This window comes from Muntiacus reevesi, chromosome 14 (genome assembly GCF_963930625.1).
Source record: "Muntiacus reevesi chromosome 14, mMunRee1.1, whole genome shotgun sequence".
Classification (NCBI taxonomy): domain Eukaryota; kingdom Metazoa; phylum Chordata; class Mammalia; order Artiodactyla; family Cervidae; genus Muntiacus; species Muntiacus reevesi.
The window spans coordinates 38,587,262-38,731,440 of NC_089262.1; the positions used below are offsets into that span (position 1 = coordinate 38,587,262).

At 36.7% G+C, this 144,179-nt stretch overlaps 1 protein-coding gene across 2 annotated transcripts; it reads right to left on the reverse strand.

Annotated features, from left to right (window-relative positions):
• Positions 1-30,605: 30,605 nt before the first annotated feature.
• FGF10 (fibroblast growth factor 10) lies at positions 30,606-120,370 on the reverse strand. 2 transcript variants are annotated; one of them, XM_065905460.1, is made up of 3 exons: positions 119,247-120,355; positions 37,811-37,914; positions 30,606-33,555 (listed from the first exon to the last, which is right to left on the reverse strand). In XM_065905460.1, exons 1-3 carry the CDS (start codon positions 119,584-119,586, stop codon positions 33,358-33,360), a joined length of 642 nt encoding a protein of 213 aa, XP_065761532.1. In that variant the 5' UTR covers positions 119,587-120,355; the 3' UTR covers positions 30,606-33,357. The 2 variants fall into 2 exon arrangements, with proteins under 2 accessions (XP_065761532.1, XP_065761533.1); XM_065905461.1 differs by lacking the exons at positions 30,606-33,555; positions 37,811-37,914 and adding an exon at positions 52,807-53,028 and having other exon boundaries at positions 119,247-120,370.
• Between the last annotated feature and the right edge of the window lie 23,809 nt (positions 120,371-144,179).

Below are 144,179 nucleotides of genomic sequence, written 5' to 3' on the forward strand. Positions count from 1 at the left end.
CAAATTAAAACTACAATGAGGTATCACCTCACACCAGTCAGTATGGCCATCATCAAAAAATCTACAAACAAATATTGGAGAGGCTGCGGAGAAAAAGGGACCCTCTTGCACTCTTGGTGGGAATGTAAGTTGATACAGCCACTATGGAAGATAGTATGGAGATTCCTTAAAAAACTGTAAGTAAAACTACCATATGACCCAGCAATCGCACTACTGGGCATAAACCCTGAGGAAACCATAACTGAAAAATACACATATACCTGAGTTTTCATTGCAGCACTATTTACAATATTGGGAACATAGAAGTAATGTGGATGTCCATTGACAGATGAATGGATAAAGAAGTTGAGGTACATATATACAATGTAGCATCATTCAGCTATAAAAAGAAATGTATTTGAGTTAATTCTAAGGAGGCAGATGAACCTAGAGCCTATTACACAGTGTGAAGTAAGTCAGAAAGAGAAAAACAAATATTGTATATGAATGCATATATATGGAATCTAGAAAGATGGTACTGATGAACCTAATTGCAGGGCAACAAAGGAGATTCAGACATAGAGAAAAGACTTGTAGACCCAGAGGGGGAAGGAGAGGGTGGAATGAATTGAGAAAATAGCATTGAAGCATATACTTTACCATATGTAAGATAGACAGCCAGTGGGAATTTGCTGTATGATGCAGGGAGCTCAAACCCAGTGCTCTGACAAACTGGAGAGGTGGAATGTGGTAGGAGGTGGGAGGGAAGTTTAAGACGGATGGACCACATGTATACCTATGACTGATTCATGTTGATGTATGGCAGAAACCAACACAATATTGTAAATTAATTATCCTCTAATTAAGAATAAATACATTTCAAAAAATGGAACTCATTCATATTTAGCGGCACTTACTCAATATCCACTTAATGGTATTCAAATGATTTAAGACACAAGTTGAGGTGTTATTTAGTTGCTAAGTCTTGTCTGGCTCTTCTGCACCCTCTTGGACTATAGTCTGCCAGGCTCCTCTGTCCATGGGATTTCCCAGGCAAGAATACTGGAGGGGGTTGCTATTTTCCTCTCCAGATCTTCCTGACCCAGGGATTGAATGTGTATTTCCTGTTTGGCAGGCAGATTCTTTACCACTGAGCCACCCAGGAAGCCCATTAAATTGAGTTACCTTTTACTTATTGCTCTGTGTCCTCTTTCTGTTGTAACACTGGACTAGCAGGTTATGGCTCAATAATCTTTTAGTCAAGAAATATACCACAGTAATTCTCACAAGATTTTCTCCTAGTTTGTTGAAACTATCACATGCTTATTAAGATTGCTATAATTGTACAGTTGATATGGATGAAAATTTTGAGCATAGGATGTTCAGGGATGTCTCTACTTGTTTTTACAAGGACATAGTAAAAACATTTCTTGGAAGTAGCTGCTTCACACAACTTAATATATCATTTGCGCTGTATTTATTGCCATAATAATTTGACCACAGGAATGTCAACAGATTACTCAAAATATTTCTAGAAAAATCAGACAGTTTTGAAAAAATTATTTATCTCACAAGATGGATTATACTATCATTTTATCTTTATCCAGTTGTACAAATTTATCTGAGAGCTAAAAATATGCCTTGAACTTCAAAGGGTCAAAAAAATAGAAGAATTTCAGCAACCAGTCAAGCACAGTTTCTTTTTCTCTTTTATTCTTAATGACTTAACTTTTTTTCCATTGGAGAGTTTGTAGGATTATGGAATACACTGGGCTTGTTTACCTTCAGAATTTTAAACTTACATGGTCTTCTATTTGCTCTTTTTGTGGGAGGGACTGGAGAGACAAAAAGACTGAGCTCTTTCTTGGTGATAAAGCTTTCTGTCTGGCTTTTTATCTTAACCATAGAAAACAGAAGTCCTAAAGATACCAAGCTAGAGCAGGCTGAAGAACTGGATCTCTTAGCAGGAGTGGTGCAGTGCTAGAGTGTCATATTGTCGTCATTGAGCCTTAACCCAGATGGAACTTTTTTTCTCATCACTCAGTATTATCTCTGAACATGATTTATTGAGATAAATTAAGTTGGAGGAATCTGGGAAGTCTGGCCATATGCTCACTCCCTCTGCATATGTGTGTATTTAGTTGCTCAGATGGGTCTGACTCTGCAACCCTTTTGGACTGTAGCCCACCAGGCTCTTCTGTCCATGGGATTTTCAGGAAAGAATACTGGAGTGGTTGCCATTTTCTTCGCCAGGGGATCTTGCTGACTCAGAGATTGAACCTATGTCTCCTGTGTCTCCTGCGTTGCAGGTGGGTCTTTACCCGTTGAGCCATCTAGGATTAAATCATGTATTGAGAGAACAACTAAATCTTCTAAAGTGCATAGACACACATACATTCATAATCTTATTTAATCTTTAAAAACTGTTAAGTTATATAATTAATATAAACTAAAGAATATATGTGTGAAATAGGTTAATTACATAGACTAATAATAAAGTGCTCAAGTATGAAATCAGAGTCAGTGAAGGCTCATGTATTCCTCTCCTATCACAAAACCTTGCTTCTCCTACAACCACTATCCTGAATATTATCTTTACCTTGCCATTAAAAATAGTTTTTCTACTATGTATGAATCCCTTAACCACTTGAGTTTTATAAAAAATAATGTTATCATATATTGTCTTCTAGGATTTGTTTATTCTGTCAGTATTGTATTTCTGCAATTTTTGTGACTTCATGTGTAGCTGTAAATTCATTCTATAGTGTTCTACCAACTGAGTATGGCATAATGTACTCATTCAACTGTTGATGATGAGGGGCATTTCAGTTTCTGCTGTTTTGCAATTATAATTAATATTGTTTCTCTGAGATTCTTGTATATATTTTCTGGAATATATATATATTCCAGAATATATATATATATATATATATATATATATATATATATGTATTCTGGTACTTAGGTGCAAACATTTTTTTCTGGGAGAAAAATGTTTTGAGACTAAAACATTCCACTTTAGAAGGTAGTGCCTATTATTTTTCAAAAATGTCATAACAGTTTGCTTTCCCATAGGTAATATACATGAATTCCTGTTGATACATCCTCATTACACTCTAATATTTAATAATATTTGGCTTCTTAATTTTTGTCAATTTAGTGGGTGTAAAAAGATGTCTCACTGTAGTCTTATTTTAAATGTATGTGATTATTACTGAGGATGTGCACTTTCTTTTTTAATATTTATTTATATTCACTATTGTGGGGAATGTCTTATTTTTGATGATTTTTTATTGGTCATTTTATCAATTTATAGTCTTTTGTATATTATGACTATACTATTTCTTTGTTAGTTTTATGCTGCAAGTAACTTGTCTCAATTTTACTCAGTATTTTTTTTTTTACGTTATTTCTTTTGATTAACAGAAATTATTAATCTTAGTGTGATCAACCTACTTTCTTTGTTAGAATTTTTTCCTTGTATCTAATTTAATAAATACTTTCCTACATCAAGGTCATGAGTATTCTACTATGAAAGTGAAGGGAAAGACACTCAGTTGTGTCCAACTCTTTGCAGCCCTATGGACTATACAGTTCATGGAATTCTCCAGACCCGAATACTCAAGTGGGTAGCCTTTCCCTTCTCCAGGAGATCTTCCCAGCCCAAGGATCGAACCCAGGTCTCCTGCATTGCAGGAGGATTCTTTACCTGCTGAGCCACAAAGGAAGCCCATTCTACTATGGTTTCTTTGAATTTTAAAGTTTTCCTTTCACATTAGTCTTTAACCCACTAGAAATTAACTTTATATTATAAAGAGCAGAAAGTAAGAATTAAATTTTACTTTCTTATATTTTCTTATCTTCAGTGGTCCTAGTTATAAATTTTTAAGGGCTCAACCTTTTCTCGTGGAGTTATAATCCACTTCTGTCATTTGTCTCATATTTTCATATCCTTATATCTAGGTGTCTGTTTCTATCCTCTCAATTTATTTATGCTAATCATTTTGTTTATTTTATGCCAATACCACACTGACTTAATTATATACAGTTTTGAAATAAACATTGCTATTTCACATACTATATTCTTATCCTTCTTTAGCAATACTTTGATTAATTTTGGTTCACACAAACTTCGAATCAGCTTGTCAAATTACTTGTAAAATCCTATTACAAAATAGACAAATCCAAAAGTCAATTTAAGAAGTAACATCTTTAAATCATTGAGAATTCTTATCCAAAAATAAAATGGTTGTCACAGCATTTCTGATCCAAAATGTTTATATTGTTGGTTTACATGAAATTGTTGACTTTAAATTGTGTTTAGTGGAGTGGAATTGATTCAGATATTAAAAACCTATACTAAAAATTCAAGGAGGAAATAATGTCAATTTTACACAAACTCTTCTAGAGCACAGAAGAGGTGTGAGAGCACTTCTTGATTCATCTTATGAAGTCAGAATTACTTTTTGAACAAAACAAAGGCATTACAAGGAAAGAAAACTGTAGACTGATATTTCTCATGATCACAGATGTGAAAATCCTCCACAACATTTCAAATTAAATTCAACAACTTAAAAATATTACAACACCAAGATTGAGTAGGATTTATCCTAGGAATGCAAGGCTGGTTCAACATTCAAAATCAATGTTATCAATAAATACATCAGCAACTAAAGAAGAAAATCCATATGATTGTATTTCTACAGAAAAAATATTTTACAAAAGTCAACATCTGTTTATGTTGAAATTCTTAATAAACTGGGAATAATTTATTGCTTTAAACCCAATAGAGAAAGCATCAACCCAGAAAATATGGCTAACATGATACTTAATTGTGAAAGACTGAATTAGTCCCAAGATTGGAAACAGGAAAGTATGATTACTCTCAGCATCACTCTTATTTAACATCATGTTGGAGGTCCTAATTAGTGCAACAAGGCAAATAAAGAAGGAAGGAAATTAAAAAAATAAATACCTACAAAATGGAGAGAAAGGAATAGAGCACTTAGCTATTCACAGATGACATTATTGTTTTTGAAGAAGCTACAAAGAATCAACAGTAGGTTGTTAGAATTAAAATGTGAATTTAGCAAGGCACCAGATACAAAGTCAAAATACAGAAATCAATTGTACCAATACGTACTGATAATGAACAATTTGAAATTGAACTGAAAACTTATCTTTCTTTGTACACGATGTTATTAAGAAGTTTGGTTGGAATTTGGTGTGAATTTTCATAGACCCCCAAAGAAAATCACTTATTTATTGAGTTGAACTTCTCATGTTTCAATATACCCTTAGTCTTATTTCAAATCTCTGATGATATAGTGACAACTCAACAATTAAGTAACACAGATTGACAAGAACTATTATTTTCAACAATAGATCAGAAACCACTAAGGTTGAATTCAAATAAATTGTGGATAGAAAAAGCTTGTGACCTGTGTTATGGCATCTCATCACCCCCAAAGCATATGCTTAATAAGTTATGAGGAAGGGACAGAGAACGGAATATTTCCTGAATAGGACTGTTGAAGGCGACAGTTGAAGAGACCTTTATATGTCTTGGAACCCAACATGCCACTATGCATTTCATTAAAATGGTCTGTCTTTCTGATTTGCTTATAGGGTGAACCTATTATGCAAGTAAAACATAGATATGATCTGGATATGGTTCAGTTTTTGCTTACTTTTAACTTAAATTTTCTTCAAATCACTGACTTGAAACATGGTGAGTTCCTGTCTCCATAATATAGATTTTTCAGTCTGTGTTTTGCAAAGTGCACCATGCAATATGGCATCGTCATGTTTGTCACCTGCTAAGCTGGTATTTTTCCTAAGTTACATTGTTGACACATGTACCATTAAATGTGTTTCCACTAGTCATATAAGGGACTGAATTTGTTTTCTTGGTCACAGGTCTTCAAGGCCCTCAACAGAGGAAATAATTATTTTCAGGCCTCCACAGTGAGCTAAATAAAAAACATCTGGTATTTCTATATCCACTATTAAAACAGAGAGGTAACAACAGTAAGGCCTACCTGTTTTCTGATCAAATAGTTATTTTCAAATGCCATTACATATTCTATATTGATATGGTTGTGATTTTTCTTAAATATTTCCCTATATACATTTTTTCACTTGTTCATTCTTTAAATTCATTCACTCACACATTCTTCAAATATGTGAGTACTAAGTGTCAAACCACTGAATCAAGATATAGAAATAATTGTGTAGCAAGTACTGTAAAGCAAAACAAAATTGTATAGAATTATTTATAAGAACTAATCAATCCAGAGGCAATGAGGTCTTCAAACCCAGAAACAATGAAAACTCAGATTAGTTCTTTACAGCTATAAGCAGGGTTACCTTTTCCTTCTGTTGTCTATCTGGGAGAGAATCTATATAAAAGGCTTTTGTCACATATGGTCTAAAACCATAACTATTCTATGATTTTGAATTCCATGGCTAACTTTACTCCCCAGTTCTTTGTTTCAAAGGATAAAAAATTAAATATATAAACCACTTAAAATATAAAATTTTGCCAGAAAGGTAAAAGAATATGTAGCCTCCTGCTGCTCTGTCAAAATAACCTAAAAATGTATTTGAACTGGATGAAAGTGACCTTGAAGGTTTGTATCAGATTATTACTTATCCTCTGGAGTGGTAGCATCAGCTCAGACAGAAAGAAAAGTTTCAGAAAGTAAAGTCTAAGAACTTTAGGTCAGCAATAGTTTGTATTCATGTCCTTGAAATCTGTTTACCCAAAGGAAAACAAGGTCAAAAAGCCCAGCAAGTTTTTGTGGGCAGCTTTTATAGTTCAAAGCCAGTTTATTTGCTTTGGTGGCTAATTCTTTTTGAGCAAATTATCATGTTTTTCTAGCCACAGTAGCCACTCCATTGTTTGGAGAATTATACTTTCTGTATTGTAATATTAATAACTAAAAGTGAATTGTTACCACAAATGTGGAAAGGAGAAGAAGGAAAAAGTTTCATGTTTCTTTTATATGAATGATGCCATTGGAAAAAGGATTTTATAAAATCAGAGGCAAGACTTAGTGCACATAATGGCATCTATTAGTTTTTACAAGGTTGTTTTGAACTCACACTTTAAGTTTGGAGGTCTTGTTAGAGGAGTGCATTATTAACAAGCTACAATCTGGTTCTCTTGATTCAGATAAAATCAATAAAAGTATATGTAAATTCTAACAGAATTTTACTGTTTAAGTATTTGAACCATCTTAGCAGATATGAAATGGCAACCCACTCCAGTGTTCTTGCCTGGAGAATCCCAGGGATGGGGGAGCCTGGTGGGCTGCCGTCTATGGAGTTGCACAGAGTTGGACACGACTGAAGCGACTTAGCAGCAGCAGCAGTAGCAGCAGATATGAAGGAAAAAGACATCATTTTGACATTATTTCTTCAGACTAAGGGCTCTTATGTGGCCTAATGGATGTATTTAAATTTCCAGAAATCTTTTAATGGCTAAGGGAACATATTCTTATTGTTAACTTTAGCTTCAATGAAACAGAATTTGAATCAGCTTAAGTTGTGCCTTAGATCTCCTGTAACACAATGATTCTTAATTCCTTAAGACACCAAATATGAGGTTAACTATATCAAATTATAATGTTTCATTAACCATGAAGCTTCCCAGTTAGCATTAATGATAAAGAACCCACCTGCCAGTGCAGGAGACATAAGAGCTGTGGGTTTAGTCCTTGAGTTGGGAAGATTCCCCAAGGAAATGGCAACCCACTCCAGTATTCTTTCCTGGAGAATCCCATGGACAAAGGAGCCTGGCAGACTACAGTCCAGAGCATCTCAAAGATTTGGACACAAGTGAAGTGACTTAGCACTCACAAATACATTGATCATGAGAAGAAATTTTAGTACATCAAAGAACATCAAAGAATACCTAAGCTCAGGTAGTTCTTTTACATTATGCCAGGAGATAAGAGGAGGGGGACAGCAAAGAGACTGACGGAAGAGGCAGTACAATGTGGGATAATCAGAATGATGGTATTTGGGTTCCATAATTATATGCTGTAGTGTTGGACTGGCCAAAAAGTCGGTCTGAGTTTCTCCATAGTATCTTATGGAGAATAAGAATTCTAATGAACATTTTGACAAACCCAACATAAGTGTTGGCCATGAAGTGTGGGTCCCAGGAATACCAGTTTTTGCTTTGGGAAGATATTCTGCCTCTGTAAATACAGAATTGTGTACCGCAAGACCATGAAGGGAAGTGATTCAACCATATTCGTTGGAAGGACTGATGCTGAAGCTGAAACTCCAATACTTTGGCCACCTGATATGAAGAACCGACTCATTGGAAAAGATCCTGATGCTGGGAAAGATTGAAGGCATGAGGAGAAAGGGACGACAGAGAATGAGATGGTTGGATGGCATCAGTGATGTGATGGACATGAGTTTGAGTAAGGCCCCAGACAGGGAGGCCTGGTGTGCTGCAGTCCATGGGGTCATGAAGAGTCAGACATGACTGAGCAACTGAAGTGAACTGAACTGAAGAATCAAAGATGTGCTTAACAGCTTGGATCCTTGCTCCAAAAAACCTTTGTAAGAGCTGCATGCCAAACTGACTGTCCCTCTTTCCCATGCTGCCCCATTAGCAAACAAGGTCACCACCAGTGACTCTCCAGAATGCAGTTTGCTTCCATTATGTACCAGGCAGTCCTAGCCCCCAAGCAGAGAGATGAATAAGGCAGCCAAGTTCCCTGTTGCCATGTCACTTACATTTCAGCTGGGGTCCTAACATCAGGTGGAGACCTGATTCACCTTTTGTTCTCTGTTTGACATGTATAAATCTTGTCTCCATTCTTTCTCTTCCCAACAAGACTAACAGTTCCATGAAAATAGAAAATCGTCATATACTTCTTCCATAACATTGACACTTGCTAGGAACATGACTTGTTGACTGAACAACAGGAACATATGTACAAGCAGAAGAAAAACTAGTAGTTGGGTAAAACAGTCTGATCTAAATTCACTGTTCTCTGTCCCATAACTCTTGTATCACCTGCATAGATCAATTGCAAGAAATAGAAATGAGTTATTTAGGCATATTCTTAAGCAGAGATGGTTGGAGAAATTCTTAAGAGGGAAATCATTAAAAATCAAACAAAATTACTTAGTGCCAAGTACACAGTAGGTGTTCAATTGATACTTCTCCCAAAATAATGGGTTGTCTTAATTATTGGTGGACTGTACTTTATTCACCTCATATCACATTGTGAGAGAGGTTACAAAAGAAATGGTATTTTTGAGTTATAACTAGTGAATGAATTGATCCAGTGAAATTCCAAGATCTAAAGTGGTCCTAACTATTCTACAAGCTATTGAGATACTGCTAAACTCAAATTATGATGGAATGACTCATGGTCTAGACATTTTTAATATTATAGACTACTTATTTATGGTAAGAATGTTATGCAATGTAAAAACAAAACCAAAAGCACAAAATTATTTGATAATCACCAAAGTTACTTGGTAATTTTAAATCCTAAATTTCATAAGATTCCTGACAGACTTAAAACACAGAAGCAAGGAATTCGCTGGTGGTCCAGTGGTTAGGACTCCAGGTTTCCACTGCAAGGGGCACAGGTTCTATCCCTAGTGGGGGCACTAAGGTCCCACATGCCATTGTGGCTATAAATAATTAAATAGCGTTCAATTTGAAAAACACAGAAGTATAATGTAATCTTAAAAATCCAAGAAATATTTAAGAGTACTTATATTACTTCAGTGGAAATTACAACACACCAAAGATTAGGTTTTGCTCAGCCAATAAGGTTTGCTTCCTTGTGGTTTTATGTGTGTTTGTGTTTAAATTGCTATAATTCACACAAACAAAGGAATAGCAAATGAAATAATGAAACACTTTCTATAATAAGATGTTTTGATATAGTATGTAAAAATACAAAGGATATTATTACTTGTTTAATATATATGCTCCTATCATCAAATATGAAAGAAAATCAATAACTAATTCCATATCTAGTTTTAACTGGTAATGTTCAATAATTTGGGTTGAAATACAAAATACTCAAAATTTTGAAAAAATGACTTCTCTTACAGGATGCTAGAAACAAACTAAAAAGACTGGTTTACTAAATTAAACACAAGACAGATATCAGATGGGTTAGTATTTTGAAAAGAGGTTATGAGGGTGGTCAATTTGAAGAAACACACCAGCACCTCACATTAATTACTCAGGGCAAGACAGAGCTATAGATTTTTTTATTCTGTTTCCTTTCATTGCCCCTTTAATCATGGGATGATACACTGTTTTCAAAATAAATTATTCACCCTGGAAGAAACTCTAGAGGTTGAAGTTGAACATTGGAATTCCTGGAACAAAATTGAAACTCTAGTTTTGACTCCTTGTATAAAAGACTAGCATCTGTGAAGGCAAGCAAAATAATTACCTGAAGCTACAGGAAACGTCATCTGCAAGAGTAGACAGGAGATGAAGTACTAAGAGGTTTCCCAGCTCTTATGGTCTAGGGGAAAATTTGAATTTGAGGAGTAGGAGAATTGAGGTGTGTTAACATATATCTGCTTCCAGTGTATGGAAATGATCCTTCATGTTGAGAAAAATGTGTAGAGGATGAAACTGAAATGATGTATACAAATAACACTTTCAAATTGCATATTTTTAATATTAAATTAATGCAGGTGTATAATAATGCCTCACACTATTTTAAGGGGGAAGCAAGTGAAAACCAAAACAAATGGTAAGCTTTAAGAAGCACTCTTGTACTCTGGCTTATGGAGGGGAATGGCTCACCAAGTAAATTGCCTTGACTTCATAAGCACAGCTTTATTTGTTTGTAAGGAGTGATGTGATTGTACCTGAATAAGTAAAAATATTTAAATTGGTGGCAGCATTTCTGCTGACTCAATTTTTTCTTTTCCCCTAGGAATTACAATTTTTTTCACTACTTTCATTGAAATGGTGAGTTAAACACATTTCCTTCTTTATTTAAACCATGTATATTAAATATAATAAAAAATACAAATGGGATTTATTCAAATAGTAATATATAATATCTACTGGCTTTTCAGACTTTGTGGATGTTAAAACATCTGAAGGTTATCTTCAAAATATAAATTCAAGATATCAGCATTCTACACAATTTTTATGTAATAAAACAGTAGTGAGTAAAGGTAATATACTATAATATGATTGCATGAAAAAGGGAAGGAAGAAGTGATTGAGAGGATCTACCACAGGGATTTAATGTAAATATTTTAAAAATAATTTTTTGGTATGTAGAGTTTAAATGGACTCAGAACATGAAAAATGGGTTGCGGTGGAGGAATTAATAATAGAAAGTACTGCATATTTGAAGACGTGAGGCGACATTATTCATGGCACCTTCAGATTGTTGTTCAGTCGCTCAGATGTATCCAGCTGTTTGCGACTCCACAGACCGCAGGACGCCAGGCTTCCCTGTCCTTCACCATCTCCCAGAGTTTGCTCAAACTCATACCCATTGAGTCGGTGATGCCATCCAACCATCTCATTCTCTGCCATCCCTTTCTCCTCCTGCCTTTAATCTTTCCCAGCATCAGGGTCTTTTCCAATGAGTCAGCTATTCACATCAGGTAGCCAAAGTATTGGCGTTTGAGCTTCAGCATCAGTCCTTCCAATGAATATTCAGGACTGATTTCCTTTAGGATTGACTGGTTTGATTTCCTTGCAGTCCAAGGGACTCTCAAAAGTCTTCTCCAACACCACAGTTTGAAAACATCAATTCTTTGGTGCTCAGCCTTCTTTATGTTCCAACTCTCACATTAATACATGATGCTGGAAAAAATATAGCTTTGACTATATGGACGTTTGTTGGCAAAGTAACGTCTATGGTTTTAATATTCTGTCTAGGTTTGTCATTGCTTTCTTCCAATTAAAAGAGCAAGCGTCGTTTAATTTCACAGTTGCAGTTACTGTCCACATTGATTTTGGAGCCCAAGAAAATAAAATCTATCACTATTTCCACTGTTTCCCCCTCTATTTGCCATGAAGTGATGGAACAAGATACTATGATTTTAGTGTTTTGGATGTTGAGTTTTAAGCCAGCTTTTTCATGCTTTCACCTCCATCAAGAGGATATTTAGTTCCTCTTCGCTTACTGCCATTGAGTCACTCAGTCGTGTCTGACTCTTTGAGACCCCATGGACGGTAGCCTACCAGGCTCCTCCGTTCATGGGATTTTCCAGGCAAGAGTACTGGAGTGGGTTGCTATTTCCTTCTTCACGGGATCTTCCTGACCCAGGGATCAAACCTGGGTCTCCGGCATTGCAGGCAGACACTTTACCTTCTGAGCCACCAGGGAAGCCCTTCTGCCATTAAGGTGGTGTCATTTGCATATCTGAGATTATTGACCTGTCTCCCAGCAATCTTGACTACAGCTTGTGCTTCATCCAGCCTGACATTTCACATGATGTACTCTGTGTATAGGTTAAATAAGCAGGGTGACAATATACAGCCTTGACGTACTCTTTTCCCAGTTTTGAACCTGGTGTAACAGGCAAGTTCGGCCTGCTTCATTTTGTACTCCAAGGGACACCTTCAGAAACCTGAAATAAGTTCATTATGGCTAGGACCTATGTTTGATTTAACAGGACATTAAGGATGATTCCATGTGGATATAGAACAGAGTATTATGACTGATTTATATTATGTTTTATAAACATTTGTGTGATCACAAAGTACATATTTTTTTAAATAACAATGAATAACTTAATCTTTTTTTTTTATTAGTTGGAGGCTAATTACTTCACAACATTTCAGTGGGTTTTGTCATACATTGATATGAATCAGCCATAGAGTTATACGGAATAACTTAATCTTAAATTGCTTATCAAAATTTAAGAAGTTTAAGGGTAAACTCATGTTACCTGGGCATTTTTCTAGTTAGAAACAAATATTTTTATAGATCCAATATAAATGATAAGGAAAACTGAAGTTAAATAAGGAACATATTCTACTTTGTTTCTCCTGAATCATTTATTAATACAACCTTAAAAGATTTATAGCAACATTTTCCAAATAACATTAGTTTGGCTTTCAAAATTCTTGGTTCTCTAAGAAAAATAGATTTTGCTATAACACTATTCACTGTTTGATAGAATTCACATAATGCTGTTTGACTCTTCATTTATTCACTAGTTTAAGAAATAGTTGTTGAGGACAGACCTTATGTCAAGAATGACCCATATACCTAGGAAGTGCTCATCTGTATTAATAATTATGGAAATAATTTAATAAATATTTTTCCATGATGATTAATGGTAATAATGAGTTACCATAAATGGTAACAACAAGTTACCAAGACACAGATGGGTTGTTAAAAATATTTTTTTAACATTCTGCAAATACAAAGTGTTGGTGAGGGTATGTTGTGATGAGAATACTATGGGAATGTAATAATTACCATAGTGTGAAAACCAATTAAGTGGTAAATGTTCATTTCCCAGCAATTCTACTCCTAGGTGTGTGTATACTAGAAGATATGTTTACAGGAGCAAAAGACTGAAATAAATAAACAAATAAAACCACCTTTACTACTAGAATAAATAAATAGTGATATATTCATAAAACTATGCAACAACGGATATGAAGTAATTGTGGCCAATTTATCAATATGGATGAATCTCAAACTGAAATTTGAGGGAAAAAGTAAAAAAGTACATACCATTTGGTTCCTTTCATAGATCAAAAGTAAGCTCAATTACACAATAAGTTGCTTGGAGATACATTTATATGTGGTGAAACTATTGGGAAAAATGAGGCCTTGATTATCCCAACATTCCTTTCCCTTAGTTTTTTTCTCTTCCTTTCTTTGGTGGTACTATTACTCTTTTTGCCTTTCCTCTTTTTTTCCTCTAATAATAACCGGTTCAACTCTTACTTATTTTTAATATCCTTTCACCATATTCCAGAATCTATCCAGACTTTTCTGTAATAAGTCTTTATACAATTATTTATCACATTATACCTTTTGTAAGATTATCTTGTTGCCGATGGTTTATTTATTTATTTCTATTGCTACTGCCTCAAAGACAGAGATCATAAGGCCTTAATTTTTATTGCCTCAGAGCTTTTAGCAAAGGATAGAGAATATATACAATTGCTGATACATTTTAATTGAATTATGTTTTGACTGAAAGTCACTTATAAAGTTATAAATCCTTAAAGAAAGTCTCATAATGAAATTATAAGTGGGAAGAATTCTTTGTTGTGTGTCTTCAAAATTTAAAATATGAAGAGAATTATTTCAGAGGTTAAGGTATGAAAGTTAAAATAGTGAAGGTGGAACTAAGAAAAAGCATTCATAGTGTGTGTGTCTATGCACATGGGCATGACTTGTTAGAACCAAGTACAGCCATTTGACATTTGTTATCTTTATTCTAAAATATTTATAAAAATCATTTAAAACCATGTGTCCATCTTAGAGTTAAATTAAAACTAGATAATACAACATGTAATTCTACTTAATTGGCCACTTGTAAGTTCTACAGTGTGCTAATATTTTAAAAGCAAATACATTTTCAAGGTTTCACTGTCCATCTTCTTTCTCTGAGGGTACCTCACTTTGTAAATGCTTGTGACCATTGGGCAAAAGGCACTGTGGAAGGTTGACAGGGTCTGTTAGATATTAGGAAAACAGTTTCTGTCTTACTTTTTCATTTAAAAGATATACCACACAGATAGTTTTGTGGCTTGTATGCCCGCTTTTGAGAGCCTTTGAATTAATCTAGTGATTGTCAGTGGAGGATGGGGAGAGGAGGAATCACCCAAGAAAAATTTTCACAGTTGACATGCACATACCCCACCACTACCCTTGGTGAGAATTGTGATAGTAGTTTTACTCATATACAGAGAAAAAGAAAGTTCCATAAATGTAAAGACAATTATCTACCTAGAACTGAAGATAATAAATACAGTAATTCCCCCAAAATAATATACTTTTTCTGTATTCCTCCAATTCCATTTCTTCTTCTCTCACTTATTAAATTATTGACTTTTGAAAAAATCTTGCTAAATTATATGTAGTCAATAATTCTAATACATGAGAAGAAATATCCATGTGAAAAGACTTGGGAAAAATAATACCAAAAATGAAAGTGCTATGTCATAGAATTATGAATTTTGTCTATTATGAACTTTTCCTTATAACTGTAAAGCCAGGCTGCCAATGTCTGATCCCCTCCATTACTTAATTTCTCAGAGCCTCTGTTTCATTCTCTCTAAAACAAATGAGTTGAACTAGTTGATCTTTAAGGTATTCCAGTGCTAATATTACAATAAGTTGTATGTGTCTGAAAAATTTAGGGGGCCCAATTTTTCAGCTGAAACAAACACTGGCCAAAAAAAAAAAAAAACAACCTTTTAGGTGTTCTCAGAATTCTTTTGATTTTGTATTTATTGAACTAGGAGTTTCCATGTATTATTTCCAATCTTTATAACAGTATTCAAGAACATAATTACAACCCCTCCTTTATTATAAGTTAATTGACATTCAGTTTAGTTCAGTCACAGTCATGTCCAACTCTCTGTGACCCCAAGGACTACAGCATGCCAGGCTTCCCTGTCCATCACCAACTCCTGGAGCTTACTCAAACTCATGTCCATTGAGTTGGTGATGCCATCCAACCATCCCATCCTCTGTTATCTCCTTCTCCCCCCGCTCTCAAACTTTCCCAGCATCAGGGTCTTTGCTAATTAGTTAGTTCTTTGCATCAGGTGGCCAAAGTATCGGAGTTTCAGCTTCAGCATCAGTCCTTCCAATGAATATTCAGGACAAAGTTCCTTTAGGATGGACTGGTTGGATCTCCTTGCAGTCCAAGGGACTCTCAAGAGTCTTCTCCAACACCACAGTTCAAAAGCATCAATTCTTCGGCACTCAGTCTTCTTTATAGTCAAACTCTCACATCCGTACATGAAAAACCATATCTTTGACCAGATGGACCTTTGTTGGCAAAGTAATGTCTCTGCTTTTTAATACACTGTCTAGGTTGGTCATAGCTTTTCTTCCAGGGAGCAAGCGTCTTTTAATTTCATGGCTGCAGTCATCTGCAATGATTTTGGAGCCCCCCTGAAAAAAAGTCTGTCATTGTTTCCATTGTTTCCCCATCTATTTGCCATGAAGTGATGGGACCAGATGCCATGATCTTAGTTTTCTGAATGTTGAGCTTCAAGCCAACTTTTCACTTTCCTCTTTCCTTATCATCAAGAGGCTCTTTAGTTCTTCTTCACTTTCTGTCATAAGGGTGGTGTCATCTGCATATCTGAGGTTATTGATATTTCTCCTGGTAATTTTGATTCCAGCTTGTGCTTCATCCAACCTGGCATTTGGCATGATGTACTCTGCATATAAGTTAAATAAGCAGGGTGACAATATGCAGTCTTGACGTACTCCTTTCCCAATTTGGAACCAGTCTCTTGTTTCATGTCCATCTCTAAATGTTGCTTCTTGACCTGCATACAGATTTCTCAGGAGGCAGGTAAGGTGATCTGGTATTCCCATCACTTGAAGAATTTTCCAGTTTGTTGTGATCCATACAGTCAAAGACTTTGGCATAGTCAGTAAAGCAGAAGTAGGTGTTTTTCATCTTGACATTGAATTCAGCTAATAAAAGACTGAGCAGGGATTTGACTATAGGTATGACAGACTCTAATGTTTATATTCTCTCTACTACTTTGAGATTGTTGAGGCTAGTTCTTTAATTATGTGTATGTGGTCATACACATACACATACATACCTTGTGTCTGACTCTTTGCAACTCCATGGATTATAGCCTACCAGACTCCTCTATCCATGGAAGTTCCCAGGCAAGAATACTGGAGTGGATTGCTAGAACTCCAAAGGATCTTCCCAACCCATGGATTAAACCTGAGTCTCTTGCATCTCCTGCATTGGTAGGTGGGTTCTTTACCATTGCACCACCTGGGAGGTTTTTTAACAGGCCTATAAAGTAGATTATGTAAAACTGTATTCTCTTTATTTTGGGTGTGTGTGTTGGGGGGAATAATGAGAAAAGGCAAAAAATGGTAATGATTTTCATCATTGTACAGTATCCAATTATATTACTGAAAGAAATGAAGGATAGTTCTTTCTCAAACCTGGCTACTAAGTTTGGTTTTAGGCTGACCTGCATAACAAGTAACATGAAAAATATTTCTTACAGGTGTTTTTATTTTCCTGTATCTTTGTAAACTATTGTGTATGTGTGTATACTCTCATATGTATTTATTTTTGAATCTGTAATTCTACATAGGTGGCAACAAATCTGTTGCATATTTCATGCTCAATTAAAAAGAAATCTTACATGATTTCTAAGTATTATGGAAAGATAGACATCTGTCCCCTATTTAATTATGTCCATCCTGATTATGTTAAATGTGTTCTGGCCCCTGTTAAGAAAATCTTCTAAATACACATGAAGAGAAACTTTGTTAAAAATGAATTGTAAGCAAGAAACAGAAGGGACTTAAGCAAAGGAATTCTAAGGAAAGCTTAACAGAGAAATATCTCAAATCTGAATTCTTAGACTGAATAAAATAATAACCCTTCCCCTTCACCTCTCATGACTAATCCACACCAAAATGCAAATGTAACTTGAAACCAATTGTTTTGGAGGCTTCAGAAGTTTGGTTAATTTTTCCTTCTTGTTACTTTTCACTTTGAAACACCTTTTTGGCTTCTGGAATCTGACTGGAGCTAGGAGGGGAAATGCCAAAATTCTATGGGGAAGGCTTGTTCTTGGGGTAATTTAGACCTGACTTGAGGAAGTCAACTTTTGTTATAAATTTTATGTTAAAATCTCTAAAATTTCCAGGGGGTTGAAAAAAATGCAAGAATTGCAGATAATAAAACAAAATTTCGATAATAATGCAAAAGTAGGAAATTGTCAGAAGCTCCATGAGGGTGAAGGGTACAGTTTAAGCTTTAGATCTTGAAGCTTGGGTTCTCCCCTTTCTTTGCCATTAATTCTGCTATTGTTTTCAAACTTTTCCCCTGTATTTCCCCACCTTAAAAATACAAAGCAGTAAGATCTCTTCATGCCCAATCATTAAGGATATACAAAAATTTTAAGGGTGTACAAATACTTTTTTCATTCCATCAGCAAATATTTGCTTGCCATCTACATGCCAGGAGCTAGTCTAAGTTCTGGGTATATAATAGTGAAAAAAAAGAAAAGAATTTGCTCTCATGAACCTTAAATTTAGTAGAGATCAAAGAACTAAATATATAATATGTTAGATTGTATTGAGTGCCATGTAGAAAAATAAATCTACGTATAGAAAAATTTTATACAGAGTGGTCAGGATAGGCCTTTTTGAAAAGTGACCTTTAAGCAGAAACTTGATGAAAATGAGTGAGTGAGTCACTCATATATATATACCCTATATATACCCTAGGGGAAGCTTCCCACAATGTAGAATCAGAAAGTCCAAAATTCCTCTGTGCATAAGAAGCTGTGAGAACAATGTGCTGGGTAGGAGTGAACATAAAGCAAAGTGATAAAAGATATGTTCAGGGTATGAGCAAGAAAAAGATACTCAATTGTGAGTCTAGAGTACATGCATATACAGGAAAGAAGTAGTAACCAGCACATTCACTGAAATTTTTGGTATTCTACTGTGATTTAGGAGCACAGTTGAAAGGGATCTGCTACTTGAGTTTAGAACTTCAGTCTTCTCTTCGTCAAATTTGTCAGGACAATTGGCAGGAATGTAGTTTAAAAAGAGGAAATCGAAACACACAAAAAGAGGTAGACAACTTGTTTAAACAAGAGAAGACAATTGGGAAAAATTATTTCCACCCTAATTAAGCTATGAATTTTGAACAGTTCAATCAAAATCCCAAAATGATGATTCTAATTCCTCTTCTCTTTCTCTTTCCTTCCCTAACATCCAGTCCTCTTTACCTCTCCTCACTTTCCATTTCCTCCCCTTCCAAAAGGTACATGCTGTATGATTTCATTATACAGCATCTTTGAAATGACAGGATTATAGAAAAGGAAAGGGTGTAGATGAGAAAAAGTGAGTGTGGCTCTAAAAGGGCAGGAGGAGAGATGCATGTGGCAATGAAATGTTCTCTCATAGTGACTCTTAATTCCAGTATCATAGTTGTGATATTTTGTACTACAGTTTTGCAAGACACCCCATTCAGGAAAATTCAGTAAAGGGATACAGGTTATGTCCATATTACATTTTTTTACAAGATCCATGTGAATCTACATGTATCTGAAAATAAAGCTTAAAATTTTAAAATAATGAGCATTATGATGCTGGGGGAACAACTGACACTCTTCCTCTAGTGTCTCTCTGTTGAGGCTGTCCTGACACCAAATACTCTATGGCATGTTTATTCCTAGATGCAATAAAGCAATATTATCCGTGATTTAAATTCACTGGTACTCTCCTAGGTAAGCAAGTTGTGATGTACCTATTTGAGAGTAGAAAAAACATCCAGAAGAACCAAAATCGCTTTTAGAGGAACAAGTTAATCTGAAAATGTATGTAGAATAGAAAAGGGCCACAAGGTACCTTGAAACATTTTTGATGAAGAAGTTAAACAGATCTCTGTTTTCCCCCTCTGTCTGCCAAGAGACCAGAAGCAAATGAGATTTTCCATTACACCAACTCTTCTCTAACACTTTGTGTTATCAGAATTTCTAACTTTTCCTAATTTGATGGGTGCGAAGTGGTCTCTTTTTGTTTTATTTTCTCAGAATATCTTAGGAGTGTCTGATATATTCTGCCTACTAAACCTTCTCAATGCTATGTGCTGCACATGTTTCTCAATCTGAAAAGTTGAGATTATGTGAAATAGTTTCTATACTACACATTTTACCTTGCTTAAAATTTTGTTCAAACTTTCCTGAAGCTATCTGGCATTATAAATTTTTAATCATTACAATTGTGTTGCAGTTGTAGGAATAGACAGTTTCAACAGAGGAAGGTAGTAAAACAAAAAAATAGACACACACAAATTTAAATTTTATTTATGATTAAAATGAGGATATGTCCCAGTTTGCCTGGGAGTATTCCTTAGACTTATTGCATATGGTCCAAGTATAATTGTTAATAGTGTCCTTTTCAATTTCAAACACTTTTTGGTTTGGATGAAAAATATATAATGTCATCCTATGTAAGCAAGATAGGCAGATCTAGAAGTAAATAGAGATATCATTGGCTATCCATATTAAAGAGAATATAATTTTATCCATATTTGACACTAGAAATATATTCCATATGAACTGAAAATCTAAATATGAAAGAAATCTTCACAATTATTAGAAATAATTATGAGAAAAGCTTCACAGTATTAAGAGGGGGACAAATTTCTTTAAAATGACATGAAACCACAGACCACGTTAAAATAAAAAAAATTTCTTTTGGAGAAACTTTAGAGAGCAACTTGACAATGTGCATAGAAGTTCAGAGATGCTCAAACCTACCTCCAGAAACACAATGAAGAGATCTTTTGACCTTGTGCTCTAAGGGACATGTATGGCAACAGTTTGAGGATGGATAAATATGTTGTGGTATTTTCATAAAATGGAATGCCATATAGCAAATAAAACAAATACAGCAAATAAAACTGCACAAAACTGTATAGGAGGGGGATATTTGCCTTTTGAAATTGACTTGGTCACTTGTTTCTATTAATACATCTGGTTGCTGAAGACAAATGCACATCTCATCAAACATATTTTTGTGAAAGTGAGAAAAAAGGGGCGTTGTATACTTTTATGTTTTAAGATCTATTAGCAAACATAGAATTAAGAAAAATCTGTCTATAGCATGTAGTATTTTAGCCACCCAAGGATTGCTTAGATATAACAAAGAGTGAGGTCTTCAAAAAATTCAAGGGCACATATTAGAGCTTAAAACATTGCCAAAATTGTTAGCTTATTCTATGTTGAATTCATTAAGCAGTATAAAAATATAGTAGTTCATAAAATATTTTAGAGCCTCCATAAAAGAAACATTGCACATATAAGGTGAGTTAAATATATACTAAGTTTTCTCGGATCAAACTGTGAGTTGTACCATGTGACTACATCTAAGAGTCGTTTTAATCTAAGTTTATTTTTACATCAAAAGGCTTTGTAATCCCTATGTCTATTTCTGGCTTTTGCTTATTGAAATATTTCCTCTAATCCATTAAATGAATAAATCCATTAAACTAATATTTACCCTTGGTCTCATGGAGGGTTGTGTATTTCCACTGGGCTTGAGGAGTGTTTCGATTTTTCATCTTTGGTTTCACTACTGGCCGCTGTAACTTTACCTCAGTGTTAAAACTGCCTAAAGGAATTTCAGCCCTGAAGCAAATCATTTGCTTCCTGAAATTGGCAATTTGAATTTGAGGAACCAATCCAAGGACAAAACTCAAGGATCTGGGTCAGTATCTAAGGTGAAAGGGAGTGGTGGTCTTGCTCTTTTGTCAGTTCTCATTTTGCTTCTTCATCTCTGAGCTGAATATCTGTGTCATGTGTCCCCCTTATTCCTCCTTTGGCCTCTTTTCCTGCCCCACAGATGGTCCGGTGGAAGAGTTAATGGGAGGGCCTTGGGGAAGGGCTGATGGTGATGAGGTTTTTAGTAGAATAATTAAGGACCCATTTCACTCTATTCTCATTGAAATATGAAGTATTGGATTATATTGCTGATACCATGAATGGTGCTTTTTGAGACCAATTTGAATAATTTCTTTAAACATATTTTCCATAGCAATAACCATACTTTGCATGTTATTCTGTATTTCTTCAGAGGCATGCAGGGTGTGCTCATCAGAATATAAATATAAACTGACAAATACCAACATGCTAAATAACACTGTGGAGTGCCCTTTTGACTTGCGAGAAGCGCTGTACCTCATTTCTTTGACTGGGTTTTGCTGTGTGGTAATTGTTACGGAAACATCTGGTTACTGTCACATATTTTAGTATCCGATCTCATTGCATGACATTTTGTTCTGTGACATTTAGTTCCCACTTGGGACTTGGAACTGGAAACCTAAAATTAAGTTTCATTTCCAACATAATAATAGGGAATTGTCCTGGGTAATGATGTTTGAGGTTACCAGTAATGGAATTTCAACATAGCACATTGGAAAAAATAATAGTAAATTGTTATCAGTGATTTTCTTTACAAAGATACAAATACTTACACAGGTCCCAGAAACTGTTTGGAGGGGCTGCTCTGAAAATTTTCTTAGTCCTGAGACTATAATCCTTGGCTTTTTGAACTCATAGTAAATAGAAATGAACTCTCTTATGGTGAGGTTCATATATATACTTACATATCTCTCATTTACCCTTTATATGGACTTTTTTTTTTTCCTGTAAGGAAACCATTAGAAATATTCTTTTTGAAGTGTTTGAGTATATCTTTCTAAGCTTTAGGTTTTCCACAACAGAATTGTGTCTATCATCCTTTCTTTCTGCTGGTTCTTTCACAAATTCCCATTTTGCCTCTTCTCAATTTTGGCAATTAGCTTAGTGCCCACATGCCTCTAGTTCACATCCTGAGCCTGATGGGAAACCCGTTCTTATGTTCCTATGCTGTTGACTCAAGCTGGTCCTAAACATTGCTGCTTCCCTCCTCAATTTGTTCCTTGTTAAGTGTTGTGTGTCCTTCACTTTTGGACTTAAACTCACATGTTATTTAAGTTAAACTGATGCAACCATACTTCAGAAGAAGGGGTAGCTGGTTTGTTGACAGTTTTGTCAAATAGCCTACACCTTGAAAACAAACAAGATCAACTGACAGATGTTTTAGATCTAGTTGAAGAGAAAATAGACTCTGTGATGGAGATTTGCATGTAGGGAGTTCACTGGGGAGTGCTCATGAGGCATCTTTGAGAGGTAAAGGAAGCAGGGTTAGCCAGAGGGGAAAAAAGTTGATCTGAGATGAAGTCACAACAAATGTTTTAGCTGATGACCTCATTGAATTATTCCAAATTGAGCAAGAGGACAAGATTTTTATATTTGCATTGAACTGTCATTGAATGTGGCTGCCACAGTGGGAGCATGCAACTTGCTTTCAGCAGCTGGGGAATGAGTGCCTAGGTACTGCTGAGAAAGGGATCATGGCAGTGCACCACTCATTCACTATGCAGGATTCTAAAAGCTGAATTGTCTTGGAAACAAAGATGGTAGGCATATTTTCCTTCATTTCCCAATTATTTACAAAAGTGTTAAGAATTTATCAGGAGATAAGTGACTACCCAGTGCAGAATATGTATGATATCCTTATGTTTGTGTGTGTGTGCATTCCCTGTTCCCTAAACATTTAAGAGCTATCACTCACTTTCTATGAAAATGAGGCTTTGATGGGGGGAAGAAAGCTGAAATATTGCTAAGCTATTGCTAATACTTTGGTCACCTGATGTGAAGAGCCAACTCATTGGAAAAGACCCTGATGCTGGGAGAGATTGAAGGCAGGAGGAAAAGAGGATGACAGAGGGCATGACGGCTGAATGGCATCAACAACTCAATGGATATGAGTTTGAGCAAGTTCTGGGAGATGGTGAAGGACGGGGAAGACTGGCATGCTGCAGTCCATGGGGTCCCAAAGAGTCATACACAAACTAAATAACATTGCTATACTAAGACATATGTAACTTTTCTAGACACTTAGGCTCACAGTGTGTATCCTTACTCCCAAATGAATATTTTAATATATCAGTCCCTCTTGATTCTTAAACCAAACTTCCCACAGACAGTGTCATCTCCAAAACTGAAGTAAGACAGCTATGTCCATGCTTAAGTTATCTTGGCCTCCTTAGTTCTGATTCCTCAGATAACCCATCTTTCCAGAGGAGAAAATTGTGGTTTAAAACCAAAGTACCTCCTCATGAGCTTGCCGAGGGCCCGGTAATCCACGGTGCTGAGAGAAGCATGATTTTGGTGTACGTTGATGGTCTAGTCAATGGTCAGAAAATGGTTTTCTGGGAAGAAAAAAATAATACTTAAACCGAGCCTGAAGTCCATGTAGTGAAGTAATCTCTTGAGTAAACATAGAGATTTTGAAGGTAACACAGACATTATTTAACACACAAATAAATTTTCTACAAATGTTCACAACTGACCAACAAGAAGGCAGAAAATCAACATATACTGAGTACTTATGACTTGCCAGTCATTATACAAAACAATTAACTAATATAGTAGCATTCAATTCTTCCTACTGTCCCAAGTGCGTGAATCATTATCCACATTTTTTGTTCATTCATTTTTATTTTAAATGAGGTAAACTTTGTACATTTACATTGCTAGAAAGTGGCAGAGCCAGGATTAAAAAATGATCTCTTTGATTCAAAAGTACATGCTATTCCTCCCCAAAAAGTATCTATGAAGAGAGATGTGTCATTTAAAATAAAACACCTTAGAATTTCACTTCTGAAAATAATTGAAAAATAATATTGGGCTGTAAATGCTGTGGTTCTGATTTAAATTTTTTTTTGTTAATTTTGGTAATGTGCCAGTGTAATAGAGGGAAGCCCTAGAGTAGGAAATGGCAACCCACTACGGTGTTCTTTCCTGGAGAATCCCTATGGTCAGAGGAGCCTGGTGGGCTTCAGGCCATGGGGTTGCAGAGTCAGACACGACTGAAGTGACTGAGCACAATAGAGGGAAGAGTAATTTTGGAATCAGGAGATGTGCATTCATTTCCTGGCAGTAAACTCTGGGAAAGAAAATTAACTTCGACTTTATCACTTATAAAGTTAGGATGTAAAAGTAGTATGTAAATGTAGAATTTAAACTAAGTTACTACAGTCAATCCCTTCACAAAGCTTGAGCAAATCAGAACTATGTTGTGTCCCAGAACCGATCTGTGATGTTTTGAATGTTAAGTACTTCTGTGGTTACATGAATCATTGGGTTAGCACTGGTTTATCCCTGAGTGATTTTATCTCTGTAGCAGATGTCTATTTTGTTGAAGGCTGTTAGCTCCTTGCTTGTTTATTTACTAGTTGTACAAAAGAAGATGGAAGTTCAGATGGTAAAGAAAGCAGCGTAAAATACTGAGCTCTGTAGAAATCCTGGATGTTATTGGCTTCACTGGTAAGAGAGCAGAGAAGGGAGGATAAACAAATGAAAGAAGGATTGGCAAATGTGACTGATGTTACAAAACATCCTTGTTGTTTTTTGGTTCATAACACAAGTAGTCCATTGTTTTATACATCATTGGTTCTAGAGACGGATTTACTAAAATTTTTGGAAAGGGGACCCTTTTTACCCATCAATCTTGTGGTTGCATACAAGTAGGATGACAAGAACAAATTCGGTCATGGATTTGGATTCAAAAGTTGATTCTGCAGTTCTATTGGGAAGATTAAGATTTAAAAATGGGAGCTAAGATTATAAATTAGTATGCATCTAGGTAACAACCTCTGGTGTAAACTGCTAGGATAGCATGAAACAGAAAGTCATTTGGTCAAAACATGCCCTGTATGGAGGTAGGATCTGGATAAGAGAACAGCTGATTTCTAAGGTGAAGACTATCATTAATATAAATATAGCCTCCTAATGTTCTATTCTGAAGTGAGCAATATTCCTTTATATATATAAATTTTGATATATTGGCCAATTCCATTATTTAATAGTCATATCTCCTTTATAGTTTAATTCCAATTTTTTTTTGAAATAAATATAATTATCCAGTTGTTAACTCATAAAATTTGTTATAAATTATCAGGAATTAATGGAGGCTAGCATAAACAGGTTTATATTTGTATGTACTAGTTTTTTATTGTCCCTTTAGTTAGAGGGTGTTGAGATTTAAATAATAACTCTCAGTAGAATATCTATTCATCATAATAGCTTTGCCCTACAGCAAACTCATCTAAATTGCATATTGAGGCTTAAATCAGATATAGTTATTTGATTTCTGTCATATTTGGGGTCAATGAGCAAACAATAAAATGCATTTTTGGAGAAAAGTGTGACATGATTCTGGGGCTACTACAAAAATCTGTGGGTTAAGTAAAGATTTACTAAGAAAAACTGTATGTTGGATTTTGTGGTGATACAACAGGAGTTTTTTTTTTTTCTTTTTTCATTTATTTTTATTAGTTGGAGGCTAATCACTTTACAATATTGTAGTGGTTTTTGTCATACACTGACATGAATCAGCCATGGATTTACAAGTATTCCCCATCCCGATCCCCCCTCTCCCCCCTCCCTCTCCACCCGATTCCTCTGGGTCTTCCCAGTGCACCAGGCCTGAGCACTTGTCTCATGCATCCAGCCTGGGCTGGTGAGAACAGCAACAACTTAGGAGTTTGTTGTGATTGTGTGATGTGAAGGTTAGAGTCAAACAATTCTGTTGTATTGTTATGATTCCCACATGTGCCTGAGGACTTCCTAAACTTGCATTCTGTGGGTCTTAAGTTCAGACTGTATTAGTTTCCTCTGGCTATCGTAGCAAAGTACCACCATCTTGGTGTATTAAGCAACAGAAATTCATTGTCTCACTGTGCTGAAGACTAGAAGTCTGAAATCAGGTACTGGCAGAGTTGATTCCTTCTGAGGACCACGAGAGAGAATAACTTCTATGACTTCTTGGCAAAAATTGGTGTTTCTTGATTTGTAGACTCATCACCCCAGTCTCTCTCTGCCTTCATGTTCATATTGTGTTCTTCCTGTGTGTGTGTCTGTGTTCAAGTTTCCTGTTTTTGTTAGGATATCTATCAGTCATATTGGGTTAGGTGTCCACCCTAGTCTAGTTTGACTTTATATCAACTAGTCATATCTGCAAGGACTCTACTTCCTAGTAAAGCCACATTCTAAGATACAGGGACTTCAACCCTTCCTAGGGCCTATGTTTAAATTTTACTTTAATTTTTTTTCCCAGTGGTAGGAATGAACAACTCAGACTTCTCAGAACTATTAATTTTTCACTAGGGAATATTTATAAGCATGGAAGAAATGTAACTTAAAAAACATAGAGGAATATAACAATAATTTCCGGTACTCAATATTAATTGCCTGCAATAATCTCTACTAAATTTACTGTAGAGCCTATACTCATTTCATACAGTTGAAGTAGGTATTAGTTTAAAGTCCATACTTTGTGAGTCATAAACTGCTGCAGGTGAAATGTTGTGATTTGACTGTTTTTTTAGGAGATCCTGGAGGCTGGAATGCAGAACTTTCCTAGGGTAGGATGAGGAGGAAGGATGGCAGATACTGACTTTAAAATATTAGTATTAAAAAAAAATTACTTAATTTCATTTGTTTTCTTTAAGAGGATAAGCTTGCATTGTAGAATGCATTTTATTCCAACTTTTCAATTTATCATAAAAGCAAGTAAGATATTTGCCTATTTATTTGCAATACCATTTGTCAGTGTTGCTCTTTCAATTTTCCCAGTTGGAAATCTCCCAAATAAACAGACATTTTTATATCATTTTTATAGATACTGGCTAAATATCATTGTCTAACATATTGATCATGTCTCTGAAAAAAAATAATGGTAGTTGAAAAGTCTAGTGTTTTGGAGAAGGAAATGGCAACCCACTCCAGTACCCTTGCCTGGAAAATCCCATGGAGGAAGAAGCCTGGTAGGCTACAGGCCATGGGGTGGCAAAGAGTCAGAAATGACTGACTGACTTCGCTTTCACTTTCACTTTATTCACTTAAAGTGTAATTTTTACTGCTTTTATCCTTCACTTTTTAAATTTAAATTTAAAAATAAGGATACTTGATTTTAAAAAAGTCTACTGTTTAAATACCAGATGTTAAAATATTTATGATGTTAAGTGACCCCTCACCTAAATGCCTCCTGTAGCCATAAAACATAGTCTTTTTTGATTTATAATATCTCATGAAACACTGATTTTAATTTTCTGCTCCTTGAAAGACCTCTCCAAGAATATTTTCATTGTCAGCATCTTAAATTGACCCAGAAATGATCATTAAATAATTTGAAAAACTGTAAGATTATCTAGGCATTTAAGATGTGTATAAGATGTGTATAAGGTAATTAAAACCAAACTTTAGGAAGGTTAAGACCTTACCGTAGTTGGTTATTCTACAACTAGGGTCACTGCCTAAGTTGTATAAAGGCATATGTTCAATTTAAAGTTGTAATGAGGAACATGGGATATTTTGATTCTTCATTTGCTGTTCTCCTCTCTAGAGGATGCAGTTGCCAGTATTAAAAAATGAACACAGACTCTTTCATGGAGGATAATAAAAATGTGTAAGATAATACAGGCCACATGCATAGACCGTTGGTATACGGCTTTTCTCTTTGTGTATGGAATTGTTGCTCTTATCATAGAACAGCCACTATCATGGAACAGCCACATGGAAATATTCAGTATTAGTCACTTAGGAATGAGACCAGTTCCTCTGATCTGATTAGTTTGATCATGATTATTCCATTTTAACGTGGTGTTTGTAAAGGTATTTTCAGTAGATTGTGCACTTACCAGGGCATTTTGTGTTTTATTATTTTCTAATCAGCAACAGAAAAGAGAAATTCATGTTATAAAGCTTTCTTTTCTCTTATATTGAATATACATAAAGCCTAATGAGCGATAGAGAGCAGGTTTTTACTTTTGTCCGTTTTTATTTTACAATTTTTGAAAATTGAATGACATTTGAGTTTCAGATTTTCCCCTTCACATTGATATATTTGAAAATACTAGTACATACTCTTGGGATAAATGTAAAGAAATATTTATAATGTCATGCTGTTGTATAGACTGATACTTAGTATGAGAACTACGTTTTGACTTAGTGCAAACTTGCATTCATCTCAATGAACAGTTGCAGAATTATGGTGAGCATGCTTGTATTCAGGACCCTATTCTTGGCTTTGATACCAAAAAAAAAAAAAAAAAAAAAGAATGCTATTTCTCCCTTTTAAAAAATGCCTTAAAAAATCTTGAGATCTCTCTGATTTGAAGAAAAGGATGAAGCCTAGCATTAGCCTAAATGCAAGATTAGCATTAGCAAAAAATGCAAGATTAAGTCAGTAGTCTCATTTAGATAGATGTAGCTAAGAATTGTTTTTGTATGTGCCCAGCACCACCCTTTTTTGGTACACCGTTTTTCACCAGTTCCAGTCGTGTGGGCTGCCCAAATCCACACCATGGAGCTCTGGGTCACGTGACTAAAGCTTGCCCAATCACAGTGCCCATATGCCTTGTCCTACTGATTGCTCTAAAGGTTAGTACCTCACCCACACTTGGCACACCTTGGATGCTTCCATTTTGGAATCTTGAGAAAAAGAGATTTGGGATTTGGGGCCTTTACAATTAGAAAGAAAGAAAATGGAGACAGGCAGTAGTCAAGCAAATAAAGTCAATCAGAGGTAAGAGGAAATGAGTGCCTAGGAGGAAGAGGACTTTAGTTACTTCATCTCTCAGTTCTGGTGGAACAAAATTGCCCTTTTGTTTCCAGTTATCTTTCCAAAATACCCCCTTTTCCCCCTTAAATCTTACTTTAAGTTAAAAAGGGTCCTGTCTAGTGAAACTGACAAGAATCCTTAATCAACAGGATACTTGTTCTCATGTAAATGTGTTACTACTTCTAATACTCTAGGTATCTCCTCTTAAATATTTCATGACTTCTACAAATAACTTTATTTAAACAAAACTTACATAAACTGAAATCTTCACTGAGAAGGCAAAGGCAATTTTAATTTTTGCTGAATAATCATAGAACCTGAATTAAGAAATATCCAGATTATAAACTGTGTATATTAGTGATGATATATTTAAATGGTGTCCATAACCGTGCTTGGAGCTTCCCAGGTGGCTCAAACGGTAAAGAATCTGCCTGCAACATGGGAGATCAGGGTTCAATCCCCGGATCAGAAGGATATCCTGGAGAAGGGAATGGCAACCCGCTCCAGTATTCTTGCCTGGAGAATTCCATGGACAGAGGAGCCTGGTGGGCTACAGTCCATGGGGTCACAAAAAGTCAGACATGACTGAAAGACTAACACACACACGTGCACACACACACACACACACACACACACGCCTGGTGGGCTACAGTCCATGGGGTCACAAAAAGTCAGACATGACTGAAAGACTAACACACACACGTGCGCGCGCGCACACACACACACACACACACACACACACACACACACACACACACACACACACACACACACACACACACACAAAACCTTGCTTGGATCCTGGCCCCAACTTGCAATATTATGTATTTTTCTCTCTCTACTTTTCAAATCAAACTCATTGACTTACTCCATCCCCTTGAAATCAGATTTTGCAGCCTCCTGGCTTTCCTCCAAAAGTCTTTCATTGTTTCACAAGCCATCCTTGTTTTCAATTCATCCTTCTTTATCCACTGTGTAAACTAGGTGGACCTGAATACTTAGAAAAAATCGAAAGCATTTGGTTGTTATTAGAGTAAGGATAGCTGACTCACACATGTAAAGCATTAAAGAAACCTTACAAATGTTTAAGTGACTTTTTTTCTGTTGTTGTTTGGGGCTGTGGGGCATTTAACCACATCCTGCCAAGCACACAACACGTGAGCGTCTCTCTTAATTACCAGGTATAGTTTTAGGCTAATAAAACAAACAAGGACAATATTTTTATTTTCTTTACCCAGTATTTTTATTGATTTATTTAAATGTAACATACTATACACTGTTCAGCCTTTTGGGAGGTAGGAGGAGGGAGGGAATCTATATCTTTATGAGGAGTCTCCTTGAAATCAACACTCAGATGGATACACATTTGTGACTGAAGCACCTTGACATGTAGCCAGGGTTCACACTTCCTACAGAGGCAGAGCTACCAAAATCATGATTAAAAAAACAAAAACAAAAACATTCAGGACTGGAGCCATTTTTCCTTCAGTAGCACAATCCAGCTGCAAAGGGGACCAGAATTCTATCTCAATATCAAGCAAAGATGCCATTTTAAATGCAGGAGAATCTCATTACTCTTTACCAAACTGTTTCTGTCTTTTTTTTTCTGTCCATGTGTGTATTCTGGGGGTGAGGCAGGGGAGAGGTAAAGGAGATGTTTTCTATTTTGGCTTCTGCAAGCTTTGATACATTTTGCTAGAAGCTGTTTTAGTGTTTTGAGTACCATGATGATGACTGTTTACACATAGTCTCTTGGTAATCTAAATGGCTATGTGAAATACGAATCCAGTTTGTGCCCTATTTGCTGTTACCATGGTCATCTAATACTATATTTGTCTCACCAAACATTTAATTTTGGTTGTGGGTGGTCCATGTTCATGTGTCAGGTGCAATTATTATTTTAAAATAAAACAACAAAGATAATCTAGATCTCATAGGAATGCATTACAGTATAGTTTTCAGACTCAGTTACCAATTAAATTTTAACATACAGATTCCAACCACAAAATTAAACATTTTTAGAATCCCATTTGTCAAAAAGCAAGTTGGAAGTCAAGTACCATAAAATGCAAGTTTAGCCATAAGCCAAAACATTCTGCCTCAAATGCATTTCCTTTGAAATTCCAACTTTTGTAAGGAATGAGAAAAATATGATCTTTAATGGAATTACTTTATGGGAAAGTTTCTTAATAAAGCTAATTTTTCAATAACAGATTAACTGGAAGTGTTGGTTAAGCATTGACACAATTAAGTTATTAGAGAAGATGATAAAACACCAGACTTGCTAGAGCTTAAACTTTAGTAAAAAGACACATTTAGTAAGTCTTTCCTTTGTACCAAAATACTGTGTCAAATAATAAAAATAAACAGACCTTTTCAAAACAAGAAATATTAAGATAAAACTGCAGTATCAATATAATCTTATAGTTATCACTTAAAGTATTTAGAACAAACAGTATTTTTCTACACTTTTAAAAATCACTACAGACACTGCAAATAAGGTTTAAGTATTTATTTAGTGGAATACAATGTGATGATGACTGGTACGCTTTTCTGTACTGTTTTCTATACCTGCTCTAACAAAATGAATTTCAATAAGATTACATTATGGAACCTTCCAAAGCTCTTTAAATTTACAGAAAATAAGTTTTATTTGGTTTTGTAAAGGCTAGATCATACCATTTGAACAAATTTCAGCATATAATTACACATATACCAGGATATATTTGCTCAGTTTAAGCCCCTGTCGGGGGTGGGGGGAGGGGAGGGTTGCACTTCATACCAAATTCCTTGATATTTCCTATGGGAGAGATACACTATGTGAGACCTGTAAAGTGGTGTTCTTATATAGGCAGACAGCCTCTTCATCATTTACCACTGTGACATATGGCAAAAAATCATTAGTAAATAATGAGCCTATGCTATTAAAATGTATTTGACAATTAATTTTATTTCTTTTACTATACTTTTGGAGGCCCACTGATTTATTAAAAGAGAAGAATTTGGCTTTTTGGTCTATTGCTTAGGAAAGGAAGCTTTAGGAGTGATGTATGTTTTTAAATGATGGCAGATATCTCTCACTCAGGCCATGTTGTAGTATTGTCATGTTTATTGTTGATGGTTCCTTATGGCAGAAGTGCAGATTAAGTCAACAGATAGCACATGGGGCACTCACACTCTTTTCCCAATTTTATCTCCTATTCTTGAAGTGTTTGCCAAGTTTTAAAAACACTTTGTCATGAATATGCATGTGGTGTGCTAAAGAAAAAGAAAAGGTAAAACAGAGAGCAGCTGCTGAGGATACTCTTTAAAACCCCAAAAGATATTTAACATCCTATTAAATAAATAACTTAGAAGGAAATAGAAAAGGATGAAGGCAGAATGCACAAGCATACCATTGCTATTTGTTTGGTTAGAACAGTTTTACACTACCATGTTTATATTTATCAATCCTATCCGATTCTTCCATGACGTCACTCGCAAAGCTCCTTTGGTTGTGCATATATGACCCAAGTGCTTTCCAGTAAATGCTTGCATGTCTTACTGCTCATTGAATCATTAGGCTTGAATGAGCAATGAGAGTCTCTGATATGAGTTCGTATTCCATAAATAACTTTCCCGAAGATCATTCAACAGATTGTTCCTTGTCCTTTAAGTTCTATCTCAGAGGAGAAAAGCAAAAACATAAACAAAAACTTAACCCCAAAAGAGCCACAATATTGTTCACTTGGGGATAAATTCCATCCATTTGATCTGCTTATATTGTGATCACAAGGCAGGATACAGAACTAATTAAGAGAACATCATATGTCAGTAGAGAGTACAAAAACCTTCAAAGGCTTCCTTTCTTTCAAGCAAGCAGACATTTGCAATGTGTCTTTGCCTTGTGAAGTACTGTCTTCATAAAGAACACCAACTACGCCTCATAAAGAGCCTTTGGTTCTACTGCATCTGCAGACATTGCCTTCTTCTATGAGTGTACCACCATAGGAAGAAAATGAGCTGAGGTGTTTTTCCTTCGTGTTTTCTGTCCTCTTCTAGGAGCTCCTTTTCCATTCAACGCCACATACATTTGCCTCCCATTGTGCTGCCAGTTAAAGGATGCATAGGTATTGTATCCATTTTCCTCTATCCTCTCCTTCAGCTTACAGTCATTATTAAATTCTTTCTGTAAGGGAAAAAGAAAATCTTTTATTCCTGTGGTGGTGACACTTGGTTCCATTTTACACAAATCATCCAGAGAACTCCACTTCCTCAGTTTTATTGTTTTTGTCATCTGTACATAAGTTGTGTGCTTAAACAAAACATCAACAACAGAAGAATAAAACGAAAAGACAAAACATTCTACACACAGTTTACTTTAATCGATCATCATAACCACATTTGGGGCCCTTTTAAGGAGCTGATGTGCTTTGAGTATGACATGTTTAAGTGCCTAGAATGATTATTAAGAAACAAGCATTCTAGTAACAATGTTTATGATGAACAAATAATAAAGAATGTTATTATCATCCTTTTTTTTTTTTTTCGGAGTAATAATTGAGGTTCCATGGGAAAAACAGAATTACAGGGAAAAGGTGGGCTTATCAAGTTGGCAAAGTTTATTTACCTATAAATCCACAATAAATATATATACATTGTTAAGAAAGCAGATCTGAAAACCATAATAGCTCTAGATAAACAAGAGGCCCTGGGAATGAGGGATATCCTTCTCTTTTCCAAATACCAGATTTTTCAATTTTGTAAATTATTCACAATTTTCCATAACTAGGAATTTTGACCAACTTTACTCTGAGGTTTAGAAATAGTTGAACAGTAGGACATGAGACAACCCTGCTTTGTGAATTTCTGTGTCAGAGAAACTACAAATCTGGTGACTAGCACAGCTTATATAGTATAAGTCTGAAGACTTGTAGCCATAGTCCACTTTATAGCCATAGTCTTTTGACTTCATTTCAAATGGCAAAGTTTTTTTAAGGGATGGGATCTTTTGTGATAAAGATTGATATCTCTTTCATTTCAGAAATCTGGATTGTAGAAATCCAGATTTTCTCTCAGGAGTGAATAGCAAAAAGGAGATACCTTACTAATCTCAAAACTCTGACTTCAGATATATTCCTTTTCCTTTATACACAAACTAAAGCAGTTAAAAAGGAACTGGGGCTTTTTTCCTTCTGGGGCTATCTTCTCTATGGAAACCAGGGGCATCTATCTATCTATATAAATATATCTGAAAACTATAGGCATCTTTTGGTTGAAGCCTCTACTGTGCAGTTCAGTATTTCTCACTTCGGGACTTTTGGAAATTTTGACTATGTGTATATCTAAATAATTCAGGTTTCTGCAGACTAGATCTGAATTTTGAACATTATCAGAACCATAATGAGCAGGTATAGTTTAATGTAATCAGTTTAAGCTTTGTTTTCTGGAATCTATCCTCTATGCTTCTCTTCTATAAAGAATATTTAAATGTAATGTTCAAGTGATGACTTATTTGGCTGAAAGTAAGAAGAAAATAAATTATTTAAGGTAATGATTTTAACATAACAAAAAATTATGCATTAGAGATGATCTGAATTCTTACTTTGAGTTTATTTTTTCTCTTAATTCATCCTAGTCTATCTGAAACTATATGGGTTTAAAAGCAAAGAGGATATTTTTACATGAGCAATTATATTTTTTCAATAAAGAAGGTATAGTTTAGAGACTATGGAAGAATTTATATTTGAAATGGAGCTATATATAAAAAAGTATGAATGGATGCTAAATTTATTTTTGCTTAAAAATTAATTTATAGAGAAACATTTCTGAAAGTCAATTACACTTGTATTAGACTCCTCATCTCTGGTGTTTAGACCACTGAATATTTAGATCATTGGTCAAATTTTTCTATCAGAATCTCTGGAGGAGACCTAGGAATCTATAGTTGTTCACAGCATTTAGGTGAATAATAAATATTAAAGGTTTTAAAAAAATCTAGGCTAGACCAAGATCTCAAAAGTAGAGTTTTGGTAGTTTAAAAAAGATTTTTAGATTTTCTCAGGATTACCTGGGAAATTTCTTCAGTTTTTAAACCATGCCCTATAAGTGCTTATTCTATATAATTCAGTTTTATAAACTATCATTATTTACTTAAGTCCATCAGTCAGGAGAAAACTCAATATACAATATAATACAATAGACACATTGATCAGAAGGCAAATAATGAAAATATAAGGGAGATATGTTTCCCAAAAGGGAATCAAGGAAAGTATTTAAGAGAATAGAATTTATAGAGCTGGTTTAATCAATCACTTTAGGCTTTTACCTAATTGCTATTTTCAAAAAGGCTATGGAATCAGTGGAAATTATCTGGAAAAAAAATACAGAGGGATTATTAGAGTTGTCACCTGATGAAAAGTGAAAATGAAAGTTAGTTGTTCAGTCATGTCTGACTCTTTGCAACGTTAGGGACTGTCACCCGCTGGGCTCTTCTGTCCATACAGAATTATATAGAATGTGTATTCATGAATAATTTTAGTAGCTCCTAGTCCTATTCTGCCCTGAATAAGACACTGAATTTTAGTAGATTTTTAATTTAGTTTTGAACAAGCCATACTGTTTTACTCTTCCTGGTGGTAATGCAAAATAGAAAAAACAGTGCACAATGGTTAGAGAAAGAGCTCATTTCTGAGTCAGGCTAAAAGTGGAGTGTGTTAGCTGTGATGGGTTGAACTACTTGGAGAGGTGGTTTATGCGTTGTACTATCTTTTATTGTATGATTCCGAGGACTGAAAGTGGGACAAGGCGAGCCTTGTCCTCTCAAATTTCACAATCTACTCTGAGAAGACAGTCAACAACAAGCACATTATTGAGAGAAATATCTGATAAATGCCGTTGGAGATCATTAAAATGGTATGATGTGATAGAAAGCAACTGGGCATCTACGTTAGAAATAGAGAATGAAATAAGTCACAGGTCTTAGAGCTCAAGAAGAGGCATAGACTCAGGGCATGAGCTGTGTTGGAACAGAAGAAAAAGTAGGGGGATGGAAGGAAAAGTATTAAACACTTTTATGACATTTGAGAGTTATCCATTTTTCCTTGATGTCACCTTTTTAAAGAAGTATACTTTATCAATTAAAAATCATTTCAATCTTTTATTGCAATTAAGAGTTTTACATTTCTCTCTCAATCTCAATTTTTATTAGGTTTCACTTTAAAGCATTGGTTTTGACTGTGTATTAGTAAGTCTTCAAAGAATATACACCTGGACCTCTCGCTCAGTAATTCTCATATAATAGATTAAGGAGGAAAGGGACCTCTGCATGTTTATTGAAAAGAAAAACAAGAATATCTCCAAAGTGGTTAAGCTATGAACTCCCAAATGGAGCCACAGTTTTAAATGGTCCATTAGTCTTCTAGGTTCAGTAGTAGAGTTACATACAATGGAAAAATTTAACTAAAATTTTTCTGACCCATTCACCCAAAAAGCATTTACTCTAATCAAAGAAATTGACCCAAAGTATGTCTGATTCTCCAATTATAAGTGGGTTTTACAGGAATCAAATACAAAGCTATTGTATATCCAGACCAATGACAGGGCCGATTTCCAATGATTCTCAAATTGTGGGTACCAATTGGTAAAAACCTGGAAACTCGTGAGAAATGCAAAGTCTTACAGACTTAACTGAATCAGAAAATCTGGAAATGTGTTTCAACAAATCCACCAGGTGATTCTGACACTCAAGTTTGAGAGCTGCTGGCCCTAGGCAGGCACTGGAGTCATCCTTATACTAATCAACAAAATAAGTTTATTTACACATTTTAAAGTGATATTCCCTGACACTTGCTATGGACCACAGGGGTGTATGTACCCAAAGCACTGGCTGGGTATCAGCTCCATCAGTGAATTAATAATTATTGTTCAGATAAATAAAATTCTGAAGTTGACTGAACAGAACAGAAAATTATGAATTTCTTGATGTGTCTCCCCATTTCAGATTTTAACAGAATACAAAACATTTATGCCCCTGTTTTATCTCTGGCTATAACACACAAACATACATAGCATGTGGTTTTCGGCTCTATCCAAGATCTTTATTTTCACTGATTCTTCAAGATGTCTGCAGCAACCACGGCAGTTTGGCCAAATGCTTCCGTGAGAGTCTGACTGGTTAGCTCAGAATATTAGCATTCAAAGCTTTGACTGATATGAATGCCAGCAACTGCCTGTGTGGTAGACTAATGAGTGAACAACAGAGGAGATTATAGAGTTGGAAGAGCTGCCTTGCCAGCCCTTGAAACTCTTGGTGACCAGCCCTCTGTGGTTCTATTTACTAGCACTAGAATGATAACAAAGCTATTTAATGTCTGAGGAAACATTGCAAAACTCTGGTAATAATTTACTGACCTGGATTTTTCAATTAGAAGCAGAATACTTACGGAACCATAGAGTTTCCCCTTCTTGTTCATGGCTAAATAATAGTTGCTGTTAATGGCCTTCACGGCAACAACTCCGATCTCCACTGAAGTTATCTCCAGGATACCTACAACATACAATTTCAAAAGGCTGAACTTGAAGAGTCACATATACTTAACTGAAAGAAATAAAGGTCAGAAGAAGCTATTGTTCATTTTTAATGGTTCCCAAGTCAAAAAGATGGGGGGGGGGGAGCGAAACACACCTTTTCCACTTTGCCTAAAAACATAGTCACTATGTGGGAAAAAAATAGTCTTTAAATGAATTCCCCTGCATTTTACTCTGAGCATATAGGGGCAAATATTGTTTTAATTAAAATACTTCCTTTGCTAACTCTGCATTTTCAACCCTATAAATATTGAAACAACTCTACTCATCTCAGCCTAGATTTCACAAAAAAATTATCAGAGCACACATCTGTACTATGGTATTAAACTAAATCTATAGCATATGTCAATAATATGTCAGATTTACTTCAATCTGTAGAAACACTGGTAAACTATTTCTTCTTTGTAGGGCTCAGATAAACTAAATCTCTTGGCTGCATTTAACTGATAAATTTGTTTTTGGCAAATGTGTTGACATTCTAAAATACAGAGAGACTAATCCCAATGTCCACATTGTCTTTAAAATAGCAGAATTACTAGTCTGGGTTGGGAGAGAATCCATCAATACTTTTGAAAGTTTTAGTTTCTTTTTTTCTTAGAAAGAAAAACTAAGGGGGCTGGAAAGTGATAGGTAAGAGATCTTTTCTCCTAATACACAAGTTTTGGTTAGTGCATTTAAAGATAATTTTCTCTGAAAAGTTGGTAGGTAAGCTATCTACTTAAAATGTCGCCCTAGCTTAGGTAAAGGGACCTCAGGTACTATACCTGCTTCTTATTTTTGAACTCTTGGGAAAGCTGTCTCAGGGAAGAGAAGTACACTGTGATTAGCAAAGGCCTCTGAATCCAGACTGCGTCTGAAGCCTGGCTTTGCAGTTACCAGTGAATGGGCACAGGAGAAGTCACTGAACTGCCTACGCCTCAATTCCATTTGTAAAATGAGCAACATATTAGCACCTCCCTTCTAGTTTTATGAGGATTAAATGAGAGTACATATAAAACAATTAGACATTGCCTAGAGCTCAGTGCCTTCTTTATTATTATGAGAGGAAAGTTTTCCTCTAACAGTCACAGAGTTTGAAACTTCTTCTTCAACAGGCTATGTAAATCCTGAGTAAGACATACAAATTCCCACTAGCTTAGCCCATAAAATCAGAAAGCTGATTAAGTTAGCATTTATCCTGTACTTCCTATCATTAGAAACACCATCCTAAATGTGGTCAACATATTGTGTGCTTATATTTTTCCAAAAAAGAAAGAGTGTCCTTCAAACACAGACACCTTTTTTTCTTTCTTCTGACAAGCCATGCTAGCCATGTTACGGCTAGTAGAAGGGCTATCATGCCCCAGAGCAAAGCTGACGTCACTAGAGGGACTTGGGCCAGACTACCTGCCATGGTCCATTCTGTTCTTATATCCTATAGGAAGCCTGCGACCTAACACAGCACACCTCCTCATTAACAGGGTGAGACAGATCTCTTCTGGCAAGCTCAAACAAGGGAAGAGTGTGAAGAGTGAGGGAGACAGTATCCGTACTTTTGTTCTGTTTTGTTTTATTGAAGTGTAGTTGATTTACAATGTCATGATATCTTCAGGTATTCAGCAAAGATATTCATATACATATGGTGTTGCAAAGAGTCAGATACGACTTAGCAACTGAACAACAACAATATATGTGCATATATATGTGTGTGTGTGTTTCAGATTCTTTGCTATTATAGGCTATTTTGGGCTTCCCTAGTAGCTCAGACAGTAAAGAATCTGCCTGCAATGCAGGAGACCCGGGTTTGGGACGATGCCCTGGAGAAGGAAATAATTACACATGTACGTGGGTGTCTTTCAGTTTCTTTTCCATTATAAGTTATTACAAGATATTAAATCAGTATCTGTGTTTTTGATATCCCATTCCCTATGCTAGTAGTTGTCCTCAAGGGACAAGCACATACATTTATTTGCACATGTTAAAAAGTACTTTTTTCTACTTCATTTCTTTAATTTTCACAGTGGTCATCTGAGGTAGGATTATTCTCAATTACAGATGAAAAATTGGATGATGATACTGAGGTTTTATAACTCATACACAAGGTGAGAAAATGACATAGGTCAATTATGAGGGACCCAACACCTATGTCCTCTCACTTTCAGATTGTTTTCATCTCTGTCTCTGACTGTGTTGCCTCTCCATCATATTTCTTGCTTCTTTCTTGTTTCTACAAGGGAATTCTGCTGCAAAACCAACTGACAAAATGACTCATCAAGATATCCGTCTTTAACAACTTAATAATGTGCTTTTCCTCCCAAAGGATTTGGCATGCCATGGAGGATGATGTCTGAGTGTCAGGGAAGGAAATCTAATATGCTTTATTTATGTCACAAGCAGAGGATATAGAACAAGGCAATGATAGGAATCTGGGGCAAATATATAGGCTGCTATTTGTTTTACCTGCCAAAAAAGGCAAGTAAGTACTGTCAGTAAATTATACAATAAGCCCTATGTATGCTTTTTAACTGGAAATTGCTAGAATGAAAAAGGTTGATTTCAGCAAAGAATTAAAGTTTTTAAATGAGAACAAGTAGAGTTAAACTATAGTAACAGACTGAGTTGGCAAAAGCAAAACTGTTCTGGTGAAATAAATGTTGGCAAATCCTCGACTGATTATTTCTGAGTGCACTGCACATGGTAGATTGTATTTATGCTCAGAAACTCTTTGGTTTCTTTTTGTTTTGCACAAGATAGAAACACAATATTCAAAGAATTCACCAATCAGCTAACCATTTTTCTTACTCTATAATCAGTTAGGGCTAGCTTGAAAACCTTCAGTATGCTTCAAAATACAAAGAAGACCTGGATGATTTAAGTTCTTTTGAGTTCTGAAAATAAACTTTTGGATACATCATATATCAGTAAGTCAGAATTCAATAATTTTGTGGGTAAAGGGCAGTTCAGTTCAGTTCAGTTGCTCAGTCATGTTCAACTCTTTGTGACCCCATGGACTGTAGCATGCCAAGCTTCCCTGTCCACCACCAATTCCCAGAGTTTACTCAAACTCATGTCCATTGAGTTATAACAGGAAAAGGAAAGTAAATGTGATTTATTAATAACAGAATGGATACATACAAGGGGGCAGTGAAATGCAAAAAATGGATGCAAAATCTGATTATCCTCTCCTGGATAAACAGAATTTGCATATAGAAATCAATCCTGGAGATTATTTGAGTAAATTAATTCGGCTAGAACATTCAGTTCAGTTCAGTCACTCAGTCCTGTCCGACTCTTTGCGACCCCATGGACTGTATCACTCCAGGCTTCCCTGTCCATCACTAATTCCTGGAGCTTGCTCAAACTCATGTCCATCGAATTGGTGATGCCATCCAACCATCTTATCCTCTGCTAGCATGTACGAAGCACCCATGTGCAGGGCTTGTGATAGCTGTCACTATGGAGGATGAAAAGACAGATGAGACACAATCTTTCCCTGCAAGGAGTTTTAAAACCGATTAGGATAAAGACAGGAAAAATTTAAGTAATTACAACACAAAGTAAATATGTTAAGTGCTCTATTAGAGATAAAATATGCTGCCATGGCTTCTAGTAAAGAAGTCATCCTGAAGAAGATGGTTGGTATTTGAGATGAACCTTTTGGGGGTAGGATTTTAATAGGTGGGAACTGAGAAGTTTATGGGAACATTTTAGGGGAGAAAAGTGAATGAGTGATGAAAGGCATGGAGGAGCGGAAAGAGTTCGACGTATACCTGAGCCGCTGTGGGCTCTCCCCACTGATTGCACTTTGTGGGGGACCCTCAGTACATGTAAGGGTTCTGCCTGAGTAGAAGAGATGCTCTCCTGGATGAGGAATGGACTTTTCAAAAAAATGATTTGTGAAACATGGAAGCAGCTCAATAAATGTCACAGACTTGTGAATTCAGAATTAGTCAAGTATAATTTTTTTCTAAACATTTTAACACAAAATAGATTATAATGCTGTGTATGTAGTTTGATAGTTTTAGTCAGGGTGCTGAAACACGTCATGATTAGTATGTTACACAAATCATATCCTCTCTAAGCTAAATCTGTCTCTTTCCCATGAACTGTTCAGTGGCCCAGACAGATCTATTATATCCTACTAAAGAAAGAACTATAGACCTCCTTGGCCTGATATCACATTTATACTGTATATCTCTGAGATTATGGGCCACACCCAATAGCATGGGCGTAACTGGCTTCAAATATCGTATTCAGTTTAGGATCAGTCTGGGTCTACCTCCTTAATGGTGTATCTTTCTCAAAGAATCAGCAGTCATAGTGATCTTTTTAAAAAAGTTATTAGAAAGTATATAGTTCATAATATATGTTTAATATATATTTATTGAATGAATAAATCATAAGTGGTTAGTCCAGTACTGGCTGAGTAGAGAAAAACTGGGTATTTATTAAATATATTTCTTCTTTGACAGTGACCTTTGTAAAATCTTGAGATGAATTAGTAATTTCATATCCAAATAAAATGAAAATAAAAGTTAGAGGATGTGCCAAAATGTATTCTCCACAGGAAAAGTTGGCAAATTATAAAGTATAAATGTTTAATATTACTTTCAGGCAAATGATAACAAAGTCAACAATAAAGGTTTTTTTTAATCTGTTTAGATAGTTCTCTCCATATTCTAGCAAACACTTGACTATTAGATTTCAAAAGTATTTTAGAGACGCATACCATTTAGTCTGCACAAAGGGATTCACTTCCATATAGAATAATTTTCTTGATAACTAAAGTTTTCTTGGTAACTTTGTTAAAAAAATAACTTGGCCCCTATATCTTCATGGTCTTTCATTTCCTTCTTCATATATGGAGATTGTGTGTGTGTGTGTGTGTTTGTGTGTGTATGCGTGCATACTCAGTCTTGTCTGATTTTTTGAGACCCTGTGGACTGTAGCCTGCCAGGCTCCTCTTGCCATGCCCTTCTCCAGGGGATCTTTCTGACCCAGGGATTGAACCTGCGTCTTTTACGTCTCCTGCATTGGCAGGCAGGTTCTTTACCACTAGTGCCATGCCAGGCAGTGACTATTGGATAGATATTTACTGTCTGCTGAGTCAGAATGGTGTGAAGTTAACTAGTTTTCTATACCTGTAGTTCTAAAACTTGAGGATATGCACCAGAATCATTTGGAAGTCTTGTTTAAACACAGATGTTTTGGATTTTTGATTTGGTAGATCTGGGGTAGGACCAGAAAATTTAAATTTCTAGCAATTTCCCAGGCAGTGCTGATTTTGCTTGTCCCAGGACCACACAGTGTTGTATATACTACATTCAGAGACAGAGCAGGACTCTGATATTAAAAAAAAAAAAAAAAAGCACTGATAGAAACACACGCAGAGAAACAAAATCACAAAATAATGGTAACAACTTAATGTCAAAGCAAATTATTAAAGAATGTGGAAAGAAGCACTGGGTTTTTCTTTTGCTTGTTTTTTATAGGTGTGAGATTCAATGTCTGCATAAGTGAGATAATGTAGATTTAGAGTTTACAAACAAATATAGTATACTGTTGTCTGTGGTCAGTTCTTTGAAGACTTACAATAATGTTGTTAGCAGAATCTTTATTTTCTTCTCCTCAATAAGGGTATGGAATGCTGGTGGAAACTTAAGTGCCTTCAACTATTCCTAAAGAAGTATTTTATAGGCATTTTCATAGGGTAATTGTAGTGGCATTGGACACTCTAAGAATTAAATGATTGTTTCGTTCCCTTAAAATTGTGCTGATGGCCATGAAATTGTTACAGATCTGTAGGGATCCCCTTGATCTCCCACCCTCTAGAACAATCTCACTACCTTTAAAGGGATGATACCAGAGTGGGCTGCTCATTGATCTAAAGCTGGTCCCCCTTGTACTATTATAGACTCTGACTGCCTTTTCAGCATAATGCAATAGAGATATTTAGTTTCTCTATCAGCCACAGTTCTTTCAGATACCCTTGACATTCTTTTAGAATTGCACACAGAAACAGGACCTACATTAGCAGAAAATCCTTACCATCCCTATATAATATAATGAGATATACCTTTGCCAATTTGCTACAACACACAATGACCTTTTACATTCTCATCTGGTACTTCAAGTCAGAGGTTAAACTCGGTGACTAGCTTGGTCTGATTGATGAGTATGGTGGCAAATTCTAAAACATTTCTCAATTTAAAGCTATATTTTAATTGACTTATGCTGTAATTTAACCACTACCACTGACCTAACATTAAAACTATCAGAAACAATACAATCCAGAGACTTTATTCCCTAGTTATAAACAAATGTTAAAGTGTGTTCAAGATTCATCTCATTATGGTATTTTTATTACAAATGAAATATGACTCTGAAGTTTTCCATATTGATCATAAGTCAATAAATATTTGCAGATGACCATCTAATGTGGCTCTTCATGACACTGTGCTAGATCAATAGATTTAGTAAACTTAATATTTTCTAAGTTTTTTCCTCACTAGCAGAGTTTTTTTGGTTGTTCTTTTAACTTTATTGAACTGTATCAGGACATAGATAATTATTAATATTGTGTGTTTTCAGATATTACCTTCTGTGTTCTTAGGATAGATCTATATTGAGATAAATCACATGTTTCTAAGGATAAGAATTTATTTCAAATTCCTGAGTATTGTACATAGTAAGTACTGATATAAATTTAACTAACTGCAATATGAGGAAAAATAGTAAGCCTAGTAAGCCTAATTTTGCATGAAATAAAGACCTAGAAAAGCTTGTGTGCCCCTTGCTCTACTTCCAACTGCCAGTAATCCTGAAAAAAGAACAGTGAACCTCTTACATGTTTGAGTCATTTGCTGTGACCTAAGATAATTGACATTGGATCCCATTTTACAATGGAATAAATGGTGGGAAATAGCATAAAACAGAAAGAGTTTAGAAAGGGAGGCTGAAGGTACTCTCAGGAAAATCCAGCACAATTCATTTGATTGGTAGGTAATAAGGCCATAATAAGGCAAAGAGTAAATATGGAAAATATTTCTTCTTGAAAGGTAAACTTTATTTCTCTGTCAGAGAATATATATAAAGTTTTATAAAACTATTTATTTTTTTCATTTTTCCCATTTCCTTTAGTAAACTAATTCTTCCAAAAAAAAAAATTCTAAAGTGTTAGAATTCCTGATTTCTTGCCTGGGCTTACAATCACAGCCTACTTTGTCCCTACTCTATCATATCTCATACATTTCACATTTAGGGGAAAAGCCCGAGGGAAACCTCATGTGGTTTATGTCTCTGCACTGAGCATTGGAGGGAAGGAAAGTCTGTCATTCTATATAGAAATGTTGGTCTAAGTACTAACCATATTAAAATAAAGGACAACCCTGCAATCTTACTACTGCTGGATAAATCTATAGACAATGCAAAATAATACTAGAAACATGTTATGTACTAGAAAAGGCCAGCCAACTCCTTAAATTAGATCTACTATGATAAAGAGGCTTTGGTAAGCATATCAAAGGTGTTATTCCCTTCTCCCAGCCCTCACATGAATTGTCATAGATTATTTTGAGAAATATTTTTGGTTCAAACAAAACTTCTGATTAGTTTAAAGATTTTAAAGCCTCAAAACTGGCTAAAATTGCTAAATAAGAAAGCTTCATGTCATTTATTTTTGTGAGGAAAGTTCAGGTCATTTAAGGCTTAAGAAAAAGCTAGGTCTTAGTAAATTGTGGAGTCGGAGAGGAGCTTGATGAAATCTAGAGATTGTCTGGTTTATCTCTTTCCCTTCTGTAATAGATGACACCAGGGGACATAGGGATATCCAGGGACTTATCCAAGCACCTCTAAAAGATTACTTAGAGCCTGAAATAAATAGTTAGTACATGTTCTTTCTACTACAACATGAGGCTCCTATAAACATTAAAAACTGTTGGCAGCCAGGCAAAAGTTTTCAATCTACTTAATGTTTTATAGACTAATTTATCTTGCTCATTACACAGAAACAATTCATTCTAGTTGAGCTTGACCGCTGCATTTTATTAATAAAGTAAGAAAAAATTTAAAAGCCAACATAAAGGATTAGAAGAATTGTTCCATGATATACTTTGCTAAAGGATGACCATGTCAATATAATTACTCTAAAGTTATTCCTATAAAATGTCTATCACATTTACTAAATTGAAATAATTTTTTTAAATACAACTAAATGTAATATCTAAATATCTTTTTCCCTCAATTTAATGAAAAGAATAAAATGGGTTAGTAGAGCACATCTTAATGTTGGATTTCTAGTAAGAAACAGTCTGACTTGATGCATTGAAGTGTTCACAAACTAGCTAAGAATAAATAGCCCTGAGTAGCTTAAGCTACTTACTGTACAACAAGTTTTAGAGTTCAAGCTCATGGCTCACTTTGAACACGTATTTTGTAAATTAATAAAGCTTTTGCATGATATGGAATAGTATATAATGTTTCTTTATTCTTTCAAAGATTCTTCCCATAGTTACTTAGATAGTTGATAGTTATAATAGTAAGAAATACAAACATGACTGTTTAGTATATACATTTTTATTTGATTATGCAAAAAACATTTTACCTATTTATATATACTTGTCAAATTAAAACATTGATTCATTTGCCATATATAAAATTATGCATTTCTGTAACTCATCATATTGCAATAAAGAATTCTGGCTTCTGCTGAAAAGGGAAAGTTTAACTAAGATACTCAGGGAAGGTCATGGTTCTCTGGACTTTGACCAAAAGGACTGATTGTTTTTTTGGTCATATACTAAGGTGGTGGAGGTGGTGGTGGTTTAGTCGCCAAGTCGTGTGCGACTCCTGCGACCCCATGGACTGTAGCCTGCCAGGCTCCTCTGTCCATGGGATTCTCCAGGCAAGAATACTGGAGTGGATTGCTAATTCCTTCTCCATGTACTAAGGTAGAAGTGATTTTATCTCCAAAGTTCATGAAAATGCCCTGTTATTTTCCACACAACTGATAAAGAAAACGGGTCTCTCTCAGGTTGGAAAGAGAGGAAGATGGTGTCACACGTTCATTTCTAGTCACTAGTAATGCACACAGCCAGTATTTTGCAGGGTACATTGGAAGGAATACTTTCATAGAAATTAACATAAGGGCTTTCCTTGGTACTTAAAAAGAGTATTTTGAGACAGTATAAAAATAAAAATGAGCATAAAAGTCAGACAGAACATGGGAAAAGCAACATTGGGCTAGGAAGAGATGTTTTTAGAACAGATATACCTTAACCAAGTTGAGGAGTAGATTATTACTCCTTTAGTGAGATGCATCTGATAATTGATATTAGAACCCAACATATATCCTTTATTATTCTTTGTATTTATACATGGAAAATGAAATATTATGTAAGGATTTTTAAACTCTACTTTTATTGTTTCACTGTCTTAAGTTAACAGACTATCTATAAAGGTATTACTAGACAGGATAAATTTTACCTGACGCATGATTTATGTTTTCCCATGGCTGACAAAGACCAGGGATTATCTTAATATATATCTTATTTTAAAACCAATGCTTAAATTAGTTTAAAATAGTATACTTTTGAGAAGGAACACACACCCTTTAAATGAAAACACTATCTGATCCAAGTTTGAAAGTGAAAACTGTCAGATAAGAGAACATAAGTGTAGGTGCTGGTCCCAAATAATCAGCAGGACCTTGTAAGAGAGTTTTAAAAAATGTCGAGAGGCAAATAAGTGAACTAATATATAATGTGTGTATGTATAATATATATGCATTTCAGACAAGTGTTGTTTCATAATCATCTTCATACAAATCTTAGTAAATCGTTCTGAATGAAGCACACTGAATGTTCAGTATTTAAGTGCAGATGATAGATTATAACTACTATGCACTTAAGTTTTCATGCATATAAGATATGCTTTCTTGTATCCAGTTTATAGGGGACAAAAAAAGAGAAAAAATCAAAACTAAAAGTTAATAGAGAAAAACCACAAAATTAAAATTATTGTAATGACTTGATTTTGTATATCTTGCATTAAAATACATATCCAAACCATGCTAATTGCAAGTAGCTCATTTTATTCAATTGAATTTTATCCCAAATTGTTAAAGCCTTTAAAAAATTGGAAAAAATATTCAAGTAAAAGTTAACTTAAACTTCTTTGTAGGGACTTCCCTGGTGGTCCAATTGTTAAGACTCTGCATTGCCAATGCAGGGAGCATGGGTTCGGTCTCTGGTTAGGGAACTAAGATTTGATATGCTGCAAGGAGTGGCCAAAACTTGAAAAAAATAAATTAGGGGTACACTAAAAAAAACAAACAAACCTTCTTTGTATATCCTTCAGTTCAGCTAGATAAAATTCCATATATTATAGTTTGAAGAACTGTTTCTACTTGATGTTTATTTGTTGAAATCTGAAAGCATTTCCCCAAAATAAAGACTCATGATATTATTTAATTCATATACTCAACTGCAAGGAAGCATTTGAATGGATTTGCTCATTTCTGACTAGCTTGTTTTGTCAAATAATTATCAAATTCAACAGAAATAAAATAATTTATAAAATTTATGGTGAGTAGAATTTTAGTGCATGGATATAGGTAGAGAAAAACAGAAGCTTAAAAAGACAATACAAATTTGAAAATAATTAGTCAAATTGTCATCAGACTGGCAAAACACATTTAGGTAAAGTGGTTGGTTGTTATTTAAGCAAGTCAGGTTAATAAATTACTGGAAACATCTATAAAGAATGATCAACATTCAACATTTTCATACCATTCAAATTTTATAAATGTTTCTTCTCCCTCTAATTCAAGAAGGTCAGAAAAAATAACATGATTGTAATATAATTTGATTTAGTACAAACACTGAAATATTTCGCTGTATATTATTCTTGGGAAAAATTCAAAGTAAACCTTGTTTATTCGTTTCCATATAAGAATTTTTACAAATCATGTCCAAATAGATGTCAAATTTAGAGTCGTGATTTATGAGGGCATATATTTGATGCTTCTATATTTTACCAAAACAGACTCAGAAATTCAAGTGCATGAGAGGATATACATTTCATAGTAATGGTTATTTAATAGATAAATGAATAGAAATGTATATCTATCTTATATAAATAAATCAGTTAGAAAAACAATTTTTTAAATTTTTTAAATTTAAAAAACTAAAAACTAGCCATGCCCTTAAAAAGCTTGAAAATTTTGATTAAACTATGGCAGAACATGGAAATGGAACTCAGGATTATAACTCTCTTAGGAAATTTTCACATATGGATAGGTTACAGTCACCATGGAACTGAACTTATTTCTTTCTGGATTTTGATACAAGGACTAGGCATGTCAAGGAGAAATTCAGTATGCAGATGAGACCTATGTAATCCTATGAAAATCACATCGACAAGTATTTGATGTTTTCTGTGTATGAAAGCCATCTATTGAACATAAAAAAGAACCACTGTCAAGAGTAAAATGGAATCCGAAGCCTAAATTGTTCTGCTCAATCTTTTCTTACTAAATTTTATTTGCTTCAATCACAGCAAAGCCAAAGATTTCTCTGTTTTCTTTCCCTCCATGGGTGTAGAATCATGGGAACCTATTTAAAAGTTAAAAAAAAAAAAGAAGTCCTTTTACCACAAAGTCCAATATCTCAGTCCATAACCTGGATGTTTTTTTTTTAACCTCAAAAACTTGGTCAAGGATGTTAAGGAAATGAGGTCTGCTACAAATGTCCAAATATAAACAATTGCTTGCTGACTCTAAAACCCTGGGTGTTTTCATCTTGAATGCCTAACAGCCTTCTGGCTGGCGTGATAGGAGATCCTATCTTTATTCTTCCAGCCAACAAAAAGCCGTCTCATCCCTCTTTGCTTCTCCGTCAACACTTGAAGTCTGAAGTTTGACAAAGTCTTTGTGTTGAGGGCTAAAAGCTACTGAGAAGAGTACAACCATTTCATGCCCTTCCTCTTTCATCATCATCAGCTCCTCTTTTTATTGTTTCTGTAACCTGCCAGTTGACAAAAACAGCCGCTAATCATTATGTTTGTGGTTCTAGGCTATGTGATCTAATTGCATAGACTTGTGCCACATGTCTTGTCCTGTTACACAAACTTGATTTTCAAAAATGAGAGTTTCAGAGACATTTTCTTAGCTGTCTTCCCACTCACAAACTTCAAGGGATATACATACTATGATGTTAAATGGCTATCTTGAAAATTATTTTCATGGTTTTTTTCTTTCACCTTCATTCAACCCCTCCAAAAATATTGGCAACCCTGTAGAGTGAGCAGTGTACTATTCTTTGGAATCTGATAGTTTTCTTTTTTCAGTTGCCCTTGTTAGCTAATTACAATGTAAGGTAATCACATGAAAAGTCAGAGATATTTTTTTTTTTTTTTTTTTTTTTAATATTATTTTATTAGTTGGAGGCTTTTGACCTTTAAATTGAAGCAAAATATCTGAGACACTAAGTTTTTTGGTAGAAAAGATTTTCTGGCCAATTTATTATAGGCAGAAAAATATATTTTATATACATATATATCAGTTACTTGCTTTGCAAAATATTTTTCCACACATATTCTTTACATTTCATTTATTTCTTAACTACAACCTGAACATTTCACCTGTGCTAATAAATAATTTTTAAAAGTCTAAAAAGGAAAAAAACACACATAAGGAAAATTATTTCCAGTATATTTTTATCCAGAATAACGTGACATATTTGAGGAATTGATATTATTGATGATTTTGTTCTCTCTGTTGGCAAATAAGTGCACCAGATTGACTTCTTATATGATTTGGACCGTATCTAATTTTCATTGTTTGTTGAAGCAGATCTCTTTCTAATTGACTGACACATTTTGATAACTGGCTTTTACCTTGATATCACTGTCTTCTACTTTGACACTACCAATCTAAACCAATACCCATAACCAATGATAATTCAAATGAAAAATATCACAAAATGAGCATGTACCCAATATCAGAAACATTTGCTTTGACATTTATGGCTCAGACCTTCTAAGTAGTTCTGGCAAACTTACCATCCAGTAGTCTCCAACACAAAACAGCTGTTTTAGGTGGCAAAATCTTGTCAAGTTAAAGCACCCAGCTCCTAAGAATGAATAATTGGCAAGATCTTGTTCCAATTCATCTTTAGTCTCTACTGAATCTGGACAAACAACTGTAAATTTGCACCAAATTCCTCTTCCTAAACTGGGCAGCCTGGCTTCCCACGGAGACAGAGAGTTCCAGAGCACTAGTGTCCCTAGGGTCACTGTCAGTACAAAGCTAGTCCAGGATAAGCCACATTAATAGAAGTTTCCTCTTGTCATTCTTAAGGTTTTTTGTTTTTTTATATATATTTATGAGCTCATCCATAGGAGTTGAATGTTTCACATTTTTTTTGCTCCTTCAATATTTATCTGATACTTATTAAAAAATGTAAGGTGCTTCACCCTTTAGTAAACTTTTCAACATTTCCCAGAATATTGGATTTTCAAAAGAAAGTTGGCTAAAAAAGCATTATAAACAAGGTGAAAGCAGACACTGGTTAGTTGATACTTCTCTTTCTCAACATATGGCTTATGTTACAACTGAACACGTCCCCAGCTTTTATCTCTGGGAGTTGTGAAGTTGACTGCTTATAAGGTCTCACTGTCTAATTAATCCTTACTTAAAATTCACCTAATGTAAGTCTAACATGCATAGGAAGTTGGTTTCTGTTAGTTGTTACACCTTTCACCCTACTACACATCTGGGAAATATTCACTTAAAGATCAGGTCCAAGCCTTTTGGCATTAAGTACCTCAAAACATTAAGATATCACCAGCAATTTGCCTCTGCTTCAGAAAATTAAAAGCATATTTGAGATATAAACATGAGTATGCCACTAATATTACTGGCAATAATTGAAGGCTATTATTTTATTATAATGTGAAAAAGGATATTCTCAGATAAAGTAGGTAAAGTAAATGTAAATGGTAATATTAACCTCCTAAAATAATTGCATATATATTTTAATATGAATACTAAAATATAGTCTAATAAATGGTACTGATTTTATTTAGTAGTATAAAACTACTACTATATATAGTATATATTTAGTAGTATAAAAACTACTAATGGTAGAGAAAATACATATCCTATACAAATAGTATATAATTTGTCTATCCCTTAGGAAAATCAATATTACAGTTTAAGTTGTTTAAATTACAGATTATGGATACTAGCTCACTTGATCAGACATCATTCTTTTGCTAAGATTATTTCCTTTTCAGTTTAAAATAGGAAGAACAAAACCTACTTAAGTCATTTACTTCAATCTGCTCCAATCTTAGCAGCTATGTTTTGGAGTCATATTCTGGATAATTTAAGTGAGCTTGCGGGTAACTCTCATTATAAACAATTATGACAAAGTTATAACAGTTGATTATGACATCATTTATATATTGTTGCTAAAAGTAAGAGAAGAGATGACTAAATCAGGACTCTTAAACATTTATTTGGGAGCTAGATTTGAATTTCTTTGACAAGGCTGAAATTGAATAAGATTGGACATTCCTTAAAAAATGTATGCTATTTTTGGAGCACTTTTATTGCTAGAGTCACTTCATTGAAACTTTGCCTCACCACGTCTTCTATCCTGGAACTTTGCTCAAAAACTTAACCTCTGTCTAAGAAACTGCCTGTATTATATCCATCAACATTCAACTGCTTATGCCTAATTATTTTAATGTGATGTTGGTTTTTATTAAACAATTGCATCGACAAGTTAGAGAAAGAAAAAAGGAAGAGGTAATTGAAAATGTGGCTCTTTGTGCCTTTAATTGGAGATTCAGAAATTCTTCTCATGCAATTTCCATGTTTGGCTCAATGTTTTATAAAAAAGCTATGGCATTTAAAGCATTCTTTTAAAGGTCACTTTGAAGACATGTGAGCAAGTAGTACTGAGGGTGTTGTATGTGCAATTAGGGTTCCTCTTTCTGTAAAGTCTTTCCAGCTTATTAGATGAATGAGGATCCACCAGCTCAGTTTTCATCACCTTCTGTATCTTTGGGTCTGACATAAATGTTGATCCTATTTTGCATGCAAAAAAACATATGGGATTGAGAATTAAAAACAGTTACCAGCTAAGCTATAATAACATACATAACTAAAGACCACCAAGAGTAGAAATCATGCTAGCATCACACTAAAAGGAATGTGAAACTGTGCCATGAATATTATAGTTACTCAGTACTTAGTGAGTGGTGGACACTTATAGAACTGGAGCTGGAGACATCTATGCTGCTTTCTGATGGTAGTACAACTGAATATAAATAACTGAAGAAGAAAAAAGGACAAGTGCCTCCACTGCTATCCCCTCCCTCTAAAGAAAACAGCAGCAATATTAAACCCATCATCTGTGTAAAGTACAAGTATGAATTTCATTTTACCACGGAATACTACAGAGATATGTTTTGCATCTTGTTAAAACCTTGTTTTACTCTTGGTAGGGAGTCTGTTGGTAGTAGTTCCAGATTTGGCTTGGCAAATTGCGAGCTGTATGAATTTGAAAGAAGCAGTTAACCTCTTGGAGTATCCTTCCTCATCTGCAAAGTAAAGAGGTTGCCCCAGAGGTGATTATCAAAGCCTTTTCCAGCTTTACAGTTCTATAATCTAGGAAAGAGAGCCAACATTACAATTTCGGACTTGGCACCTGATTTTATACTATGCTAGTGTCATGGAACTGCTTATTTCATTGATCTCACATGTTGGAACTTCTCTATGTAACCTGGTTTGACTTGGTTGTTTTTCCTTTAAAGGAACTAGGGATACTACCCCTTTGGCAACTGCAGGTAGTTAAATTTTTAATCATACTTGGGGAAATACATGCATGCCTAGTGGTGTGCATGTCTTACTGCCCTCTAGTGGGTGAAACCATATCTTCCCTAGGCTACCCACAAGATAGGCTAAAGAAAGAGCAGTTCAAGCTTTATGTAAATCACCTGAGGCTTGGGTGCCAATTTCTGCATTACAGACTCCCTGGTGATTTCAATGCTGCCAGTCCTAGAACTACACAAGGTAGTTTAACTGAATAGTAGCAAGAGTTTAACTGATTAGTGTTCTTTGGCACATACTTGGTTGAAGTAAGGAAGGAAGTATGTTTCTAGTTAGTTAGAAGAGAAAGAGGACAAGGGAAAGGAGGAAGAAAGAGAAGGGCAGGAAGATAAGAAAAAAGGATGAAATCAGTCCACCAGACTGAAAGATCTCATGTGGCAAAGCCACGCTGCTCTTGATCTGGCCATCTCTAAAAAGTTTCTAAGTCTTAATAAGATATTATATGCATTTGGGTTTACATAGTCTCCCTTCTAATATTTTATTGTATTTAGGTTAATTAGCAGATAGGCCTATTAAAAAAAAGCTAGAACTAGTGGAACTTAAGTCAGGATTTTCAATTCTATAATTATGTGAAAACACACATTAAAGTCAGTCTAGACAGAAAATAGTCACCATATTTGTGTAATTTATTACAGAAGTAAGCTGTATTGATGGAACAATGAGTACATATGGTCAGATGAACTAAATTCTTGCATAGTGGGATTTCTTTCGAGAAAGCAGAGTGGTCTAACTTTAGCAGCAAAAAACTAATGTTCAAAGCATAGTGCTAGGTTCTAAGAGTATAAACCTGAATAAGAGAGACAACAATGGTGTTTTGTCCAAAAGTTCATTTCATAGAGAGGAAGAAAGAAAGTGAATATGTAACTATGATAAAATTAAAACTCATAGCTCCAACTTATAGGGTTTCCCCTTGTACTGGATCCTACATTTAGAACACTTGGTTATAAACATTGAAGGCTCCATTATATATCTATTATACACATGAGGAAGCTAAAATTGAAATAGCTTAGCATTAAGGTGCAAACTCTTATATGACATCAAATATGCAGGCTCTTAAGCACTAAGTGATGTTGCATTTTATTGGTTTTCAAAATGTTAACTAACAGACTCCCTCTGTGTGATTTGATTTCCATATTGTCAACAGCTGCCTCTTTACTCTTGAGCAAAGGAAGGAGATAATGCTGAGGCTGCCAGTTTGAATAATAAAAGATGTGTGTTGAATTCCACTATCTCTATGTTTGTGTTCTATGTGTGGGGCGTGTTATTGTTGGAAGAGGGAGGAGCTGGCAGGAGGAGGGAAGGCACAGCCTGACACTCATCTGTGTTTCAGCTCTGGTTTCCCATTCCATCAGAGCTTTCCTTCTCTTACAATAATTCCTCTGGGTCTCACTTTTTTTCAGAAACTAATGATCAGTTGGTACAAAAGGTGATTCTCATCTCTCTTGCTCTTTCAACTAGGGAATGCAGCCCAAAGCAGATGGTAAATTCCATTAAAGCTAACTAATAAAAAGTCACTATTTCCTTTCAATAATAGTAAATGTTACTTCAAGGTTTTTGTTTGTTTGTTTTTTTAACCAGAATTTTGCTTTCAGTAAACCTCAGTTGCTCAAAACTTTGTGATGCTCTAAATCATTTTTCTGAATAAAGACATAAATGCCTTATTGTTATGTCTATAACCTCAGTCTTTCCATCTTTGCCCATTTTAACTTGTTATCCTTGCATTCTAGAGTGAGAATCCATTTGAAAGATACTGCTTCCACTGGCCTTTCTTCAAGAGTGTTTGGAATATTCCTAGGCCACCTCTATAAAAATTTCTTGAAACCCAGCAAGAACAGAAGTTTTCTTCCAATTCATTAAAAAGGAATGCCTGTCACTGCCTCACCCCAACTACAAAGGGGAATGTGGTCATTTCATACAAAAAGAACTGAATTCAGAAATGTGCTTATCAATAGACATGTTATTAGAGGCCATATTAAAGAATGTTAATAATTTGGATTACACAGAATGACATAATAGTTAAATGAATTATCTGGCTTTACACAACTGATGGTTAGCACAACTGAAATTCCAATGCAGATTTTTTTTCAATCCAGCTGAAATTCTTTCCAGTAGCTTTAGAAGACAAAGGTGCTCTGCAGGGTAGCTACCATCTGAGGTGGCAATGCCGGGCAAACAGGAGTGCTAATGCCTAGTATTGCTTAGTTGATTAGAAAATAAAGAAAAGGTCTTAAACAAAGCAGAGAAAGCTCAGTGGAAATTGGTCATAAATGCTGAGGGTAAATAATTGACTGTGAGAAGAATCACAATAGCAAAGAGGAACTTTCCTCACTTGAAACATTGTACTTCAACATTCCCCCCTGTTAACAGTAGAAGATTTTTAATAATATAATACTGTATTTGGCTTAATTTAATCTTTCCCACATAGTTCCAGACTCAGAATTTCACTTCAACATGAAGAATAATAGATAGCAAAGGGATAAGTTAAAGATTGAAATAGCTTGTATTTTTCTTACCATAAGTTATAAGAACTTTATACCTATAGGTGGGAATATGCAGATCACAGCATGATAAGAATTATTCACAACAATGGTCATTCACCAGAGATACTCATGCATCTTAATGATGAGAGGAAATGACCTATTCTATTTTCTCTTTAAGTAAGTGCTGTCCCACTGGAAGAGTTTCCAGATTTCTTTTTGGATCAAGAAGTGTTAAAAATGTTAATAATTGTAAAGCCTCCATTTGGCTGCATCTCCAATTCTGTTCATAACTAGTATTCTCCTTAGTATATATCTTGGCACATAATAAAAGCTCTCTTTTTTTTATTAAGGATACTTTGTCAAAATAAAATTTAAACAAAGGTCTTCTTGGGAATTTTACTGGGAAGAAATATCCAGATTTTATGATTCCTAAGCTACAGGCTAAATACAACTTTTGGCATGCTAAATTTATTCAGTGATCTACATCTTGAACATCATTAATACAAATCAATGAAGTTCTATTTTAGGTCACTATTTTAATTCATTATGTAACAGAAGCTAACCACACGAAACAAACCCTCTATACAAACTTACATTGCAGTTAAGTTATATGTTTATACTTTTCCTGTATGTTTAGCTTTAATTTATTGTTTTCCTCCCTATTTACTCTACATATTGGAAGAGCACATATTGTGAAAATGGAAAAAATTCTATAATTTTTAAATAAATTTTTAAAAAATTTATAAATTTTCTATAAATATTCTATACTATAGAATATTCTATATTACTTATTCATACCCATCTTAAGAATTCATATAACTGTTTACACTGTTGAATATTGTGTCAGAATATAATGAATTTTAGTAGTGATGAATGACTTCAACACTAAAAATGACCCTCAAATATTCTTAGGACCTATATTATTCATCACCTGATTCAAACTGAGGAAAGGGTCTATTTTTAATAAAATACTACCATTACTACTGTAAAACAATTTCTCCAATCCTAAAATGACTCTAGGATCTGATGGTTATACTTGTGAAAGTTATTAAATATTCTAAAACATGTTAACCAATTTTGTATTATTAATACAAATTTATTTTGCAAAAAAAATCTCTGATGTTGAAATATGATAAAGATAACACAAAGAAAGCTACCATTGAATCATAAATAAACTACTAATTAGCTGATTTTAATAAGATAGTATAGGAAGGTGCCATTATGATCAAGTGAGAGTTATTTAGCAATTCAAATAAAGTTTGCTATTAGGTAAACTAAACCTGCCTGGAGTAACAGGCAAATTTGGCCTTGGAGTACAGAATGAAGCAGGGCAAAGGTTAATAGAGTTTTGCCAAGAGAATGCACTGGTCATAGCAAACACCCTCTTCCAGCAACATAAGAGAAGACTCTACACATGGACATCACCAGATGGTCAATACCAAAATCAGATTGATTATATTCTTTGCAGCCAAAGATGGAGAAGGCCTACAGAGTCAGCAAAAACAAGACCGGGAGTTGACTGTGGCTCAGATCATGAATTCCTTATTGCCAAATTCAGACTTAAATTGGAGAAATATCACTAACCTCAGATATGCAGATAACACCATGCTTATGGCAGAAGTGAAGAAGAACTAAAGAACTCTCTTGATGAAAATGAAAGAGGAGAGTGAAAATGTTGGCTTAAAGCTCAACATTCAGGAAACAAAGAGCATGGCATCTGGTCCCATCACTTCATGGCAAATAGATGGGGAAACAGTGGAAACAGTAGCAGACTTTATTTTTTGGGGGCTCCAAAATCACTGCAGATGGTGACTGCAGCCATAAAATTAAAAGATGACTGCTCCTTGGAAGAAAAGTTATGACCAGTCTAGACAACATATTAAAAAGCAGAGACATTACATTGCCAACAAATGTCTGTCTAGTCAAGGTTGTGGTTTTTCCAGTAGTCATGTATGGATATGAGAGTTGGACTATAAAGAAAGTTAGTGCCGAAGAATTGATGCTCTTGAGTTGTGATGTTGGACAACACTCTTGTGAGTCCCTTGGACTGCAAGGAGATTCAACCAGTCCATCCTAAAGGAGATCAGTCCTGGGTGTTCACTGGAAGGACTGATGTTGAAGCTGAAACTCCAATACTTTGGCCACCTGATGCGAAGAACTGACTCATTTGAAAAGACTCTGATATTGGGAAAGATTGAGGGCAGAGGAGAAGGGGGTGACAGAGGATGAGATGGTTGGATGGCATCACCAACTCAATGGACATGGGTTTGGGTAAACTCTGGGAGTTGGTGATGTACAGGGAGGCCTGGCATGCTGCGGTTCATGGGGTTGCAAAGAGTCAGACACGACTGAGCCACTGAACTGAACTGAAACTAAACCTGTCGACCAAACTAGTATTTACCATTAACTAAGAAGTAGAGGTCAATGCAACACAGCAAAATTAAACAAAGATTAGAAGGATGTGTACTGAAAAGAGTAAGCAACATCATCACTACCTTTGAATGATAGGATTAGCTAAGTTAAACAACAAAACCTACTGAAAATCTTCATAGTTCTTTAATTTGGATCATTATAAAATATTTTAAATTAATAGTTTTTAACTATTTCCACCAGCATTCGAAAAGAAAATGAAAATAATAATCCCTCTGTAAACTCATAAGAAATAAAAAACAAGAAATAATCATAAGAGACATATACAGAAGCTATAAGAGAAAACAAAATTTTGAGAGGTATAAAAGAAAGAAGAATATTAAAGATAGAAATATTGTAAACATTTCAGTTTTTCATTTATTATGTTTTTAAATTTTATACAATTTAACCACAATTTCAATGTTTTAATTTAGCAAAGTGGTCCTATACTTCATTAGGAAAAACAAATAATTAAAAATAGCCAAAATTTACCTTTAAATATATAATTTTGAAGAGAAAATTTTATTCTCAAATGAAATGCAGTTTATAGTTATAATAATTTTCAAAATATAAGTAGTACAATGAAATTGATGGATGGAATAAATGGCTCAGACACTAATTACTGTATGTATAAAAATTTCCTCTAAGAAGAGGAGACATGGACTTCCGTTCAGAAACTTGGCATGACCCTTTTAACACTCTTCTATTAGCTCAAGAAGATGTCAGTTCTCCTAACTCTTCAAATTGTTAATTCTTGTTCTGCCCTCAACTTGCTGGATTCACTAGTGGCCTCCCTGAGGCTGAATGCTCTTGAATTATGGCTACTCAGTATCTGTCAAAAGCTTGTGTAAGTGTATCAATAATTATGAGGGATAAGGAGTATATTCTTAGAAACATTTTTAAAACTATACTTGAATTAAACAAAAGCCATTGGCTTGAAAATAGCAAGTTACTACAACACATTTCTTTGTTAGTATTGTTCTGTTTGTTATAAAGATATAGTAAAAATGTATTTTGGCATTGTACACAGTACTACTCTCATTGGTTTCAATGGGAAGATAATTTGTTATTTTAAAAAAATTTGTGATATTTAACATAATTAGTTTTTTAATATCTGTGAATTCTGAATTCCATAACACACTAAACTTGCCTCACTAATTTGAAAACCTAAGGGGCAATATTTATGGTCTATTCTTTGCATAGGTATAACATCTGAAGGCAGAAAATTTGTTAACTCATTCTTGACTCCTAAAGGAGATCAGTCCTGAGTGTTCATTGGAAGGACTGATGTTGAAGCTGAAACTCCAATACTTTGGCCACCTGATGCGAAGAACTGACTCATTGGAAAAGACCCTGCTGCTGGGAAAGACTGGAGATGGGAGGAGAAGGGGACCATAGAGGATGAGATGGCTGGATGGCATCACTGACTCAATGGAGATGAGTTTGGGTAAACTCTGGGAGTTGGTGATGGACAGGGAGGCCTGGCGTGCTGCAGTCCATGCGTTCGCAAAGAGTCAGATACAACTTAGCAAATGAATTGAACTGATTCTTGACTCTATCTATGATTTCATTTTTTTTCCTTTGCTTCATTTTACTTATTCTTTGTGACATTTTTAAATCCTTTATATTTCTTCATAAATAATTTGAAATGACACAGTATAAAGAAAAATAACAGTATATCAAATGTAGTTTGCAATTAAGATAGTATATAAATTAGAAATGGACTCATTACATTTCTAATGGATAATTAGATAATTACCAATTTGGTAATTACTGACTTGGGCAAAAAGAGGAGTGAATTGATCTTTATCTTAAATCAATAATAAACTCCAAATTAATGAAATATTACCTATGAAAAACAAGATCATAATATAATTAGAAGTAAAATTATAGGAAACTAGTCTAATCTCAGGTTATAAGAAACATAAAACACATGGACAAACTCTCAAAGTGAAAGTTCTGGATTTAAATATTAAAAATTAATGATACTCTACATCAAAATACATATTAAAAGGAAAGGTTTTTAAAAATAGAACATTTTTTACCACAGATTTGACAAGGGAACTAACCTAAGTCTTTTAAGCACTCACAAAAATTGGTGAAAAAATAATAAACTAAAACAACAGAAATTGAGCAAATGACATAAAAATACAATTTGAAGAAAAATAGAGGTTTTAGGCAGTGGGCTTCCCAGGAGGTTCAGTGGGAAAGAAGCCACCTGCAATGCAGGAAATGTGGGTTCAATCCCTGGGTTGGAAAGATCCCCTGGAGAAGGGAATGGCAACCCAGTCCAGTATTCTTGCCTGGAAAATCCCATGGACAGAGGAGCCTGGTTGGCTATAGTCCATGGGGTCGCAAAAGAATCAAACACAATTTAAGGGCTAAACAACAACAATTAGTGAAATAAATCCAAATTAAAACAAGATAAAATACTTTGCTTATCAAATTAGCTAAGATGAAAAAAGTATGATGATAGCCAGCATTGATGTGGATTTGGTGAAACTGCTGATAGGCCTCTGTGTGTGTGTGTGTGTGTGTGTGTGTGTGTAGTCATTCAGTGGTGTCCGACTCTGAGACCCCACGGACCGTAGCCCGCCAGGCTCCTCTGTCCATGGGGATTCTCCAGGCAAGAATACTGGAGTGGGTTGCCATGCATGTAAACTGTAACATTTTTAAAACAAGCAACTTGCTAGAATAACCTTCAACCTTTGCCTTTAACCAAATAATTTTAGTTTTAGAAATCTATGCTGAAATAATGGCTACAGTCACCAAAACCAGATTTATGTGTTAAATATACATTGAAATTATTATATAATACTGAAAACTGAAAACAATCTAAATGTCCAACTAAAAGTTTCATTAAGTCATTCTTCTGACTTAAAAGGATGTGTTTTATTTCCACTGGCAATCATAGAAAATGTCAGAAAAATGTTAGAGATACCATTACTTACTGATTTGAAGAATTGCTAACAATGTAAAATATGGTACTGTATCATCACAGTTGTATAAAAATGGCAATTTGACATATAACATATAGTTATACATTAGAAAGGAGGAAGATAATCTAAAATAACTGATTATTTCTGAGTGATGGCCTTATTGGTGATTTTTATTTTTCTTTACAATCTGTATTTTCTACAACCAGTATTTAAAACTTTTTTTTCCCAAGCATAAAATCAATTTTCAGAAAAGATGACTTAATAAAGTAGAGGGAAGCTAAAAGAAACAGAAATTATGAAGTTCCGTGCAGACCTTGTAGAGTTCCTGCAGTGACAGGAGCTCCTGTCTGCCTTTAGAGGAGATAACGGATCTTCATAGGAAGACAGGACACAGAACCATACAGGTTGACAAAAGCTTCTGTCCAGTATGCTTAGCTTCCTAAGACTTTGACATGTTTAAAAGATCAGCAGAGCTTCCCCTTCGCTTTACCTCACTACATCACAAGTTCAAAGAAACATTTGTTATGAAGAGGCTAAATTGCAACAAAACCTCTCTCTAGCTTTGAATTACAATGTAAAGTTTATCCATAACTTTATTTATCAGAAATGCCCCAACAGCTGAGTTAGAGCACTTTATTAATTTTCATTAGCCACTTGTAATTTATGTGTTGTGTTTCAAGTATCAAAGACAAATAATAGAGACATTTTGTTGTTCTTCAGTGAAGAATGCAAGAAGATAACATAGAGAATTAATGTAGAAAGGAAAGCTATATTTAGGTTGAGATTATCTAACCAGCTACTTAATAATAAAGCATGTTAAAAACATCAGTTAGAATTTGGATAGATGTTCATGTAAAGACAAATTAATGAATCTAATTTCCTGTTTTTTAGGACCAAGTATATTTAACTTTAAAAAGCCTCTTTCTGTTTACTATTTTTTCTTTCAAAAAGTGACCCAAGAAAACAATAAATATGATTTAAATAGGGTATTTTTGAAAATTTCCAAAATATCTAAAGTCTCAAAACTGAGATTAAAATCCAAGCACATAGAATGTTAAAAAAATTAATTATTTTTATTTGAAGCCTGTACATCTAAGAGTCTACATGTTGCAAAGTGATGATCAGAATAGATAAATCATTTTAGAATTTAGTAATACAAGTAAATGTAGATTGGCCCACCCTTCAATATGTCACACATAATTTGAGTAGTGTTTAACTTAAATGTACAAATCATTCTGTCCTTAAAATATATTAAATAAATGTGAGGTTGGGTAAAAGAGAAAAACAAACACAAAATGAAAGTTTAGTATAAGGCATTCTATTAGGAAAAGTATCTCTTTTTTATATGAATGGCTCATGCTATGCTCTAGAAAGAGACTTTTCCCTGTTGTATATTTGCAAATGATCTAAAATGCAGTGATAATCTACTATCAACACTCTATATGTGAAACTGTAACTTATTAGACCCATGCTGAGAAATTCCACTTATTTCTTCCTTTTACACTTTGAAATTCATTGAGGTGGCCTCTTATCTGAAAGGCCTCCTCTGGTCATTTGACCCCTATCTTTGGTACCTTGTTCCTGTTTTCTGCTCTTTGCTCTTCAGCATCCCACTTTCTCACTGTGACTGCATTCTCCCCCTCTTACACACTACTTATTATTTTGAACAAAAGATTCCACCTAAGCCATCTCTTCTATTCTTTTTACTCTCCTATCAACACCTATCTTTGCCTCTGAAGACTCAGGTCTCCTTTCTTACACACTCTTTAAAATAAGGTAAAACTTTTTCATTTCCCTTAACTTTACATGTCTTTCTCCACTATGTGGTTGATAGGACAGAAAATGGTTAAGAAATCAGATTTCATGGGAAACTGGGAGTAAGTTTTAGACTGTAGTGAGACCTTTGCCCCAGTTCACCAATTGCTGATCTCATCAAAGTAACCACAAAATTTTCCACTTCACACACATTCCTTGTGGCTCAGCTGGTAAAGAATCCACCTGCAATGCAGGAGACTTGGGTTCAACCCCTGGGTTGGGAAAATCCCCTGGAGAAGGGAAAGGCTACCCACTCCAGTATTCTGGCCTGGAGAATTCCACGGACTGTATAGTCTATGGGGTCACAAACAGTCGGACACCACTGAACAACTTTCACTTTGACCACTTCATACAATTAAGGAAGAGTGGCAATAAAGATGAGAAGGATATCTTAAAAATGACGGTAGCAGTTTGAGACCAAAATAGTAGGTGGCAGGAAAAAGCAGAAGTATACATGAACATAGAATTGGAAGGTGACAAGAGAGTGATTCAAAGAACAGGAAAGACATACCTTAGATTTGTTTCTTTTCCAATTTCATCAAGGATTACCTGAGGGTTATAAACTTGAGTAAGAGTTATTACCCTTTGAGATCTACTCTCTATCCACACAGTGCTCATCTTTTAGGTTGGTAATCTCCTTTAATCTTTTAAAAAACATGCCCCATTCACCTAATATCAAAATATTATGAAACAATAAAATTTGGAAAGTTTAAGAACATATCATATACAGGCATTAAGACAAGGAGTGTTAACCCCAGGACACAGTTTCTTTATCACCCTGGCTATAGGTGTTAACTTTTATCAATGTGACAGTTTTTCTTTTCATTATTTCTAACAATACTAACATATTGACTGCTAGCCTATAACATTTACTTTGTGACTGGAGAGTATCATAAACATGAAATTCATTTAGGCTTCAATGGAATAGCTGTCCTATTTCTAGGATTTAGGATCTACCATCTTGAGTAAGTTCAAAAGTACAGAAAAGAAAACAGAATTAGAATACTAAACAAATGTAGTATTCTCCCTTACTGAAAAGGGAAAAGAAGATTTGGAAGTCAAAGGCAGAATCAGCCCAGGAAGAAGACAATGTACTTCTGTATATAAATCCTAGAAGTTAATGTGAGAATCATCCAAATGGGTTTATATGATGATCTGAAATATATTGTCCATCTAACATGAGAAAAATTTATTCTAAACAATTCTTCCTTTGCTCTTATTTTTCAGCATCTCTGAGTTCTGTATGATCTGTAAGGTTCCAGGGCAAAAGTTTGTACCTAAGTTCTAGATGAAATAAATGGCAATAGATGTTTATTAATATGATTGTTTTTGCTGTTGTTCAGTTGCTAAGTTGTGTCTGACTCTTTTGCAACCCCATGGATTGCCAGGCTCCTAGGTCCATGGGATTTCCCAGCAAGAATACTGGAGTGGGTTGCCATTTCCACTCCAGGGATCTTCCTGACCCAGGTATCAAACCTATTTCTTCTGCATTGGCAGGTGGACTCTTTACCACTGAGCTACCAGGGAAGCCCTTATTAATATCATAACTACTATGTAATGTTTTATAATGGAAAGTATCAATACTTTTTCTATTTATATTATACAGATTCATTGAACATGTGTTCTGGGAAATTTAACATATGTAACATTAGGCTAGATTAAAATTGTTTGGATTTAGCTTTTAAGGAATTCTCAGAAAGAGGCAAGAATTAAAAAACAACAACTGTGTCACTCAATTCTACTTCATTAGGTTATGGATCTGATTTACCAAATAAGTGAAAGATCAACAATATAGTTCATTATTTTACATATCCAGGTAGGTATATGAATTATAGATTGTCTGAGCTATTCCCACACCCACTCATCATTAGAAGACAATAACACAACATTTAGCAGAGTTTATAACTAAGTGAATTATTTTAAAACTCAAGATTTTGGACAAAACAATGAAAGTTCTATGATGTCCACATTACAGACCAACCCTACTATAAGAGAATAATCTTGGAAGAGATTTCATATCATTATTAGAAGACCTAAATCAATGAGGGAACTGCTAGTATTGCTCAGTACAGTCTATATCATGGAGGACTAGTTACAGGAACCATGTGGATGAGCACTGTGTGGATAGAGAGAAGATCTCAGATCCTCTGAGATCTGCAGAGGATCAAGTCCCATAGTTGGCCCTGACAGTTGGAGCTGATTGTCCTGCCATTATAGGACCCAAAAAGAAGAATAGAAACAAGTATGAATATGACCTGTAGTGACTGGGGGGAAATCATGGGATGGGGATTGAACACAGAAATTAAAATCAGAAATTAAAATGTCTGCTTTTTATTATTTTGGGTGATATTAAACAACCCTACTTCACAGGGCATACAGAAGAGAATAAGTTATTTAATGTATGCAAAGTGTTCAACAAATAATGGATATTCTTATTTCAATATTCTAACTGATCTGGTGAAAGTGAAAGTGTTAGCCACTCAGTTGTATCCCACTCTTTGCAACCCCATGGACTGTAGCCCACCAGGTCCTCTGTCCATGGGATTCTCCAGGCAGGAATACTGGAGTGGGTAGACATTCTCTTTTCCAGGGGATCTTCCCAACCTAGGGATCAGGCCAGGTCTTCTGCATTGCAGGCAGATTATTTACCAACTGAGCCACCAGGGAAACTGATTCAGTAGGTTTTGCAAAACTACCATTTGGTGATGACAAAGGCAGATCTGGGAAGGCAGCATGGTCTAACATAGATTTTAAAAACTAGGTATGTGTTTCTTGAAAGTGAAAGTTGCTCAGTCCTGTCTGACTCTTTGTGATCCCATGGACTGTATAGTCCATGGGATTCTCCAGACCTTCTGGAGAAGGTAGCTGTTCTCTTCTCCAGGGGATCTTCCCAACCCAAGAAATAAACACAGGTCTCCCACATTGAAGGTGGATTCTTTACAAACAAAGCTAGTGGAGGTGATAGAATTTCAGCTGAGCTATTTCAAATACTAAAAGATGATACTGTGAAAGTGCTACTCCCAGAATGCCAGCAAATTTGGAAAACTCAGCAGTGGCTACAGGACTGGAAAAGGTCAGTTTTCATTCCAGTCCCAAAGAAAGGCAATGCCAAAGAATGTTCAAACTACCGCCCAATTGCATTCATCTCACACACTAGCAAAATAATGCACCAAATTCTCCAAGCTAGGCTTCAACAGTACCTGAACCAAGAACTTCCAGATGTTCAAGCTGGATTTAGAAAAGAAGAGGAACCAGAAATCAAATTGTCAACATCCGTTGGATTATCAAAAAAGCAAGAAAATTCCAGAAAAACATCTACTTCTGCTTCATTGACTGTGCTAAAGCCTTTGACTGTGTGGATCACAACACACTGTGAAAACTTCTGAAAGAGATGGAAATATTAGACCACCTTACCTGCCTCCTGAGAAAACTGTATGCAGATCAAGAAGCAACAGTTAAAACCAGACATGAAACAAGGACTGGTTTCAAATTGGGAAAGGAGTACATCAAGGCTGTATATTGTCACCCTGCTTATTTAGCTTACATGCAGAGTATATCATGTGAAATGCCAGGCTGGATGAAGCACAAGCTGGAATCAAGACTGCTGGGAGAAATACCAATAACCTCAGATATGCAGATGACACCACCCTTATGGCAGAAAGCAAAGAGGAACTAAAGAGTCTCTTGATGAAGGTAAAAGAGGAGAGTGAAAAAGCTGGCTTAAAACTCAACCTTCAAAAAATGAAGATTGTGGCATTCAATCCCATCACTTCATGGCAAACAGATAGGGACACAATGGAAACAGTGACAGATTTAATTTTCTTGGGTTCCAAAATCACTGCAGGTGGTGACTGTAGCCATGAAATTAAAAGACGTTTGCTCTTGGAAGAAAAACTATGACCAACCTAGACAGCATATTCAAAGCAGAGGCATTAATTTTCTGACAAAGGTTCATATAGTCAAAGACATGGGCTTTCTAGTAGTCGTGCATGGATGTGAGAGTTGGACCATGAAGAAAGCTGAGCTTTCAGGCTGAATTTCAGGATGAATTGATGCTTTTGAACTGTGATGTTGGAAAAGACTCTTGAGAGTCCCTTGGACTGCAGGAATATCAAGCCAGTCCATCCTAAAGGAGATCAGTCCTAATATCCATTGGAAGGACTGATACTGAAGCTGAAGTTCCAATACTTTTGCTGCCTGATGGCAAGTGCTGACTCACTAGAAAAGACCCTGATGCTAGGTCGAAGATTGAAGGCAGCAGAAGGGGATGACAGAGGATGAGATGGTTGGATGGCATCACTGACTCAATGGACATGAGTTTCAGCAAGCTGAGGAGTTGGTGATGGACAGGGAAGGCTGGAGTGCTGCAGGCCACTGGGTAGCAAAGGCTCAGAATGACTGTGTGACTGAACTGATGTATTCCTTAATAATCCTATTACACCTTTATATTTGTGAATTTCTTTCTATTTCAAAGTTAGTGAACTTATACCTTCAGATGATATTACCATTTGTTATTCTTTAATTGTCTCCTCTATAAAGTTATATTATTTTAGACCCAAAATTTACACTCATAAGCATCACAGACAAATCAATGACCACCTGTGAAGTAACACATAGGTATTATTTACTACAGGATACAAAGAACTGGAAGTCAATTCTAACATATAGACCTTTTAATTCACCACTCTAATTCACTGAACACTGTATTAGGCACATTCTGGCAAAAGGCAAAAGAGTTTGTGAACAGTTCATAAATATTAGATATAGATGTCCATCTGTTATGTATATTAAAAGTCACTCAGTCATGTCCAACTCTTTGTGATTCCATGGACTATAGAGCCCATGGAATTCTCCAGGCCAGAATACTGGAGTGGGTAGCCTTTCCCTTCTCCAGGGGATCTTCCCAACCCAGGGATCAACCCAGGTTTCCCGCATTGCAGGCAGATTCTTTACCTGCTGAGTTATCAGGAAGTAACATATAGGATGCCAGGTAAATTGCACAAGCAAAAACTTCACTAGGAGTTCAAGAGAATGAGGATTTTGGATTAGGAAGCTTATGGAATGGTTTATGGGAAAAACAGAATCCATTTTTCAGAGTATTTACTGACTGCCAGCTTTAGGTCAAATATTCTTGCAAAACACAGGCGGAAGGAGGGAGGCAAAGGATCCCTATGGTAAAGGAAATGAAAATATTATGAAAGTCTTTACCACCTCACACAGGTTAAAGTTCATCTACATCTTTTTCAAATATCAATTATATACTTTGAGATATTTCAAGGATTTTAGGTTAGGGAATGTTTCTTCTTAGAGGAGTTCAATGATGTCTGCAAACTTAATGACATCACTTTTTATTTTCTAAGAGTAAAATTGCTGCTCTGTGCAGACAAGTCAAGGCAAGGCTATGATCGAGGAATCAGAGGTGGAAAGATACAAATCCAGACACAGGGACACATAGGACAAGCTCAGGTGGATGTCAGAAATCTGGACAGAGACCAAAGGGACAGCCAAAGAGAACAATGAGAGAAGTGAGCCTGAAAACACAGGAAAGTTCTGAGGCTCAGGCAAGCAGCTTTCTTAGCCTAAAGTACGTCAGTACATTCCATTGTCATAGTCCAGCTTTGAGGCTTAACCAAACTTCATCCCTGCATGGTGATAAATTCAGGCAGATATGACAACATGTCCAATTTAAGGCAAACCATTAACAGAACAGCATTTGGAACAATTGTACTTCACACTAGATTTGCTATAAAGCTACAGGATATATGATTGGAAATTTTAAAAAATATTACATGAATGGTTTTTTTTTCTTAAATTTAAAACACAGTAAAAATGACAGGTTTAAGTTGAGTGACAATTGGGTAAAAGTTCATTTTTTTTTTCTTTTTAACAAAATTAGAGTTATATAGGTTTTCTTTTCTTTTTTTTTAAGTGACTCCCATCCCTGACTGACTTCTGCTTCTAGGGACAAATACTTTGTATTTTCAATACCTAGGATTGAGAGATTACAAGTTTTCCTCTAAGCTTTTCTTTGAAACATTTGCTAATAATAACAGTAAGTTTCAGCATTGTTCTGATTTTATGGTATGTGCTGGGTCAGTGGTTTCTAGGGGTCAGTAAAAGAAAGGAAGTTTTTGGATTTTCAAAGGATTTCATTTGAAAAATAACTTTTTGAATTTGGATAAAAGCACTCACATACTTCTAGCAATTTCCCTGATTCAGGCTACAGCAGTATATATAATTATTGACTTCTTTTCATACTGTATATAGTTTTGTCTGTTTAGTTGCTAAGTCGTGTCTAAATCTTTTGCAACCCCATGGACTGTAGCCCATCAGGCTCCTCTGTCCATGGGATTTTCCAGGCAAGAATACTGGAGTGAGTTGTTTCCTTCTCCAGGGGATCTTCACCCAGGGATAGAACCCACATCTCCTGTGTTAGCAGGCAGATTCTTTACCACTAAGCCACCTGGGAAGTCCTGACTTCTCTCCAATCTGTGTGCCTAAAGGATTTCAGTTTTTATGGTCAATGATCACATTACACTTTATCTATAACTTGAAAAAGCCTCATATCTAATGGATATACACTATTTTTCAAATACTTGTGGGTATTTTGTAGTGGTAAAAATTTATTTTAAAGCATACCTACTAGTTTTCCATCATTAGGTATTTATAAGATTTCATGTGGGAGTCTAAAAATATATTACCCTTAAACATAGTCTGCAAATGATAAAAGGTTGTGAATTACAATATATTATTTGATTATTGAAAAATCATTAATAATAAAATGAGAAAATTTGTTTGAAGATATTTTGGAGAAAATAAGCAAAGTTAAAATGAATTAAGATTATATTGTCTGAGAACATAAGATTTCAACCAGATTTTTTTTTTTTTTTTTTTTTTTTGCTGTTGTTTAGTCACTAAGTCATGCCCAACTGTTTTGCAACCCCATGGACTGTAGCCCGCCAGGCTCCTCTGTCCATGGGATTCTCCAAGCAAGAATACTGGAGTGGGTTGCCATTTCCTTCTCCAGGGGATCTTCCTGACCCAGGGAGTGAACACAGGTCTCCTGCATTGCTGGCAGATTCTTTACTGCTTAGCCATCAGGGAAGCCTTCTGTTTATAAGAATATTAATACATTAAAATTTTGCATTATGATTGAACTTCTATCCATGGTAAATAAAGTGAATGACCATTACCATCATCAATTTCTGCCTCAGTACAGGACCATTGTCTATAGTGTGTTTGGGAATGTCTAATCTTCAAATAGTCCTTTGACTTCAAGCTTTTCTCCAATTTCTTTCCATTTTTTTTCCTTCTCAGCAAAACAATCTGTCTCTATATACCCATTTTTCCACTTTTCATTCTCTTTCTCAGCTCAGTAAAACTGGATTTCTACTTGACATGCTTTCATCAGGTACCAACAGATTCCATGCTGCTAAATCCCAGTGGTCTCTTCTAGGCTCACCCCTTATTTGCATTTGAAATAATTGTTCTTCCACACTTCTAGAAACAATTTCACACTTGTCTTCCAATAATTCACTCCTGGATTTTCCTTCTATCTTTTTGGCACTCTCTAAGTCATTCTTGTAGCGTCTCCCCTTGCTTTGTTGAATATGGAGATAACTCGGTTGACTTTGGACTCAGACCCAGCCAGGTATTCTATGCCATCTCCTTGGGGATCTCTCAGCTTCATGACTTTAAGTTCCATACATGTGATGATGATGCCCAGACATACTTCTCCAGTGCTGACTTCTTTCCTAAGCTCATAAACCTCTAACTACTTGCCAGCTGCTCTTAAATTTTAATAGTGATCTTAACATCTCCAAAATTAAACAAACAATTTTTTCACCCAAAGCTGTTCCTTGCCCCCAGATTTCTTCATCTCAGTACAAAGCAATACCAATCACTCTCTCCCATCTCTTCACCTTCCACCCCCATTTACTGTCAAGCACAAAGATTTGTTTGTTCTTCCTCCAAATTGTGTCTGGATCCTACTACTTCTCCACAGTTCTGTTGTTAGTGCAATCCAAGGCACTAACATTTTTTTCCATCAACATAATGCTTCCAGTTCCCTCCAACTATCTCTTGTCCCCAAAATAAAGTGATTAAAATAACCATAAATCCCATCATGTCATAATGTATATTAATTCCTTCATTGGCTTCCTCCTAAGTTAGAATAGTTGTCAGACTTCCTAGTATGGTCCTTGGGAACCACAGTCTACTTTTTAAACTTCTCCCACCACTCTCTCCTTCACACACCATCCTCCAGTCCTACTGGCTCTCTTTCTTGAAAATATTGGTTTAATTCTCCAGGACTGTTGCACTTGCATCCTCTGCCTGAGCTTTATTTCCCCTGATTTTAACATGACTGACTTGATCCCGACACTCAAGTTTCTGTACAAATCTTTTATATAAAGAAACTGCCTTAAGGTAGTCCCATCCTGAACTTTCTGCAGTGACAGAAACATTTGATAATCTATACTGTCAAACATATTAATATAAGTTAGCACTTAACGTGGGGCTACTGATATTCAGAAACTGAATAATACAATTTTCATTAATTAATCTAAATTAAGATAGCTACGTGTGGCTAGCAGCTACTGTGTTGCATAGTGCAGTTCTAGCACAGAACTTCATTCTATTTTTTAAAATACAATTTAATATCATAGCATTATTTTTAAGTTTGTTGATATACTTTTGAAAAAAATTTTTTCTTCTATGCAGTGTAAGCTTCATAGAACAGGAACAATTGAGTCTGTTTGCTTCTGTGTACTCAAAGCTCAGAAGAGAGCCTAGCACATACTAAGTACTCAATAAGTATTTGTAGAAAACATAAATGAATGAATGGATGAACCCTTCCCTTCTGTTTCTGGCTGAAGTTAGGCCTGTGGTATAGTATCTTTAGTTCAGACTATTGGTAACAGTGTCCTCCCTGGAACCCTCATTCTACTTCTGCCTCAACTTGGATCTCTCCTTCATGTCACTAAGTGATCATTTTGAATTACTTCTGTGATCAAGTGATGCACTCCTGGAAGTACGTTCTGGTGGAGGTCACTATCATGAGCATCCCTTAATGACATGGTGACTTCTACATACATGGCTCTCCCTGCCTCTCATCTAACACTCAAGCAATACTGAGGAACTAGCAGTTTTCATACATCTTAGGCTGCTGTGAACAACCATTCCTTTTCATGTTTGGCAAATCCTCATGTATCCTTCAAAAACCCAAAGAAATGTCTCGATTTGGGTGATGATTTGCCCACGGCATATGTTGATTTACCCGTGGCAAATCTTCCTTCTCTGGCTGAGAATAGCTCCTTTGTGTATGTGTGTGTGTGTGTGTGTGTGTGTGTGTGTGTGTGTGTGTATCTATATTTAACACCTTATTGGTGACTCAAACTGTAAAAGCATCTGCCTGCAGTGCAGGAGACCTGGGTTCAATCCCTGGATTGGGAAGATTCCCTGGAGAAGGAAATGGCAACCCACTCCAGTATTCTAGCCTGGAAAATCCCATGGATGGAGGAGCCTGGTAGGCTAGAGTCAATGGAGTTGCAAAGAGTCGGACAGGACTGAGCGACTTCACCCATGCTTTTATGGCTACATGAATATACGGTACTTGCTTAGGGACTGTGGTTTACTTTTATAGTCTTAGCACAGAGCAAAATTCTAGCTGCAGCACTAAGTGCTCTTACTTGATGACTGATAATTAAATTCAGCTGATGTCTTTATAGTAGGATTCCACTGTACTGATGGGTGGGACTCAATGGCTCTGACTCGAGGCTTTTGTTTTTCCCACGGAAAAGTAATTTCCTTCCTTCCATCTTTATTACATAGAAACAATTATTTTTAGTGCCTGAGTAATATGATTTTATTTATGTTAGGGCTGTATGATATTTTTATTTAAAGTAGAAGGTAAATATAGCAGTCTTCCATACAACCACTCTGCAGTATGTCATTTTTTCTTAAGACTGTCAGATTTTGGTAGAAAATGTATATAGAACCTGTCAAAGTAAAATATTTTACAAATCTGAGGATAGTTAACAGAAGATCTCAAGAATTCTACCTGCCTTGTAGCTGTACCATGGATGAAGTGGTTAGTAAGGCACAGATAGTCTTGCAACATTTCTTTAAGAAAATGTGTGAACTATTCCAAAGGTGGGTCAGCAGTTAGCTATTAAAAATGCAATTTTCTTATATGAAATCACTGATGATGGTAGGTTGAAATATTCTGTGAGTATAAAACAAAACTAATGTTAATAAAATGTACTATTGGAATAATTCTGCCACAGTGAAAGCAGATTCAGAGACAGAAAAAAGGACACTGTCTTACTCTGGTCAGGCTGCTAACAAAACAGTACAGCCTGGATGGCATATAAACAAGAAATTTGTTGCTCCCAGTATTGGCAGCTGGAAATCTGAGATCAAGGTGATGCTAGTGTGGTTGGATGACGGCCCTCCTTCCAGGTTACAAACTTCTCATGTCCTAACATAAGCTAGGGAATTACTTATGATTCTTTTATAAGAGCACTAATCACATTTATGAAGATATCACCCTGATGACCCAACCACCTCCCATAGGCCTGCCTGCTAATGCCATCCATCACCTTAGGGGCTTAGGGTTTCAACATATGAATTTTGAAGGGACACATTCAGATCATAGCGAGCATTTAACACGGGATATGTACTTCACAATAGTTTGACACTAACTATGCTGTTCAAAATTCTCCAAGCCAGGCTTCAGCAAGACGTGAACTGTGAATTTTCAGATGTTCAAGCTGGTTTTAGAAAAGGCAGAGGAACCAGAAATCAAAGTGCCAACATCTGCTGGATCATTGCAAAAGCAAGAGAGTTCCAGGAAAACTATTTCTGCTTTATTGACTATGCCAAAGCCTTTGACTGCGTGGATCACAATAAACTGTGCAAAATTCTTAAAGTGATGGGAATACCAGACCATCTGACCTGTCTTTTGAGAAACCTGTATGCAGGTCAGGAAGCAACAGTTAGAACTGGAAATGGAACAACAGACTGGTTCCAAATAGGAAAAGGAGTACGTCAAGGCTCTATATTGTCACCCTGCTTATTTAACTTATATGCAGAGTACATCATGAGAAACACTGGGTTGGAAGAAGCACAAGCTGGAATCAAGATTGCTGGGAGAAATAGCAATAACCTCACCTTATGGCAACACCACCCTTATGGCAGAAAGTGAAGAGGAACTAAAAAGCCTCTTTATGAAAGTGAAGGAGGAGAGTGAAAAAGTTGGCTTAAAGCTCAACATTCAGAAAACTAAGATCATGGCATCTGGTCCCATCACTTCATAGGAAATAGGTGGGGAGACAGTGGAAACAGTGTCAGACTTTATTTTGGGGGGCTCCAAAATCACTGGAGAAGGAAATGGCAACCCACTCCAGTGTTCTTGCCTGGAGAATCCCACGGATAGAGGAGCCTGGTGGGCTACAGTCCACATGGTCGCAAAAAGTTGACACCACTGAGCGACTACACTTACTTACTTACTTAAAATCACTGCAGATGGTGATTGCAGTCATGAAATTAAAAGACATTTACTGCTTGGAAGGAAAGTTATGTCCAACCTAGATAGCATATTGAAAAGCAGAGACATTACTTTGCCAATAAAGGTTCGTCTACTCAAGGCTATGGTTTTTCCAGTGATCATGTGTGGATGTGAGGGTTGGACTGTGAAGAAGGCTGAGCACCGAAGAACTGATGCTTTTGAACTGTGGTGTTGGAGAAGACTCTTGAGTCCTTTGGACTGCAAGAAGATCCAACCAGTCCATCCTAAAGGATACCAGTCCTGGGTGTTCATTGGAAGGACTGATGTTGAAGCTGAAACTCCAATACTTTGGCCACCTCATGCGAAGAGCTGACTCATTGGAAAAGATCCTAATGCTGGGAAGGACTAGGGGCAGAAGGAGAAGGGAACAACAGAGAATGAGATAGTTGGATGGCATCACTGACTTGATGGACATGGGTTTGAGTAGACTCCAGGAGTTGGTGATGGACATGCAGGCCTGGCGTGCTGTGGTTCATGGGGTCACAGAGTCGGACACGACTGAGCGACTGAACTGAACTGATGCATATTTGTATTTGACCTATCCTCTGAATTGTAGAGAAAATTCAGCACAAATTTCTATCACTCCTGTCCCAGATAGGTGGAACCTGTTCAGTCAGTTCAGTTCAGTCGCTTATTCATGAGGAGGCCTCCTCAGACAGCCATTTTGCTTTTTTGCATTTCTTTTTCTTGGGGCTCATACAATGTCTGACACCTGTACTTCTGTCTAATGTCACGAATCTCTATCCATAGTTCATCAGGCACTGATGATCCTGTACAATGATCCCTGACTCCTGTACAATGTCATGAACCTCCATCCAGAGTTCATTAGGGATCCTGCCTATCAGATCTAATCTCTTGAATCTATTTCTCACTTCCACTATATAATCGTAAAGGATTTGATTTAGGTCATACCTGAATGGTCTAGTGGTTTTCCCTACTTTCTTCAATTTCAGTCTGAATTTGGCAATAAGGAGTTCATGATCTGAGCCACAGTCAGCTCCCGGTCTTGTTTTTGCTGGCTGTATAGAGCTTCTCCATCTTTGGCTGCAAAGAATATAATCAATCTGATATCGGTGTTGACTATTTGGTAATGTCCATGTGTAGAGGCTTTTCTTGTGTTGTTGGAAGAGGGTATTTGCTATGACCAGTGTGTTCTTTTGGCAAAACTCTATTAGCCTTTGACCTGCTTCATTCTTTACTCCAAGGTCAAATTTGCCTGTTACTCCAGGTCCTTCTTGACTTCCTACTTTTGCATTCCAGTCCCCTATAATAAAAAGGACATGTTTTTTGGGTATTAGTTCGAGAAGGTTTTGTAGGTCTTCATAGAATCATTCAACTTCAGCTTCTTCAGCATTACTGATTAGGGCATAGACTTGGATTACCGTGATAATGAATGGCTTTCCTTGGAAACGAACAGAGATCATTCTGTCATTTTTGAGATTGCATCCAAGTACTGCTTTCAGAATCTTTTGTTGATTGTGATGGCTACTCCATTTCTTCTAAGGGTTCCTTGCCTACAGTAGTAGATATAATGGTCATCTGAATTAAATTCACTCATTCCAGTCCATTTCAGTTCACTGATTCTTAAAATGTCGACGTTCATTCTTGCCATCTCCTATTTGACCACTTCCAATTAGCCTTGATTCATGGACCTAACATTCCAGGTTCCTATGCAATATTCCTCTTTACAGCATCGAACTTTGCTTCTATCACCAGTCACATCCACAACTGGGTGTTGTTTTTGCTTTGGCTCCATCTCTTCATTCTTTTTGGAGTTATTTCTTCACTAGCATATTTCTCCACTATTTCTCCAGTAGCATATTTGGCACCTACCGGCCTGGGGAGTTCATCTTTCAGTATCCTATCTTTTAACCCCATAAACAGTATGAAAAGGCAAAAAGATAACTGAACAAGGCATGCTTTAAAGATGTTGACAATTTCTAACAATATTCTTACATAAAAGAGTGGCTTAGTTTATCATCCAATGATAGATTAGAGTGTGATACAGAGATGGATAACAGATGAGTCAGTGATTTGTTCTTAAATTTGAATGCTTAGAGACTATGCCCAATGAGATATAGTCTCTGATATATTTCATTTGATATGATCTAAACTTGTTTTTAAAGCTAGATGATTTCTGAAGTATTTAAAAACAAATATATTTGAAGAATTGAGAACTATAATTAAAACTTGAATTAGAGAATCACAAACACTGTGTGCACTTAATTAAACAGAGTTACATGGTGAAATGAGGGCTTCCCTTCCGAAAACAAGCATGTAAAGTCTAGGCCAAATTATCATTGGAATCTTATCTTCTCTAGGAAGGAAGCCTTCCAGGTTACCAACGGCTAAATATCTATGCCATTTCTATTTTGATATTTTGCTTTTACTAATAGTTTGGTATTTTGGAGGTACTAGTCTAAATAAGGGCTTCCTTGGTGGCTCAGACAGTAAAGACTCTGCTTGCAATGCAGGAAAAACAGGTTCAGTCCCTGGGCTGGGAAGATCCCCTGGAGAAGGGAACGGCTACTCACTCCAGTATTCTTGCCTGGAGAATTCCATGGACAGAAGAGACTGGCGAGCTACAGTCCATGAGGTTGCAAAGAGTCAGACATGACTTAGCAACTAACACTCAGACTAAATAATGTAAATTTCAATTTTTGTGCATAAGATTTGGAGGAATAAAGTCAATAATATATTATTCAACCAGATCAGTTCAGTTCAGTCACTCAGTCACATCCAACTCTTTGTGACCCCATGAACTGCAGCACAGCAGGCTTCCCTGTCTATCACCAGCTCCGAGAACTTGCTCAAACTCATGTCCATTGAGTCAGTGATGCCTTCCAACCATCTCATCCTCTGTCATATCCTTCTACTCCTGCCTTCAACCTTTCCCATTATAAGAATCTTTTCTTCATCACATCAGGTGGCCAAAGTATTGGAGCTTCAACTTTAGCATCAGTCCTTGTGGCTCAGCTGGTAAAGAATCTGCCTGCAATATGGGAGACCTGGGTTCGACCCCTGGGTTTGGAAGATCCCCTGGAGAAGGGAAAGGCTACCCACTACAGTATTGTGGCCTGGAGAATTCCATGGACTATACAGTCCATGGGGTCGGGTCGCAAAGAGTCAGACACAACTGAATGACTTTCACTCACTTCCAATGAATATTCAGGACAGATTTCCTTTAGGATTCACTGGTTTGATCTTCTTGCAGTCCAAGGGACACTCAAGAGTTTTCTACAACACCACAGCTCAAAAACATCCATTCTTCGGTGCTCAGCTTTCTTTATGGTTCATCTCTCACATCCATGCATGACTACTGGAGAAACCATAGCTTTGACTAGACAGACCTTTGTCAGCAAAGTAATGACTGCAGTTGTTAATATGCTGTCTAGGTTAGTCATAGCTTTTCTTCCAAAGAGCAAGCATCTTTTAGTTTCATGACTGCAGTCACCATCTGCAGTGATTTTGGAGCCCAAGAAAATAGTCTGTCACTGTTTCCATTGTTTCCCCATTTGTTTGCCATGAAGATTTAACCTAATATGTGTGTCAAAAGATGCACAATGGGTATATTCCTTCCTTCAACACATATCATTCATGTAGATACATAATCTAGAGCTAAATATTATTGATTTGTCTTTTTTTTTAAACTCTAGGGTATACAATTTAACTCTTTTCTTTTTACTTTAAATGTGAATTTTCCAACAACTACGAAACCATGCTTTAGTACTAATTCAGTAGTAAAAATTTAGAGGCTAGTAAGTGTTTGTAGAATCAATTATTTTATTAATAGTGATTCCTTTTCAGTCTAAGCAGGGCCAAAATTTTTATAGTTCCGGTAAGAAGAGTGCACTGTGATACACTGACATGTGGTACATAGGTGTCATTCCACACTGGCTACAACACTGGGCTTGATAACAAAGAGGACACCATGCTACTGACCCATTTAGCAGGATGAGGGCTTTGGCTTTAAGTAGATTTTCTGAAGTTTCTGATGCAGAAGTCCTGGGTGTGCTGGAATCTATTGTCAGAACTCAGAGGTTCAATAAAAGAACTACTTGCTTACAATATAAAAGTTATCACAGAGGAAACTCATGACTGACACTCTGTGCCTCCATTCAACACCCATACAAAGGTGGCATAGCACTTTCCTGGGCTGAGGTACAAGCCAGGCTCTTCAGTTTTGGAAACAAAATATTAACTGTGCATTTCAGGAACTCATGAAATTAAAAGACACTTACTCCTTGGAAGGAAAGTTATGGCCAACTTAGATAGCATAATATAAAGGGTGAAACAGATCACCATCCCAGGTTGGGTGCATGAGACAAGTGCTCGAGCCTGGTGCACTGGGAAGACCCAGAGGGATCAGGTGGAGAAGGAGGTGGGAGCAGGGATTGGGATGGGGAATACATGTAAATCCATGGCTGATTCATGTCAATGTATGACAAAAACCACTACAATATTGTAAAGTAATTAGCCTCCAACTAATAAAAATAAATGGAAAAAAAATAAAAAAAAATAAAAAAAAAGTATGAAAAAAATAAATAAAAAGCAGAGACATTACACTGACAACAAAGGTCTGTCTGGTCAAGGCTATGGTTTTTCCAGTGGTCACGTATGGATGTGAGAGTTGGACTGTGAAGAAAGCTGAGCACCGAAGAATTGATGCTTTTGAACTGTGGTGTTGGAAAAGACTCTTGAGAGTCCCTTGGACTGTAAGGAGATCCAACCAGTCCATCCTAAAGGAGATCAGTCCTGGGTGTTCATTGGAAGGACTGATGTTGAAGCTGAAACTCCAATACTTTGGCCACCTCATGCGAAGAGCTGACTCATTGGAAAAGACCCTGATGCTGGGAGGGATTGGGGGCAGGAGGAGAAGGGGACGACAGAGGATGAGATGGCTGGATGGCATCACTGACTCGATGGACTTGAGTTTGAGTAACCTCTGGGAGTCAGTGATGGACAGGAGGCCTGGTGTGCTGCGATTCATGGGGTTGCAAAGTGTCAGACACGACGAGCGACTGAACTGAACCTGCCTCTTATTGAGCTCCTAACTGAACTTTGACTGAGATAATTGGTTTTTGTAATCAGTAGTCTAAAGTCCCAAAGACCCACTACTGCAATAATCCAGACAGCAGGAGTATACAATTTGGACATAGCCCAGGAAATTTTTAGGTTCTGCGATTACAGGAACCCGGGCCAGGTGATCTCTCTTTGACTCCTCTTTGTCACCGTTAAAGTAGGAATATTGATAGTATTTAATATAAAGATTTTTCTAAGGTTTAATTGAGTTAACATATATATAGTATGTGCTCAAGAAATGTATGTTATTTTGTTACTATTAAAAATAAAACTTTCATACTTCTTACTTAGGCTTTTGACAAAATTGGATAATAGAGACTTTCTTAGAAAAAAATGTTTTGGATTTAAGAAAAATATTTCTAATATGACTTAGTGCCATGTGTCGGTAGAGTGAAACCACATAACCTTAGTGATTTCATTTTTCGTATGGAGATAATACTACTCACCACATAGAGATCTTGTGATGATTATAAATTAGATATTCAGCTCAAGTATCTAGGTCTAGTCAGTGCTCTCTTATCACGTATCAATAGTTATCATACCTGTAATCCATCCTCCCTCTTCGATATTCACAAAAGAATCCAAAACCAGGAGATATGCTTACTGTCCAGATGACCTCTCTGTTAAGGATGTTGTGGTGGCAGTTAGTTTTTGTTGTTTGTTTCACTTTGTTTTTTTTGTTGAGAGCTATATGCTTTATACTGTTTTTTCTTTTTTCTTTATATTTTAATAGGCTTAGAGTGAAGCGTTACATTCAATAGCAAGCCCAAGCATAGTTTCTAATAAAACTATAGCCACTAAGCCCTTATTATATAATTCCTATATATTTTTATTTCCTTATTTTAGTGGTTTTGTTTTGCATTTGTATTTTATTTTAAATTACCTCAAATCCTTTGGTAATTAGGTAGAAATAATAAAAATCCCGAGTACTTTCTAAATATCATAATGAGAGCTTCTCAGATACTTTCTAAATTGGAAGATTCCATTCATAAAATTGGATGTATCTGGAAAAATTTTCTCTAGCAGAAGTTGGGGAGTGGGGACTTTGTGGAGGCTCTACAATCTCTTCCTATTAGCTTTAGGATTAAATGAACTCTCTACTAAACCATCACAGGGGGAGAAAATAGTAATTTGTCATGAAGAAAAAGGCCCTTATTTTCCTTGTTAGAATGCAGCTGAACTTGAAAGGGGTACTTCTAGTTTACCCAGCTATCTCATATGTTTCCATTTATGAAATAAAATGAAATCGTAACAAATGCACTTATTCCATAAATAATTTGAGGATTTTCCCCTCTATCTTTGTCTCTCATACTGGAGCAATAAGACCAAGTAATAAAATGAAGAACAGGATAAAATGGTGAATAACAAGCTATAGCTTTCTGGGATTCTTTTCTTAGTTTAGATGGATTAGAGTATGTTGAATTTCCTTTCTTATTTAATGTTAGAGTTTCCTTTTTCTTAGAAGAATGCAAAAAAAGAGAAAAGAAACAGACTGCTTAACAAAAAACATACAAGATTCTTAAATTGCATCTCTAGTAACATTTAAATCTTTTCAAGTAAAACTCTTAGTGAGTGACATGTTAAACGTCTATGTTCTCAGGTGTTATATATTTTTGTTTCACATACATGTTACCTAAATATTGTAATGAATGGCATTTCTCAGAATGGCTGAGGAAGGTACATTCTTAATTAGAAGTGCTTATTAAATATAAATTAAATACAATCTGTGCTATCTTATGCTTAAAATATCCTTCCTGACTCCAACTACCTCATACTAAAGGGAAGTTACAATTAATTTGTTCTTAAGTCTAATTGTATCTGAAGACCTTAGGAGCTCTCAAATTTTGTTTATTGCCATTGCAGAGCTGTAAACATCACCTAATGGATGCATCTAAACTTTTCACCCAATTCAGAAGGTGTCCAAACAGACTCTGATCTTCATATAATATTAAAACCTCTCATAGTGGTAGCATGTTTGGTTGTAGCACCAGATTCTGTATGGGGGTTTGTTGCATTAGAAAAGTCATAATGCAGCTGGTGTTTTAATACTAAATCTGTGATGGATAAAACCCAGGGCTACTGATTCGGCTACTGCCTGCCCTGAGTCACACTATCTCCTCTCCAAAACACATGTAAGACATTAACAATCCGATAATTAGTGCACATTCCTGACTGCTCCTTAAAACCTCACTCCCAGATGCAGCTTTGGTCGGATCTTGGTTTTATTAGCTTTCATGATTCACTACTGTTGTAAGACTAGTTCCCTTTTCCATTCATTAGGCTTTCTATCTGGCTAGGCAATGTTGATGTAAACTCAAACCTTAAAAAGGCAATGACTTCATCCTCTTTGTATGCACCCGGTCTCCACATTATGTGTCCATATAGTGCAGAACTATTGTCTCAATGGCATGAACAGGAAGACGGGACTTATAAGAACATTTACTTCACTTGTATTTAGAGTTGGAACCATGGGGGGTAGGAGATAACTGATTCAAGAAGCATAGCTATTGCCTGTTAGACTCCTCAGGATGTGCAAAGCCTCATCCTATCAAAAGACGCTGATGTATGTGGCCCCAATCTAACATTGCAAATGATCATAAGGGATATATGTATAGAAAAATCAAAGTATATTCCTTTCCTATGTGGGATAAAAATGTCTTTGCTGTAGACATAATTAAAGATTTAACAGAAAGAGAAAATAACTTACAAGGATCTGATATAAACAGAACCAAGTAGAACAGAAAATTTGCTGAGGACTCAAGAGTGTGGGATATTCTGGTATACAGTTACAATCTAGTGATACATTAAAATGGTACCATTTACCAAGAAAGTAGAGAATTAACAAGCATCTCAGATTCCTGAATTCAAAAACAAAGAATGACTTACCAGGTATTAGTGCACAAAGGTAGCAGAAAAACAAGGAGAGCCCAATGGCCCATATTTTCCTGTAATTTGTTAACAACACTAACATGAAAACAGTACAACATACATAGCATAGAAGAGAAATCTTATATATGAATCAACATGACTATTTTGAGATTAGAGTATGTTTATACTTAAAACATCATGATTCTGTTCTCCTAATCTGAATTTTATAGTAGGATAAATTGAGATAAATTATCTTATGTGGTACTTTGAGCCAAATATTCAATGCACATCACCGCTTTTCCCAAGAGGCTTGTACCACTAATACTTTAACAAGGTAATGCTAATCATACAACCCTCAGTGTCATAAAAGGGTGGGAGGTAAAACTATTACAATCTCCCCTAGGAAATCAGTGGTTGGAACCTAAAGATTTAATTTCATCTCCATTCCTAAACTTTCACCAGCTCCATTGTGGTTCAGAGTCCAGAGGTCAGCCAACAGGAACAATAAAGAATATTATTTGCCAACTTCATTTTAACAAATTTGAGAATCAAAATCAATTAGATAGATGACCATCAGCAATTCAGTTGAGCCTGGCCAACTACTCCCACTGAAAAGGAGTTTTTCTCATGGGCAACATCTAGATAAGAGATCTCACCCTCTATTATCAAGAAAAGTTGGGTATGTTTCAGCTTATCGAAAAATCAACTCTCTTTGGCCCCTTTGGGGGAGAGAATTAGACCCAAATTCAACTTAGATTTAAGTCTAAAGTAATTTTATTAGCTGATCTACCTAACACTTTATTACACAATACATTCAATGTTGTAAACATGATTTTTGGCAATCTCTTACTTTAGCTCAAGAACTGAGTTGGAAAACACTGGACAACATTTGGATAATGACAATCTCATCTTGTCTTCCTTAGAGAGTAATAATGTAAACAAAATGAGCTCTTTACTGGCAGCCAAGTTCAGTGGAGTTTGTGTCTGTTCCTTTTCTAATATCAATGTCCCAGGGATATTTTCTGTGTATGTTTCTGCAGACAGAAATGTTCCATGTCTCTATTCACTAAGGAGATCTTATATGGCATTATCAACTGTTTCTCAGTCCGACTCTTCTAGTGAAAAGAGTTTCTCAAGAAAATCATTAATTTATCTGCTATTTTTAAAAGCAGTTCTAAAGTTCTCTGATACTTTAATGGAGGGAGTGTCCATGAAAAGGTGTCCAGGATGGTTTTAGTTGTTAGGAAGGGCAAGTGAGTCTTATCAAACTCATGCAATATTACTCAACTGCTACTCTGAAGAAGCAAGAATGAGGTGAGAGAGAAGAGAATTACACACTTCAGACTGACCGGGTGACCTTATAACCTTTTCCCTGCAATATACTTTGCTTTCACAAATCTAATGTTTCACTTCTTCCTGCTTCAACTGCCAAAAACTTTTAAGAAAAGGATTGTTACAAAGCAAAATAAAACATTATGTGTGGCTAGGTGAGGGGTGCCATTTAGATCACTAACACTTACCTGTAATTTCCTAAGATTTTATGAAAAACAAACATTCTAATGTAACTTGGAAACATGATGAGTTATTTTGGCTGGACAACAACAAATCTCTCAAGTTGGAGTAACTGGACATTAGACCTGAAAGGGGCCATAGACATAATCTATTTCAACCTCCTCATTTTACAGCTGAGGAAACCTGAACCCCCAAAGACCAAGTAATTGCATCTTCACACAGCTCGCCAGTACTAGGATAGGGCAGAAACTATAATATCTTGTCATCTGTGTCTGTTCCTTTTCTCACTAGTTTACAGACATAAAAGTATTGATATATACGTGAATTGAAACAGTGAGCTTGATATCAGAGAAGTGGGTGAAATTGAAAATTTCCAGTTGCAATTATGCTTAAAACAAAACTATGTAACACAGATCAAGTCATTTAACCATCTAACAGCCCACTTAGTATCCTACTTTACTGACAGTTAACAGGCACCTGAGGTTCAATAATGGTGCAGTGGTGAAGAATCCACCTGGTAATGCAGGATACACAAGAGATGCAGGTTTGATTCCTGGGTCGGGAAGATTCTCGGGAGTAGGAAATGGCAACCTGTTTGAGTATTCCTACCTGGTAAATCCCATGGACAGAGGAGCCTGGCAGGCTACAGTCCATGGGGTCACAAAGAGTCAGACAGGACAGAGCAACAGAGCAATGTACTGCACTGAGGTTCAGTGATATGCCCGAGGTCACAGATCTCAGTAAGGTGAAACCAGGATTCAAGCTCATCATCTATACCAATGTCCTTGCTCTTAATGGTATGGCATTTTACCTTTCTTAGGTGCTTAAGTAGCTGAATGACAAAGATGTCAATTGAGGGCAAAACTTTCCTGCTTTCTCAACATCTTGGTGGATATAGGTTTCTCTTTATAGCTAAGTACAGCACCTTTTTCCTTATAAAGTTATCAGGACCCTAAAGCCTCCTAAATTTATTCTGCCATGGAGGTTCTTAGGAAGACCTGTAGTAATTATATATTTCTCTCCATTGACTTCAGAACTTATCATACCCAACAAATTATAAGATAATGAAATGGAGACCATGTGAGGAAAAATGGAACTGGTGTGTGCCAGAGGCTGAATGACTTCAAAAACAGAAGGCTTGGTGGAAGACAAAGAAAGGTATTTCCAGGTCAGCTTAGACTACTGGGCCCTCACTGCTGTTTTTCTTTTTTTTTCTTCTTCTTACCCTTCCTTTGTTTAAGACCTAAAAGAGTGTTACAGATAAGCGGATTGTGACTCACTGAGAATTAGGAGGCTTTTACAAGGCAGAAGTTCCAATAGATAAGGCAGAACATACTCAAGGGAGACGATCTTTAACCTGTGCTTGTTGGCTAATTTCTTTACAAAACTTCTGCAATTTAGAAAGGCTCTCAGCACTCTACTATAAACTTTCAAGTTTTGGTGATCACTAGGATGCTTTCCCTGTGTGCAGTGTCCTGGGGCACATAATCTTAAATTAAGAACTGTTCCTTGAGATGGAGACTTTCTATTCAAGATTTTGATCCCCTTGGCTCTTCATTATTTGGCTCAATAAAGCATACATTAAGCAAACAGGAAGGCTATTTGAGTCAGAAGCTCTAAAAAACAAAAGGACATTATTGAACACAGACAGCTAGCTGCCTTCTTGCTCTGCTAATAAAGGATCCCTCCAGATTGTTTATTTAGTGAGCACAGAGTGTCAACTGATGTAAATTGTCCTGGAAACTTTCAGATGTAATTAACCTCAGTAGCCTCATAAGGCAGTTTCACCTATAATCCACAGCCCAGTCTGTACCCCCAGAAGAATCTCACAGTTAACTCACCCCAGGATTGCAACATTTCATGAAGACTTTGTGATTAAAGCCAGACATATAGACAGTAAGAAACCATGTGGTGTATATTATCTCCACACATCAATTTTAATGGTGCATGCTCTCCCCATGACAACACTAAAAGTTAGTACATTTTATCTTAAATTGATATATCTATTTTTAAAGCCATGAAAAATGAAAGTTATATAATTAATAGGAGTAGCTCTCAAAAATACAAAATTTCAGGATGACGTTCTTCAAGAAAGACTGCTTTTGCATACATTTGTTTTCCATGTGATGCAATGCACACAACCCAAACCTCCAAACCTCAGTATGCACAAAGGCTCAAGGCTTCCACCGGTTGATTATGTGCAATTTTATTATACCCCGACGAGAGCCTCCTACTAAGATTTGAAATCTTGTAAAGGTCGGGGTACTATCTTACACTGCTTTTGAACCACCCGCAGTAACTTGCAAAGTGTTTATGTATATTTCATGTGCTAGGAGAATCTTAAGATCTTCTTCCTGCTATTGCTCCTGCTCAGTTTCTCAGTCATGTCTGACTCTTTGAGACTCCATGAACTGTAGCCCGCCAGGCTCCTCTGTCCTTGGAATTTTTCAGGCAAGAATACTGGAGTGGGTTGCCACTTCTTCCTCTAGGGGATCTTCCTGATCCAGGGATCAAATCTGCGTCTCTTGTGTCTCCTGCATTGACAGGTAGATTCTTTAATACTTGCCACCTGTGAAGTCCAAGTATGCTCTGAACATGTACATTTTTTACATAAAGGATCTTGCAGTGAAAAATTATATTGAAACACACTGGCAAGATAGTATTGCAAAGATCAGATGCATATTCAAAGACATTGACATACGATATTCTGGATCTCCAAAGGAAAATAATCCTTAATTATTCCATGTGGCATTGTATAGCTTTCCAAGGAAATCACAAAATCTTCCACATTACCTGGGAGAGGGGAAGTCTATATTAGATAAGGCCCTTTCAGGCCACTCCTACAGACTGAATCAGAGGCAGGGTGTTGTTCACTGGACTTTTAAGTAGAGACCTATTTAACAGCACACATAATTATTTGCATATGGACACAGATACTCTTTAATGGTTGGTTACTTTACCCCTTATTTCCCAAGGTACCCTGTGCTAGATAAGCAATGGTGGTCTAATTTGATTGGACTGGAAAATCTAATTCCATCTTGAAAATTTGTGATCTACATTTGAGCCTGTGATTGTTTAGAAAGTGCCACCTTCCTGGACTGAATCCCCTTCTTGGAATACCTGGATGATTTTAGGGAACCCTAGGAGTTTCTCTCTTCAAATTATCCCCATCCTCATAATCATGAAAACAACAAAAAGGCTTATGATGACCAGCATTCATTTGGTGCTTTGGATTATAGTGACATATCGTGACTTCATGGGGCGATGTTTCTCAAGACACATGTGGAGAATTTTGAAGTCCAAATGATACAATTCTTTGTTCCACTATCAGTTCAGTTCAGTCGCCCAGTCGTGTCCGACTCTTTGCAACCCCATGGACTACAGCACACCAGGCCTCCCTGTCCATCTCCAGCTCCTGGAGTTTACTCAAACTCATGTGCATTGAGTTAGTGATGCCATCCAGCCATCTCATCCTCTGTCATCCCCTTCTCCTCCTGTCTTCAATCTTTCCCAGCAGCAGGGTCTTTTCCGATGAGTCAGTTCTTCACATCAGGTGGCCAAAGTATTGGAGTTTCAACTTCAGCACCAGTCCTTGCAATGAACACCCAGGGCTGATCTCCTTTAGGATGGACTGGTTGGATCTCCTTGCAGTCCAAGGGACTCTCAAGAGTCTTCTCCAACACCACAGTTCAAAAGCATCAATTCTTTGGCATTCAGCTTTCTTTATAGTCCAACTCTCACATCCATACGTGACTACTGAAAAAACCATAGCTTTGACTAGACAGACCTTCGTAATGCTGTTTAGGTTGGTCATCACTTTTTAATGTGCTGTCTAGGTTGGTCATAACTTTTCTTCCAAGGAGTAAGTGTCTTTTAATTTCATGGCTGCAGTCACCATCTGCAGTGATTTTGGAGCCCAAGAAAATAAAGTCTGTCACTGTTTCCACTGTTTCCCCCTCTATTTCATCCCCATGAAGTGATGGGACAGATGCCATGATCTTAGTTTTCTGAATGTTGAGTTTTAAGCCAACTTTTTCACTCTCTTTCACTCACTTTCATCAAGAGGTTCTTCAGTTCTTCGTTTTCTGCCACTATCTTCATCCTATGAAGATCATCTTTAATGAAAACAGATTCCATTTAATTGTTTAAAATATTCCATTAAGAAAAGTGGTTTTGAAGGGTAAGACATTTAGTGTGTTGATTGAACTTTCCTACTTAGCTTCATATTTGAGTTTTTCTGATGCCTCTTGATATGCTCATCTAGCTTTTCCTGCCAACCCCCCACACTCCATTCCCCATGGCAACTGCTCATTCTCCGATAAATATCTGTCCTTGATCCCTGATCACCCCGGCCACATTTCTTCTTGAGGCCACGGCCAATACCTTAAGGCCCTTGCCATCTCAGACACTTGTCTAGATTGGATATTTCCTTCAAAGAAAGAGCACCTTTTGAGTGTCTGCCTCTCTGGCTCCTTCATGCCTGCCTCTCTGGCTCCTTCATGCCTGCCCCTCTGTTCATTTTATATACCATTCCATTTGTACTTAGTAATTAGGAATTTTTATAGGTACTTATTGCATTACAAACCTTGTCTTCTAAACTAGATGGAATGTGTGGGGGCTGGAATATTATGCCTTTTTATATTATACCTGCAATCATTATTATCACTGCCCCTAAAAGTAGCAAGACACCTCTAGCAACTCCATCACCAATTGACAGATTGTCAAAGAATACTAAAGCTATGACTTTCTTTAGAAAATATTCTGTCTTAGTGATATTTCAAGATTTAGATCTTCTAAAGAGATCTGCTGCTGATGAAAAGATAGGTGCATTCCTAATTCGTTTCCAACTTTTTCTGAATAAATGACCTCTTAGTTATCTCATTGGTCCAATACAGAACGCCCTGAAATGTCTATATTAAAAGGTACTCCATGGACTTACAAGCAATAATAAAAATTTTAAATGGGAAGGACTGCCTTGCAGAGGCAACTCTGTGTCAAGATTATTCTTCAGTGTTGAAATCTTGATTGGAATGATGACAATCAGAGTTTGCTAGTTCAGCTAAAAACAGCTTCTGCTGTCCCACAGAAGCTCTATGGGCCCTTTTAGCTTGTAGTTTATTGCTTTCTGAGTTCAAATTTTTTTTAAGTTGGAGAAATAACAGCTGAGATTTTTCAGACACTCACGAGAGACTTCTATTTTAATACTGAGGCATTTGAAGGCCACTCAAAGGGTCCACCCATCCCTCTCCTCCCCAAGCGCAGTGTCATAGATCTGAGAATCTGACAGTCTCCAAGAACTACTGGGTGCATGGAGATGACCCATAGTGTTAATTAGGAGAGTAAAGCTTGGTGCCTCACCCTGAAAACCCGATGGAGAGTAAGAGTTCCACTTCAGATGACTGTTCATCAAATAAGAATTTGGAAAGGGTCAAAGCATCCGGAATTATCTCTCCAGATAATAGCTCTGTTTAGGAGCTGAGCCAGAGAGGACAGAGAAGCCTGTCTTACATAGTCTGGCAAGTCTTAGAAATGTTGGGCTTCTACAAATTCTTTGTGCCTTACAAACTCATTATTATGTTGCACTTAATAAATCTGCATTTGATATTTTCTGTAAGTTTACTTGAAATTTCACTAATTTTGGTTTGTCTGCTCAGCACTTTTGTAATTTCCATTTCCTAAGCACCTAGATACTATTTCTCATTCCCTTCATCTGAATTTTCAAAGTTTCTCAAATATACATAAATAATATATACACACAAAGCCACCTCTTATCACTCTCTCAATTGCTCTCTTTACTAGAAAGGCAATCTGTATTTATTTTATTCAAACAAATCCCAGGCTTTTATGCCTTCTGTTTCCATTCCCTTCAGGTCCCTTGAGAAGACTACAATCTCTAAAATACCTTAGTAACTCAGGTAATACACATAGAGAAAGGATAATTTTCCATAATGGTTAGATTTGTGCAGATCAAGTTTGACTTCATGGCTCTGCTACTCACTGCCCTCATCTCACCAGTGATCCTTTAATTCTGAAAAATGGGAAAATATCAACTCTTCCATATATTTTTGATAGAATTAACCTGCTGCTGCTGCTGCTAAGTCACTTCAGTCGTGTTTGACTCTGTGCGACCCAATAAACGGCAGCCCACCAGGCTCCCCCATCCCTGGGATTCTCCAGGCAAGAACACTGGAGTGGGCTGCCATTTCCTTCTCCAGTGCATGAAAGTGAAAAATGAAAGTGAAGTCACTCAGTCGTGTCCGACTCTTAGCGACCCCATGGACTGCAGCCTACCAGGCTCTTCCATCCATGGGATTTTCCAGGCAAGAGTACCGGAGTGGGGTGCCATTGCCTTGTCCAAGAATTAACCTAGATATGTGTAAAGTTCCTGTAAACCCAGAATACAGCATAGTAGCTATTCTTATATTTCCTCATATTTGATAATACTATTTAGCAGCCAATCTTGCAAACTTTTTGTCATATTCTGTATTGTAGGTAGAGATATCAGCATATCAATGAATACTACGTGCTAGAGGATAAATACTAAGGCATTTAAAATTTTCCTAGATATGACAAAGTGTTTCAGTGCTATCTTCCCTTATATGAGCTATTCTCCCTTTATTTATAATGCCTCTAATATGTTGGACATATTCTATATAAGCTTTGTGCTTGGGTGCTCAGTTGCTTCAGTCGTCTTTGACTCTTTGTGATCTTATGGATTGTAGCCCACCTTGCTACTCTGTCCATGGGATTCTCCAGGCAAGAATACTGGAGTGGGTTGCCATTTCCTCCTTCATGGATCTTCCTGACCCAAGGATCGAACCTGTGTCTCTTATGTCTCCTGCATTGGCAGGCAGGCACTTTACCACTAATGCCATCATCCTCCTCTAAAGAGATACCCCCTCAAGAAAATGGAAGTAACATTACTCATTTTTAAATGTTCCCACCCAAAATGCTCTAAGGCCATGTTAACTATTCCCTCTTTTTTTTTTTTTTGGCCTCCACTGCACTGTTCTTTTCACTGTTTTATATGATTATATGTTTATGTGCCTGTTTCTGGTTCTAGACTGTGAGTTCCATGTGGGATAGAATAATGCCCAATTTTGTTGTCCCCAGAAGAGTTCACAGCGTTTGGAATAATAGGTACTCAATAAATGTTTGCTGAATGTTGTTTGAATGAATGTACTCCCGAATAAGTGTGCTCTGTGACTCTTCCAATTTTCCATGACAATATCAATTTTTCTGGACTTCATTTTGGGGAAAAACAATAGATATAATGTGCCTAAAAATTACATGTTATAAAAATTTTTGTTTCACTTGCCTCAGATCTCTAAATGCCCATCATTTAATGCACTATTAATACAGTTTTCAACTTGTAATACAAAAGATAAGGGCTCTTCAAGTGAAAAATTTCATTAAATAACTGGTATATCTCAATTAAACATAATTCTTTTTTTTTTTTTTTTTTAAACATAATTCTTATTTAACAGCTAGTTGTGAATGTCACCAGGACACTTAGATAAGTAGAAGTAATGAAATGGGTATTTAGCCTGTCTTGTTCAGTCACTCAGTCATGTCCGATTCTTTGAGACTCTACAGACTGTGGCAAGCCAGGCTTCCCTGTCTTTTACTATCTCAAGGATATAAAATTATTACTTTCCGTGAACCAGCAAGATTTAGCCAGTAGCCATTCTCTAAATCAATAGCAAATTTAAAAATATAGATTGGAAGCTTTTAAAGACATCTCAAATAAAGTTTGACTGCTCTAAATTTTGTGTGAAGACTTAGGGCAAAGCAAGTTTCACATAGTTTGGAATTTCACACCAATTATCTTATATACTCAAGGAGTACCAAAAAAGATGTTTGTTGAAAAGTGAAAAATGAATGTAAAAGGTTTGTTCACTCTAAGTGTGATTTTCCAATGAGGTCATTGACACTATATTTCTTCACTGATTCATCAGACCTCTTTACAATATGAAGGAAGTAATTTTTGGCAATCTAATATTTGTCTATGTTATTAGAAAATTTATTATTAACTTAGGAGATAGAGTGTCACTGACTACATATTCACTTGAAATCACTCAAAATGTAGCTACACTTGCAGTCTATAGGAAATCTTTATTCTTTGCACTTTTGTTAGTTATTTTCTAGGTCACCCTAGATAAATTTTTCCTTCACAGTGTCTCTTCAGCTCTTTCGTATACCCCTACTTACACAAGTAAGATAGCCCTGGATCACATAGTAAAGAGGCAAAAGTTAGCAACTGGTAATAAACACAACTTACTTTTATTTGAATTGAATTGTAGAATTCACTGTATATTAATGTGTCAGCAACTGATAGCTTCAGTGCCTTTGTGCGTGCTAAGTCATTTCAGTCACGTCTTACTCTTTGTGACCCTTTGGACTAGCTCACCAGTCTCCTCTGTCCATGGGATTCTCTTCTTCAACCCACTGGAGTGGGTTGCCATGCCTTTCTCCAGGGATCTTCCTAAACCAGGGATCGAACCCATGTCTCTGGTGTCTCCTGCACTGGCTGATAGGTTATTTACGATTAGTGCTGGGGAAGTCAATAGTTTCAGAGTACTGCAAAATGGAAAGAACACTTCAGGGCTCAGATCTTGGCTCAAATCTTGGCTTTCGAGACTTTCTAAGTTCATCTGAGTTACATCTTCATTTTTGTTGTTTAAACTTTTAAGAAAAACTGTTTGAAGAAAAAAGAAGTTTACTGTGACTCTTTCTGAAGTAAAGATGTAAAAATACTTTAAGACGGCAAGCTAAAGCCTTTAGAAATATTAAGGGAAGGTACAGGATTATACCCTCTGTGAGTGGATAGGTACTTATCATCAAAAGATGACAACTCAACAATCCTATCAATAGGAATAGAAAGATACACATCTCACATTTAGGGAATTTCATGATACCTAACAGTAATTGAATGCAGTTATTCTCCAGATGGGATCAGGCTGTCAGTCTCCTAGCCCATGGACTATGACAATGACAATTTTTGCTTGTCACAACTGGGAGAGGAGTATTACTGGTATCTAGTGGGAAGAGCTCACGGATGCTACTGAATATCCTATATCTCACTGGGCTGCCTCCCACAGCAAAGACTTAACCTAACCCAAAATGTCAGTAGTGCTGTGGCTAGGAAACCCTATTCCAGCAGAAATATAATAATGCAGTGGAAAGATTATTAATTAGTAACCACAGGAAGAGAATCCTACCGTTAAGTACAATATGGTTAGTTTTTTCACATATATAACAAAGATTACCACTGACCCTGCCTAATTCCAAAAGGTTTTCTGAAAACCAAATAAGATCATATATATATATATATATAGACACACACATATATATATCCTATAAAATAAAGTATTTGAATGAATTCAGCCACAATATGAGTGAATCCTTTTGATTCAAGGAAATCAAGACAGAAATCTGGCAAAATAATCTTCATGAAAGGCTTTCAAATTGAAAATGTAAAGTTGCAGGATATGAGACCAACATACAAAAATCAGTTGCGGGAGGGGACAAACGCATACCTATGGCCGATTCATGTTGATGCTTGGCAGAAACCAAAACAACACTGCAAAACAATTTTCCTTCAATTAAAAATAAATAAATTTTTAAAAATTAGGTGAATCTCTATACACTATCAACTGATTATCTGAAAAATAAAATGATTCCATTAAAAATAGTACCCAAAACAATAAAATGTTTAATAATAGATTTTTCATTTATGAAAATGTTCATAAATGATAGAATATTAATGAAAGAGTTGAAGACACAAATAAATGGCAAATGTAAGGATTTTAAGTAGGTCATTGTAAAGATATTAAGTAGGTTACTCAGTTATCTCTCATGATCAGTGAGAAATCAAGACAAAATGAGCTAAAGAACCAGAACTTTAAGATAAAACACTAATATACGTTCAGATATTATATCTAAACACTAGAATTGGCTATTAATGAGTGTTGTAGATTCTCTAATTATGGTGATTATTGTTAAATACCAGTGTGGGTGTGAGATGTCTAAAATGACATAGAATGTGTTTTGTAGAGCGGGAATGGCCTCAGAAATCTTCTTCCATACCTCCAACCTCCACTCAGACTTTATAACCCAAGATAAGCTGTCAACAGGCTCTGGCTGATTGTCTTGCAGGGTTCCAGACGCTGCCACATTAGGAAGCTCTTCAATCAATTGACTCCCTTTTGCCTCCTGTGCTCCTTTCCTGGTGGTCAATCTAATTCTCAAATAAGTGGCCAAAATAAAAAGCTTTCTTTTTGTTATTTTCTTCCTTCCTTCATAAATCCTGATTCGGTAATGCTATTTTAAAAATACATTTGGAAGGAAACTCAAAACCTTCTTCTTGCACCTCCCCCTTCTTGCTCCATAAAATTCCGACTTCATTGAGCCATGACTAACATGTACAGTATGCTTGCAATGAAAATTGTTTTTTCCCCCAAATGTCCTAACTCCAGATTTTTATTTGATGACTCTAAGCCTTGATTAAGACATATGTTAAAAGTAAAAATCCATTTCATCCTAGAAAATTTTCATCCCATTCTTAGGTTCCTTCCTTTGTCACTAAGGCATTTGATAGGAATATCTAACTTTATTAAATTTTGCAGATAGTTTCAGCATGGAGAACCACAAACAGATAAGGCTATTAAAAGGGGAAAATACACAAGATTAGAAGGGGGAAACTAACTACAGATATAATTAGCCAAAATTGTGTGGGCTGTATGTATCTGGACAATAAGAGATAACATTTGACTCTCCCTCAGAATTACAGAAATGAATGAGAAATATTAAAATTATAAAACTCGGGCATAATTGCCCACAGTTGAACAATTTCTGGAAGTGCAGAATCAATATAGAGTCGTCCCCTTCCTCCTATTACTATTATAGCAATCGTCTTTGATTTGATCCTTTTGCAAACTGCTCTTCTATCACTCTGACCATAATATTTCCAGATTTTTGCTAACTGTAAAAGTTCACTCTCACACCTCTGCAACAATTATTTCCTATTTTGTCCTGCTTTAGTTTTTCCTTCCTCCCATAATGGAAACCAATTAGGACAATGAGGGCAAAAGGTTATATATACATCTGTCCCCCCTCAATTAACATCTTGGTTTATCTTTTATGCTTTGTTGAGAACAATGGAGAGAGGTGGGCAGAAATACCTCCTTGAATATATCTCCAATGTCCAAAAAAATAAAAAAGATTCTACATTTTGTACATATGTGACATCTGAAATAACTCAGACATGGGAACATTAAGGAAATCACTGCTTCTTAGTTTCATGTTTAATTGTCAGAGCCAGGAAAGAAGGAGGTGAAGAAAGAAGGCAGGACTTGCAGGAGCTGACACTCTTTGAGGGACTGGTCTAGAGAAGGCATGGCTTTCATTATATTTAAGTGAATTAGTCTGTTTCCTTTAAACAGGAGAGATTAACAAGCCACCAAGGGCCTGCTGTGGGATTCTGACACTTTTAGTGGCTTGTGACATATGATTTGTGAGCATCAATTCATCTTCAAAAGCAGAAAGCAAATCTACCATTAGCATGAGGTATGTCAAAAGCTGATTCCAGGTTGGTTTGGTTGCAATTCATTAGGAAAGACATTTTATATTTTATTTGATTCAATATTTGGATCATTTTAAAGTTCTCCTTTGAGCTTAAAAATAGCTACACATAGATGTAGGAGTTTAATATGGATGACTTTCTTTAATAAAGAGAATACTTCAAGTCTTGTTTCTTTAATAAAGAGAATATTTCAAGTCTTGAACTTGGGAACTGTTGAGACATTGAGTAAAAGGGAAAAGATCAGCAATTCTAAATAAACTTCTCTTAATATTTTGATTTCTCATTAAAAGAGAATGTCTTCAGGCAGTTTGGCTTTGAGACAAATATTTCCGAAACTGCAAGAAAACAGAATATTTTATTTTCATATGTGATTAAATCAAAAGTATCAACTTTGATATTAAATGAATGATATAAAGAATTTTCAGTAGAGAGAACTGATAGAAAAAAAACAAATTCATACCACAAAACTTTATATTTGAAACATTTCCAGTTTATCATTCTTTAAAAATGTTACTCCTAGAAAAGTTCATATATTTTTTGATCTGTTTCTTATTTTATTGTAAAGACAAAAGTGATCACAGGCCAGATTTTTGCAGCTGCAGGTACAAATTTGGCCAGAAGAGGTATTTTTTGGTCTTAATGCGGACACAGTTGTCAAGGAGCATAGAATACTATACAAGGCTTTTCTTAATTTGCTGATGTCACATAATATTGTTCACCTCTGCTTGATTAAAGGATTTCAAATTGGACTAGTTATAGGTTATATCTTACTGAAGAGTACAATATTATAATGACTGAGTATATGTGCATGAGAGCCACTCTACTAGGGTTCAAAGCCTAGTTCCACCACTTATTAACCGCAATACTTCAGTGATATTACTTAATCTCTTAGTGGCTTCAGATTTTTCACCTGTAAATTGGGATAACACTAGTATTCACGTCTTAGGGTTGTTTGAAGATTAAATGAGTACCTATGTGGAGTACTTAGGATTAGGTATTCAATATCATTACCTGCTATTATGATTTTACCTTATTCTAATAACAAAGCTGAAATGATATCTAAAACCATGGAGCTTGATATCAATAGATGAGAATATTCACCCAGTTTACATCAATCATTCAATGCTGCTTAATAAAATCCCTGCAACATTAAAAGAAAAAAAAAAACCTTTACCTGTTTATTCAATGGATTCTGCTGATGTCCAATATGGTTTGTAAAAAAGCACAATGATGTAATATGAAGAATCCATACGTTAATTACAACTGAACTGCCTCACAACATTTTCCATGGTCAAATAGAAAAATAAAGATTTTTATGTCGTCAGATTTTTAGAATATTACTGAATGCTTCATTTATTTTTAATGAAAAATAAGAATGAAATTAATGAAATTTAAGTTCTAATTTTTCTCTTTCTAGTATTCAACTCTGCGCCATCAAAAAATTTCACTGTTACTAGTTAAAAATATCAATTAGTTCAATTAAAATGTTAGTCACAGAATAAAGACATGAAATGGTAAGGCGCTCTAGAACAACATGTCTTTGTTCTATTATCACTGTCACCATAAAAGAAAATAGTATGACAACTGATGGTAAATAAAATCAGTAGTGCTCAATTTCAGATTCTTTAATTTTTTAAATAATTTGATGCCTTCTTTTGAGCACAAAACATTAGGGCAAAAATGCCTTGGGCCAATTGCTTCATATAGCACAACAGGATATAACAAATAGTTTCAAATCCCAGGAAGTCTTTTTGGATTGTGAAAAGCCCAACCACACTAGTGTAGGTTGCTCAGAACAACAGCCATCTCAAGCCAATAAATTATGGTCAGTGTCAATGGTTACACATGGCTAAGCTCGGCTGAACATATTCTGATTAATCTTATTAAATGACTCTGAAGCCATCAGTACAAAGGAAAAATACAAAAAAAGGAAAAAATAACGGAAGAAAAAAAAAGATGTGTTGACGGGTGTGCTAGGTATTTTCACTCTTTATTGACAATTCCAGATTCATATTCTCTGTGACTTAGTGGAAGACATTGAATTTACATTCCATATGGACTGGAAATCTGGTCCAAGGTGTCTTTTATGATGTAAAGAAGTGTCACTGATGCCTGGAGGAAACCTAAAGTTTGCATACTCTGAACATCCCAAGTGGGCACAGTCTCTTTTACTGTAGTCTTAGACACACGAAGAGAGGATCATATACAGGAACTGAAATAAATGTACTTTCTATAGCTGAAAGAAAAACTTCCTCCCAATAAAGAGAGAAATTCCTCTCAGTAATGGAGAAGACTTTAAGGAGCTATGTACATTTGAAAGATCATTCCTGAGGAAACCACAGAAACTCATCAATATTCCCTTTCCACGTTTTCAGTTTTGAAAGCTGCGCTACAAACTCAAGTGATTACTTTGAGAGCTAGTTTTCTGCCAACACTCTTAGGATTAAAGGTGCTTGTGAACAAATTCCTGTGGCTTTAAAAAAAAAAAAAAAGTGAGAAGGAGCCCTGAATCTCTAAAAGTTTGTTTACTCAATTGTCATTTGGTGTAGCCTCCCCAGCTCTCCCTCATAAATAGTAGTGGCCGAGCATTCTGACATGGTGAGAACACAGCTTTATATGGGTATGGTGTCTTCTCTTCCCTCACCCCACGTGTAGCATACACATAGCTCATACACTTCCTGTAGTGAGCTGAAAACTGACTAACCTCAGATCTATCAGAAAATATTCTACCAACCAAGGGGACTTTAACATTAGTGTATGTCTTAACTTTGAAAATGCTTTCTCTTTATAGGACACATTATTGCTTTCTTCTTTTTGAGATGTGCAAAAACGGAAAACATGCAGACATGGAATATGCCCATGAAATTCATTCTGGCAAAATTTTCAGATTATCCAAAACTCAAAACACCTTGACCTTTCATTCCTCACCTCTACATTAGGCATAATTTCACACTTAGTTTTTTTCATTTCCTAGAGATTCATTGACATTAAGAATTACTTGGGGATGTTTATTAAAGTTCAAATTCCTGGGTATCTTCTCTTATCCATCCCCTCTTCCCCTGGGTAGTATTTCTGGAATAAGACTCATAATTTGCCTTTTGAGCAAACATCTGGTTCATTCTCATCATGCGGTCCACAGGCCCAGCTTTGAAAAATACCTAGCATTGTCTATTGTTATTAGCTGTTTGAAACCGGGCCTCACCTTTTGTTTCAAACCTCTAAGGATTTAGTAAAAGGTATCTTATTTTCATTAAGAGAATTGGGTAAAGGCTGGATTTCAAACCATAACTCACAACTTTTTCTGTGGCCATTCTATTGCTACCAAAGTTTAAGAAGACTGTTGTCGATTTATACGGATCTGTATTATTTGCCTGGTTTCAGAGACTACAAGTAAAAATCTTTGCTGCCAGGGCTAATGGGATTGATCCTTCCCTTTAGTGTACTCACTGTGCTCGAGAAAGTCCTGGGTCAGATCTTATCCCCAGTTTTCATGCACTAGCGCCCTATTCCTAATTGTACCCACCATTTCCATTTCACCATTATTACCTCTCTTCTCAAATTACCGTAACCCCACTTAACAATGCTTCTCTGGTGCCTCAGATGGTAAAGAATCTGCCTGCAATGCAGGAGACCCACATTCAATCCCTGGATCGGGAAGATCCTCTGGAGCAGGGAACAGCTACTCTCTCCAATATTCTTGCCTGGGAAATCCTGTAGACAGAGGAGCCTGGCTGACTACAGTCCGTGGAGTCACAAAGAATCAGACACAGCTAAGCGACTAACACTTATTCATGTATTCAATTAGCAATGAGTACTAAGCATAAAAAGGAGTAAGCTCCATAACCTCTAAATTAGGAGATGCCACTGTCAGCTCCCACTTGGGAAAACATCCCATTATTTTAATCAGTCAATTCGATTCAGTTGCTCAGTAATGTCTGACTCTTTGTGACCCCATGGACTGTAGCAGGCCAGGTTTTCCTGTCCATCACCAAATCCCACACCTCGCTCAAACGCAGTCCATCAAGTTGGTGATACCCTCAAACCACCTCATCCTCTGTCATCCCCTTCTCCTCCTGCCTTCAATCTTTCCCAGCATCAGAGTCTTTTCAAATGAGTCAGTTCTTTGCGTCAGGCAGCCAAAGTATTGGAGCTTCAGCATCAGTCCTTGCAATGAATATTCAAGACTGATTTCCTTTATGACTGACTGGTTTGATCTCCTTGCAGTCCAAGGGACTCTCAAGAGTCTTCCCCCATACCACAGTTCAAAAGCATCAATTCTTTGGCACTCAACTTTCTTTATAGTCGATCTCTCACATTCATACATGACTAGTGGAAAAACCATAGCTTTGACTAGACAGACCTTTGTCAGCAAAGTAATGTCTCTGCTTTTTAATATGCTGTCTAGGTTTGGTCATAACTTTTCTTCCAAGGAGCAAGCGTCTTTGAATTGCATGGCTGCAGGCGCCATCTGCAGTGATTTTGGAGCCCAAGAAAATAAAGTCTTGTCCCTGTTTCCATTGTTTCCCCATTTATTTGCCATGAAGTGATGAGACCAGATGCCATGATCTTCGTGTTTTGAATGTTGACAATAAAACATTTACCTATTGTCAACCACTTCATAGGGCTTCCCTTGTGGCTCAGCTTGTAAAGAATCCACCCACAATGCGGGAGATCTGGGTTTGATCCCTCGGTTGGGAAGATTCCCTGGAAAGGGAAAGGCTACCCACTCCAGTATTCTGAGAGCCTGCAGAATTCCATGGACTGTATAGTCATGGGATCCAAAGAGTTGGACACAACTGAATGACTAAATATCATTTCATAGCTTCTATTATTGTGACAGAAATTAATTTTCTGGAAGAGGAAATGCCAATTTTAGCATCATATGTTCCCAGGCCTTAAAATTCCAAGATATAGAAACAATCATGATATTAAATTTAGAGTTATACTATTATGGAAACATTTTGAGATGTGAGAGGCTTAAATGTGGGCTGTTATATGAATTCTATCCACAGTGAAAGAGGATAGGTGATACAGCGTATAGTTTCAAGGAGAACACAAGTTTAGTACCTTCAACATATTGAGGCATTGAAATATTTAATAAAGTACCACTTGCCTACATGTTAATTACATGAGATGGTTGGATGGCATCACCGACTCAATGGACAGGAGTTTGAGTAAACTCTGGGAGTTGGTGATGGACCTGGAGGCCTGGCTTACTGCAGTCCATGGGGTTGCAAAGAGTCAGACACGACTGAGCTACTGAACTGAACTGAATTGATCCATTTATAAAATAGACCTATTATCCTTAACTATAAGCTGGAAGGTTCTCATGGGTTTAGCATGCACCTTCAGGACACTGGCTCTTGGACCAGCGAGGAGGAGGAAAACAAACATTCTTTAATCCAGACTGAAATTATCACCCCATGGAAAAACAGGCCACCATTATAGCCTAGTTTTGCATCAAACATTCAAAGCTCTTCTTTGCCTTTGGTAGTGCCCAGGAGTCAAAGTACTAGGTGCAAATAAACCATATTTTTAAAACAATGTTTTATAAATATACAGTCATTTAAACTTTTCATCAATTTAGATTCAAATAAAATTAGGGGTACCATTATAAGCCTAATACTTTGCTTGATGCTTTTACATACATTATTTTAATCTTCACTGATCAGTTGAAGCATGAGAATCTCAGGGATGTATTTCAGTCATACAACTGGTAAGTGGTGGATGAAATGTTGTACTTTACATCTATTTGAGTCAATGCTTAGTGCTTTCTATTATAAGATACTCTTTTTGTCAAATCACCATTAATTTGGGTCACATAAATCTGTCAGAGTTTACTGTATGATTTTCCCAGGGCTGCTGTAATAAGTTAGCACAAATTTGGTGACTTAAAACAACAAAAATTATTCTCTCACATTTCTGGGAGCCAGAAGTCCACTATTAGTTTCACTGGACTGAAGGCAAGATATTAGTGGAATCATAATCCCTCTGAAGGCTCTCCAGACAGAAACCAACCTTACCTGTTCAAGCTTCTTGAGGCACATTTCTTGGCTCATGGCTTTTCCTCTATCTCAAAGGCAACATTATAGTATCTTCAGATCTCTCTCTGCTTCCATCATCAAATCACCCTCTACATTCTGTGTGTATGTAATCTCCCTATGATTCTATCTTATAAAGACATTTGTGATGGTATTTAGGACATACTTGGATAATCCAGGATAATTTCAGTCTCCTCATCTCAAGATTTTTCATCTAATCACATTTTTAAAAACTTATAACATTCACAGGTTTCAGTGATTAGGTCCTGATATTTTTGTTGGTCATTATTCAGCATACTACAATACCTTCTAGACAGCCCAAAGTTATATCCATCTCACATGTAAAGTATACTCACTCTACCCCAACACCTCCCCAACTTCCATGTATCACAGCATGAATTTCAGTTCAAAATCTCATTTAAATATGATGAGTTCAAAAATCCCACATCTCATCACCTGACTAATCTAAATTAAGTATCCGTGAGACTCTAGGTATGATCCTGAAACCTTGAAAATAAGATATCTATGCCCAAAATATAATAGTGGGACAGGAATAGCACTAGTGTTAGAGTCATTCCGATTACATAAAAAGGGAAAGATAAAAATGGAAGGAAGAAAAGGGTCAAGAGTCCCACCTAATGTCAAAATTCAGCAGGGCAAATTCCATTAGGTTTCAAGACTTGGGATTGGTCCTTTGTGGCTCGAAGGTTCTGCTTCTGTTCTGCTTCTGTACTTGTGACTCTGCCTTCTATGCTCAAGGCTCTGCCCTCACCATGATCCTTCCTTTCTTGAAAGCTAATATGTGTTTGCAGCTGGATGGTTTTATCAGCCTGCTTGTAGAATCTGAGGAGTCTGACAGCTTCCCTTCACTTGGTCTTATTTCAGTTTCTTTCAGTCCAAGCAGGCAGTGTTTCTGCTGACATAACATTCTCAAAAACTTTGTGGGTCTCCTGTGTGTTTGTCACAGCATTCATGTAAATAAACAAAAGGGTCCTCCCCAGATCTTTGAAATCCTCTATTCCTGGCTTCTGTTAAGATGGCTAAGGGAACTCATATCACATGCACTAGCATAAGGCTGTTCAGTCACACCGTTAGCCTTTTCTTTAGAAACTACTTTTCAAATACTGAATCCTTTAATTTAGCGTCTTTTGCCATCTGGATAGACTGAGAAGTTCGGTTCCATTTCACTTACTCGTTCTTTCTTCACTTTATCTCTCTCGGCTCACATTTTACTGTAAGCCACAAGAGGAAACCAGATGGCACCTTCAACACTTTTGTTAGAAACTTTCTCATTTAAATTTCCAAGTTCACCACTTACTGCTTCCCACACAGCTATAAGACACAGTTTACGTTAAGTATCTGCCACTATGCGACATGAATTGCCTTTCTTCTGGTTCCCAATAACATGCTCCCTATTTCCTCTCTCTCTCACCAGAAGCAGCTTTAATGTTTATATTTCTACCAACATTCTGTGAAGATACATATATTCTCTAAGATGATACAGGTTTTCCCTACTGTGCTCTTCACTTGCTTTGGAGTCTCACCAAAGGGCTTTTAATATCTATATTTCTACCAATGCTACATTTAAGGCAATCAAGGCTTTTTCTATCACATGACTCAAAATCCTTCCAGTCCATACTCATTACCCAATTCCAAAGTCATTTGCACAATTTTAGGTTTCTGTTACAGTAGCACCCCACTCTGCAGAATCAAAATTTGTGTTGGCTTCTTGTAGCTGCTGTAACAAGTAGCTGCTGTAAATTTGGTGTCTGAGTAGAAATTTACTCTTTCGCAGTTCTGGAGGCTAGAAGCCTCATACTAGTTTCATTGGCGCTAAATCAAAGTATTAGTGGGGTCAAGCTCCTTCCATGAGCTCTAGAGGAGAAATCTGTTTTTCTCCTCTTCCAGCTTCTATAGCCACATCCCTTGGCTCTTGGCTCCTTCATCTGTCTTCACAGCCAGAGCACTGTATCTTTAATCTCTCTTTCTGTACTTCCATCATCAAAGTGCCTTCTGCTGTCTATGTGTGTCTAATCTCCCTGTCTCTCTTTTACAATAACAAGTGATAGCATTTAGGACCAACTTTGATAATGCAGGATAATTTCCTCATCTCAAGATCCTTAACTTTATTACATCCGCAAAATTTTATCATGTAAATGTAACATTCACATACTCCATGGATTAGGACCTGATATCTTTGGGTGGGTGTTATTCAGCATACTATATTTATTATCTCTCCTAAAATAAATATGCTCTTAGCATCTGGTCCTTAATCTAGGAAATGGTCGGACAAAAATATTTTAACAATTGTATTTAGTTTAATACCCTCATTTCACAGATTAAGTTTCTGAGGCCAAGATAAAGTAAATGATGTGCCTAAGATTGCATAGCAAATGTTTTGACATAGCCAGGACTATGAACCATATCCCTTTACTCCCATTCTTTTGCAGTACATTCTTCTTCTCTAAATGAATTACCAAGAATTGCTCATTTCTTGTCACCAAATTACCCCAGAACACAAATACGACTCTGAAGCCATTAATAACTATCCCACAGTCAGCATGTTTTAAAAGAGAGTAAATTTATCATATATATCCACTGAACGTAGTCAACAGTAAACTTAGGCAAATTTGAAAAAAATGGGAAACAACCTATTTCAAGGATTACACAAACTTGCACTCAAAAGTTTGCATGGATGTATGTACTTAACACTTAAGAAATGATGCCTCATTTATTGTCTAAGTTCTCAGAATTGCAGAACTTAGAACCCTATGGAATTTAAAAGATAATTTACTTCAACTATATTTTTTAAGTAGATAATATGTTAATCACACTTTCCAGACCAGGTGATGAAACCAAAGAAAGGCTTAAGTATATTGACTCAAGGACACGCAACTAGAAAAAGAATTTTATCTAACCTTAAGTATTAATGAGAAGACCCATTATACTCTAGACAATATATTAAGGGTGTTTATGCAAAGGTCAGTGTGATGCATATAGTGCTCACCCTCAACAAGTTTTCTGTGTATAAGGAAACTAGATGGAAAAATTAATCAAATATGAGATAGTGTTAAAATACTAAATACAGGGTGTCTGGGAGTGGAGGTTTTGTGGAAACAACAGAGTGATCAGAAAGGTTTCCTAGAGGTGACATCTAACTGGGACCTGAAAGAATGGGGACTAGGGCAAGAATATCACTCCAATCACACCTAGGAGTGTGTGCGACGGCTTCATGTGAAGAACAAGGCCTGTACTAGAACTAAAATCAACTCAGTACGTCTATAATGGGGCATGTATTAAGAAATGAGGCAGGGCTGGGGCAGGGCGGGGTGGGGGGCTTCAGCAGGCAACAATCTCGAGGGCCTAAAATGCCATGCAAAGAAATTAAGATATGATTCTGAGGACGCTGTGAACAAATGGAAGTACTTGAGAGGGAAATAGCTTGGGTTGATTTGTGCCTTACACAAACCAGAATGGCTAAGACTAGGGTGACTTTGTAATGAAGTACTTTGAGAGTGAACAAGAGTGCTGTTAATAACGTGCCAGAACAAGAGGCGCATACTGAGACGGTGCAGGCCAATCAGGATGGGAGGTCACCCAGCTAAGACAGTCCGAAGTTTAAATCCTGACTCACTTCTTCTAACAGTATAACTTCAGTCTGGCACCATAGCTTTTAGACTCAAGTTTGTCATTTAAAGACAGTAAGGTGGCTCAGTTGGTAAAGAGTCTGCCCACAATGAGGGAGAACCAGGTTTGATCTCTGGGTTGGGAAGATCCCCTGGAGAAGAAAATGGCAACCCACTCCAGTTTTCTTGCCTGGAGAATTCCATGGACAGAGGAGCCTGGTGGGCTATAGTCCATAGGGTCACAAAGATTCAGACACGACTGAATGACTAACACTAAAGATAAAAAAATATTTATTTATCTATTGGACCATGTCTTTTATGTTATCTTTGCTTTATCTTTTGGGTGGCCTAACCTACATTAACTTGAAGGTTGAATATTTTTAAGTTTTTTCCCCAAAATCATAATGATGACATACTTTATTAATAAACAACTAAAGTCCTGTATTTGGAAAAAAAAAAAAAAAAAAAAAGATGGGCTTTCCAGGTGGTTCAGTGGTAAAAAATCCTCCTGCCAATACAGGAGGCTCAGGTTCGATCCCTGGGTCAGGAAGATTCCCTGAAGAAGAAAATGGCAACCCACTCCAGTATTCTTGCCTGAGAAATCCCAAGGACAGAGGATCCTGGCCAGCTATATAGTCCATGGGGTCGTCAAAGAGTCAGACACAACTTAGCAACTAAACAATAACAAAAAAGATAGTATGGGGGTAACAGTGCCCCTTTTCACAAATTTTTCAGAGAATCAATTAATGAAAACATTAAAATTCTGTATAAAGTGAAGTAAGGTGGTGAAAAGTGAATGTGAAAGTGAAATCTCTCAGTCGTGTCCGACTCTTTTCGACCCCATGGATTATAGCCTGCTAGGCTCCTCTGTCCAAGGAATTCTCCAGGCAAGAATAGTGGAGTGGCTTGTCACTTCCTTACCCAGGGGATCTTCCTGACCCAGGAATAGAACCCAGGTCTCCCTCATTGCAAGCAGATGTTTTACTGTCTGAGCCACCAAGGAAACCCAAAGTAAGGTGGCATGATACAGCTTTTCTGTTTAATCTTTTTATTATCCTATGACTTAGAGATCTTTCCAGAAAATGGCATAATTAAAAACAACACAGTAGTCATAGCATAAAACAGTAATAGGAGCTAACATTTTTGAGCTCTTAAAATATACTGATCCTATATCGAGTTTACATTTATAGTCTCACATGTAAATTTACAAGCTTATCCTTCCAACAAAGATGAGGTAGGTGATATGATTATTCTCACTTAACAGTTGCACAGATCAAGTCTCTCCTTGGAGTCCTTTGTCAAGGCCATGGGTGAAGCTTCACAGTTTCAGAACCCAGATTCTGGGTTTGTCTGCAAAGCTCATGATCTTAATAGTGGGTGCAGTTGCATATATGCTGTCAGCATCCTGCTCCCTTAGAAATACTGAAGTTTACTCTTTTGCAAGAAAAATAGCTGTAGTCAATTTTATTTTTCTTCCTAATCACCTAAACCAAGTAACTCTAAGACGATTTAGAACAGAAATGAGAAAAAATATACAGGTAGAGCAAGTAACATTGAGGGTTCAGTAGTTCCCTTTGGACTAAGGATTAAAGACTTCCCTAGTGGTTTAGACAGTAAAGCGTCTGCCTACAAAGCGGGAGACCTGGGTTCGAACCCTGGATCAGGAAGATCCTCTGGAGAAGGAAATGGCAACCCACTCCAGTACCCTCGCCTGGAAAATCCCATGGACGGAGGAGCTTGGTTAAGCTACAGCGTATGGGGTCCAAAGAGTCAGACACGACTGAGCAACTTCACCTTACCTTACCTTAGAGCAAGTAACAGTGAGGGTTCAGTCGTTCCCTTTGGGAATCTGCTGTGATATTGCAAAAATCTCTTCCCAGGGGTGGGTATAAGTCAAGAAGCTCTGCAGGAGTAGCTATTTTAAATTTTTAAGTAGTGATCATTTAGCAAATCAGGAATACTAAAGATGATGCCATTTGGTATAGATCAGAACTGCTTTTCCCTGTGCGTGAGTGCATGCTAAGTCAATTCAGTGTCCAACTCTTTGCAAACCCATGGACTCCAGCCCACCTGGCTTCTCTGCCCATGGGATTCTCCAGGCCATGCCCTCCTCCAGGGACTTTTTCCTGTACTTGGTACAAAAGTAGTTCAGTGCTTTCTTTTTTTTTTTTTTTGCAGATTAACTTACTGTTTTAACATTTTTAGGTTATGTCAATTGTACTATAATTCATACCCTTTTCAAATATCTCTACTTTCTCTCTGTTTTTTCTTTACCTTGAAAAATAAAGCAAATATAAAATAGAGAATGCCAATTTAAAATGCAAACTATGTCAATGTAATATTTTAGCAGAAAACCTAGTCCTCAAATCTAAGGATATTTACGTATTTCCCTCTCCCATGATGGTACATTCTGGCATATTTGCTTGTATGTCATAGGATACCCACTGATTTGCAAATTCTGCTCCACCCCATTGACCTGCCTGTTACTTTCTAAGTCTCACGTCAGGTTTTGTGACCACATGGTTCCCTACCTTCTTTTAGGATATTTCCTACTCTGTTTTTCTTATCTAAGTCTATCTGGAGTTCCTTTTCCTCAGTGTGACACTCCCCTTGTCATTCATCCCTCCCTAGTTACAGGCTACTGTTTGTTTAAGTTCCACCCTGCTTCTCTGGAATTTAGTGTAAGCTGCCTTGTGTTACCTTCCAACTGTCTGCAAGGATCTCCTGTTTCCCCCTCTAGATTGCAAACCCTTTGAGGGTATTGGTCAAAAAGGTCACAGGGATGGGATGAGAAATAGAAGCTTAACTACAGAATTTCCTGAGAGCTGAGTATCTGGGATTATCCTGATTCAAAACCACATCATAACTTAAAATAAAGATTTATTTTGAAATATATAAGAACTGAGTCACTTACTTTTCCATTTAAGGCAGTCCTCTGTCTCCCTCTAATCTTTATGACTACCTGTTTTGTCCCTACTTTTGTTGTTGTTGTTTTCCTTTTGTTTGTTCTCTTTTATTCTTGTGTCCTTAAATACAATGGTTACCCGCTTTACTCTTTATTTTTAGCTCTTCACTCTCTTCTCAAGTTATCTTCAATTTTATTTATTTATGTATTTAATTTACTTATTTTAGTTTTGGCTGCACTGGGTCTTCGTTGCTGCCTATGGGCTTTCTCAGGTTGCAGACAGTAGGTTCAGCAGTTGTAGCTCACAGGCTCTAGAACTTGGACTCACAGACTTAGTAGCCCTGGGGCATGTGGCATCTTCCTGGACCAGGGATAGAACCCATGTTCTTGCATTGGCAGGTGGATTCTTAATCACTGGACCACTAGAGTCCCCTTCAATTTTCAAATGTCTGCTGGTCTTTTAATGTGCCTAGTCTCTTAATGAACCAGACTTCTAGGCTTTTCCCCAACCTTCAGAACATTATGGATACTACAATTCCAAATCTTAAATTACTTCAGATATTCTAACATTTCTGCCTTTAAAAAATGCCAAGTGCATTCCTCATCCCTTCTTTCTTCTATTCTATCATTTTTAGTTCTCATTTCATCAAATAATCTGCTTGTTGCTTTCCTGATACTTACCCTTGCAATAAGAGGATGCATCATACTTTTTCCTTGTACAGTACTCATTTGATGAGGGCGCCATTAAGCTCTTACAAATACCAGCTTCTCCAGCCTTCTCACTAAACCCTGGGCTCAGTGTGCATTTTCTGTACTTCTTGGAGGAGGCACCAAACTCCTTCCATGCTTTACCCGTCTTCCTACCTCTCACCTTCAAAAGGATTCTCTAGCCTGGAATAGTTACCAATTGTTTTCTGTTAGAGTAGCATGCTTTCCCTACAATTACCCCAATTTTTCATCACATATCTGTTTGGTTTTTTTTGATACTGTCTGTAGAGTGAAGTTCTGCAAGAGCAAAACTATCTTTGTTCACCATGTATTTAAGTGTCCGATAGTATCTGACACAATGCAGGCACTTAAGACATTTCTGTTGAATGAATAAGTGATCTCATTTCATCTTTACCCTGGAGAAAAGAGGTCGGTATTGTTACTACCCTTGTTCTACTGATGACAACTTGCCCAAGTGATACACTATTGTCTGGCAGTTTGGAGCCTCAAATGCACCCACTTCTGTGTCTTCAAAGCTTACTTTTGATCCAGGCCCATAGCTGTAATCATTTTTAATCAAAGCCCACACTTTTAACCCCTCTACCCTTTTGCCTCTTTAACAGGAACTCAGATTTAGCCTTCCTTTCTCTGATACCATGGCTGCGATTACTTCTGTGGGATTCCTTTTAGATCGCAGGTTCTCATTTCAGTTAATTTAACATCCAGTTGAATGCCAGGGATTGGGTTATATTTCCCTCACACCTTTCTTGTCATGTCAGCCCTTTTGCAGTGCTACTCATTAGCTTGATCTCCCTCCTGAGAGTTCAAAACCCTTGTCTTCATCACTCCAGCAAACCATCCCCTCTTCCTTTCACAGTCTATGTCTAAATGCTCTATGGACTCTCTGTTTTTCCTCTGGCTTCTAACATTCTAATTATATGTTCTTTACTATCCCTCTTGATTCAGCTTTAAAGCATTTATGTAGTTTCATTCGTCAACTTCTTAATCTTAGGGATTAATATCCCTAGCACATTTTTTTTTCATATTTCACATTTGAGGAATCATATCCTTCTACAGAGATGTTCCAAAAAATGCCCTAGAAATCTGGTAATTTGGCATGCTGCAGTTGATGGGGACCCAAAGAGTTGGACACGACTTAGTGACTGAACAATAACAACCTTGTTAATTACTGTTATTAAGCACATTGTAAATATACCCCACTTCAAAACATAGATAGTATATAAATTAGTGTCAGGTTTCCTCATGTTGCAGAAGATTACTTTGTCTTTTAGTAATTCTATCTGAAAATCAAAGCTATTTAGGCTTTGGGAATCCATCTATCTATATCTGCCTATCTATATAATTGGAAACTAATTGTAGAAAGAAGCTTGGCTTTTAATTATTATTATAGTAACAAATCAATCTAACATATGTAAACAGTCAGATTCTGCATATAATAAAAATCAATCTAATTCAGCAATCAGTGCCAACTTTGTTGAGACAAGTATGTGAATACACATATGTTATGAATTTAAATTTTAGCTCCTATCAGTTTCTCAGTATCTTTCTAATAAAGCTATGTGCATTTCTATATTTGGTCAACCTGAAATACAAATGCACATACATTTTACATTTTTCTTCTTTGATAACCAGTATTAAAATGAGAACATGGGCTTCATTTTAGAGAGCTACAATTGGCAGGGTTATACTGAGGAACTTTATAATTTAAATAAAATTCTGGAATTTGGATATATTATTAATAGCCCCAAGGGGCTTTCCAGATGACGCTAATGGTAACGAACCAATCTGTCAATGTAGGAGATGTAAGAGACGCAGGTTCAATCCCTGAGTCGGAAAGATCTCCTGGAGGAGAGAATGGCAACCCATTACAGTGTTCTTGCCTGGAGAATCCCTAGAAAAGAGGAGCCTGGCAGGCTACAGTTAATAGGGTCACAAAGAGTCAGACACTACTGAAGTCAGACATACATGCTTATGCACAAAGACCTCCAAAACAGCATTCAACTTTTTGAAATAAATGATAATTAAAATGTAAGTGAAGTAATATTTGATTTCCTAAATCATCTTTATTTTCTCTTATAGGAGTCCAGACAAAAGGAAAAAGTTCACAAAATTGACAAAGTATTTAGTAAATGCTGCATATACTAAAACAATTTTTAGAAGATAGGTAAAATGAACATGTAGGGAGAATTACTGGAACAGAATATTTAACCTGAAGGGAAAATGTAGATTGGCGACTTAGTAACCAGACAATTACTATCCATTCTCAGAAGTGGTTGGCTCACTTCACTAATGGCAAAGCTACAAGAAACCGGCCTGAGTGCTGGGATAATGGAGAATTTATTGGAGATTCAAAGTGAGAAGAGGCACCTGCTAGAGTATGTGGTATTTGCATTGCTGAAGACTTTTATGCCTAGAATATAAACTACATGTTTTTGGGTGCTCTACATTCAAAAATGAATAGGCTACTGGCTCTAAACATAACACATGATGCTAAGGAATGACGATGGATGACTTTCCCTTGCTTCAGTGAAATATAAGGGGTTTAGAAACCAGGGAAAGAGGGAAACAAAGAAAACAAAAGAGGGAGGAGAAAATAGTGAAGTAGTGAAAGGGTGATAATGTATCAAGGATTCACAATACTGATATCTCAGATATATAACTGCCTCAATATAGAAACATTAGAAAGCAGTTGATGGGCCTTGAATTGTAGACTCTATGAAAATGTCAAGTTATCCTCAAACCAGGGCAGTGCCTCAAAAGAAGGTTAAGGATGAACTAACATATATTTATTAACATATTAATATATGTTGATTAGAAAACATGTTAACTTAGGTTCTTGAAAGAAAATAATTATGATCATAGAAAAATACCTGTTAAAAAATTCTTAAGCTTGCCATTATGATTATTTAATTAGAATTTATTTTTAAAGTTCTTAAATTTTGCTATTTAGAATTAAGTTCCAGTTAGCCCTCACTATTCATAATTAAGTTGTAGTGAAATTATTAGGTTATATTTAGTTGACAGTTACTTGAAGTTGGGGGTATATTGACTTAATCAATACTTTACCTCATCTATTATGGTTAGTTAAATGATTCATTAATATCTTAATGTCGTCGTTCATTGTAGGAAGCATGCTAAACATTTGAAAATTCCTCATTAATGATAACACACATAGTGACAGATTAGATATAGGTAAAGGCAGACAGTTTTAGGCTGAAGAATTATTAGGTGAATTATAAAATGAGGCAATGCTTTACTGCCAGCACCATGAATCTATCAAATGGTAATTGGATGCACGTGTTAGCAGCAGTAAAAAGTCACTGTCCAGTTGTCCACCTTACATGGGAATCTACTCTGAGTGTCGTCTTTGATTTATTGTTCCAATTAGAACATAGCGTTCAAAGAAAAGAACACAACTGACCTGATTTAAAAGGAAGGGGACCTTTAAAGCCATTATTTTGTGGGTGACCCGGCTCCCTTTTAGATATCCTGGAACATTCTATTTGTGCAAAACCTGACTAATACTTGGTTTTAAACTAATTCTGTAAAACATCGACACTTTTTGTTTATTCATTGGGTATCAGAGTGCCGCTGGTGGCTTCCCAAGATGCTGGTATATATTCTTACACTGATTTTAAAGGCATGTTTCTAGGTTATCACTTGTTATAACTGACTGACTACACAGGCAGAGGTAATAGGCACTGACAATAAAAGAGTGTCGATTATGAAAAGCAGGTGCTTTTAGTCTGCAAAACCAAGCAACAAACACCATTTTTCAAATGGCAAATGTAAATGATCGTAATACTTTGGAATATACATGAAAAATTAAGATACTTCTGCATAAAACAACTTAAGACAAAATGAGGTTCATTACTTTTCTAGATTGTAATAAAACTGTGTTAAAACTACAGTAACATAAATTGTATTCCCCATTTTACTGGAAAATTAAAGGAAAACTTTAATTTCTGGGAGGGAAATGCTAATATTTTATGTACACTAAGCAAACATCAACTATTAATCCTGACAAATGTTGGAATAGTAATACTAAAAATGTCATCTGAATTACTCTTCATTGCAAAGTTCACAGAATTAATGTTAAGATAGATTAAAATCACTTTGAACTAATACACATGTATTATTCTTCCTTCTGAAGCATAATAAAGAAATATCATTTGTACTCAATTTTGGATAAGCATACAGACATTTAAGGCTTAGGAGAGATGGAGATATTCATACACAGGTCATAAACCTGAGGAATATTAGCTGCATTTCAAATGACCTGTCAACTTTTTCCCAACATTTTGGCTTGTGGAAAGTCAGACATTTGAATAATAAATGGGGTTTGCCTCTGAACATTAAGGTAATTGTACAGGGATTTTAAATGCTCATTCAAGTTCTACCATAAATTTATTAAAAACTGAAGAAATTACCTGGATTGAGGCTTTTCTCTCTCAATTGAGTAGTAAAAAATGTAGAAGAAAAATGCATGCAGTAGGGGTTTCCTTCATTGTTTAAAACGCAATTCTTTTAAGTTCTGTGCTTAAACAACACGTTGAAAAAACTTATTTTTAAAGAATGATACATACTTTTTGGTACTAGATTACTAAACTACCCAAAAACTTAGAGATTCAGGTCTCTAAGTTCTCATACTCCATTATTGGCATGTGATTTCTGCCAACTGTTCTCTTGAGTTTCTTCTAGTAGATGGTTATAAATCAGGTTTATAAAGAGGAAACTTTCTGTAATTGTGCATTTTTAATGGGCTTATGATAAATCCATCAAAGTGGAGGGTCCATATGGTAGGAATGCAGTAAAGGTAACAGGACAGTGTCATGTAAACATAAAATAGTGCCTTCCACCTTCATAAATCCTCAATCCTCATGATTAAATGCTGCCAGTTATAAATTATGCAACCAAATTCTAGAAAAGAAAATACAACTTAAATATGTTACCAGTGGAAATCATAAGCTGTGTATGTTTTCTTCCCGGAAAACTGTTACATATTTATTAGGAGATAATATTCAAGTCCTTATTTTCCTCAAAAATGATTTCCTTACCTTATTTAACTTCTTCCTAAAATAAGCAAGAACACTGGAGTAGGTTGCCATGCCCTTCTACAGGGGATCTTTCCAAGCTAGGGATCGAACCCGGGTCTCCCGCATTGCAGGCGGATTCTTAACCATTTGAGCCACCTGGGAAGCCTATAAAATAAGCTCTAATCCTGATTAAAAATTCATAACATAAACCTTGATTCAAGTGAAGTGACGTCGCTCAGTCGTGTCCAACTCTCTGTGACCCTGTGGGCTGTAGCCCACCAGGCTCCTCCGTCCATGGGATTCTCCAGGCAAGAATACTGGAGTGGGTTGCCATTTCCTTCTCCAGGGAATCGTTCCGACCCAGGGATCGAACCCAGGTCTCCCGCATTGCAGGCAGGCACTTTAACCTCTGGGCCACCAGGGAAGCCCTTGGTTGAGTACAGGGCAATAATCTATCATTTCTATGCAGTGAAGTACCTTTTGATTTGCAGAGTCATTTTAAAACTTTGGGTCTCTAAGATTTGCTCCTTTTAGAGTCATACATCAGAAATTTCTTCAACAGCCCAATTTCACACTTGTATTTACAATCAAATTGTTTTATTACATGTGGAAACCATGAAACATTTGGTCCTCATCTGTAAACTATTACTATATTCAATGATATTCATGGATTTTTCTTAGTCATGTCTTTCTAATGCCTTCTGTGAGATGGCTGTATGTGTATATTGTGTGCCCTAAGCAAGTATATTCTCAAACATAATATCAGAAACGGTATTTCACACAGAGAATGCACCAACACTGTTTGATACCACCTTGTGACCTGCAGTGATAACTTTAACAGTTCATTCTGCCCCACTGTCATTTTATTCCTCTTTCAGTTTCCTTCTGACAAAACACTGGTGTGCACAGCAAGAAGCAATTAAGGATTTGGATAATTTGTTTTTTAGAGTTTCGTGTGGCATCTACTTCTGATATCTTGACATCCAAGTTGCCAGTAGTAGAGAGGTAGAAGAAATGTCATGATAAAACCAAATCAACTTTGGCTTGAATCTGGCTCTGTCAATTTCCAGTTGAATGACCTTGGGCAATTTACTTTTCTTGAGGGTTAGTTTTCATATTTGAAAAATGTGGATTTATCTAAATCATAGAGTGATTTTGGGTGTCAAATGAGGTATATATTTAAGAAATAGGGCACAGCCTAAATACTCAGTGCACACTGACTTCTCTAATATCTTCCATACTCCTTTGCTGAAAATACTAATTAGCGGTATGGCTTTCCATTTTGAAAATATCTATCTTCGACTCTCTCAAGTTTAGGGATGCATTTTCTTTTCACTAGACTCCCCTTGTCTGTAAGTGACAATCATGGGAGCAGCCCACAGCTGTTTAACTCACATCCAGAAATAAGACCGCCAGTCCCAGTTGCAAGGGCACTCACAGCTGTATCCAGCCTTTCCAGTAGGCCAGAACTGGAGCTGAGTGGTAATGTTTCAAGGGCAAAGCTTGAGATGTAAAGAATGATAAAACAAACCTAAATGAGCCTGAGCATATCTAGTGACAGATACACCACAGCTATTCTAAATTATTCAGGCTTTCTCAGACTTCTAGCAGGAGAAACATAATTCATCACTGCTCCCTTTATTCTACTTTCACATAATGGCAAAGGAGCAAACAAAAATTACCCCACCACTAAAAAATTAGAATAGTCACTTGAAATGGAGAAGAGTTTCTCTAGCATACGTAATATTTTTAGAACCATCCAATTTCTGGGAGCCAACTTTGGAAGTAGAAGCTAAAAATGATTTTGCAGTGCTAATGGGTGATTTCCTTACTTCTCTTTTGTTAGCCTTTTGCTGGCAGAAAGCCAGTGAAACAGTCATTTAATTACTCAGGACATCACAAACATGTAGCCTCTGAGATAAGCTGTTACTGTATTTTAGCAGCAATAATACTAGGGTCAAAAGTAACACAGAAAATTAAGCTTCAAATAATAATGAGCTTCAAATAAGCAAACCTTAAAAGAACAGCTTTGTACATTGAATAATTAATAACTTGTTTCGACACAAGGGTTTGTCAAAAAAAAAATTAATAACTTGTTTAGGAAAATGTTACTGAAATGTGGTTTTGGACAAGGAACTTCAGAGGTTAGAGACCCTAATATTTAACAGGCTACCATTTGGTGGGCTGGCTGGCTGATTACCCTGTAGGCATGGCAAAGTTTGTTCTCATGTAATTATGCAACATTTAGACAATATCTTAATGATACCATGTAGTTCAGCTGAATCAGTCCAGCTGGAAATTGTAGCAGCATTCTGATTACCCAGCCACATGTGAAATTAAAGCTTTTTCAACCTCTACTATTCACTTGTTATGTCTTGATACAGATGTTCTTGGCAAGCCTAAATTATTTATGGTTTGCCATTAACAGAGCAGGCTCCACCTCCTTTCATTTTCAACCATTGATTAGGATTGCACTACTATATAAGATACTAGAATTTTAACAAGGACTATCAGTTATAATTTGTCACATGGAAGACGTTTTAGTGTACTTTAGACAATTAGGGTGAAAAATTTCCACTTGTTTTTATGTGATAAAAATTATATACTCTTCTTTTTGCAGATAATTCTTACCGTAAAAATATATATTTTAATCTGTACCCCGGAAACCATCTTACTAAGTGGTTAATCACACATTGTACATTATTTTAGAAAATAGTAATTTAAGACACATAAATAAACTACTATAGATTGGTCTTTACATCACATTATAAAGACACTTAAAATACAGCAATAACATTGTTATTTGTAAAAAAAAAAAATTTTGCTCAAGAATAACACTCTGAAATTTTATTATATTTCTTTTGAGTTATTTCCACGAAGTAAAAATACAAAGAAAAATTTCAGTCCCTGTCCCAGTTCACTCTTCAGTAAGTGCTGGACCACTTCTTCCCCATCATCCTACCTGGATGGTACCATAACTATTTTGTTTTAGAAGTGAATGAAAATATTAAAAATTTAAATCAATAACCTAACATCTATATATCATATCTAATAAATTCATGTAACAAATTATAGCAAAAACAGTCATCATATCTGACTTTATTTCAGTTATTTCTAATAAATAAAAGCAGGAAAAATAAAGGTAGGTAGTGGAGCACAGGTCCATCTCTGGTGATAAACATAAGATGGAATACTTTAAAACACTTATACAAACATTTTTATTACTTGTAAACATATTGCTATTTTAGTACATGGAAGTAGCAGCTGAGGAGGAACAGAAGTTAATTTTGAATGTGAGTCTCCAAATAAGAAAAATAAGTCTTATTCTTATAAATCTTTATTTTAAAAAGATAATTTTAAGTTCTGGTTAACCATCTTTCCCATTAATACCAGATACTTTCTGGGCTAAGGAATCTGAAATCTATGATTCTCATATTTAAGTTAGCCAACAAATATTAATATATGCTTGGAATTCCCAAACAATTGACACAAAAAAGTCCCTTGAAAAGGTGACTTGGAAGCACTATGGAGAAAATGCTAAAGTCACTAAAGATGTTTAAAGTCATTGTCTACTGTCTTCAATGTGCCATTACATAGCCTCAGGATCCTTTCAAATCGCAATCAATAGAGGATGAATAAGTCTCACCACTTGAAAGTAAGCAGGAAAGGAAGCCAGCAGAGTAATCTGGCTTTGCTGGACTGATTCAAGAAGAGACACAATGTCCACCCCTCCTCTTCTAGGTCTCTCTCCCCCTACCCAGCCCACATCCCTGCAAGAAAGAAAGAAGAGAAAGAGCAAAGGAAGGAAAGAAAGAGGGAAGGAGAAAGGAAAAAGCCAAGAAATCGAAGGATGGGGGCATACTTTGTACTGAGGAGGAAACCTCATCCTATGGGATAAACCATAACCATGGAAACAGACTTATGACTTTTACTTTGAAAATAAGAGAATGACAGTGAAATTTGTGTGAGGTCTGTGTGACTCCAGTCCCAGATGTTTATAGCACTGTAGTACTATGCCTCTGCAATATGAGAGGTTTCAGAAGAAACGAGTCCAACAGGACTCCACAAAGCAGCGCATAAGCTATTGACAACGCAGACACGAGCATCATGTTACCAGAGAAGGCAGGCAGAAGACAAATAGCAGCGGTGGTGCCTAAAAGCTAACTGCATGGGCTGCAATCACTCAAACCAACGAGAGGGACCAAGGACAACAACAAAAAATCAAAACCAGAAAACTGTTTTCCTCCTATCGAGACCGGGCGGTGGGGTACAGAGATGGGGGTGGGGAGGCAGTGAATTGGACTTTTCTCTCTTAAATAAAGTTCCCATAAAGTCCCTGCAATTGACAGCGGATAATTATTTTCAGCTTGCGGAAACTGTCCTGAAACTCTTAATAAGATTGCCAGCGAAAAGAACAAAATGTGTTTACTCGAGCCATTTCCAGAAGGGAGGGAAAGGAGACGTTGGGGAGAGGTGGGGAAGGACGCTGGAGACAGAGAGGGGCATCCCCGCACTGAGGGAACTCTTGGGCGCCCTGCGTGGTCCTGCGAGTGACAAGCCAAGGAGACAGGGCAGATGGGGTGGCCACGAGAGTGGGGGGCGTGGAGGGAGCGCGCCGCGGGGAGGGGGTGCTGCCGCGCAATGTATACACGGGGCGCGCGCGAGGGGGGGGTGATTTAGTGTGAAAGTATTCCACTTAATCATTTTACAGGAGTTGGGGACGTAAATATTTAGCTGGCCACATCTGGAACCGATTTTACCCCCCTTGTGGGGTGGGGGTGGATAATTGGAAGGAGGGGAGCGCGCATTCGTTACTTACTGTACGGGCAGTTTTCCTTCTTGGTACCGCTGACCTTCCCGTTCTCAATCTTGAGAAAGTACTTGGTGAAAGAGAATAGCTTTCTCCAGCGGACATCCCCTTGGAGGTGATTGTAGCTCCGCACATGCCTCCCCGCACTGGAAGGGAAGGAGACGGACGAGGAGGACGAGGACGAGGAGGAAGAAGAGGAGTTGGTGGCCTCTGGTGACACCATGTCCCGCTCGAGGGCTTGGCAGGTGACGGGGACGGAAGATACCAGGAACAGCAAGAAGAAGCAGCAGCAGCAGCCGGACAGGTGGGGAAAGGCGGAGGCACAATGTGTCAGAATCCATTTCCACATTGTACTGAAGCTCTCGGCACTGGAAATTGTCTCATCAGAAGGAACATACTGGAAGGGTAAGACCTGGTGCGAGGCAAGGAGACAGCTGGAGGTGGCGGCCGCTGGTTAGCTCCCTCTGGGCTCGGATCTGGCCAGAAGTGAAAGCACCAACATCCATAACTCCGCGGAAGGGCCGGCTGCCTCTCCTCGCTCCTTTCCCGGATCCGCGGCCGCGCGCGCCCCTGGGTCTCCTGGTGAATGTGGACGTGGGTGGCCGCAGTAGCGGGAGCTGGTGGTGGCGTGGGTCACCCTCGCTCCTCACTCCCCCAGGAGCTTACTTTGTTCTCTTCTTCACTCCTTTCTTCACCATGTTAAATGCAGGGGGGGTGGGGGGGGGAGGCTGAAAAACAGATGACAGCGCGGGGAACAACACCCCAAAGGGTCGGGGTGGGAGGCTGGGGGAGCTCTCTGCGCCCGGGTGCGGTTGGCAGCGTCTAGTCCTTCTCCGCACCAGCCCCCGGTTCGCTAGCCAGCTCTGAAAGTGCGTCCCTCGGAGTTGTCAGAAGCGGAGGCGGCTGCCGGGGTAGCTGTTGTTTTCTTCGCCCTGTTGCTTTCTCTTTTTGGTGGTGTCTGTTGATTTGAAGCCTCCAGAAAGTCGCTTCTTGTTTGGGGTGGCGGGGGGGATGGCGGTTGGTGTTTTGTTTGGCCCTCTTTCCCTCCCCCCCGCACCCCCCTTCCTTTGGAAAGCCCGCTTGTAAACAGGTTGAAGCCTGGAGTCTAAATGTCAGTGATTCTAAGCCAGAGGTGGGCTCTGCCCCGGCTGGTCAAACCTCATTTGCAGGGGTGGAGAAGCGGAGGTGGGGGGGGACGGGGGGGGGGGCAGGAGGGAGGGGGTCAAACGGCGGTGGGACATCTGAAACCCTCGGCTGCTGGGAACGCCAGGGAGAGGGAGGGGGAAGGGGCTGGGAGAGCGGGGGAGAGCAGGGGAGCCGGCAGGAGGGAGCGTGATGCCTTTGCCCGGAGCTCCGGGACCCTGCCCGGCCCCGCGGCCGCCGCAGCCTGCAGCGTCCGCCAGCGCCTCCAGCTCGTGCTAATTGCAGCGAAAGCGTCCCTGTGTTCGGCGCGCGGGTGACTGGTGCGAGCTGTACCCTCGCGCCTTCCGAACGTTGCTGCCTTCCAGTCTGAACCAGTCCCCTCTGGGGAGCCCCTTTCTCACTTGTTTTCCAGCGTACGATTTTTTTTTTTTTTTTCTTTTGGCAGTGAAGTACTTGAGAGCCACCTGGAGCCTGGTGCTTGGCTGACTCTTTTTTCCCCCTCGCTCCCAGAAGGAGGGGAGGGCTGAGGGAGAAAGCAGAAGATGCTAAGGATAAACCTTTTAAAGCAGCAGATTATAAACTGGTGGGACAAGCAGAGAAAAGGAAGACATAATTATCTTCCTTTCCTCCTCTTCTGCCAGCTTCCAAGGAGGTCTCTTGCTTTAATGAATCTCTGATTTCTCGCTTCCGTTGCTGAAGTAAAAAGTTCACACTTTGGCCCTCTCTGCCTTTTAAGCTCAGGGAGATTTATCACCACCCTTAAAAGTCTCCCCTCTCAGCGCAAATGAAATCAGGAACCGAAATGACCGATTTCTAATTGCTCACAAGTGTCATTTACAGAATAACGCGTGCACTTCAAAGCGAATTCGCCTTTATTGAGATTGCGAAGATTTAAGCGTACGATTTGGCAGAATATTCTGTTTTGGTAGGCAATTTCCTTTGCACTTTGCCATGAAGGGGTATTTTTTTTTCTTCTGTATTCAATTTTAATGTTTAAAAGACTCTATTTTACAATATAACTGCACCACCAGTCACCTTCTTTTTTTCACACTCACCACCCTGCAACTCCTTCATTGCCGACAGACTTGCTCATGTCTCAGGTACAGACGGAATCAAGTCCCAGACTAGGAAGCCTTTGCCAAGGATTAAGAGGCACAAAGAAGGAGATACTGTGATAATCCTTTCAAATCTGAGTGAGAATTCCTGGAGATTCTCTTCAAGAAAGACTCTAAACTAAGGAAAGCTTGACTGGGAGGAGCCACTGAAGATAAATCATATAAAGTATTTATGTGAGGCAGTTGGACACATGAAATTGCCAATATTTTATGGTTTTTGACCTTCAAAAGTGGCAATTTCATATGGTTCACCCTAATTTTTAGGCAGTTATTTTAAGAGGGAGAATCACTTCAAGATGAACTTGGGAGTGTGACTTCTGTAACTGTAATTTGGAGAGAATTAATCAGGCGAGGTTGTGTATATACTACAAACCACAGCCCCTACAATGTGCATTTGATCTTAGTTTACAATGAACAGGAGAAAATACAAAGGAAAAAATCTAGCTTTGGAAATGGGATTTAGGAATATTGCAAACCGCTGTTTGGTGACCTGATAAATGACTTTACACACATGCTCTTCTATTTTCCTGTGCATTCAGGGTCTTTGAAACAGAACATTTTAATACTATAATCAGGATTTTAATTGCATTATTAAAAAAAAAACTACAATGCTTATTTAGAAGACTTTGGCAATGTAGTGGACACAGTATATTTTCATATTTAAAATAATTGGCTCTGATTTCTGTAGTTCTTAATTAGAGAGTTAAGCAAATAAAGAGCCTGTGTCAAACAAGTCTGATTCTTTCATTAAAGCCTAGATATTTAAAAAATAAGCTCATGGTACTAATTTCAATTTTCCAGTTCACAGTTTTATACCTGAACTGAAAAAAATGCCTGAAAAAAAAGTCTAGTGTTGCTAAGGAACTAGAGTTTCAGTCCAGTTGTTCAGCAGAATCCAAATGTTTGAATGCACAACTAATTGAAACTACAGTTTTTTAAAAGTTATGTTTGATGAAACCATACAATAAAGATCCTGCCATGAAAAATTACAAAACACAGGAAGTTATTAGTTTGAGGTTTCTCTACAATGGACATCAACAATATTGGTGCCAGCTTAAGAGCCTTTAATTTTTTTTTTTTTTTTTTTTGTAACTGACAATAGACATCTCCTCCCCACCTCCAATCTCAAAATAGTCCCTGTCTCTCTCTCTGTCTCTTTCACACAGGCAGCATACATACAGACATCTATCAACTTTCTTATCCAGGAGAAGAAGCTGTTCAAACCTTTAAGCTAGAACTTTGTGTTTTTATTCTGTCTTAAATGAGAAAAACACATCTTGAAAACTCCATATTAAAATCTGGTTACAGCAGGTGCAGTGTTTAAAAGTTCTAGAGCCCTTTCGCGGCTCTTCTGTACATCGTGATGACAGGAAGGGCATTTAGGAAACAGCCCAAAGGAAAAGCTGACATAGCTTTTTAGATTATATCTCATTCTTCTTTCTCTTTTCTGTACAGCCTTTCTTTTATAGCACAGTTGAATCCCTAAATACTCCACTGCTTTGCATTGTTAGGTCACCTCTTAGGTTAGCTGGAGAAAGCCTGAGAAAAGTTCCACAGGAAAGATGCACTATTTAACGGAATTCAATCTCTCCCAACAGATTTGAATCACTAACATAAATGTATGAATGTAGATTATATCTCTGTAATGAGGCCTGAATCATTCTCAGTTACTTCAAAGGACTGAAATTCTACCTTCCTTTTTTAGCAGCAATAATCAGGTCTTAATGGATTCCTTTATTAATTGTTTCTCTGCAAGGATTGAAAAGGACAGTACAAGCTTCAGAATAGTGGTAGCAACTAATTCTAAAAGGCTGTTTTTCTCTTTTTTCCAACCTCTGGAAGGCATGCTTTATTTCTGTGCCCTAAAAATATCCAGTAATGTTAAACTAAATCTTTATTGGGGGAAATAGATGTGGCTTTTTGTTAAACATGATGTCTTGAGAAATTATGGAGGCTTTTAAAAGCAAGACTATGGCAGCAGCCATTGAGGAATCCTAAAATGTGGTTACTTAACCTCAGAGAAGCAGCTTGTGTGTTTGCTTCCAGATCCTTCAGTAGCTATTCTGTTGACACAGTTTACATTTTAAGTGTGTATTTCCTGAATTCTTTATGTTGCCTGGCACTATCTGTGGTTCACTTATAAGATGTGTGTTCTATTATGTGTGATGTTATTGGCAATGTCAGTAAGCTGCTTCAAATAATACTAAGGCAGGTCAAAAGTCAGCAAGGCTGTTTTACAGAGTAGACATGTGCAGGCCTCATTTCTAAAGTCTGCCGTGCAGCCCTTATGAGTGTATGCTCCAGCCCATTTTTTCTTTTGGATACAGAAGATGCCAGTTTTAAGGTATTATGGGGCTTGTGACCTCCCAGGTTGCAGCTAGAGATGATGTTAATAGTCATGATATTGGGGACAGATAAAATAGTGATATGTTATTTGTTTTTAACTAAGAATTTCAGGTGAAAGGAAAAGAGGTCTTACCTCATGGAAAGTACTGCAGAGCCAATGGGACTCAGCAATGTTTGACTCTGATATTCATTTTATAGGTGAATGAACATTGATGCCCAAGTCACTTAGTGGTAGAACAGTTCCACAGTGGTGGAACTCAGGTGCTAGGTTATGGGCTGTTGTCCTAATTTTTTTGTAACACCTGTTTTGTCTATTTTCTCTTTTCTCCTCTCTGTTCTTCTTATCATTGACCACTCATCACTCTAATTTCTGAGATGCCAGCAAGGAAGTGATAAGAAGGACTAGGAGGCTTTACTTACAAAAAAATCAGCATTTCTTTGTTATACTAGATTAGCCAGAGAAAAATAATAAAATAGTTTAGTATTGAATTAAAGAATACTTGTTGTTTAGTCAAATAAATAAATATACATATATATAGCTCTCTCTATATAAATATAGGCAAAGGAGGCTATTTTATCTAAGTCTGTGAAATGAACACAATTGGAAAGCAATGTAGATATGTATTTCTAGAATATTCAAGGATATTTTAAAATATAAAATCTAAATTTATAAGTTATCTTCCAAAAAATTTAAGCATCTTCTAGAAAAGTAGATTTATAATTTGATTCTGCTTTCTGTATTCTAATAATAAATTTCCAGAAAGCAGTATGATATTTCAAAGCATAGGTATTGCCTTAAACAATTTTTTTCAAAGTTTGAAACTAAGGTAAATTTCCAATTATTTCTTATTGAGAAAAAAAAAATGACCAAGATGGTAAAAAGGATCTTTAGAAGGAAAAAATATTCTATATAAGGATGTTTAAATCATATACTAAACCTCCAAAAATTCCTGGAAATTGAACTCTGCAACTTGGCAGCAAATACAACAAACATATTTCCACCAAGCTGCTGTCTGTCTCCTCCCAGCTGATGGTAAACAGAACCTTCCTTTGACAAAGCTGTGAAGTCTCTGCAGAGTTCTGTTTGTTTTCTGTGTTCTCAGCTGTCCCTTTGTCGAGCCATGCCTCTTTCCACTTCAAGCTCTCTAGGCTTCTTAGTCCTGAATCCTAGGTCAAAATCTTAAACATTCTGATTGCAGTCATTTATGTTTGTGAATCAACTGGCAGGTCATAGTATTTTCTTTAAAGTTGTAGTATTTTGTAACAACAGACATTCATAGTATCTTCATTTCTTCATTCATTCACTAATTGGTTTTTATTCAGCTAATGTTTATTGATACCTATTGTTTGCCGGCTGGATGGTACACATCCTACATGTTGCAGGATTTTGCCAATAAATTAGACAGAGCAGCTTACCTTGTGAAGAGCATGAATGATTGGATGAATGAATGATTTTAGGCACTTTTCTACTGATGGACAAAACAGGGTTATTTTAGGACTCAGACAGCAAATGAAGAGAGTGAGAAGAAAAAGCAGAGCCCTTGAAATTGCTTTCTGGTTGTTTTACTCCTTGAAAGAAGAGCCAAAGGAAACCCTAACCTCTTTTCTCTGACTTCATGAGAGAGCCAGACTCCATCTTTGGCTATTTTATGGCCCTGGCACAATCCCTCAGTGTCTCCTACACTCTGGGGGGTTTTGACTGGGTCCTTTCCACTAGCTAAACCTGACTCAATTTCCTTTCCTTCTGTCTTCAAACTTCTGGATGTATATTTTGTGCTTTCTAGCGCATCATTTTAATTATTTCTCAATAAGAGGTCTCTAATCTATCTGCTACCTTGCGTTCCTCCCCTTAAAATATGAAAAAAAAAAAAAAAGTGAACGTGTGAAAGTGTTAGTCGTGTCTGACTCTTTGCGACCCCATGGCCTGTAGCCTGCCAGGTCCTCTGCCCATGGGATTTGCCAGGCAGGAATACTGAAGTGGATTACCATTTTCTCTTTCGGGGGGTCTTCCAGACCCAGGGATCAAACACGCATCTCCTGTGTTTCCTGTGTTGGCGGGTGGATTCTTTATTACTGAGTCACCTAGGGAAGCCCACATACACCTCTGCAACTAGTTATTTTGGTCAAGTCTCTTCATATGGATCAGTCAGGGTAAATTTTGTGTCTTAGTCAGGACACTGACTGCAGTATAAATCTTTTGTGGTAAGTAACCAGTGCAGAATCCTATGGGTTTTGTATATATGCAAACATCCATACAGAATTGTAATTTAATACAAAGTATGTTGAGAAGCATTTGCTTGATGTGCCATATTTCTTGAGTTGTATGAAAAATAATGAGACATATCATCTGCCTTTAAGAACTGTAGCATCTAGTATTGAGTTTTAGTTGATTATTGTAGAAGTTTTTTGATTTGGTGAATGATTTTGAAGTTCAAAATTAAAGAGTAGAATGTTTTAGTTACCAAGTGTGCAATAAAATTGTTGTTATTCAGTCCCTTAGTTGTGTCCGATTCTTTGCGACCCCGTGGACTGTAGCACTCCAGGCTTCCTTGTCCTTCACCATCTCCTGGAGTTTGCTCAAATTCATGTCCATTGAGTAAGTGATGCCATCTAACCATCTCTCCCTCATTGTCCCCTTCTCTTCCTGCCTTCAATCTTTCCCAGCACCATGGTCTTTTCCAATGAGTTGGCTCTTTGCATCAGGTGGCCAAAATGTTGGAGCTTCAGTATTGGAACTTTCACATAGATAACTTTAGAAAAGGAATTCAGTAAAGTATAAATTATGTAAATGATATTTATTTGTGGAAAACTGTATTAAAAGATCTATATTAAAATTAACTTTCTTCTTTTTAGTTTTGCTATGAAAATTTGAATGTTTTCTAATACAGATCTTTACTAAACTTTTAAAACCATTCATTTTTGTGAGTAAATTTGTTGTACTGACTGACCTTTGCTTGTGGTTTACTACAGAAAGGAAAGAGGGGGAATTAGTATTATTGTTTTTTTGGCCTACTTTGTTTTTATATAAGGATAATTCTTTAAGAATAAAGACATAGCAACCTTGAAATATACAGTTGGGTATAAAAGCTGGGTATGGCAACAAAGCTTCCAATATTAAAAACATATACAGATAATTTTGTGGGTTGATCACTGTTTAGACAATTCCACAAATTTCACAGGAGTGTAACTTCTTACAAAATTCAATATAGCCTAAATTTATGGAGCTCAGCTCAAGGGTTTCTCTTTTATCCTGTCACGTTATCACCCTGAAAATGATAAAACTTAGAAACTTTATAGCTGGAAGACACTTTAACTTCTTTAGGTCTTTACCTTACAGATTAAAAAAAAAAAATGAAGAAAAAAAGAAGGCCTGAGATGATGAAGCAACCTGTCCAAGATGACAGTAATAAGCTAGTACATATGCTTGATCCCTGCGCCGAGAAAATCCTTGTAGAAGGAAATGGTAACTTGCTCCAGTATCCTTGTCTGGGAAATTCCATGGACAGAGGAACCTGGTGGGCTACCCTTGCAAAGTGTCTGGCACAGTTGAGTGCATGCATGCATGTGCACACACAGACACACACACACAGCTATACACTGAAGGTAGCAAGTTGCAAGAATTTCAGCTTTCACAGCCTTAATGGGTGTAAGGAAGTAAGGCCCCAGGAAGAACAGGGGCCCCTGCTGAGGCTGTGGAACAGCGAGGGAGAAAAGGAACATTTCAGAATCTCCAGGGCATTTAGCAAGTCCTGTGGAGTATTCCCATATTTTATCCCAACGTGTGCCTTTAGAAAAACATGCCCTTGTGGTTGAGAACATATGAGGCTACCTCTAAATAAAGAAACCTTCTACATAAATCCTACCTAAGGGATAAACACTTGGAATGACAATTCAAAATATGTCATTTTAAAATTAATTTCTGCCTAAGAATCTATAAGGGCTTATTCTTGTCTATTCCATTCTGGCTTTTATATTTCTATTCAGTTAATCATTGAGGAATCGCTTAGAAGAAATGGAGTAGCCATCATGATCAACAAAAGAGTCTGAGATGCAGTACTTGGATGCAATCTCAAAACGACAAAATGAGCTCTGTTCATTTCCAAGGCAAACCATTCAATATCACGGTAATACAAGTCTATGCCCCAATCAGTAATGCTGAAGAAGCTGAAACTGAACTGTTCTATGAAGACATACAAGACCTTCTAGAACTAACACTCAAAAAAGATGTCCTTTTCATTATAGGGGACTGGAATGCAAAAGTAGGAAGTCAAGAAACACCCAGAGTAACAGGCAAATTTGGCCTTGGAATACAGAATGAAGCAGGGCAAAGGCTAATAGAGTTCTGCCAAGGGAACACACTGGTCATAGCAAACACCCTCTTTCAACAACATAAGAGAAGACTCTACACATGGACATCACCAGATGGTCAACACCGGAATCAGATTGATTATATTCTCTGCAGCCAAAGATGGAGAAGTTCTATACAGTCAGCAAAAACAAGACGGGGAACTGACTGTGGCTCAGATCATGAACTCCTTATTGCCAAATTCAGACTGAAATTGAAGAAAGTAGGGAAAATCACTAGACCATTCAGGTATGACCTAAATCAAATCCCTTATGACTATACAGTGGAAGTGAGAAATAGATTTAAAGGACTAGATCTGATAGACAGAGTGCCTGATGAACTGTGGATGGAAACTCGTGACATTGTACAGGAGACAGGGATTAAGACCATCCCCAAGAAAAAGAAATGCAAAAAAGTAAAATGGCTGTCTGAGGAGGCCTTACAAATAGCTGTGAAAAGAGGAGAAGCAAAAAGCAAAGGAGAAAAGGAAGGGTACACATTTGAATGCAGAGTTCCATAGAATAGCAAGGAGAGATAAGAAAGCCGTCCTCAGTGATCAATGCAAACAAATAGAGGAAAACAATAGAATGGGAAAGACTAGAGATTTCTTCAAGAAAATTAGAGATATCAAAGGAACATTACATGCAAAGATGGGCTCAATAAAGGACAGAAATGGTATGGACTTAACAGAAGCAGAAGATATTAAGAAGAGATGGCAAGAATACACAGAAGAACTATACAAAAAAAATCTTCATGACCCAGATAATCACGATGGTGTGATCACTCACACTCACCTAGAGCCAGACATCCATGAATGTGAAGTCAAGTGGGCCTTAGAAAGTATCACTACGAACAAAGCTATTAAGGTGATGGAATTCCAGTTGAGCTATTTCAAATCCTAAAAGATGATTCTGTAAAAGTGCTGCACTCAGTATGCCAGAAAATTTGGAAAACTCAGCAGTGGCTACAGGACGGGAAAAGGTAAGTTTTCATTCCAGTCCCAAAGAAAGGCAATCCCAAAGAATGCTCAAACTACTGCACAATTGCACTCATCACACACGCTAGTAAAGTAATGCTCAAAATCCTCCAGGCCAGGCTTCAGCAATACGTGAATCGTGAATTCCAGATGTTCAAGCTGGTTTTAGAAAAGGCAGAGGAACCAGAGATCAAATTGCCAACATCCACTGGATCATTGAAAAAGCAAGAGAGTTCCAGAAAAACATCTACTTCTGCTTTATTGACTATGCCAAAGCCTTTGACTGTGTGGATCACAATAAACTGGAAAATTCTGAAAGAGATGGGAATGCCAGACCACCTGACCTGCCTCTTGAGAAACTGTATGCAGGTCAGGACGCAACAGTTAGAACTGGCCATGAAACAACAGACTAGTTCCAAATCAGGAAAGGATTATGTCAAGGCTGTATATTGTCACCCTGCTTATTTAACTTATATGCAGAGGATATCATGAAAGACGCTGGGCTGGAGGAAACACAAGCTGGAATCAAGATTGCTGGGAGAAATATCAATAATCTCAGATATGCAGATGACATCATCCTTATGGCAGAAAGTGAAAAGGAACTGAAGAGCTTCTTGATGAAAGTGAAGGAGGAGAGTGAAAAAGTTGGCTTAAAGCTCAACATTCAGAAAACTAAGATCATGGCATCTGGTCCCATCATTTCACAACAAATAGATGGGGAAACAGTGGAAAGAGTGGCAGGTTTTATTTTTTGAGGGGCTCCAAAATCACTGCAGATGGTGATTGCACCCATGAAATTAAAAGACACTTACTCCTTGGAATGAAAGTTATGACCAACTTAGATAGCATATTAAAAAGCAGAGACATTACTTTGCCAACAAAGGTCCGTCTAGTCAAGGCTATGGTTTTTCCAGTATTCATGTGTGGATGTGAAAGTTGGACTATAAAGAAAGCTGAGGGATGAAGAATTGATGCTTTTGAGCTGTGGTGTTGGAGAAGACTCTTGGGAGTCCCTTGGACTGCAAGGAGATCCAACCAGTCCATCTTAAAAGAGTTCAGTCCTGAGTGTTCATCGGAAGGACTGATGTTGAAGCTGAAACTTTGATACTTTGGCCACCTGATGCGAAGAGCTGACTCATTTGAAAAGACCCTGACACTGGGAAAGATTGAGGGCAGGAGGAGAAGGGGACAACAGAGGATGAGATGGTTGGATGGCATCACCCACTCAATGGACATGGGTTTGGGTAGACTCCAGCAGTTGGTGATGGACAGGGAGGCCTGGCGTGTTGCCGTTCATGGAGTTGCAAAGAGTCGGACATGACTGAGCAACTGAACTGAAATGAATCATTGTAAGTTTGGATATTTTGGCTTGATATATTTAAATTTTATGCATAGAGAGAAAATTAAGCTCATTTGGGCATGGATCAAGCTATACTCTTCCTACTTTATAGCATTAGGTAGCAACGTTTTCTGGTTTTATGTGTATCTGCTATTGCTTTTACTATTTTACTTATATTTCCCATGCTTAAAAATGGGGAAATATATGAGAAATATTTTAATCCCATATTTTCTTCAATTAGAAGCTTAATTTTGGGAAATTGCATTAGTCATTCCCTCCTTCCTGTCATTTTACACACACACACACACACACACACACACACACACACACCTTTAAGTGTTTCTTATTAGCTGTCTAGTGTTGTTTTGAATTGTTGGAAAATAGAAACTGTCAGGTCATTTTAAATTGCTTAGAAAATATTTTTTAACTCCAAAGCATGAGTTAGGAAGACGACCAAGAATTGAAGTGGCTCATATTCATTATTTTCTCTTTTCTTTTAGTTTTATTGAGAAATAACTGACATGCATCTCTGTATAAATTTAACTTTTCCATGTATTATACAATGTTAGCTATAGTCATCATAGTATGCATTACACATAATGTTTATTTTGTACTAAAAGTTTATGCCTTTTGACTACCATCTTCCAAATACATAAACAACTTTTGCACTAGTTCAGTATTTACCTATACCATTATTATTTATATGAATTAGTACTAGATTCTGTGTATTAGAGATCAACTTCTAGGTTGACAGAAATAAAACTAGTTAAAAACTTGCTTAGTGGAGCAGAGGAAGTAGTTTGTTGTAATTGGAAAGAAACTATGAATATTTGGTTTATCAAAGAAAGTTAAACATTTCAGTAATAGACAAACTGAGTTCTTTGTCATCAGTGAATAAGATAGCAGAGGAAGTAGAAAGGAGTGTTAACCTTCGAAGTCCATGCTGAAGTCTAGGAAGGTGGAGAAACCTGCCCAAATGACAGGATTCCCACACAATCCTGTTAATAGAAAAAAAACACTGAGTCCCCAGATTGAGTGCTGTGAACCTCAGAAATGCCAGTTAGCAAAGTTTGAGGGTATCCTTCAGGAAGATCTGAGAGGTAAGGATGTTGGTACATTGCAGTATGTCTTTTTGTATTTTTCTCTTTTAGATACCTGATTTTATTATTTCTTCCAGAAATTCAGGGTTCTGAATGTAGGCTCAAATGAAAGCATGTCCTCTGCTTCTTTAAGCCTTTTCATTTTTTGAATTTATTTACTTATTTTTGACTGTGCTGGGTCTTCCTTGCTTGGCAGACGTTTCTCTAGTTTCGGCAAACACGACTACTCTTGGTTGCAGTGTGGGGACTTCTCAATTGCAGGGGCTTCTCATCGCCAGGCACAGGCTCCAGGGCACGCAGGCTTCAGTAGCTGCAGCACAGGTCACCAGTTGTGGCATCTCAGCTTGGCTGCTCTGTGGCATGTGGGATCTTCCCGGATCAGGTATTGAACCCGTGTCTCCTGTGTTGGCAGGTGGATTCTTTACCATGGAGCCACCAGGAAAGCCCTCTTTATTCCTTTTCTCAATGTGGACATTCGTCCTGCACAATTGCCTCTTCAGCCTCATTTTTGACATCGTAGCAGTAAATGTAAAGAGAGTGTTTCCCCCTAACTTTGGGCTGTGCTTTATGTGTCCAAAGTCATCCTTCTGTTTCTCTTGGGGGCAGAATCTGACTCCTGAGCTGGCTTTATGCCAAGATGAAAAATAATTTGCTTGTTTCGCTTAGAAATTTAAGGCTGGGTGACAGCACATAGATTTTACCTAAAATTAGTGGAAAATAAAACTTTCAAGCTACTTGAGGACATTCCTAGTGAGCAACTGAAACTTCCAAAGATGAGGATTCTTACCACAAGGTCCCAATCTGACCACTGAAGATCTGAGGCATGAGACTAAATCATGTTTTCAGACAACAAAGGGGGCCCTAGGAAAAAAAGAAGTCCCTATTTGCTCGTTGCTTAAGAGTTAGAATTTAGGTAACAAACACTGCTGCCATTTTCAACTTTGCTTTCATATTTTGAGTTTGGATTGAGTTGTTTGAGTTGAATTTTTGTTAATGTACTTTTAAATTAAGTAGAACTTTGAATTAGAACAAACATGAAACACCTAAGGACAGGATCTCCCATAATCAAAATCCAAAAGGAAATTGACCATGATGTTAAAAAATCATAACTAAGCAAAGCCAGTGGGGAGAAGTGACTAGTTTATCTTTTGGTAAGTAAGCAAGGGAAATGAAATACAGATAGCAAGGAAGCCACATATTTGGTAAAGATAGAAACCTCAGATTTTTTTCTTAAATAAAGCAATTTCCAGATTTAGCAATATGAAGTATAATTAGTTTTGGTATGTAGGAACATTTTATTGATAAACACTACCCTTTAAGGCCTACTGAAAATATACAAGGCTATATCCACATGACAGCAGATAGATGTTTTAGGAAGAAATTAATTGTTGTATAAAGTTTGGGGAGCCAGTTTCATTTACATTATTTTTTTGTCTTAAAAATATTTGCTTCTGTCATTTGGAAGGAATCCTTTTTCTTCCTCCCCCTGTTTGAATCGTCTTTATTACCAAGTAAATTTTCCAAAGCCATTCTGTCCAGTGACTACTAAGGAAAGTTGGAAATCTATGCCTGACTTTATGGCATATATTGGTTGATGGGGAAAAAGAGAGCTCTATATCCTTCACCTTCCACCAGGAAAGAGCAGAAGCTGGAAGTAAAGAAGGGATGAAGGGAAGGTGAAGTATTTTGTCACACAGGCTGCTCCCTACTAGGGCCCAGTGATGGGGCGTAGAGAGTCCAGCCACTGGGGCCCAGTGATGGCGGATGGAGAGAGCTCAGCCACTCGACTGTCTGGCATGCAAATGAAAGGGGCTGTGATCCAGATGCCAGCCTTTCATCAAAGCAGCCACAAGACCAACAGCCTGAACCTTAGCACTTTCCTCTTTGGCGGCCAGAAGTTGAGACCACACTGTTCTCATGTCTAAGGGTGTGTGATGTTCCAGTGGATGGGGGCTGCGAGCTTAGGTAGGAACTCAACAGCAGGCAGTGGCTGCTCCTTTGGTGTACACTTTCCACAAGGAGAACCACTTTAAGATCTCTTACATAAACCATCATTATTCTCTTGTAGTGTTTTACTTTCAGCATTATTGTATAGATATTACTAGAGTCAGTAAAAGTAACATACTTTTATTTAAAAGAGAGAGAAACTTTTACCAGGCCATTTTGAATGAATTTTCATTTAGAAAAGTCTTAAAAATATATAGAATGAGAGAATAATGTGATTTAAATTGGGCAGTGTATGGAAACTCAAATCAATCTTTGCCTCAGCAGATGTTGTGTATGCTATGTGCTGTGTAATGTTATTTGGGGTTTATTTTCTCACAGAGGTGTATTTCCTGGAACTGTCTCTTGAAGGAAAATATACAATTTCTCAGCCTTCGCCTGTGAGACTTCCATGTTGCTGGAGGCTGCCCAAGTCTGTTGAGATGGAAGCTAACTGTAGAATGGCAATTGCTTTTTAATCTCTTTTAATTGTGCATGAGCGTGCTGAGTCCTGTCCAACTCTTTGCAATCCCATGGACAGTAGCCCACCAGGCTCCTCTGTCCATGGAATTTTCTGGGCAAGAATACTGAAGTGGGTAGCCATTCCCTTCTCCAGGGGATCTCCCCAGCCCAGAGATCAAACCCATGTCTTTTGTATCTTCTGCATTGGCAGGCAGATTCTTTACCACTGCACCCCCTGGGAAGCACTGAGTTTTAATTATCTCTGCTAATAGTATCTTCTACAACATTCATGTGAGGGGAAAGAATAATTAAGAATATTTGTCAGGCTTTTGTACATTATTGTATTTATAACTGTAATCATTATAATTATTACATTTGCAGATGAATAAGAAAAGAGGGAAGGGCATTAGACCTGGAAGTTAGGAAATCTAGATTATATTTCTAGTTCTGACACTAATAATTTTGAGGCCTAGGACTAATATTTAAGCCAAAAGGTAGATGCCCTTCAGCTTTGAAATTCCCTACAGTGGGACCTGGAATAATGAAGCAAGCATTTAACCAGTACCGCATGTATTTAACCAGTACGGCACTAGTAGCAATGTATAACATTTAACACTGAAAGCCTGACCTTGTCACTTGAATTATTTGTGGAATCATGGAATGGTAGAATTCAAGGCCCATTTAATATCAAAGTCTATTTTCATTTTTCACCTTATAGTTGCACAGGAAGCAACTATGGTATAGAAAGGAAACATTACTTGCCCAAGATTATTTAGCTAATTAGCGACAGAACCTGTAGAAGCTGTGTGCCCCAACGTTCCTATATTCTTTTCTTTATACCCATCTTTTGAAGCAATGGAATGTAAAATTGCTGTTTTCAGAAAGATAGTATGTAATAGAGTGAGGAATATAATGAATAAGTGTAGATAAAGGGAAACACTGACAAAATAGATTTTTAAAAATATCTCATGCACGTTACTAGAAAAAGACTTTGGCATAAATCTAGCTACTTAGGGTGGGAAAGAGTTGGCAATCAAGTCCATGATACTTGATTAAAGATAAAAAAACCAAGAGTAATGGGACAGACAACTCTGCTTGGTTACTTCTGTATAATTCTAGCATTTTAGAGCCCTCAATGACACTGAAATTATCTACAGTTGAGAGTTCTGAGCCATCAATTCTCAGAAATTAATGATATTAATTAATAACTAATGAAATTAATTAGTTCTCAGAAATTAATTGACAAGAAATTATCAATGAAAGAATGAATGAGCAGAAAAAAGTGATATAATCTTTTATCAGGTGATTTCTAGGAATTTACCTTCAAAAAATAATCCTTGGCCTTCACTTTCATCTGTGGAAAAATGACTTAAGTTTTAATCTCTCTCTCTCTCTTGAACTAACTAGACTTCAACTTTTTGTGTTTAAGCCTTGTCTCCTTTAGAATACTTCTTTAAACGCAGAAGTTTGCTTTTATCATTACTTTGTGGTTTTTAAGATGCTTTTGTTTTGCTTTTATATTTTTGAGAAAACTTGGACTTTTTACAAAATCTTAGTCTAGTGATTTCTCTTTATCCATTGATTTTCTCAATATGATTATATACTGTTCTCTATCAGTTCAGTTCAGTTCAGTTGCTCAGTCGTGTCTGACTCTTTGCGACCCCATGAATCGCAGCGTGCCAGGCCTGCCTGTCCATTATCAACTCCCGGAGTTTACTCAAACTCATGTCCATTGAGTTGGTGATGCCATCCAGCCATCTCATCCTCTGTCTTCCCCTCCTCCTCCCGCCCCCAACCCCTCCCAGCATCAGGGTCTTTTCCAATGAGTCAGCTCTTCGCATGAGGTGGCCAAAGTATTGGAGTTTCAGCTTCAACATCAGTCCTTCCAATGAACACCCACGACTTATCTCCTTTAGGATGGACTGGTTGGATCTCCTTGCAGTCCAAGGGATTCTCAAGAGTCTTCTCCAACCCCACAGCTCAAAAGCATCAATTCTTCGGTGCTCAGCGTTCTTCACAGTCCAACTCTCACATCTATACACGACCACTGGAAAAACCATAGCCTTGACTAGACGGACCTTTGTTGGCAAAGTAATGTCTCTGCTTTTTAATATGCTATCTAGGTTGGTCATAACTTTCCTTCCAAGGAGTAAGAATCTTTGAATTTTATGGCTGAAATCACCATCTACAGTGATTTTGGAGCCCCCCCAAAATAAAGTCTGCCACTGCTTCCACTGTTCCCCCATCTATTTGTCATGAAGTGATGAGACCAGATGCCATGATCTTAGTTTTCTGAATGTTGAGGTTTAAGCCAACTTTTTCACTCTCCTCCTTCACTTTCATCAAGAAGCTCTTCAGTTCCTCTTCACTTTCTGCCATAAAGATGATGTCATCTGCATATCTGTGATTATTGATATTTCTCCCGGCAATCTTGATTCCAGCTTGTGTTTCCTCCAGCCCAGCGTCTTTCATGATGTCCTCTGCATATAAGTTAAATAAGCAGGGTGACAATATATAGCCTTGACATAATCCTTTCCTGATTTGGAACTAGTCTGTTGTTTCATGGCCAGTTCTAACTGCTGCGTCCTGACCTGCATACAGTTTCTCAAGAGGCAGGTCAGGTGGTCTGGCATTCCCATCTCTTTCAGAATTTTCCAGTTAATTGTGATCCACACAGTCAAAGGCTTTGGCATAGTCAATAAAGCAGAAGTAGATGTTTTTCTGGAACTCTTGCTTTTTCAATGATCCAGTGGATGTTGGCAATTTGATCTCTGGTTCCTCTGCCTTTTCTAAAACCAGCTTGAACACCTGGAATTCACGATTCACGTATTGCTGAAGCCTGGCCTGGAGGATTTTGAGCATTACTTTACTAGCGTGTGTGATGAGTGCAATTGTGCAGTAGTTTGAGCATTCTTTGGGATTGCCTTTCTTTGGGACTGGAAAGAACACTGACCTTTTCCAGTCCTGTGGCCACTGCTGAGTTTTCCAAATTTTCTGGCATACTGAGTGCAGCACTTTCACAGAATCATCTTTTAGGATTTGAAATAGCTCAACTGGAATTCCATAGCTCCCCCTTAAAATGTTCTCCTTATTTCCTTTATATCCATGCTTAGTGGGTTCATATGTTGAATTCTTAACACTAATCTCACTCTCATTTAAGTGGTCCTTCAGTTAGCTGGAAACAAAACTGACTTTTGCATTATGAATTTCCCAATCCCATTTTCATACAATTACCTAGTAATTAATTTAGCACCACGTTGCACAATTCTGGGTCCCATCATTCCTGTGTTAGTCTATGTGAAAATTGTCTCCTGATATTTTGCAATTCATTTGCAATGCTGAGATTTATGTAGCAGACACTCACTGGTTGCCTATCTAAGAACTATTGCCAGCTATTCTCTTTGTGACATAGTTGCTAATTTATTTGATATATCCACCCTCCTCCTCAGGGCCATATAACTCACTGAATCAAACATAATATAGTATTGGTTTTGTTGGTGATTAGTTTTAGGATGAGCATGTGCCATAGTTTTGGGAATAAGGGAAGACTGCTGGCAACCTTATGATAAATAAAGAGATGCCTTTTTTCTTATGCCAGCCAGTGTCATATGCAGATGAGGTCTCCGGAACAATGGCATTTTGTGTCTATGAAGGGAGGAGTAGACCACAGTAAGGAGTCATCTGCAATGACTGAAAGTCTGATGGAAACCACAGGCTTTCTAGTCTGAAACACCAATATACAGAGTGATGACCTTATCCATTGGAAAGTGGGGGGCACTTCTGGAAAGTGAAGAGCCAGAGAATGATAGTCCTGAGTTTTCTGTGTAAACACAGCATAATTATCTGGCTAACCACTGAAACATGTATGTGTGGAACAGGTCCTAGCTAAAGATAAAATAACTCAGCTGAGATTTGAGCTATTGGAGAACTTTTACTTTGAATCCAGTCAATTAATTAGTCAGAGGAATGTAATAGAATCCACAGTGTATCATTTCTAATGTCTAGTATATAACTCTAAATAACTGAACCTATGAAAACTTAGGAAAATATGACCCTTTCTCAAGAAAAAAGGACAACTAGCAGATTCCCAGGTAATCCAAAATTATCTATGCTATGTTGAAATTAGCACAGAAGGACTTTCAGGAATTAATGAAGCAAATTAAGGTAAACAGAAATATGCTCACAATGACTAAAAAAGGTAAGAAAGCATAGAGATAAAAACATCAAAAAGAAAAAAACAAATAGAAATTCTGGAGCTGAAAACTATAATATCTTTAATTAAAATGTTACTTAATAATAAAACGGAGATTTCAAGGAAAATTTTCAGTGAGGCTGAAGTAGGTCAAGGGAAATTATCTAAAGAATATAGAGAAAAATACTTTAAAAACAGAGAAGAGACTCTGGGGCTCATAGAATAATATTATTAGTTCTAATATATGTGTAATTGGTATCCCTAAGAAGAGGAAAGAGAAAATATGGCAGGAAGAAGGAGGAGGCGGAGGATAACAAGGAGGAGGAGAGAGAAATAGTGGCTGAAATTGCAAAAGACACAAATTTATAGATTTGCAGCAGTTCAGTGACTTATATAAACAATAGCCTTAGATCTCTTAAGTAGATTGAGTTATTTTAGAAAATTTTATCACAGAGTAAACTACGTAAATTCAGTTTCACTGATAAATTCTAAAAAATATTAGTAAAAAATAACCCAATATTACACTAAACATTTCATGAAAAAGAGGGCAAATTTCTCCCAAATTATGATGAAACAAATAAAAAGTCTGATCAGGGTGGGGGGAAGGAAACTAAAGGCAAATATTCCTTGTGAATATAGAGACAGAAATAGCTAACAAAATATTAGCATTAAGTATTAGCATGAAAGGTACATTAAGTCTTGATTAAGCAGTTTATCTTAGAAATGTCCATCTTAACATTTAAAATCTATTCTATTAACTATATTAACAAATTAAAGAAAGAAACCCATTTCAATAAATACAGAGAAAACATTAGAGAAAATTCAGCACCCATTTATGATAAACATTCCCAGCAGACTAGGAATAGAAGATAATTTTCTTAATCTGATAAAGGGCACATAAAAATATGCAACTAATATCATATACATTGGTAAAATATTTAATATTTTCTCCCAAATTTTAGATACAAGGCAAAAATACCCACAGTCACCATTTGAATTAAATGTTTAGAAGTGCTAGTCATCGGAGTAAAACAAGAAATAAAATTTCAAGATATAAAGATCTGATAGGAAGAAGTAAAATTGCCTTTAATTCATGAGTGATATGATTATATAGGATATCTAAAGAACATACAAAAATATGAGAAACAATAACTAAATTTAACAGTGATGCAAGGTACAAACTTGATTTAAAAAGAAAAAACCTATTGTATTTTACATACTAGCTATACAAAGTTGAAAAATAAAGTATTAAAAAATTGCGTTTGCAATCATGTCACAATACACATAATACTTGATGAATTAAACAGTAAACGTTTATCTACATATCTACAAGAGATATCTGCACTTAAAACAACAAAACATTCATGAGAGAAATTAAGAAGACCTATATAAAGAGACACCCATGTTTATGAATTGGAAGACTCAGTATTTTTAAGGTATTAATTGTCCTAAAATTGATGTTTAGATTCAATGCAGTCACAATCATAATCTTAGCAGATTTATTTGTAAAAATCTGTAAATGATTCTGAAATATACATGGCAATGCAAAAACATTTAAAACATCTAAGATACTCTTCAAGAAGAACAAATTGGGTAATTTAAAGACTTCCTATAATTTTGGATAATCAAGACAGCATGGGACAGACAAAAAGATTAAAAATGAAACAATAGAAGTCTCAGAAATAGATCCATATTTGTATGGTAATTTGATTTTCAACAAAGTTATGTAAGCAATCCAGTGGTAAAGTAAAATATTTTCAACAAATGATGTAATAACTAGGTATCCAGATTAAAAATAAAAGGAAACTTAGTTGAGATTGAGAGTTTTCAGTCCAGCATGTAAGCAGTTTAGAAGTCACCACTCAGTCCTAACAACAAGTAAAAAGCTGGAGAAACTGAAAAATCAGCAATTTTTCTTAGATTTGTTAGAGATTATGAGGTCACAGTCCAAACCACTGCCCCAAATAAAGAGACAGGCAGATATGCAGTCACAATTTATGGAAGCAGAAATCCATTATCAGAAATCTCTACAGGAATAAGTTCCTGGATAGAAAAATATAAACTGTAATTGACAAATTGCTGGATGCTCAGTGTGGATAACTATGAGAGTTAAAAACTCCATGGGGACCCAGCTATAGGAGTCCTCCCACATTTCTGGAGATGTTTTACTTTCAGGAGTTCTACCAGATCCTCAGAGTAAATTTTGGAGAGAAACCATATGCTTCTGCAGAGGGAAGGAAAAAGAACCATTTTGAAAAAAGCCAGAGCATTCTGGTCTTATTAATGTGGACTTCTCATTGAGGAGAATCATTATTATTTTATCAGAGCCTAATGGTCTGGGTTTTATCATAATCTAACCTACTCAGGGAAAAGGAAATATCTAACTCTAGCTAGCTCTAGCCTTCCAGCTAGGAGAAGGGGAACACCCAAATCAGTTTTCCTCTATCTGTTCTTTCCCATCTAAGAGTAGGGGGTACGGGGCTATGGAAGTTAGAAGTAATGATAAAGTTCACAGTGTGATGGCATAGATTCACCAAAAGAAATCATAGAACTATAGAATGCTTCTTGCCTCCACACACAGAGGGAACTTCCAAATTTTGATAAAGAATATCTACCAAAAACTTATAGCTAACATCATTCTTAATGATGAGAAATGTGAAACTTTTCCATTAAGATCAGGGACAAGGCAAGAATGTCCCCTACTGCTGCTTTTCAACATTATACCATCAGTTCTAGCTAGTGTAGTAAGACAAAAATAAATAAATAAGTAAAGAAATAAAATGCATGCAGATTAGAAATAAATAAATAAAACTGTCTTTGTTGATAACATGATTGGCTATGTAGGAAATCTTAAAAATCAACAACAGAAAAAAACCAGCTCATGGAGATTATAAGCATTTAAAGCAAGGTTGCAGGATAAATGATAAACATACAAAAGTCAATTGCTTTTCTATATACCAGGAATGAAAAAGTGAAATTTGAAATTAAAAGCACATAAAACATCTCCCAAATAAAATACTTAGGTATAAAATCTGTTAGAGGAAATCTACAAAATGATTGTGAATGAAAGCAAAGAAGAACTTAATTAATGGAGACACCTTCCATGTTCATGGATAGAAAACCTCAACTCTGTCAAGATGTCAGTTTCCCCCACTTGATCTATAAATTACATGCAATTTCAATCAAAATCTGAGCATACTGATTTGTAGGTACCAACAAGAAGTTGTAAGGTTTATATAAACGGGCAAAAGATCCAGAAGAGGCAACATAATACTCAAGAATAAAACAAAGTTGGAGGACTGACTCTACCTGACTTCAAGACTTTTTATGAAGCTAATGGTAATCAAAACAGTGTGGTACTGGTGAAAGAAAAGACAATATTTCAATGGGGAAGAACAGAGAGTCCAGAAATAGACCCAAATAAAATAAATATAGTCAACTAATCTTTGACAAATAAGCCAAATCAGTCAAATGGAATAAAGATTGTCTTTTTTAACAAATGGTGTTGGAACAGCTGGATAAATACAGGCAATTTAAAATCAGCAAAATGTTCTGAGACATTTTATTTAAAAAATATATGAAAGAACGATAAGCACATGAAAAAAGTGTTCAACATCATCAGGCATCAGTGAGATAAAATTTAAACCTGATTTCTGAAATTTACTGTGAAATATATCAAATAGAGGATAGCTGAATGGCTGGATGAGATGAGAAAAGAGATGGAAACATATGTGATAAAGCAAGTAGAGTAAAATATTAATGGTCAAATGTAGGTGATAACTACTCAGTGTTTACTGCAAAATTCTTTTCACTTTGTTGTATGTTAAAATTTTTAATAATGAAATCTTGGAAAATGTAAGGAAAAAATGCAATGATAAGAATTTAACACAAAAATGATTTGCATTAAATTATAAGATATCCAAAGTGATCTAGAGTATGTAAATTATATACTTTATATAAATGTAGTAAATGCTATAACAGAATACAGTAGGAAATAATATAAGGGTTAGGATGTGAGGGATGATTAACAATTTTAAATAAGACTGTAATAAAGTACATTCTAAATTCCTAATCTGTCTTAAAAAGAGTTACTCTAGACTGTAAAGTAACAAAGGTAAAACAGACCATTTTGACATCTAGGGCCATGGCCTGGAAAAATAAATAATAGCTTGGACTAAAAGTTGTAATACTAAAGGTAGTGAGTGACAAGTGGATATATCCTGGATACATATTAAACTATGATTATCCTGATTTGCTGTATGTGCAGCATGAAAGAAAGAGCATAGTCAAGGACAGCACTAAGTTTTTTGTGTTGAACAAATGGAAAAATTAAGGAGAGGGAGAAAGAGGGGAGTGTTGCTGAGGTAAAAATGTCCTTGAGTAGGATGTGAGATTCAGTGCATGAATACACAAGATTTAGAAAGGAGAATGTAGGCATTTATGTTGAGAAGGAGGATATAATATATGATACAGATCCTGGACAATTGTAAATCTTAAATCTCTTTGAAGCAGTTTGTGAAGGTTCACCTCTGGGTGCTTCTAGTGAATATTTTCTCAGGAAAATGGGGTGAAAGGTTTTCAAGTGAATTTCTTTTTAACTTTGAATATTAGAAGTCAACGTATCCTTTGACCCAGGAATCCCACTTTTAGGTATCTGTGGGATTCCCTCGTGGCTCAGTACCAATCTGCCAGTCAATGCAAGAGACATGGGTTTGGTACCTGGGTCAGGAAGATCCCTTGGAGGAGGAAATGGCAACCCACTCTAGTATTCTTGCCTGGAAAATCCTACGGACAGAGGAGCTGCAGTCATGGGATTGCAAAGAGTCAGAAACAACAGCTTGCACACAGTGCTATAGAAATAGCCATTGTTGTTCAGTTGCTCAGTTGTGACAGACTCTTGCAACCCCATCAACTGTAGACCACCCAGCTCCTCTGTCCATGGGATTTTCCCAATAGGAATGCTGGAGTGGATTGCTATTTCCTTCTCTAGGGGATCTCCCTGACCTAGGTATCAAACTTGTGTCTTCTGCAATGTAGGCAGAATCTTTGCCGCTGAACCACCAAGGAAGCCCAAGAGAAACAAAATACTCGTATATAAGGACACAGGTACAAAATATTTTAGTGTAGTATTATTTATAGAAACATCTTTAAAGCTAATCATTCATAGGACAATAATTATCCATGTTATAAGCATTTTCTCTTAGTCTGGTACAATGCAAGGGTATGAAAAGCAGGTTTCTCGCCCTGGAACAGGATAACTCTTAGGTATAGACTCTCTTCCAGAGATCCCTGGTGGAGTCAAGTTGCATCTGTCCTCTAGGGGCAAAGTCTTTGCTGAAACTGGATTCTTGCTTGGCTTCTCCCCTCCCTGTCCTGCTTTCCCACTCCTTACTGGACTTTCCTGGGAGTATTTTCTTCATAAATCACTTGCACATGTATTCTTGTCACTGAATCTATTTCAAGGAAATCTGATCTAAAAAAGGTATACTCAAAAAATACTGCTTTTAAATTCTCAACCTGTCATAACTAAACCTTCACTTTTTAGGCTTCTGTCTTTATAAACAACAATAAATTAAACTGTTCCAAAAGGGGCTTGATGACTTTGAATTCTGTTAAGGTTCTTAGATTTTATATAAATTTGCTGTTAATACTTGCTCATTGTCCAGCAATGACTTCAGTGTTTAAAATTCAAAACTCTATTTGAAAACTGAGACAATAAAGAATATGTTTAGGAAGAGCCAAAATCTATCAGCCTTTTTTCAAATGAAGTTACATTTGTTACCACTTATTTTACATTCCTAGGCATCTTCTCTAGTAAAATTAATTTCTATACTAGATAATTTTTAAAGCCAATTTGTTTGCTCTCTGCTCTGTCAAGGTCCTTTAAATACACTGGTTTGCTCACATTAGACCCCATCTAGAACAAGAGTAGCCAAAAGTC

Bases quoted from the DNA above. Each gene is read 5' to 3' on its own strand.
- FGF10 (XM_065905460.1), bottom strand. From the start codon at position 119,586: ATGTGGAAATGGATTCTGACACATTGTGCCTCCGCCTTTCCCCACCTG. The intron at 37,915-119,246 runs GTAAGTAACGAA...TGTATGTTGTAG, and splicing joins GAAGGAAAACTGCCCGTACA to GTATCCTGGAGATAACTTCA. The intron at 33,556-37,810 runs GTAAGTATTCTG...TTTCCCTTACAG, and splicing joins AGGGGAAACTCTATGGTTCC to AAAGAATTTAATAATGACTG.